Source organism: Crinia signifera, chromosome 9 (genome assembly GCF_055691185.1).
Source record: "Crinia signifera chromosome 9, ASM5569118v1, whole genome shotgun sequence".
Taxonomy (NCBI): domain Eukaryota; kingdom Metazoa; phylum Chordata; class Amphibia; order Anura; family Myobatrachidae; genus Crinia; species Crinia signifera.
In genome coordinates this window covers 29,505,466-29,649,644 of record NC_139225.1, presented here as the reverse complement: position 1 = coordinate 29,649,644, position 144,179 = coordinate 29,505,466, and the positions used below count along the sequence as shown (strand labels likewise).

General features: G+C 46.5%; 2 protein-coding genes across 5 annotated transcripts; one reads left to right on the top strand and one right to left on the bottom strand.

The window, feature by feature from the left end:
* The first annotated feature begins 19,412 nt into the window (after positions 1-19,412).
* On the top strand, positions 19,413-26,894 carry LOC146036828 (histo-blood group ABO system transferase-like). Its single transcript, XM_083160697.1, has 5 exons — positions 19,413-19,532; positions 22,876-22,961; positions 23,306-23,341; positions 24,690-24,824; positions 26,071-26,894. The coding sequence occupies exons 1-5, from the start codon at positions 19,413-19,415 to the stop codon at positions 26,783-26,785; spliced, it is 1,092 nt and encodes a 363-aa protein (XP_083016823.1). The 3' UTR covers positions 26,786-26,894.
* A 45,154-nt stretch (positions 26,895-72,048) lies between these two features.
* LOC146035306 (histo-blood group ABO system transferase-like) lies at positions 72,049-137,154 on the bottom strand. Of its 4 annotated transcripts, XM_083158664.1 has the most exons (8): positions 137,044-137,154; positions 99,368-99,446; positions 94,506-94,562; positions 82,245-82,304; positions 78,389-78,448; positions 77,081-77,116; positions 75,005-75,139; positions 72,049-73,002 (listed from the first exon to the last, which is right to left on the bottom strand). In XM_083158664.1, the coding sequence occupies exons 1-8, from the start codon at positions 137,057-137,059 to the stop codon at positions 72,306-72,308; spliced, it is 1,140 nt and encodes a 379-aa protein (XP_083014790.1). In that variant the 5' UTR covers positions 137,060-137,154; the 3' UTR covers positions 72,049-72,305. The 4 variants fall into 4 exon arrangements, with proteins under 4 accessions (XP_083014790.1, XP_083014793.1, XP_083014792.1 ...); XM_083158667.1 differs by lacking the exons at positions 94,506-94,562; positions 99,368-99,446; positions 137,044-137,154 and adding an exon at positions 93,031-93,076; XM_083158666.1 differs by lacking the exons at positions 94,506-94,562; positions 99,368-99,446; positions 137,044-137,154 and adding an exon at positions 90,967-91,281.
* Positions 137,155-144,179: the final 7,025 nt, after the last annotated feature.

The following is a 144,179-nucleotide window of genomic DNA, read 5'->3' as shown; positions in this document are numbered from 1 at the left end:
GTGTCTGACTAGAGATATTAAAGATTAATTCATTAATTTGCCCCTTGCTCCTCTTTTTCTTCCACCCGCCACCCCTCCTCGTGGGGTACTTTGTGGGCGATTCGAAGGGTCTGGGAATTTGCGTGTTACCCAACCTAAAAAAAGATGAAGATGATGCAGAGGAAGTAAGATCCCGTGGGGGTCTACCCTCTCCCTCTGAGTTTGATTGGGAAGAACTGTTATACCCAGAATTTGGTCTGGAGTGATATGGGCGAAACTCCCTTCTACCTTGAGGCCTTAGTGCAGCATAAGTACATTTTTCTTCTTTATTAATTTTTCACATTTTTCATATTTTTTATTGTTTATGATATTCTATTGTCGTCTTGTGGGATGAGACTGATGATATGCACAATGTTGTGTATATACTTATGGTCTTCCCCACACAGTGATACTGCATGGTTAAACTGCCTGGTGCCTCCAGTCCTTTGGATACTTCTGTCTTGACAAAGGTCCCTGTCGAGGACCGAAACGTCGACAACAGCTATGTCTGATTAAAATCTATTTCAACTTCTAAAGCTGCCTATGGTGAGTGCCTGCTTCTCCAAAATATTGTTATATATGGGACTTTGTTGCCTTTAAAAGTGTCCGTGCCCCTAGCTGCTAGGCGACAGATTCCCGCATTTGCTGTTTCAAAGGTTGGGAGGTGTGAACCAGCTCCTGCCTGTCATTTTTCAAACCCAGTCTGTGACATGGCAGTTAGGTGCTGATTGGCTGCTGGTTTATCACTCTTGATTTTATCACTTTTCAAGCTTAGTACATCCGGCCCAGAATAGCTATAAACCAGAACCAGTTCATCCTATGTAAAGTATATAACCATGAGAAATAACATATGCTAATAAAATCCTACTTAGAATATATATTACTGACAGTTTATCATATAATTAAACACCAATTTTCCTACTAATGAAAGGGACAGACAATATTTATTTACTGACAACCTATCATTTACCTATTAAATGGTTGAAGGATGGAGACATTTTTAATTACTACTAAGCGAATCATAGCTAATTAAGCGAATCAAAGTACAGACAATGAGCCTGATTCAGACTTGGGAATAGAGCAAGAAAAAGCAAGAACACACATTGTGCACTTGGGTAACAGCATGCAGCGCTGCAGGGGGGCAGAAGTGACATGTGCAGAGAGACTGAACTGGATGTTAGAGGGGTGTGGAAAAACTCAAACCTAAATTGCAGTGTACAGCTAAAGCTGAGATACTTGTGGGATACATGCAAAATTAGCTAATATTTACCCTGCATGCAAAAATAACATACAGTATATATTTGTACAGAAACAAAGGAGGTTATTCTGGTTGATTTGCAACGCTGCAAATTCTGAGCCTTCCAAATCCACCAAACCCCACCCGGCGAATGTCCGGCCACCCCCCTCGCAGTGCGGGTTCGCCCGCACTGGCTGCGAATGGATGTTTAGCATAAACATCCATTCGTATGCTGCGGGTAACCTGCCACATCTTTCGATGGTTGCCGACCATCGAAAGATGTGGAAGGTACACGCATATAAAAGTGACTCAAGTCCCTTCCATATGCGTGCGCGCTGGGACAGATATGGGAAAGCAGCTCACATCCGGTGATGTCAGCTGCCAGCCCCCCCGCACCCGTGCCACCGCCTTATTACCATGAGAACTCCCAGCGCATCACACTCCCACACTGGGCGATTTTCCATATATATTGTTATCAATATTGTCCATATCATTAATGATATATCACCCACTGTGTACACAACTTAACTGTCATGTTACAGACTGTGGGCCAGATTCTTTAAGCTTCAAAAGTGATAAAATGGAGAGTGATAAACAGCCAGCCAATCAGCTGAAAAAATTATAGTTGGGAGCCAATTGGTACTTTATCTCTTTCCACTTTAGCACTCTCAAAGGCTTTACATTTTAATTAATATTTCTCATTTTGCTGTTTCTGAGCGATATACTGTAGTTTATAATATCGCTTAGTGTGTTTGCTCAGTATCGTTCCACAAATCGACTATATTGCTTGGTACACACGTTCACAGATGCATATGTACCAGCTGGCAGGTCTGATGGCATGTGAGAATGGTTTGATAGGTTGATGGACATGTGAGGAGTACTGGTGTTAAGAGTGGAGGTCTGCTGGCATGTGAGGAGCACCGGTGTTAAGAGTGGAGGTCTGCAGGCATGTGGGGAGGTCTGATGTGATGTGGGAAGGTCTGATGACATGTAGGCAAGTATGATGGCATGTGAGAATGATCTGATGCCATGATGGGAGGTCTAGTGGCATTTTAGGAGGTCTTGTTGTCAGAGTGGAGATCTGATTTCATGTGAGGAGGTCAGCTGGGATGTGGGAAGGTCTGATGGCATGTTGGGATGTCTGATGGCATGTGGCAAGATCTGGTGGCATGCAGGGAGGTCTGATGGCATGATGAGATGTCTGGGGCATGTGGACTCCTATTTGTCATAAAGTTTGTTAAACTATTGCACATTATATTTCAATAACAATATATATATATATATATATATATTTAAAAACCCATAAAATACAGTAAAAGGTATAAAAATATATACATGGAGATGACAATGAAGACTCTCGTGCATTCTCTTCATGGGCAGTATCAAACCTTCTTGAGAGGACAAATGGGGACGTTGCCCAAGACAACCAACCAGACCTCTAGTACATTCTGAATTACTTGCTATAATCTTGCCCTATTTAGAAGGTTTGATAACTTCCCCTACTGTATGTGTTTTCATTTGCATGATTTTTCCATCTTCATTTCTTAGATTGTTTTTGAGATATAAGTACTGCGGGATGCCAAGTGGGTATATTTGGTGTTTTGTGTTGTGTGCGTGCTTCCTTTGATATTTTATTACTGCACAAAGGTCTTGATTCAACAGTGGTGGCATGTTCAGGGCCTCTATATGAATGCCTTCGACGACTATAAAAGTCACCAAGGCGTCTGCACGGGTAGGGGAAGAAGGGGGCAGGCAATCATCTAATAATTTCTCTCCCCTTTGGCCACATGCGAGGCGATGTGTTCGCATACATCCCCTCGCATTGTACCAAGGGGATGTACCAGCCGGCGGGCAAGCGTGGTTGAATCACCCCCAAAGTGCGATTCTATTGGTAATGCATAAAATAAAGAAACAAGGGCACACATTAAAATCTTCAGACAGATTTTGCTATTTTAATTGGGAATTTTCATATGTACGTATATTTATTTAATTTCACCTTATTCCTGTAAAATTATATATGACGATGCAGTGGAGAAAAAATGCATTCTTTTTTTTATGTTTTTACAGTGCAAACAATCCCAGGAAAAAAATACTGTCCGGTTTCTCTTTATTTATTCATCGTGTTTTCAATGGCATTCACCTGGTGAGTTATTCCAAACTCTGTTATCAAGCAAACTAGGCCCTGATTCTGGTTCACTCGCAAAAGCAAATTCTCTTTCTAATGGAAAAAAAACATGTGCACTGTAGGTGGGGCAGATGTAACATCGTACACACTGTTTCATAGCTCGTCCATCTAGACACTGTCAACGTAATCACACACACACACACACCCCTCCAAAGCATAATTTTTGCACTGTGCAGAACTATGGTGGTAACCGGTGGGTAGACATAATGTGGCCGGCTGGAGAAGAGAGAGTGGGCTTCCTGTCTTAATTGGGATCAAGACAAAATGAAGGTGATCAGAGGGCACTCAGTGAGATTTATAATAGGAAAACCCGTATCAATGGAAAATATTTAATGTCCATGCGGTCTCTTTAAGAGCAAGGAAATAAATGTATTTATTTAAAAATCGGGTAAAGTTCATGCACATATAAAAAAAGGGGGATTCCAATGCTACAGAAACTGAACTTTGTAGGAAGGACATGCAAGGTACGTAGTTTTTATTGGAAGTCGGGCTGGGTAATAGATAGTGAAAAAATTACCTCTAGTCCCGTGTCCTGACACAAACAATGATTCAGCTGTGTGTAGTTTCTGCCGTAGTGTATGGAGAGGAAAGCTGCTTTTCCCGAACTGCAGCCGTGGTCCCGGCTTCCAGACGGGTTGTTTGTGGCTCTCTTGTGCGTCTCAGGCAGTAGTCAGTTTTCAGTTTCTTAGGGTGTTCGATGGGTGGGAAATAAAGATAAAAAGGAGTTTAAAAGACAGTATTGGTGACCACATCCACCATCCAGGAGTTACTGTTGGTGAAGGAGAAGAAGCTGGAGCTTGGTAAATCTATCTCAGTCCCCATAGAAACCTATGGCTATGGGGCTCCGTATGATGTCAGAAATATAGAAACCATGGGTGAAATTTAATAGGATGAGAGATTCAGAAAGTGAGAGATTTGGTAAGAAATCTCCAGTTTTTTTAAAGCAGCAATCATTTACACTGCAAAATCACAGTGGTTTTGCAGTGTAAATGATTGCCGCTTTAAAAAAAAAAAAAAAGGAGAATTCTTACCAAATCTCTCACTTTCGGAATCTCTCATCCTATTAAATCTCACCCAATATCGGAGACACAGGAGTTTATTCACTAAGACGGGAGTTCTATTGAAGACGGGATGTTGCTATAGACAACCAATCTGAATTTACTTATTTATCTAGCACCTTCTAGAACAGGCATGTCCAACGTTGGCCCTCCAGATGTTGTGAAACTACACATCCCAGCATGCTTTGCCACAGTTTCAGCATTCTCTAATAGCAAAACTGTGGCAAAGCATGCTGGGATGTGTAGTTTCACAACATCTGGAGGGCCAACGTTGGACATGCCTGTTCTAGAAGATAACAGCGGTCAAATAAAAAAAGGGTCTTTATTTTAACTAAATTTATTTGATTCTCTATATTTTTGAAAACCTTTGCTTTTGTCACTTTTACAATGGTCATTAAATATGAAAGTTTTTGAATGTCCATATAAGGAGAAGCGTGTTTTCGTAAGTAAGTAAGGGAGGGGATAAGTGGGAGGAGAGCAAGGTGAACATTTTCATCAAGATGTGATGGACTTTAACCCATTGAGTGCCAACATCTCGGTAAGAGATGTGCAAAATATCCACTAAAAAAATCGTCGCTCACATTTGCTAAATAAATGTAAAAAAAACCATGTTTTAAAAAAAGATTATATTTCCTATATAATGTAAATATTACAGGTCATTACGAAGAATAATAATGTTTGCTTGGCAATTTTATCACCTATTTTGACAGATTCACTTGGCACTCAAAGGGTTAAAGGTTGTTGTCAGGGGCAATACAATGAGAGCATGATGGGAGATTATTAAACACTAGGTGATTCATCGCGCCCTACGGGCGCTCTTCACACCGGCGTAAGGGGCTGCGCCCCCTTAATTTGTGAACATTTGTATATGAGAAAGATGGTTAGAATTGTATGAAAGATGCCTGTATTGCAACTTGAGTTATAGGTGAAATGTGTTAAATAGAGAGCATATGATGTGGAAGGGGGTGTGTATTGTTTTGTTTAATTAAAAAGCGGTTACAGAGTAAGATGTACATTGATAGTGTGGGTGGTACAGTGACATTTGTGGGTGGGGGGTGGGGGCTGTGTGTGCATGTTGTTTAGGTGTGTGTGTGTGTGTGCAATAGTATAGTAGGATGAGTCAGCGGAGGTCACGACACAGGAAAACAGGAGGCTGGGTAGTGATAGGGGTGTGTGGGCATAAGGGGGACTAAAGAGGAGGGTCGGAGATACTGTGCAGCTTCTGCCAGTGGGTGAGGGTCCAGCGTGGCAGTACAGGAGTACAGGATGGTGGCCCTGAGTCAGTGTCTCCTCCTACTGGGTGGGAGTTAGGGTGCATGAGAGCAGGAGGCTGGGCTATGAGGCATGATAGGGGCATGTGGGCAAAACAAGAGGGGCTTAGGGGTGCCGTTAATTGCGGGAGAGGCGCAGGGGTGCCGTGAATCAAGGGAGGGAGGGGGCGCAGGTGTCCGCGAATCACGGGAGAGGGCGGGGGTCCGCAAAGCGTGGAAGGGTGCGTGAATCGCGCAAGGGAGGGTTGCGAATTGCGGGAGGAGGGGTGCGCGGGGGTGACGTGAATCGTGGGAGGGGGGTGTGAATCGCGGGAGGGGGGTGAATGGGGGGTCCGCGAATTGCAGGAGGGGGGGGGGGCACGGGGCGCGATGAATCACCTAGTTGGTTATATATTCTTGTAGAAGGATGGTAGGATGTTGCTGTCATTCAGAATGCATTTACATAAACAGTAATAGTAGCAGTAAAAGATCTGACTTAAAACACCTACAGTAAAACAGAACGGGATGCAGTTTAAATCCCGGCGGTCGGGATCCCGGCGTTCGGAAACCCGATGCCGGAATCCCGACCGCCGAAATCCCGACAGTTTCTCCCTCCGTGGGTGTCCACGACAACCCTGGAGGGAGAATAAATTAGCGTGCCGAGCGTAGCGAGGCACCGGGCCCGCTGCGTGGCGAGCGCAGCGAGCCCTCAAGGGGGGGGGGGGTGATCCACGCCCCCCTTGTCGGTGTCTGCGAATTGCGGGGGGGGGTCACGGGGGGGTGCCACGTATTGCGGGAGGGGGGGTTGTGGGGGGTGGGTGATTACGAATCGCGCGGGGGGTACCGCGAATTGCCGGAGGGGGTCGCTGGGGTGCCGCAAATCGCCACAAGAAAAAAATCAACACAGAAAGGTCAACACATGTAAATGTTGACATAAGTGTGGCACTTCATTGGTGACCATGTCGACACATGAGAATGAATATGAAAACAATCTTAAAATGAAAAACAAATCTTCAAAAACTCATGTCAACCTTCTTCATCGTCGACCATAGCCGTGTCAGTGTTTTGCATGTGCCATTTGATCCTGGGGTTGCTGTGAATCACGGCGGCTGGGGCTGGGGGGCGGGGGGGTTGTCCGCGGGAAGGGGGGTCGCGATGGGGGTGTGCCATGAATTGCGGGAGGGGGGGGTTGCAGGGGTGGGTGCTGCGAATTGCGGGAGGGGGGGGTGCCGGGGTTGCAGCGAATCGCGGGAGGGGGGGTCGCGGGGCCGGGGGGTTTGCCACGAATCACGGGGGGGGGGGGGGGGTGCCGGGAATCGCGGGAGGGTGCAGGGGGGATGGGCGCGGGGGGCTGCAGCGAATCGCTGGAGGAGGGGGGTCGCGGGGGGGTGGGGTGCCCCGAATCGCCGGAGGGGGGGTCGTGGGGGTGGGGTTGCCGCAAATCGTGGGGGGGGTGCCGCGAATTGCGGTAGGGGTTAGCGCGCGAATCGTGGGAGGGGACCAGCGAATCGCAAGAGGGGTGGTCGCGGGGGGGGGGCTGGGGGCCGCGAATCGTGGGAGCGGGGGGCGTAGGTTTTTGCCGTGAATCGCGGGAGGGGGGGGGTCGTGGGGGGGTGCCACGAATCGTGGGAGGGGGGGTCGCGTGGGGGTGCCGTGAATCACGGGGGCGGCGGGGGGGTGCCGCGAATCGCGGGAGGGTGGGGTCGTGGGGAATGCCACGAATCGTGGGTGGGGGGGGTGCCGCGAATCGCGGGAGGGGGGCGGCGGTGGGGGGCGCTCACCTGGTGTGTCTGGTGAGTAGCTGTGTCTTTGCTGGGTAACGGGTGCCGGACGGCTCCCCGACAGTCGGGATTCCGACAGTCAATACTCCGACGTCGGAATCCCGACTGCTCCCTCGTGGGGGTCCACGACCACCATAGAGGGAGAATAAAATAGGTAGCGAGCGCAGCTCGCCACCGTGCCCGCAGCGTGGCGAGCGCAGCGTGGCGAGCGCAGCGAGCCCGCAAGGGGCTTCATTGCGCTCCCCACGCTGTGCAGTCGGGATTCCGACGTCTGAGTAATGACTGTCGGAATCCCGACTGTCGGGTAATTATACCACACCCCTGGGTAACATAGGGAGGCAGAGGGTGTCTCACTGGGCTGGTTCTCTGTCATGTGAGTCAGAGGCTCCACCCAGCGTTAGAGAGTCAGACACAGTTTGAGTGACAGATGTAGCCAAATATATAAGATATCCTAGCATCTGATGTGTGACCTCTAGCATGTACTATATATACATTCACATTTTGTATACTAAACCTGAAATAAAGACTCAGAGACTTAGGTTTGGCAGAAATTGTTAGCTGATTTATTTAAAGCACTTTAAGCTAGATTAATTGATTAATAATTAATTAATTAATGGTGGCCCAAAAAGAATGGCTAATTAACTAAGCTCCACCCCAGAATCTGCATACGTAATCAAGCCTACCCTAACAAGCGGTATCTGCAAGACATGCTGCATTGACTACCCACCCATCCGGGTGGGGTCGCTGTCCCGGAGCGAGTAATCCAGCGAAGGCCTAAGCCAATGAGAGGCGAGCGCACCGAAATGCAAACATATACGTTGCATCATCACTTGAAGAACTAATTCCATTGACCTGCCGTTCTTTCCTGCCTATCAGCCAATGCAATTAACACCCACCCAACCATAAGCCCACAAGGAAGGGAGGGCAGGAAAACCATCATGAAAGAGAGGAAGACTCCTCCCTTTCCTGCACTGATATCCCAGCTAACACTGCCATTCCTTGAATCCTTATTGGACAACCGAGTCACATGCTTCCCAAGGTCACACAGCCTTGGATGTTTAACCCACTCCACGCCTATTGCAGGCTTTACATTAATCATTTGGGGGCTAATAAGTTCATACAATCACAGAAGAAAACTGAAAAATTGGAAATAAAATAATTCAAATTCGTAACACAATTTTGTTTTATTATTACATACAACAAAGGTATGAAAATATGGACATTTTCTTAAAATCCTTAATTTCATTCTGATAGCTACAAAAGCAAACTTTTTCGGGTAAAACTATTTTTTTAAAATTAATCTTAGTAAATAAACCTCACAGTATCTATTGCAGGACTCTGCTACTACATTAGCAATGTCTAAATGTTGATTATGCCTTTACCAATATGAATGTGCACTGTGTTATGTGTTTGACCCAGGAATTATTGGAAGGACAGCGACTGGCACATTCCTGTGATGCCACCATGTAACAATAACAGGTGAGCAACCCTTTGTTTGCTTGTGGATTAATGGAATACAATACTAGAGTTATGTCTCGTTGATGGCACGCCTCTATTATTTACTGTAGAAGAAACACAGTAGAGTTATGGCCCATACACATACCCTCCAACATGACCCATTCCATTAGGTACAAAATGCTCTGTTCCTGGACTTAATTACCAGTGGCAGTTGCAGAGGTGGGGCTGCACCACTGTTCAATATTCAAAAAGGGGGGCCACACCTACTGCCACCCCAAACATCACTGTCCTGGACTCACTGGCAGTTGATGTGACCCCCCTCTTTGAGTTTTGTACTGTGCTGGAGTCCAACCTCTGTAACTGCCACTGGCAGGGAAGTCCAGGAACAGAGCATTTTGTACCTAATGGAATGGGTCATGTTGGAGGGTATGCATACACACTAGAAGACAGGGGTGTAACTATAACCGTGTGGGCCACATAGCAAGATTCTGAAAGGCCCCACCACCACCACTGTCATGTGTGTGAGAGAGAAAGGGTGTAGGGGAGTGAAAGGGGAATAGACAGGAAGGAAAATAAATGAAGAGAGACAGATTGAGAAAGAAGGTGTCAGGTATAGAGAGAGATGGGGAAGAAAATGAGAGCGTGAGAGAGAGAGAGAGAGAGAGAGAGAGGGGCAGATGCACTAAGCTTCAAAAGTGATTTTCCATATATATTGATATTGTCCATATCATTAATGATATATCGCCCACTGTGTACACAACTTAACAGTCATGTTACAGACTGTGGGCCAGATAAGCTTCAAAAGTGATGCAATGGAGAGGGATAAACAGCCAGCCAATCAGCTCCTACCTGCCATGTCACAGACTGTGTTTGAAAAATGTCAGACAGGAGCTGATTGGATGGTTGTTTTTCACTCTCCATTTTTATTTTTTATTTTTATTATTATTTTATTGCTCTCACAAATACAAACATTAAAAACATTTACTTTAACATACATTACAAACATTACATATATTACACTCAGTATTTAACAATATACATGTTCCTATATCGTTATTCTATTAAATCGCACTTTTCTTTCTAAATATATTATTTTCTATATCTATTTCCTTGGTGCCTCGCTTAGGCTGGTATAAAATTCTCGGGTTTCTGTTTTCCTATACCTTCTCAGAACGGGTCTTTTCCCCTTAGAGTCAACTCTTCTTTATACCACTTTGTTGCTACTATTGCCTTCCTCAACAAATGTTTTGTTGGTGAGGGTAGCCATATCTCAAAATTTTTTTTTACCTTTTTCTCTTTATTATTATTCATTTCTATCCAGTCCATTTGGAATAGATATTAAATTCTAGGGATTACTAGTGATAGTGTTAATGTATCTCTCAGTATCCACTGAGAGAGAATCGTTTTTCTTGTTGCTGCAGCAATTTTGGCTATGAATATCCGTTGTCCGTGGGGTAGTTTAGTTTGTCTGTAGTCTAAATCTATATCCCATATTGCTCATTCCGGCCTAAGGGGTATTTTAATATGGTATATCCTTTGTACATATTGAGTTACTGTATCCCAGAGCTTGTTTACCTCCCCACAACCCCACATGCAGTGTAACAGGTTTGCATCTGGCACTGAGCATTTGAAACATTTAGCATCTATGCTTAAACCCATTTGATATCTCCTTTTAGGAGTATAATATACCCTGTGCAGCAATAAATGTCATAAGCACAGACTGGTTAGTCAAATCCGGCATATCTTCTTCCCATTTTGCCAACCCCGATTTTATATTGGCTGCTTGGATTTGTCTTTTAATCTGTGCGTATAGCACAGACGTGGTACATTTTTTTTCCTTCGCTTTTTGTGTTAGTACTTCCAAACCTTCTGTTATTTCTTTCTTTAATGGGTTTACTCTCTCATCATTCAAGTAGCTTCTAATCTGCTGATATTGAAAGCTATTAATATTTAAGTCCTCATACCCCACTATCAACGCGAACCCGAAGCGTGGCGAGCGCAACGATCCCGCCAGGGGCGGCGGTACGTGTCCTACGACCTTTACATACCCCCACTATCCACGTCAGCGTGGAGTTGAGAGTAGAAAGTGTGGCGAGCGCAGCGAGCCCCGCGAGGGGACACGGATACCTTCACAGGTATACGCGTCCCCTCGCGGGCTTCACAGGTGTCCGCGTCCGCTCGCCACGCTTCGGGCTCGGTGGCTCCCTGTGCTCGCCTCACTTTCTATTCTCAACTCCACGCCGACGTGGATAGTGGGGGTATGAAAAGGTCGTAGGACACGCCACGCTTCAGGTTTGCGTTGATAGTGGGGGTGGTACAGCCTGAAAAATGACATTTGGGGGCCATTGAACATGTTTGATACTAATTTCAATGCATTTGGATGCATTTCTGTTAAAAATCGCATGCGATCGCATGCGATCGCATTGCATGAAAACGCATGCGATCGCATTGCATGCAATTATATTCAATGGAAGCTTTGCAGGTTTCATATGAAAGGGGACTGTTTAATAGTATATCTGGACAAAACGCTTGTTCTCTCGGAACATTAGCATAGTTGTCAGTGTTATTTATCCAGTCAATTGCATATCTATAGTTTGCTGCAAGAGTATAACTATGTATGCATGGTAAATTTATACCTCCTAAGCGGCCTTTTGACTAAGTTTAGTCATTGATATACAGGGTTTTTTCCCCGCCCATATAAAAGTACTAATCGCCTTGTTTAATATTTTTAAATCTGCTTTCTTAAGAAGAAGCAGCTAAGTTTGGATATAATACAAAAGACGTGGGAATGCTACCATTTTAATCAGATTGCATCTTCCAATAAATGATATTGGGAGACATCTTCGTGATTTAAAATCTCTCAAGATTCGTTCTATAATAGGTTGGAAGTTGTTATGATAAATGTCTTGTGTTTTTTTTTTGATAAACTAATTCCCAGATACAGATATGGCCGAGTGGCAGCCACTGTTTTGTAGAAGAGATTTTTACGCATGCGCTGTACTGTTTGGGAAAAGTGACATCTGGTGGTCAATGAGTGTAACTGCAGGTTACATTTACAAGATTACGTTACGTTATAACGCGATCTATAACGGGGCTATAGCGCAAGGAGCAGGCGCGATCCATGCACGATTTGCATAGCGCACTTTATGCGCAACGCAGCCACGATGTACTTGGCCATATCTGTAGGTCAGTGATGAAGGTTCCCATGTGAAGGGGAATTCTTCTCCCCATCCCTGTTTTGCTTTGTTATGGAGTGCTAGGGCCTTGGTCTTTGTTTTGTTTATTTTAAACCCAGACACCTGTTCAAACTCCTGTAACACCTGCACAATACCTGGAATTTCTACATGTGGATTTGAACAGTATAGCAATAGGTCGTCAGCGTAAGCTGATACCTTTAATGTTGCTTGTCCAATCTGGATTCCTTTCCAAGTGTTGTCCAGGTGAAAACATCTTATCAGGGAGTCTATCCCTAAGTCAAACAACAAGGGGGATAATGGACATCCTTGCCTAGTGCCACGGTAAAGAGTAAATTCTGGGGTATTCACTCCATTAACTGTTATAGTTGCCGTGGGTGATGCATAGATTTTTCGAAAGAAAGTAATAAAGCCTACCCCTAAGTTTTGGGAGTGAAATATTCTAAGAAGGTGGGCCCATGACACCCGGTCAAATGCTTTGTCCGCGTCACAACTAATTATTATAGATCTCCCCTCTGGACTAGATTCCGCCTGGATTATTGCTGCGATTGCTTGGCGGATATTATGGACTGACGATTTGCCACGAATGAACCCAAGTTGGGAAGGGTGTAACAGTTTAGGGAGTACCCTCTGCAATCATTCTGCCACAATAGCCGTCAAGATTTTGAAATCTTGGTTCAGTAGGGATATTGGTCGGTATGAAGATATGTGGGTGGGGTCTTTCCCTGTTTTAGGCAGTACTATTATTCTTGCTTTATTAAATTCTCTATGTGGGGTCTTGCCCTCTAATATAGAATTGAATAAAGTCTGCAGATGTGGTATCAAATGTGGTGTCAGCATTTTATAATACTCCGCACTCAGCCCATCTAGGCCGGGGGCTTTGCCCCTGGGGAGTTTACCAATACGTTCCCTGATTTCTGTTTCTGATATGGGTCTTGATAATTCCATGTTCTCTGAATCTGACAACTTAGGAGCATTAGCTTTTTTAATGAATTTCATCCCTAAAGATGGGTTGTCTTCTGGCGCTTCATATAAATGTGAATAGTATTTTAAAAAGGAGCTACTGTAGCAATTTCGTTTGTTGAGTTCACTTGATGTGATCCCACCACTAATTTAGGAATATGTGTTGTTGGTTGTTTGCTCCTTATCAGGGAAGCCAACAACCTTCCTGCTTTGTTCCCTCCCCTGAAATATCGATTTTTCTGACAATCTATACTAAATTGCGCCTTCTCTGTACACAACGCATCATATAGTGCTTTTGTGTCCGAATATTCTTTACGATCTTCAGATGTATTAGTAACCAGCATAGAGGAATAGGCTTTTGCAACCTCTCTGCTGAGTTCCTCCAACCTTCGACCCAGCTGCTTACGTTTAGATGCCACATATGCAATAATATGCCCTCAAAGAACTGGCTTCGATGTAGCCCAGAATAAATTTATATCCTCTATATGTACCTTGTTGTCTTCTGTATAGTTTAAGAACTGCCGTTCCAAATATGCCTTGAAATCCACTGATTCCATAAGGTATGTAGGGAATCTCCAGTTCCTTGCATATGATCTAGGGGTTGATAATGCGAGGTTAAACCATATGGGGGCATGATCCGTGACCACAATATTTTCAATTTTAGAACATTTCACTCTACTCAATAGGCTGTTTGGGATTAACCAGAAATCAATCCTGGATGAGGAGCCGTGTGGGTGAGAGTAAAATGTAAATTCCCTATCCACGGGATGCTGAAATCTCCATGGATCTGTAAGGTGTAGAGAGTCCATTAATAAGGCTACCGCCGGTGGAGGGGCTTTACTTCTAATATTACCAGATTTATCCAGACTTTGTTTAATAGTGGTATTAAAATCTCCTCCCATTATTATGTATCCTTCCGCCCATTCCTGTAATTGTACATATATGTCGGTGAAAAAGGCCGTGTTAGGGCCAGTAGGGGCATATACTGTAGCTATTGTATATAACTCTCCTTCTATTTCTATTTTTAGGAATAAGAATCTCCCCTCTGGATCTCTTAATTTGTCTATTATTTTGTAATGTAGTGACTTATTAACAATAACTAGGACCCCTCTCCGCTTGGCGGTGTATGATGCTGGTATAATGTCTACAAACCAGGTGTCTTTAAATGTGTTCAGGTCCCCCTCCCTCCAATGAGTCTCTTGTAATACGACTATGTCAGGCTTATGCCTTCTCAACTGGTGAAGTATTTTCTTCTTTTTAAAGGGGGTATTAAGGCCTTCTACATTCCATGACAAGAATTTAATGCTCTCTCGTACACCTGCTGATCTATCTCCTATCACCATGGCTTTCTATATATGGAGGTCTAACACCAAAGATACATTCTTTTCGTCTCCAGAATACGCTCTTATAACTTGACATCTCCCCCTCTTCTCCTCTTTGTATCGCTCCCCAATGCCCCCCTACCCCCTTTTTTTTCATAGCGCTTTGTCCACCAATACTTTAACATCCGGGGCACTGATACCTCGTTGTATCCCAGGTATCTTCTACTTAGCAAGTTTTTACCATGATAGCATTGCCTCTTACTCCTAACTTTTATTTGTTCACCACTAATCAAATCCCCACCAAGTAAAACCAAATTAACGTTCTTTCTGCTATTTTTAATTATTTGTGCATTAGGGGTCCTCGCCCCCTCATAGGCCATAAAATTATTATCCTCTATATCCCCACAATAAGGCCTTGACCTCTTACAAACTCTTGTGTTTACATAACCCAAATATGTGATTCTTATAGTTTTATACATGTTAATCATTATGCTATCGAAATTTCAAATATTGGGGGGCCTTTCCCCCTCCTGGCTTCGTCATCTTTTAGTCCCCTATATAGTGAATTATTTAAAAATTTAAGTACATTTTTGTGTCGGCCTTTTACAAAATAGTGCATTTTCCTAATATCTAAACATTGAGAGTTCCATCTTCTTACATCGGTAAGTAATTGGAATACGTGCAAGAAAAACCTGTTATCCCTATCAAACCAATAAATCATAAAAATACATTTCATCATTTTTTTTTTTTTTAAGGCAGTGCTATACTTGCATGTCCCTCTTATGGTCATTTCCCTTGTCCCGAATTCTCTTTCTGACCATTCGTTATTGTCACCACAAAGGCATGGGCCGGGGTGTGGTGTCAAAGACATGATGTTTTCCCTCATAATAAATCCTCAGCTTTGCTGGATACATCAATGCGAAGCGTATCCCCGCGTTGTATAACGTAATACATATAGGGGTGAATTCCTTCCTCCTCATTGCTACTTGATGTGAAAAGTTTCGAAAGAGCAGCAGTTTTTGTCCTTTAAACTCTAACACTCGGTTTTTCCTGAATGCGTCCAGAAGTTTGACTTTATCCGTATAATTTAGCAGTTTAAAAATCACCGGTCGCGGTCTGCGTCGATCTAATTGCTGTTCTGGACCAATGCGATGCACTCTTTCAACTTGCATGGGGCCATTTATTGATGTGCACTGTAATTCTTTAGGTAGCCATTCTGACACGATCTCCATCAGTTCTTTACTTTTCACAGTTTCTGGCAGTCCAATTAGGCGAATGTTATTTCTGCGGCTTCTGTTTTCTATGTCTTCTAATTTTTCTTGTACTGCTGTTAAAGATAAAGCTTGGGTTGCTATAGTTGTCTTTGCTTTATATAGTTCTTCTTCCATAGCTACTATTCTACTTTTTGCTTCCTCAAACCGAGTATTATACTCTCTGAGTTGGGTTGACACTCTTTCAATGGCTTCTTTTAACCCTGCCAGTTTATTATCAAATAAATGAGTTAGATGGCTGATATTTCTTGTGCCTTAATGCTTGGGGATAGACTTTGTCTTGAGGATTCATTGGATCTCTCATCAAGCTCTCCTCCAGCAAGGATGCAGAGGGACTAATGGCAGGCTGCCCTTTGTTCTTACTATCTTTTGGCCGTGTCGCCGCGCTCCCTTTTCCTTCTTTTTGTGATTTCCCCACATATTTGTCCATAGTGAGTTTAGAATTTAAGATTTAAGATTTTTAAGCTGAGTCTTGTATGGGGGGATGTTGATATCCCCCAATTTGTCTCCGCTATTATTCTCTCCAGGGGCTTTCTTTTCCACTTCATAATCAAACTCCCAAGTGCACAGTGACTGCCACTCACTGGCACTTCTAGGAGAGGGGTCAGGAGAGGAGAGGGGCAGTTGTTTTCCCTCACACCACCCACCAATTAAACTGCAGGGTCAATAAAGTCTCTCTTTTTTTTTATAGTTTTTTTTGTTTTCCTCTTCGTGATTTCAAAGAAGGTTTTCTTAGTAATTTCGGTTATACCACTCCAAGCCAGGAATAAAGAACAGTAGGAGATTTAATGAATGGTAGCTTTTGTAAGCAATGATAACCCAGAGTTCCTAAGGGCAAGTTGTCAGCTTGTGTTTAAGCTAAGTGTCACTTTAGATGAATATTCCTGAAGAAGAATGGGGGGGGGGGAGTTGATTGTCAGAAGAGACCAGTGGGCTAAGAGAGAACAATGGGAGACCCTTAAGTACTGTCCACAGGGCCACATAGAATAATTTTCCCATCAGATTGGGTTTAATGTTAAGGCAGTATATTACCAGGCCCCAGTCCAGGAATCCTGAGACACTACTTAAAAAGTATAGCCAACAAAGTATTTAGACAGGGCTCTTCCCTGCTTACCCTTCCAGGATCAGTTGTGTGTGGCCTCTGCATTTTTCCAGGGCAATCAGCGGCTCCAGGCTGTACAGGGGGGGCTGGGACCACTCGACTCTTGTTTCTTATCCAAACAGGTACTGCTATTCAGGCGACAGGCCCAGTTTCGTTCCAGTCTGTCCTCAGCCGCTCTAGTACTGCAGTTCTGCCACCGGGGTGTCTAATGATGACACGCGGCTCGCTCCCTCACTGCTCGCTGGCGGTTCCCGCTGGCTCAACACGAGGATGCCAGCCGCCCTCTCACTGCGGAACTCCTATCAGCGTCTCTGTCTGTGACGCCAGCACCGTCAGAGACACAGCACTTTCTCGTCTCCTCTCTCTGGCGTCCAGGACCCGCTGCCTCACACCCGAACAGGTTACCAGGCGTGGGAGATGATATTGCGGGTGGGCAATAGTGCAACCCTCCGGTGGTATGGGCGGATTTGATTCCGGGGTGTTCAGGCTCCAAGGTCCCCGTCTGTAAGGGGATTGACTCCTGGCTTGAGGCTAGGGAACAGTTCGCTAGCCAGGCCGGCTCAACACCGGAGCAGGGAGCTTGCTGAGAACGCGGCCGTTCGTTAGGTCCGCCCACCGGAAGTCACTCTTTCACTCTCCATTTTATCACTCTTGAAGCTTAGTGCATCTGGCCGAGAAAGAGAGAGAGAGAGAGAGAGAGAGAGTGTGGGGAAAGAGGATGGGAGAAGAGACATATACTTAGATGGAGGGGGAGTAATAGAGTGTTGAGAGAAAGAGAGGGGGCAGGGAGAAGAGAGAGTAGTGAAAAGAGGAGCTAGAGAGAGCAGGGGGAGAGAAATAGCAGAGAGACAGAGGGAGGCGGGGGGAGTGAGAGCATACATTACAACTTTGCACTCCACAGAGTTGGGACCCGTTGCGCTGCTCCTGTTTGGTGGCGCAGGCTGTGGCGTGTCTCCTGTGGCCTGCCATCCTCAGCTATTTCAGCGCAGGGTCTTCTGTATCCTGCAGTCAGCAGAACTGCATCTCCTGCGGTCCTAAGTCTTTGGCGCCGGGTCTCCTGTGCCCCTCAGCCATCAGTGTTGAGTCTACTGTTCTAGCCATCAGCGCACAGTGTTCGGCAGAAATCAGCCCCAGGTGTTCTGTCCCCTGTAGTCAGCAGCACCAGGTCTCTTGTGTGCTGCAGTAGGCAGCGTCGGTCTCCTGCTTCTACCGCTGCTGAAGAGGGGCATGGGACAGCTGCACAGCCACTGCCCGCACAGCATTATGTAAAAAAAAAATGAAATTGAATTGAAAATGGACAAAAGCAGTAATCTGCATAAAGACCCATACACACCAGAAGATATTGGCATCAATCTCGTTCAGAAAGGAGCTTCTGAAAGATATTGATTGCAATATCTTCTAGTGTGTATGCCTAATATATTTAGCAATGTGCCCCTCCGCTCATTGGTAATAATATTGACATCTTCCGGACATGCAGATAAATCATGCCATCTGCACCCATCAGTGTGGATGCACAATATCCTCCATGATCAGCTGAAGGGGAATTGGTCACCAATATCTTTCATATCTTTTAGTGTGTATGACCAATTTGTAGGTAGGACCAATTTGTGTCTGTCTTCTATGTTTAGAAGCAAATAGTGAATTGTCATTTGCTCCCAAAAATTTCCAGATTTTCATTCCAACCAGATTGGAAAGATAATTTTCTAGTGTGTATGGGCCTTAAGAAGGCACAGCTTGAGCACACCGGGGCTTGGTCAAATCACTTATGGGGCCTACACACGGGGTGATTTCAAGGCATTTTCTGCCCCTTCATCGATCCGTATCCATACCGATAGCGATATGTGGCTTTGAGCGTTGCTATTGCCCGGCGATTAATATCCAGCATGCTGGACAGATCTAGTTAGATCACCAGTCGGGGCCAGTGACATCCCTGTGCATCACTGTGTGCTGAGCAACCTTGCTGAGCGATCTACATTGCTCAGATCTCTCAGCAGTGTTGCCCCATATATAGGACCCTTAAGATTTAGAGTGCAGATGCAACCCATACCTGCTCACTCACCCGAATGGCCGGGAGGCTCCCAAAAATCAAGTAGTACCTCCCTGCCACCCAGAAAGCTCCTCCGCTGGTAAAGTATCATTGGCCGCGGCTCCCTGGGAGGGGGCAGAGTTAAAAGGATGCAAAATGTATCAATTTTATCCCCACCCTCTTTGTAGACCTGCAAATCACTGCACTTGTTTGTTATGGGGCATGGCTTGATGACATCATATGTTGTGCCCCTCCCCCCACCTGGAGAGGAGAAAAAAAGTATTATGGTACGTGCTGGTACGGCATACCGCTAATAGATTGGCAGCTGGTATGCCCGTCCCACAGCTGCATTGAAAAGGTGGTGAAGCAGCAATGTTCCCAGCGGTGACTGTCCTCTGTGCCTGGCCCCAGTGTGCTCTCTCTCTCTCCACCGCTGCACCTCCACATAGATATGGCAAGCGGGCAGTGCTAATTACTGTGCACTTTCCGGCTACCATAGCCCCAGCTCCCCCAGTTCCCCTCTGAGCATTGATAGTACAGTGGCATCATGGCCGTGTGTGGGCCTTTGCTGCTACCGGTGAAGAGGAGTCACCCAGCGCCCAGAGAGGTCTGGACCCAGGAGAGAAATCATGACAGTCTGAGGGACCCCAGCATCAGCTCAATGATGGTAAGAGACCCAAAACATATGTCATCAGGGGCGGATTGGCCTGCCGGGAAACCAGGCCATTTCCAGGTGGGCTGGCTCATAATAGACATAAAGCGGCTGCTTGCCCCCTGGCTGGTCCGCGGACAGCATGGCCGCCATCTTTGCAGCTAGCGAGCAGTTTTCCCCAAACAAAAATGGCTGGTGCGCATGTGTGTCCGCACGCAGCTGCTCCTACGGTTCTGTCTGGCACTGTGCACTGTTACCTGTGTGCAGGGAGGCGCCAGCCATGAGATGCGCTCTCCCTGCTGTACATCCCCACTGCTGTCCTCAGGCTCTGTGGCTGCCAGCTGCCAGGACACTGTCACACTAACTGTATTAGAGGCAGCAGCGCCGGCAGTACAGACAGAGCTGAGCTCCCTCCTGGCTCCCAACCCCCTTTGATGTCATCAGTCATGACAGCGGATCCTGGAAAGGGGGCAGAGCTACACGTAGTGGAGGGACGGAGCTACATGAGTGGAAGGGGGCGGAGCTACATGAGTGGAAGGGGCGGAACTACACGGGAGCACAGTTAATTAATGAATTTGAAAGAAGTAGATCCACAGCCAGCCAGCTTTTAAGGTAAACAAAGTGGTGGTGCTGGCGTTACACAGCACTACTACTGATGCGGGCATTATGCAGCACTACTACAGTCGGCAACTGGTGTCAGTGTGTTTTTCTCCTGTTGGGGCCACTAATGGGTATTGTTTTCTGTTTGGGCCAATGTTTGTTTTTTTCTTTGGGGGGCCAGTGTGTTTTTTTGTGTGGGGGCATATGTTTTTATTTTCCTTGGGGGTTTTTCACCCCCATTGGGGGTCAGTATGTTTGTTACCTGTTGTGTGTCAGGTTTTTTTACTGTGGGGTCAATGATTTTTGTTTATGTATTTGGTGGCCAATGTTATGGTGCACAGTTTCTTATGTGCAAGCACCAACAAGTCTATTATAAATGTGTTCTGCTTTCCTTCGGGTTACAGGGGGTCAGCTATTCACAGTATGGGCATGTTATCGGAGTGATATGGGCGAGTTGCTGATAGTGGTTGCATACAGAGAAGCTGATTTGCTCGCATTGGAGGCTATACAGAGATGGGTCACTTGCACCTAGGATAGGGCTGGTGAAAGTTTCAATAATGCAGCCAATGGTGGCAGCAGAGCAGCATTAGCATAAAGTCCCATATACAACTGCATCAATAAATACAAGGAAAGCCGCAACTGCATGCAAATCTGAATCAGATTCTATTAGTAGGCATCCGCCCCCTCTTGACAGACTCCACCCCCGCAGACCCTGCCCCAAAATACATTTTGGGGCTGGTTTTACATCCCAATCTGCCCCTGTATGTCATCTACATGTTTAGTAAGGTGATAAATGTATCCACTCCAAAGACACAGACTGTGACAGCACTTTGGAATTTCATACATGGAAATGCTGAATTAGTAAAGGATGGCCTCATGTTTGCAGAAAGTAATGTCTACACTCTGCTCCCTGTGTCCCACTCTCCCCACTGTGGTCTCACTCGACTCCCTGTGCACCCACTCTCCCCACTGTGGTCTCACTCTCCTCCCTGTGCACCCACTCTCCCCACTGTGTACCCTACTCTCCCCTCTGTGTCTGATACACCCCTATTTCCCATGGCCACGCCCCTTATTCCATGTGGCCACGTCCACTTTCAGTGCCCGTCTTTGGCGCGCACACAGTACCACTAAGAATTTTTTCCTACTTGCACCACTTCCTATAGGATTCTATTTAGTGGCGCCTAGGGATATTTAATAACTAGAGGCCCATAGCAACTAGAGGCCCATAGCAACCAATCAGATTCTGTCTATCATGTTTAGGATGCAATAGAAAACTTTTAGGCAGCATCTGATTGGTTGCTATGGGCAACATCACCAGTTTTCATCTTTAGAAGCTTTAGTAAATGTACTTCCTGGAGTATTTACCATTCTCTTTATAACCAATATACATCACTAAGTGACTTAAAGAATTATTTTTTTCTGCAGCTTCAAAAATAATATAACATCACGTTTGGATCAACTGAAAGACTATGGAATTAAAAGGTAAAAATTTAGGAAATAACATTTCTTGGAAGAGTCTTAGAGAATAGTTTAGAGATGGATGAAAAATCGTATTCTTTGCATTTGAGTGATTATTATCAGTCTGTGCGTGCATCACACTGCACATGTGCCGCATTGGTCTTGTGATGGAGGCCGTAGAAAGGATCAATTGGCAGAGTGAATGACCTAACCCCTATATCATACCTCCAGCCAGCCCCCACCGTGTCTCACCAGACCTAGCTCCCACAATGTACCTCCAGCAAGCCCCACAGTGTGTCACCAGCCAACACCCATGGTGTCTCTCCAGACCTAGCTCCAACAACATACCCCCGGCAGCCCCCACCGTGTCTCTCCAGACCTAGCTCCCACAACATACCCCCGGCAGCCCCCACCGTGTCTCTCCAGACCTAGCTCCCACAATGTACCTCCAGCAAGCCCCACAGTGTGTCACCAGCCAACAACCATGGTGTCTCTCCAGACCTAGCTCCCACAACATACCCCGGCAGCCCACACCATGTCTCTCCAGACCTAGTTCCCACAATGTACCTCCAGCCAGCCCCACAGTGTGTCACCAGTCAACAACCATGGTGTCTCTCCAGACCTAGCTCCCACAACATACCCCCGGCAGCCCTCACCGTGTCTCTCTAGACCTAACTCCCACAATGTACCCCCAGCCAGCCCCACAGTGTATCACCAACAACCACGTGTCTCTCCGGACCTAGCTCCCACAGCTTAACCCCCCAGCCCTCACCGTGTCTCTCAAAACCAAGCTCACACAATGTACCGCCAGCCCCTGGGTTTGTCACCACCCAACACCCACAGTGTCTCTCCACAACTAGCCCTCACAGCATAACCCCAGCCATCCCTCAACAGGTCACTCCAGACCTAGCCCTCACAGCGTCCCTCCAGCCAACCACACAGTGTATCTCCAGGTGTCTCTCCAGCAATCCCCTATGGTATCTCCAGCTGCCTTCTGTCTCTCCAGACCTAGTCCCACATCATCCCTACAGCCATCCCCACAGTGTATTTCCAAGTAGTTCACAAAGTGTCTCCAATTTCCTTATATCTCTCCAGACCTAGCCCCCAAAGTGTCTCTCCAGCTGTCTTCTGTCTCTCCAGATCTTGCCCACACAGCATCCCTCCAGCCAGCCCCACAGCATAACTCTAGCCAGCCCTAGGCTCCAGCCATAACTACCACAAGCCATAGTGCACGCAGCGCAAATTCAGCCATAACACCCACAGTGTAATTCCAGCTGTACCCCCCACACTTTAACTCCAGCCAACCAAACAGTGTCCCTCCAGCACCAACACCTTTTTCCAGCCACCCGCTGTGGCTCCTCTGCTGTCAGTCAGCAGTACAGTGCGGTACCTCTTATTGTCATGGTGCCCACAATAAGCAAATTCAAACAATTTTGCCATTAGACCCCTTCCCCCCTTCACAGCGCCTGGGTGCACCATTGATAAATTATATAAAGCCTCTTACTTCAATTAAATTAGTTAAATTATTATCAGTACAAAACTGCTAGTAGTCTCCCTAATCACTAAAAATAGAGCCACCTACAAGTGTAGATCACGTATTCCTTAAATGGAAGTAGTCAACTCTCTTTAAACCTTGGGGTTTAAATTGTCTCAGGCTTACAAGTCAGCCTTACCCACAGATGGAACATTACAAAATATGCTCACTAACCTTGTTTATAATGTATTTCCAGGTTAGTGTATGACTCACCTCAAGCACTGAAACCAAAGTAAGTTGTTATTATATTTTAACCCCTTGTTTACACACAATTTCTGTCTCCAAAAATGATTCACCCTAGTGTATATACTGTACATGTGGTAGAGAATATAGGGGCTAATTCAGTAAGCCCCACAGTTTCCTGAAAATTTCAAACTGCAGATAAAGTAGCAATGGGGGCGGTGACAATGCAACGGGGGGTGGTGACAGATGGGATGGACTGTTGCAAGTGCCATGACCTGGTCAATTCAGGGTTGGGTTCTGACAATGCAGGTGTGTCTGGACTGTTCGCGGGAAGTGCTGTGGCGGAGGCGCGACATCCCATGCAGCCACTGAATCCTTCTGAGTAATATCATCTACAAAAACGTGAAGCTGTAATGCACCATATCGTTATCTATGAGTGCTCCCGCTCTCCACTGGGGCAGGGACTACTGTGAATGTCAAATATTCTCCAAAGCTCTACGGAATATGTATAATTAATTTGTATTAAATAACTAACAAATATTCTAGGTTATAAGTTCCATTTATCTTCAGATCTGGAATAAAAATACAGAAACGGAACAATAAGTGTATAAAATTACGCCACCTGTCAGCAACTATGGGGTACATTTACTAAAGCTTACAAAACAGACACCTGTCACCTGTAAAATATAAAACCATCCTTCAAATCTGGGAGGGGTTTCAGATGATTGTGGGGCAGGGCCGGATGTGTTTCAGGAGTAGATGTATCAAACACCAATCAGGGGTATATGCACTAGCCCCGTACGTTATGAGATAGCACTTCCCCTGATGTCTTACTCCCAGATGCGATGCGGTACCCGTGGCAACGGCGATACGGGGCATGTGTCACATGGGCGCAGGTATTATTTAATTAGTACCTCTAATATATGAGCCGCTGATGTGCATGCCTGTATCGCCATCTTGATGTGGTCTTCGGGGTCTTCAAATTAAAACAGCACAGCACCTTCCATTTCCCAAAAATCCCATGCAAACTTTACATGTTCTGTTTTAATTCGAAGACCCCAAAGACCAGCAAGCGACGTGGAGCATTAGATGGCTGGAGACACAGCTGACATCCGCTATGGGAGGATGCGTATCCCTGTCAGGGGAGGATTACCCACTCTCATAACGGATGCTCCTGTAATGATACATGCAGTCTAGACCCGCTTTGCCACGAAAACATGGTGAAGCGGGCCCGGGCATTTAAGGAACACAAACCATGTTAATACATCTACCCCTCAGTCTCTTTAAGACATCTGAAGCAAAAATTCAGATTAACTGTGAGCAATGTTTTATAACTTCATGGTTCATGTCTGAGGATGTCAGTGCTGACACTGAGCGGGTCTTTATTCCTTTATCAGGAGAACTGACGTGCTCTTGGTGACTCCTTGGCTGGCCCCAATTGTCTGGAATGGCTCGTATAATAGTGAAATACTGAACGCACAGTTCCATCAGCGAGAAGTCCGTGTGGGCATAACTGTGTTTGCTGTTAAAAAGTAAGTAGCGTTCCGGAGTCTAGCAGAAGTGATTCTTTTGAAATAAATAGGACTTTCGTTAGGTAGCATTTTAAGATACATTTATACCATGTTATGACCTTATTTACAATTGGACAATTAGGTGTGGGGACAGAGAGTCTCAGGGCCGGATGTATCAAGCTTCAAAAAGTTATAAAGTGGAGAGTGATAAACAACCAACCAATCAGCTCCTGCCTGACATTTTTCAAACCCAGCCTGTAACATGACAGGTAGGAGCTGATTGGCTGGCTGTTTATCACTCTCCATTTTATCACTTTTTGAAGCTTGATACATCTGGCCCTCAAGATGGCCACCACTATACTGCAGCTGCCGGCTGCTGGAAGTGTACTCTGTCACCGCATCTTCCCAGTGGGGAGTATGCCATCCTTGGACGAGGTAGGCCGGGAGAGCTCTGCTCCATTATTGCTGTGGCATCCGGTTCCAGATGAAAATTGAGGCCAGTAATAGAGTAGCTTGCAGCACCGGGGGGCCCCTAAAACACCGCTCCACCACCACAGGAGCGTCGGCAACGGAGCGCTGGGTCCCGGAGAGCATTGGAAAGTAGGATGGCTCCACTGGAGTTGTGTAAGTGAGTAAGGATAGGGTTTTTGGTCAAGGGAATGCAGTACCCCTGGGTACTTCCTGCTGCCTCAGCTGCCACGCCACAAGATTCTATTTCTTATTTATTTTGCACCTTCTAGAACATGGGTCTTCAAACTGTGGCCCTCCAGATGTTGTGAAACTACAAATCCCAGCATGCCTAGACACAGTTTTAACACTCCCTTATAGCAAAACTGTGGCAAGGCAAGCTGGGATTTGTAGTTTCACAACATCTGGAGGGCCACAGTTTGAAGACCCATGTTCTAGAACAGGGCTGGGCAACACCGGCCCTCCAGAGAGTAATGAACTACACATCCCGGGATGCTTTTCATTAGTTTTGCTATGTGGCCATGCTGAAACTGATGCAAGGCATGCTGGGATGTGTAGTTCATCAACATCTGGAGGGCCGGTGTTGCCCAGCCCTGTTCTAGAAGATAATAGACTATACGCAGTAGAACTCCCATCTTGGTAAATAAATATACCCCTTTCTCTCTGTGCCTGGGCTTGGCATTCGGCGTGAACTTAGTTAAAAGGGCTTACTATTTGGCTTTTCCTTACATGAAACTACAGTATGCCACAAATGGCTCATTGATTTACTCAATTTTAACATTTTATGTTTCTATTTCAGATATGTAGTCTTTATCAAAACATTCATTGAAACCGCAGAGAAGTTTTTCATGTTTGGCCACAAGGTCAATTATTACGTTATTACTGATCTACCCAATAATATTACCAATGTCCCCCTTGGCGAGGGCAGAAAGCTGATTATTCTTCAAGTTCCTGCTTACAAAAGGTGGCAAGAGGTGTCAATGAGGCGCATGGAGATGATCCGAGACTTCTCTACTAAAAAGTTCATACACGAAGTGGATTACTTGGTGTGCGTAGATGTAGACATGAGGTTCAGCGACGATGTCGGAGTGGAAATCTTAAGTGAGGTGTTTGGAACATTGCATCCTGGGTTCTATGGGGCATCTCGTAGTCGGTGTACTTACGAACGTAATCCAAGGTCAGAAGCCTACATTCCTGTTGACGAAGGGGATTTTTATTATGCGGGGGGATTCTTTGGAGGCACAGTAGAAGAGGTCTTCAAACTGACTAATTTCTGCCATAATGCCATGATGACGGACAAAGGAAACCATCTTGAGGCCGTTTGGCACGACGAGAGTTACTTGAACAAATACTTTCTCTACCACAAACCAACTAAGATCCTCTCTTGTGAATATTTGTGGGACAACGGATTTGGTGATCGAGATTTCCTCAAAAGAAAGAGATTTGTAGCCGTTCCTAAAAATCACAATCAAATTAGGAACAAGAGAGAAGACACATTCCAGCATTATAATTAATATATTTCCTAACAGTTTATTTGATTACAACCAGCAGTTTACAACCTAAAGAAACAAAACACTTGAGTGAACGAAGGGTATTATGTACATGACTGCACGTGATCCTGAAACGATGAGATGATTAGCAATGTAGGGGTTCTACACTACAGGGCAGAGGCAGAACTCTGGGAGGCAATGGAGTCATCTGTCGCCGGGCTCCTGCTCTCAAGGGGGCACCTCTTCACCTCTACCATTTTAAATCCATTAATTGAAAGCCATCAAAATCGCTTCTGTGGCTGAGTTCTGAAATATATATGTGTCTCTCTCTCTCTCTCTCGTATATAATGTATATTTCATAACAGACTATATATATTTTGATTAATGTTTGTGTGTGTGTGGGGGTGGGGGGCACCAATATTCATCTTGCCTCCGGGCAACTGGGACGAACTTACGCCACTGCTACAGGGCATGCTCTGAGGGGATTGTTTTAACACATATTAAAAGCCAATTACCGGATGGTTTTGATAAAAATCAATTTGCCTATAAGCCAAAAAGGTCAACGGAATATGGTCAATGGGTCACCAGCATGTTGGTCGACAGTCATTAGGTCGACATGCATTTAGGTCAACATGAGTCTAGGTTGACATGCAGGAAGGTTGACATGAGTCTAGGTCGACATGGGTTAGGTTGACAGGGTCATTAGGTAGGCAGGGTCATTAGGTTGACATGGGTTAGGTCGACAGTCAAGGTCAACATGGGGTTTAAAAAAAAAAATTGAGCCGACATGTGCCAACAGGCGGTATTTCATGGCGAATGCTTCAAGCCATACGAGGGGACGTGGTGCTACGTTTCAGTGTCCATGCCGACTGTGTTGACATTCGAGACAAAAAATTGCAAAAAAACCCCATGTCGACCTTTTGAATGTCGACCTAACCCATGTCGACCTAGACTGATGTTGACCTTCCTGCATGTCGACCTAAATGCATTTCGACCAAATGGTGTCAACCTAATGACTGTTGACCAACATGCTGGTGACCTAATGATCCACCCCCCAAGTTAACTGGGGATGCTCTGCTGTCCGTGATTTATTCTTCCCTTACTCCAAGGGCGTAACTACCATAGGTGCAACGGGTGCAGCTGCTACGGGGTCCAGAGCTGAAGGGGGCCCATCTTTGCTGTCTAACTAATATGTTTTACATACATTTATCACCATCAGTTGCTAAATAGGGGGCCCTTACAAACTTTTGCTATGGGGCCTACGAATATGTAGGTACGCCTCTGCCTTACTCATTTAGATAAGCCTAAAGGTGCATACACACTGTACAATTTTTTTGACCAACTTTTTTGTTCATTTCTGCCATTCTAAATGAATATAAAAAGACTAGGTGATTCATCGCGCCCTACGGGCGCTCTTCACACCGTCGTAAGGGGCTGCGCCCCCTTAATTTGTGAACGTTTGTATATGAGAAATATGGTTAGAATTGTATGAAAGATGCCTGTATTGCAACTTAGGTGTCCGCGAATCGCGGGAGGGGGGGTCGCGGAGGGTGCCGCGAATTGCAGGAGGGGGGATCGCGGGGGGTGCCGCGAATTGCAGGAGGGAGGGTTGTGGGGGGGTGGATGCTGCGAATCGCGGGAGGGGAGGGATTGCAGAGAATCGCGGGAGGGGGGTCGCGGGGTGGGTTGCCGCAAATCGCGGGAGGGGGGTTACGGGGGCGGGGGTTGCGGCGAATCATGGTAGGGGGGGTCGCGGGGGGTGTGCCGTGAATCACGGGAGGGGGGGTCACGGGGTGGGGTGCCGAGAATCGCGGGGGGTGTGTGTGTGTGCCGTGAATCGCGGGAGTGGGGGTTGCGGGGGGGGGGGTGGGGGGGGGGTGTGACGCGAATCGCCACAAGAAAAAATCAACACAGAAAGGTCAACACATGTAAATGTTGACATAAGTGTGGCACTTCATTGGTGTCCCTGTCGACACATGAGAATGAATATGAAAACATTCAAAAAATGAAACAAAAAAAACTTCAAAAACTCATGTCAACCTTTTTCATTGTCGACCATAGCCATGTCAGTGTTTTCCATGTGCAATTTAATTCTGGAGCTGCCGCGAATCGCGGGGGGGTGCCGCGAATCGCGGGAGGGGGGGTTACGGGGCGGGGGTTGCGGCGAATCATGGGAGGGGGGGTCGCGGGGGTGTGCCGTGAATCACGGGAGGGGGGGTCACGGGGTGGGGTGCCGAGAATCGCGGGGGAGGTGTGTGTGTGTGTGCCGTGAATCGCGGGAGTGGGGGTTGTGGGGGGGGGGGTGTGACGCAAATCGCCACAAGAAAAAATCAACACAGAAAGGTCAACACATGTAAATGTTGACATAAGTGTGGCACTTCATTGGTGTCCATGTCGACACATGAGAATGAATATGAAAATATTCAAAAAATGAAAAAAAAAACCTTCAAAAACTCATGTCAACCTTTTTCATTGTCGACCATAGCCATGTCAGTGTTTTCCATGTGCAATTTAATGCTGGAGCTGCCGCGAATCACGGGGGGTGCCGCGAATTGCGGGAGGGGGGGGTCGCGGGGTTGGGTGCCGCGAATCGCGGGAGGGCGGGGTTCACAGGGGTTCCGGTGGGGGGTTGCCGCGAATTGCGGGAGGTGGGGGGTCACGGGGGGTGCTGCGCATCGCGGGAGGGGGGGTTGCGGGGGGGTGTGACGCGAATCGCCACAAGAAAAAATCAACACAGAAAGGTCAACACATGTAAATGTTTACATAAGTGTGCCACTTCATTGGTGTCCATGTTGACACATGACAATGAATATGAAAACATTAAAAAAATGAAATAAATCTTCAAAAACTCATGTCAACCTTTTTCATTGTCGACCATAGCCGTGCCAGTGTTTTGCATGTGCCATTTAATCCTGAGGCTGCCGCGAATCGCGGGGGTGCCGCGATTTGCGGGAGGGGGGGGGTTGCGGGGGGTGGGTGCCGCGAATCACGGGAGAGCGGGGTTCATGGGGGTTCCGGTGGGGGGTTGCCGCGAATTGCGGGAGGGGGGGGGTTGCGGGGGGTGGGTGCCGCGAATCACGGGAGAGCGGGGTTCATGGGGGTTCCGGTGGGGGGTTGCCGCGAATTGCGGGAGGTGGGGGGTCACGGGGGGTGCCGCGAATCGCGGGAGTTGCGGGGGGGTGTGACGCGAATCGCCACAAGAAAAAATCAACACAGAAAGGTCAATACATGTAAATGTTGACATAAGTGTGCCACTTCATTGGTGTCCATGTCGACACATGACAATGAATATGAAAAAATTAAAAAAATTAAAAATATATCTTCAAAAACTCATGTCAACCTTTTTCATTGTCAACCATAGCCATGTCAGTGTTTTGCATGTGCCATTTAATCCTGGGGCTGCTGCAAATTGCGGGGGGGGGGGGGTGCCGCAAATCGCGGGAGGGGGGTCGCAGGGGGGGTGCCGCCAATCGTGCAAGGGGGGGTCGCGGGGGGTTCTTTTTGCCGCGAATTGCGGGAGGGAGGTCGCGGGGGGGTGTTTTTTCCGCGAATCGAGGGGGGGGGTCATGGGGGAGGGTTTGCCGCGATTCGCGGGAGGGGGGTCGCGGGGTGGTGGTTATGCCGCGAATTGCGGGAGGGGTCGTGGGGGGGTTCTTTTTGCAGCGAATCGCGGGAGGGGGGGTCGCGGGGGTGTTTTTGCTGCGAATCGCGGGAGGGGGGGGCGCGGGGGGGGGAGGTTTTGCCGCAAATCGCGGGAGGGGGGCGCTCACCTGGTGGCTGTGGAGTAGCAGTGCTGGGCAACATGGGAAGGCAGTGGGTGTCTGGCACTGTCTGTGGGCTCACTGGGCTGGTTCTCTGTCACATACCTCCCAACATGACCCTCTCCAGGAGGGACACAATGCTCTGTTTCTAGACTTCCCCTTAATGTATGATTGCCATCACCTGTTTTAAACAGGTTAATTTCTCAGAAAGGTGTTCAGCACAGATGAAGGCAATCACACATTAAGAGGAAAGTCCAGGAACAGAGCGTTATAGACACAGACACCCACTTTGAGTGACAGATGTAGCCAAATATATAGGAGATATCAAAATACCTTTCAGTGTGTTTGCGACGAACAACGAATGATGATGCGCATACCCGCCAGTTGTTCATCAAGGTTGTTCGTCAACTGTGCATGCAGCTCAATTTGGATATCTTTCAAAAAGAGCCTATAAACTGTAGCTAGATCTTTCGTCTGTCGTCAACATCTTTCGTCCAGGACACCGGGTTCAAGGGAAATGTCTTTCAACAAAATTAGTCAAAAAAATTGTACAGTGTGTATGCACCTTACATGTTAGATTGCTTTTTATTGACTATAGCTCTCCCGAATACATTATTAATTAAACTGTGTAATTCAATCTTGTATTTTTTTTTACCTCAACAGATTAAATTAGGGGGTCTGATGTCTTCTGTAACCAGGATTAGTACTCATTGATCTGGCCACTGCTAAATCTAAAGGTCACAGGGATGTGCTTTAAGCCCCCTTTTATTCTCTTTATTTACTTATGATTGTTATTCACAGATGGATACATACAGTATCAGATCATTAAATTTGTGGATGATACTACAGTGGTGGGTTCTATCTCGGATGCTGAGGAAAGGGCGTGTCGAGAGGAGGTGGATAAGCTAGTTAAATGGAGTGATGCTGGACAACCTAGTTTTAAATTTGGCCAAAACCAAGGAGATCATTATTGATTTCAGACGGCGAAGTAGCGCAGAGCTGCTGCTTATAAATATTAATAGGTTGGTAGTAGAAAGAGTTATAGATTTTAAATGACTAGGAATAAGTATTTTCGATGATCTTATGTGGCCTTCTAATATTACAGCTATGGCACAGCAGCGGTTATTTTTCTTAGGAAACTCCAAGCTGCAAATTTTATCATATATTGTATGTAATATTACATTATCATATATTGTATTGTTGTCTGGTATGGATATCGTACTTAGGGAGGCCGCAAGCAATTGGAGCGGGTGGTACATGCCACCGCAGATATTATCGGGAGTGAACTGAAGCTCATTGTGGAAATTTATATTAGGAACTGTCGTCGGTAAGAAACATTAATGTCCAAGATTGGAATCACCCTTATCATATCATCTTTTCCTTCCTTCCGTTCAAATAGACGGTTTAAGTGTATCAAGGCAAGGACACCTCAATTGAAAAACAGGTTTTTTTCCATCTGAAATTGTTGATTTGAATCAAAATTGTAAACCTATAATGACTTTGTGACCTGGATTATACTGTAATTTCATTGTTTTTTTTACAATGACAATAAAGTGTATTTTATCTTATCTGGTTTTAAAGTAGTAAATGATCTGGCCACTGCTAAATCTAAAGGTCATTTCTCATTTCTTATTCTTCTAGATCTCTTGGCTGCCTTTGATACTCTCTTCCCATACAAACACTGTAATCCCTAGGTCTTCAGAACACAGCCTTTCTTGGTTCGGGTGTGGTATATTTGCCCGACAGTCGGGATTCCGGCAGTCATTACTCCCGACTGCACAGCGGGGGGAGCACAATGAAGCCCCTTGCGGCTCACTGCGCTCGCCACGCTGCGGGCATGGTGGCAAGCTGCGCTCACCACCTATTTTATTCTCCCTCTATGGGGGTCGTGGACCCCCACGAGGGAGCAGTCGGGATTCCGACGTCGGAGTAATGATTGTCGGAACCCCGACTGTCGGGGAGCCGTCCGGCACTCCTTGGTATCTAATCGCTCTTTCAGTGTTTGCTTTTCTGACTCTACCTCCTCCTCACTACCTCTGTCAGTTGGAGTACCACAAGTCTCAGTCTTAGGTTCTCTGATTTTCTCAATCTATACCCCCTCTCTTGGCAAACTAATCAGCTCTTTGGGTTTTCAGTATCATCTGTATGCTGATGATACTCAAATCTATCTATACTCCTTGGAATTGTCACAATTAGTATTGCTACACATCTCTGAATGCCTTTCTGCCATTTCATCTTGGATGTCATCTGGCCACCTGAAACTCAACATTTCCAAAATACAGTAGCGCACGCAGGGGGGGTTTCTGAGTACCCAGAAACCCCCCAGAAGTCTAATGGCCCTCAGCTGAAAGCTGAGGGTCCCCTATTTCCAGGGATACAAGAATTGTAAAAATCGGCCCTTGGGAACCGGAGATATCTGACTTCAAAGCAGTGGTCCCTATCCAAACCTGTTAATTGTTATTCCCAGTCAGATACTTCAGGTACTGTCTGACTTAGAGTTTTTCTGAGGGTATATTCCAAAAGCTGGGACTCTCCCCCTTTGATGGACACTAGTAGCTTGTCTCTACTGTTCCCAGAACCAGAGATATCAGCCTTCCAGCAGCTGGTTACTGCTCCAGCTCCACACACCTGGTATGTAGTTTTATATACTCGTTGGCGGATTGCTCTGCCTCCAGAACTCTGATCCCCTAGTCCCCAATACCATTTGGTAGGTGGGATTCTCTAATTTTTTATTCCATTAAACTCTAAGAAATCTATTTCTGGGAACTGGAGATAACTGCAGTCAAGCAAGCTGTCCTCCCACCAGAAAATTATGAATAATGAGCCCACTCAACTATACACCCCTCCTCTGCGTATTAAACATCCTCTACCACCCTGGAAGTTATGTATCAGGGCCCCTTCATTCAGCCCAATGCCCCCTTCTCCCACCCCATCTCCCACCATCTGTGCAGTAAAGGGGTAATTAGTGGAAATTACTGATCCAGGCCCTACATACTGAGCGGTTGATATAATACCCCCTACCACCTGCGGGACATCAAAGCTTCCCCCACCCCTACCGCTGGAGGATCGGTAGGGGCCCCAATACATTGCTATGCCCCGGGGTCTTGCACTGCTGTTGACACCCCTGTATGTATGTGTGTGTGTGTGTGTGTGTGTATATATATATATATATATATATTTTTTTTTTTTATTATTATTTATATACATTTGGTCTATCTATAATACTTTAACTGACCCGGCTTTGCTCCGCCCCTCTGGAAACCCCCTTCTGAAAATCCTGCGTTTGCCACTGAAAATAGAATTAATTATATTTCCACCAGCCAAGAGTAGTTACCAACCTGATATCTCTATCACTGTTGAGAACACAACAATTAATCCAATTAAACCACAAGCCCGCTGCCTAGGGGTCATCCCTGACTCTGAACTGTCCTCTTTTCCTCACATTCAACCTGTCTCTAAATCATGTTATATGCATCTAAAAAACATATCCAAAATTCATCCGTACCTTACACAAGACACTGCAAAAACTCTAATGCATGCTCTCATTATCTACCGCATTGTTTATTGCAATAATCTCCTTACTGGTCCTCCCCAATACAGACTCTCACCACTACAATACATTTGGGTGCCGGACGGGGTCCCGACAGTCGGGATCCCAACAGGCATTTACCTGACGTAGGGATCCCGACTGTCAAAACACCGACAGCCGGGTTCCCGACGGCCACCTGCTATTTTCCCTCGTGGGGGTCCACGACCCCATAGAGGGAGAATAGAATAGGGTGGCGAGTACAGCGAGCCCGCAAGGGGCTTTGTTGCGCTCACCATGCCGTCTGAGTCCAGCCAGTCGGGATCCTGACGTCGGGCTAATGACTGTCGGGATCCCGACTGTCGGACCCCTATACCACACCCATCCATTTGAATGCAGCTGCAAAGTTGAACTTCCTGACGTTGATCTGCTCTGTCAGTCCTCCATTGGTTGCCTATATATTACCATATTCAATATAAAATACTTAATCTGACTATATATATGACTGACTACTTATATATCTTAGCTTATCACAAAATATATCCCCACCCAACCTTTCAGCTCTGCACAAGATCTGCATCTCTCATCCACACTCATTACTAGATCCAACTTACACTTGCAGGACTTTTGTCGGACACCCCCTACCCTATGGAATGCCCTTCTACTCACATTAAGGGCAGGCCCGGATTTGTGCCGAGGCACGGGCCTCAGGGCGGCACCAATCAAGGGTGGCACGGCAGGCTAACATTTAAATAGCAGCATGGCAGAGTGGGTGGGCAGCGGCAAATGACAAACGGCACCACCGCCGACATGATTCATCATATGTCGGCGGCAGCGCCGCTCGTAACCCGCCGCTGCCCACTCGGTCTGCCATGCACAGTACATCACCGGCTATCTCCGACGGTCCCCCTGCGCGTCCGGCTCAGCCGCTGGGTGAGCTGAGCTGAATTGCTCTGGCTTACTGCCGGCGGGGAAAGCAGCTGAGCTGAGAAGCGCGAACCTCGCTGCACTTAATGATTATATTAAAAGATTTTCAGCATGTGCAGCAAATCCTGTTTAGGATTCACTGCACATTCGCCGCGTTCCATTCGCTGCCACCCTATTCAACGCCGCAGGGACTTGCTGCCCCTGGCGGCGAATTTTAACCCCTGCGGCGAATGCCGCAGGGAGCCAGGGGTCGGCGGCAGGCTGGGAGATGGAAGTCTCCCTGCCTGCACCGGAATGTGTGGGGGGGAAGGAGGGCTCCCCGAGACACAGGCAGCACAAGCTGCCCCACGGGAGAGCTTGCAGGGGACATGGGTAGGGAGCCGCTGCACTGCTCCCGCATCTGCATATGTAATGAGCGGGAGCAGTGAATATATAAATATGTAATGAGCGGCTCTCGGCCCCCTGCTGGCTGTTATGTGTACAATTTTTTTTTTTATTAAATATATATTCATGTGCAGCACTGTCCCCTATTTTGCAACTGATGGTGATAAATGTATGTAAAACATATTACTTGGACAGTAAAGATGGGCCCCCTTCAGCTCTGGGCCCCATAGCTGCTGCACCCCTTGCACCTATCGTAGTTACAGTACACCCTTGTTTATCACTGTTGTTTCCAGTTGTAGAGCACAATGGAATATGCGTACTAAGCCTTGGGTGGAGATAAATTGAAGCTTCTAACTGTCAATAAACAGCTTTTAACATGGCATTTAGGAGCTGATTGGTTTGTACTTTACCCCCAGCCACTTTATCTCCATGCAATTAGTAAATTGGTTTCTTAATTCTCATCAAGCTTTGATTGCCAAGAGAGCCTAGTAGCTTAGAACTTGCTCAACATGCTGATGTTCCATGGAAAACAATATCTAAGGGGTGATGGAATGAAATTCTAAGGAAAGGAGGTCATCGACTTTGGCAACTTAGGGGGAAATTTACTAAAGGAAATTTGTAAAATAAATAGGTGTATTCGTATTTAGAAATACACTTATTTTTGACATTTACTATCCCGAAAATACGGCAATTCGTATTCGTATTGATGTGCTATCAATACGAATACGAATTGCTGTATTTTCGGGATTGTAAATGTCAAAAATAAGTGTACAGTATATCTAAATACGAATACACCTATTTTTTTACAAATTTCCTTTAGTAAATTTCCCCCTTAGACTCTGAGGGCAAAATTTACTAAGAATACAACTACATCTCAGTCGTAATCATATTTTGAATACAACTGGCATCTGTAGTGTACAGTATTTGTATTTGGTAGCAGAATTCTTTTTCCAAATTTACTATTTGAATATTGAAAATGTGAAGTACACCTGGAAATCATTGAGTATTTTTCAGTGGTATGTTTTTATGGTTTGTACTTGTTTACACCTAATATACTTATGAATTTATAAATATGAATTGTTAGTAAATTTCAGCCGTAAAAAGGAAAAATACTAATGTACTTCTACATGACCCATTCGTTTATGCCAACTTCTTCTCTAGATTTACTTAGCGCTGCAAAGGCCACATGGAGAAGGAGGCCGCTGCTGATTGGCCCTCCCTCCCAACGGACGATGAAAGTCTGCTAGGACACTCTAGGAAAATGTCAGCTTTACGCCCCCAAATGCCTGGTGCCTGTCAATCACCTTACGAGCAGCCAGCGTAGGCTAGCCTTTGCATGGGCTGTCCGCAAGGGGACCTAGCACATGTGCACTGTGTATCATGTGCATGCTCAGTCTTTCAATAATCGTCAGGTCTGCTAATTTGCAGTCCTGCGTATGTGTCTGAATCGAGCCCACAGGGTGCAGTATATGGTAGCTGTATAATCAGCCTTATGGTTTATGCAGAATAAAATGTTTTCTCCTCCCTCTACACAGGATGCTACCATGCAAAATGCAATAATGTCAACCGCAAGGAGGTTGCTTAAAATCAGATGGGTATTATATCATTATATATCAACGTGATTTTAAATTCAGTCAGTAAATTCTGACCTTGTAACATTTGCTGTATGTCTTTTTCAGTGCATGATAGAACCCTGTGACAGGAAGGACTTGAACAGATCAGAGAATATGTGCTGCTCATTCCTCTGCACTTAATAAGATTAAACAGGTATTATGCTGTACCTGATCCAGATACTCAGTCATTCCCAGGCCCGGCCCTCTGTCCTGGAGGTATATTTACAGTAATCATAACATGTACTGTGTATGTACCTCAGTGTGCATAATACAGTATGTAACACTTCCTGTACAGCCAATTTCACAATGACATGTTTAAACTACAACTCACACTAATTATACTGTGCATGTTATGACTATTAAAGCTGATATTTATATAACCAAAGAACAATAAGTGAAATGTGCAGTTTACGTACTTATTGCGTAACTTGCGTACCCTTTATTCCTAGCTACGTGCGAACAAAACGTGGCGCAGCGTAGCGTACCTTTTCCGTGTATTGTACACGCTGAATCAATAACAGTAATGGGAAATCCCTTCACAGTACTTAGTCTCTAATCTGCGAATACCTTTGTAGGAGAATGTCCGTAATATACTTTGTCGCTTGATGCGAATAATAGACGAGACCACAATATAACAAGTGAGGAGATAGATTCTCCAAAATAGTGTATTTAGTCCCTAGCGGACAAAAGGGGGTTACAGAAAGGAGAAATACAGGATAACACGTGATACAATTCCCTTAACAATACTAATACAGGTCAAATACTACTAGGGGAAGAAAACAATTACAGAATACAATCAGCCAATAAACAATATAAGAAAGCACAAAGAATGCAACCGTTTACCGTCTCATCAGATATGCGCATCGCAGTCCGGTCGGAGCTCGCTATGTTCAAATAGAACTTTAGCCCGGTCAATGATGGGGGATAGATGCAGTGCCGAAGTGACCAAGCCAGCCCAGGGTTCGCTATCTTTATAGGGTCAAAAGGGGGAGGTCAAAGGCCATTCCTATTGGTCCAGTGTTAGAATGTCCAGTCCTCAGTGATTGGGGTAAAGTATTACACCTGGTTTGGATTGGTGCAGGGGGAGTGTACTTTGGTGTCCTTTGTGTGTTGGCATCGTCGTCGGGTGTCGTAAACAGCAACAAGAACCGGTTATATCTAGATTCCTTTGTCTCACACAGTTTTAGCAGAAATAGTCCTTGAAATATGGATTTTGTCCGTAATTATCGGACCATATGAGTTGCAAAGTTTTCGCAACGACCGGACTGCTGCGCATAAGAAACGGAACATAACGATACTAAACATTATACAGACATAGTGTGTATTGCTGATTAAACTATGTGTAGTGCTCTAAACCTTTAATTAACTATATTTTATTTGGTGTAGGTATGGTATTATGAATTTATGTGTATAAGTATGGCTGCGCTTATGATCCACTTTGTTACACAGACTCGGGTATTTATACTTTATTTGCGCAACTCTGTGAACCAAAATGGCGGCCATACTATCCTAAAATGGCATGTGTGCAACTCGACTTTAACAGTCCACCCTTTGACAGTAACTACAAAACTGTCACAGTACAAAATATTTCCTAAAACACAACAGAAATTCATAATCCTAACAAAAATGTTGGGATCCTTGAATTTTACATAAAAGGGGAGTAAACCATCTGCGCTAGGCCAATCCAGGATTATGGATAAACGAGAGGCCACATTTATCGAACAATCTACTCAGGGTGACGAAGGATAATATACAATTTTTGGGATAAAAATAAAAACAGGGGAGGTTACAATATAAACACTTTTTCAGATATGATATCTTTTAGTGGGTGATGGTTTCAATTCTAGGGTCATATACCAAACCCTGGTCTTCCTCTGCATCCCTCGTTCTTACACTCATGATTTCAGTACGTTTGGTCTTTCCCCAGGTCACCATTTTAACAAAGAAGTACTTTTCCGATATTAGCTATGATTCCTTGTGCCCATTCTCCTAACCCGGAGAACCAATGCATTGGGTTCAACCAGGAGGTCCATTCGCTGACCTTATCACCTATTTCTGCCAGGCTGACATTGTGTTCCCTTCTAAATTCCCATTTAAGCTGAAGAATCTCATCCAACCAATGATCGATGATTTCTTCTGGGTCTTCAGTATTGTTGGTAATGTAAGTACAACACTTTACCCCAAACTGTGTAGAGAGGGTGACACAATATCCTCCTGTCATGGCTGTCAGATAGTTCAACACCATCCGATGTTGAACTAGCTCTCTTTTATAAGCTTGTAACTCCCTCCCAGTGTATCTAAAGGTGTCATCATAAATCTCAGTAATATTGTCTACCAAGCTTGCTAATGCTTGAATATACTTAAAATTAAGGACTCCCCTGGCGGTATGGGTAATGTCTAACGCAATGAGGAGTTGGATACCGAATGATTCGTGTATCAATTCAGAGGCTAGGGGTTCCATCTTGATTGTTAAATCCCTTTTGTGGATTTGGTCATAATGGGTATGAGTGTAAGGAGGAGGTATACCTTTGTGTATGCTTACCATTTCATCATGTGTAAGGGTCATTACTTCGGGTAACACTCTACCTAAATAACAAATTCCAACGTAGTTCATGGAGAGCCATTTGTACGCCCTCCTACCACAAATATAATAAACATCGTCAGGGAGAAAATAAGGGACAGAAAATTTCATGATTTTATCACACACTATCCATAAGAACATTCCCGTCCCCTGTTCCCTGACCTGTTCTTCACAGGTTTCTGGTTGTAAGGTCATATAACAATAACCGGCAGATACTCTGCCAGCCATCATTTTATTTTTCTTTACGGTGTAAACATATTTATAGGGTGACATTCTATGCTCTGCGATTTCCGTTTTTTTGCGTTATTTAGACCACAAAATGGCGATATCGCATTTTTCATTGAAATCGCCAATTTAATGTGATGCGTTAAGGGGCAGAAATCGCATATTATGTGCGATAAGGTATGCGGACCAAAAGCGCGAGATTAATTCGCACTTTTATCGCACCCAGATGTTTTCCAATACAAAAGTATACAAATCGCTTATTTAATGCTATGCGCATTCGCAATTCGCACTTTTTAGGTGTCTAATTATCGCACTTATTTCAGACCTGGTTCTGTTTGGCGATTTTGCACAGAACTCATTTTGGTCAAGTGCACACATGGTTAATTTCAACACAGGTGCCCTCATTATCACTCACAAACACCCCTACATAAACCCCAACATCAAATGTGTCCCATTTAGAGGAGCTACGCAGGAGGGAGGAAGCTGCCCAACAGATCCTGGTAGCCCCCCCACTACTGGTTACCCCACGTATGTATGTTGGTCGCCTGTACCTCGACTACCTGTCGGATCAACAGGTTGTGGGGATGGTTACGCTGAACCCCATTACCCTGTTGGAGTTATATGAGCAGGTGAGAGATGATTTTTACCATTTTGTGGGAGACAACTATGCAGTGTCTGCCCAGCACAAATTAATGTGTGCCCTCTACTATTTGTCCACAGCCTCCACTCAGTCTGTGACCTCATGGTCCTTGGTGGTATCACAGGCCACTTTGTCTAAGCATTTTACTCAACTGTTACTTGCTATAAAGAAGTTGTTGCGGACATACATCAGCAGCCGTTACTTTTCTGCTAAGCACATGTGCCCTGTACTCCAAAATGTACCAGTGTTGTAAGTGTACTCATAAACAAATTATTGACCAATACCATCTGTAACCACCCACATTTAACCTAACACACAGTCCCGAACGGATGCACATGGTGGTACTGACCTATCCCTTGCTGCTATGTAGCTTCTAAGTACTCTTGATACATGTATGAATGAAGTTTGCAGTCAAACATGGCTCACTGGTGTTGTGGAACTACATGTGCCAGCATGCCCAGACACACTACAACCATTACAGTCCAAACCATGAGTGTCAGAGCCTGCTGGAATATGTAGATCCGCAACCTTTGCCAGGCAAGGAGTTATACCACACTACTTAAGTGCAATCCCATAGTCATATACCATTACAATATGTTATAATTCACACATTAATTTATATTGAGAAAAAGACACAAACACAATGGTATGCGGTTAGCAATTTTTACTTCTGTTTTTTTTTTTTTTAAGCATTTTGCATTTTGACATGTGGTAAATAACAACTGTGGGGCCATGTAAAAAGATGTTTGGCATTTCACTAACTAAACAAACAGATATAGCAGCTACCTTCTCCCAGCATCAGGCAGCCCTACACCACTTCTAGACCCTGCACTAAGCCCACCACGGGTCCTCACACTCCGACGGGGTGGGGAAGTGGGGTAGCCACTTATTGGGGTGCTGGATACACTGCTGAGAGTTGATGCAGTGCCACCTCCCACATTGGCTTCCTGCTGCTGTATTTGGGCCTGCATAGCTAGTAAGGCATTGGTCTGCGCTGTGCATGTTTGGGTTAGTGCTGTGAGACTTTGCGCCAGACTTCCAATATGCCTATTCTGCTCCCTTATTGCAGCAGTTAGTTCTGCAAAACGGGTGTCACTGCTGTTGGCAATGCGCACATGAGTGCCTACACCTACCCGTACACTACGTGCAATTTTGCGTAACTGAAGGAAGGTGTCACGCATGTACCCGTGTATATTACCTATTTGGAGGCTTTGGGAGGCCATGAATTCTAACTGTTTGTCCTTGAAATTAACCAAGGAGTTAGCTACTTAGGAAGCAGTAGCTGCTGTATGGGGTGGGTGGGTGGTTGGGGGTGGGTTGGGAGACACCCCACTTGGGGGAAGATCACTCTGTAATGAGGTCTGCATTTCTTCCTCTGCCGCAAAGGTGTCGACCGGATCAAGAATGATGTCCATTTCGTCTAGCACCAGTATTGAAGAATCTGTTGTGTTGCTCCCTAGTTGTATAGCACCTGTGGATACAGATGAAGAGGTAAGTATTGATGCATATAAAGGCCACACTGTCGTCAACACTGTTTTACATAGGGCTATAGATGGCTGACGCACATACCTGGGGGTGGTATGAACTTACACATGTACCCCGATACAGCATGCAACATTGACATTAATAATATGTCACATGCCTAGCTCAGATTACATTCATTTCTGTTGCAATGTAGCAGCAGGAGCTGAATGTAGTGTGAGATATTGTTGATGTGACATGGGTGTGTGTACTGTATGTGTAATGGCGTGTTGTTTGTTCATTTACCTGCTTCCGCAGATTCAGCAGCAACGGGCCTTCTTCTCTTGGATGCCGCAGCACTTCGGGACGGACAATCTGTACAAGGAAAGATGGACAGGCATTATGGACCTTGCTATGGCTAAGCATTTTCAGAAAACATGCATTGAATCAACAATAATGGACAATACCCAATGGATAAGGACTGCATTATTTCTTGACCACCTTTTTTTGTTTTTTACGCAAATATTTTATTTAAAGCTTAGTAGTAAACTAGTGTACACATGACAACTATAGGATATTCGGTGGTATGTAGGCATGGCAGCTAAACCACCAGTTCACCTCAGGGTTTTTGTACACATACAAGTTAGTCTGCTAGAAAGAATGGTACACTGTTAATCAATATGAGTAGTTGTGGAACTACAGGGCCCAGCATTATCAGCAATTTCAAAGTAGGAGCAGCCATTTTCTTGTGCATGACCTTGCTGGGCTATGTAGTTCCACAGCAGCACTTTACAAAGCATAACAATACAAGTGCACATTACAGGTATAATACATTGGCATGTATGTTAAAGATTGCATGGGGTCACACTTACCAGCTCTCGGTGGCGTTTGTGGCCTATCGGAATCCGCCACATGCATGCCAGGCAGGACCTCAGGGGGGATGATGCACTTCAGCTTCACCTCCTACGCATTGTAGCTGACAGTGGTGGGGCTTCCTCCACCAGTCCTGGTGGCCTCCTCCATCTCCAGGGCCATTTTATGTTTCAACTGGCGTTTGATGTCGTTAAACCGCTTTTTTACATTGCGGACCAGGCGCTTGTGCTGACTCACAGCGTTCACCGCCTGGGTGATGTCCTTCCATATAGCCCTTTTGCGCTGTGCAGTGGTCTTGTAGTTGGTTTTTCCTAGCAAACGCTCAAACACTGGCATGATAGCCCGGACAAGTGCTACATTTTCTTCATACGAAAATCTCACCATCCGTCCACTTTTGGTGCGACCAGCTACCACCTCCTCCTCCTCCTCCTCATTTTCACCACCAGCCATGTCGCCCTCCTCCATGCCAGTGTCTTCCTCCTCCTCACCAGCATCTTCCTCCACCTCTGACATGTGGCCCTCCTGCAGCTGGTGTGGGGTAAGGTCTAGGGCTTGGCTGTATGATGGGGATGCCAGCGGATCCTCAACCTCCTCCTGCTGGGGCTGGACGGCCAGGGTCTGGGCTGAGGCTGGCCTTGCTGTGGCCATGCTGCCTGCCACACTGCTGCCTCTCACACTTGACTGGCTGCTGCCACTGCTCCCTCTGCCACTGCTCCCTCTGCCACTGCTCCCTCTGCCACTGCTCCCTCTGCCACTCCTCACTCTGCCACTCCTCACTCTGCCACCAACACCTCTTCCTGAACTCACACTTCCACTGCTCCTCTCCATGCTCCTTACTTCCTATCAAAGAGTGAAATGGCGCCAATGCCCCTTTATATAGGGGGTGTGATGCATAATGGAGGGGACACAGGTGGGCCAATAGGTTGTGGGGTTCTTAGTGATGCGGAGACAGTTTTGTAAATCACACTCCGGTTGGTCCAAAACTCGCACATGACCGGCGGAAGAAATCGCACTTTTTTGTTACTAAAAATCGCACTTTTTTGTTACTAAAAATCGCACCACTTCGCCGCAAATCGCCCCTCTTCGCACTTTTCAGCCTCCAATGCGCATCACATTAAATAATCGAATTTTGGCTGAAAAGTGCGATTTTGAAAAAGGCGATTTGCGGCGATGTGGTGCGCGAAAAAAACATGCGCATTTAGCGCAAAGCATAGAATGTCACCCATAGTGTCTTCCACTAATGCGGATCTTTAATACCAATTCCTTATCAATAGGCTCTCCATCTGGATGCTGGGAGTAAGCTATCGTCTGGTTGTACCATGTCACTTCCCAAGTACCAATCTGTCTGGAACTAGAGAAGTTCATACACACCAGGGACTTGTCCACTTGGTAAGGATGTAATCTAAGACAGGTATCTCTTATCCAGTGGCCTCCCCTTATTTAAGACGCTTATCTCAGATATATTTAAAGGATATGGGACTAGGCCTACACTGCTTCTTTTATGTAATACTTGTGAACACACCCAGCATTCTGTTTGGTTTAAGAACTTACCCACTAATGAGTGGTAATAACTCAAGGGATATCGGCTCGTAGTGGCCTTACCCATCGACTGACATCACTGGATGCATTCTTCTTCCATCTTTGGTTGACAATATCTACAAACACAGTATTCACTAGACAATAACTCATCACATTGCCCTTGAACTGCGTTCCCCTCATACCTTTTACCATCTCCTGTTATGGGTAAAGTATCAGGCTTACTTAGGGATTCTACTTCACCCTGATCTGGGTCGATAAGTACACTGTCAGAACTCCGCTCCGATCGCTCTAGGGTGTGGCAGTCACCGAGTATCTTTGGATGAAGAAGGGGAAACAAAAGGAAAACAAGGGAATAGAAATAGAACCATGAACCTGTTGCTTGTAGTCCTTCCATCCTCTTTACCAGGGGTCTTTTATTGCTCTGTCCTTTAACTTTGCTTGTACAGGTTGCTCGACCTTGGCTGCCCTTCAATCTTCCCGGAACAATGCCTCTAGCGATATTTCCTCTCTTTCGCTCTCTTCACAAGGGGATTCCGGGTTACTGGCTTTCTTGCAGTGGGACGAATGTATCCAAGTCTCTCTCTCTGCAACTTTAATTGATGTAGTGCTGGTCAACAAAACTTAGTACGGCCCTTCCCAACGGTCTATCAAACAACCTGAGCGTAAAAAATTTCGGATCATAACAAAGTCTCCTGGTTTAAGATTATGACAGTTCTCAACAGGCATGTAAGGTGTCAACAAGTCCAGTTCTTTTTGCTGTTTCCTCAGCTGTTTGTTTAGCTTTAGGATATATTGCACAGTCAGTTCATTATTACATTTTAGATCATCCTGTGGGTCTATCATGACGTGTGGCTGCCGGCCAAACTATATTTCGTAGGGGGACAAGTTAAGCGGAGCTCTGGGAGTGGTCCTAATGCTATACAGCACAATGGGCAGTGCCTCTGGCCATAACAACCCTGTTTCAGCCATAACTTTACCCAATTTGTTCTTAATAGTACCATTCATTCTCTCAACTTTGGCGCTCGCTTGGGGTCGATATGGAGTATGAAGTTTACTATTAATTCCCAGGAGTTTACACATGATTTGGAAGACTTCTCCTGTGAAATGAGTGCCTCTGTCACTCTCGATAACCTTTGGGATACCATATCTACAGACAAACTCTTGACATATTTTCTTAGCTGTAAAGGTAGCAGTGTTGGAGGCAGCGGGGAAAGCCTCCACCCAGCTGGAAAACATGTCAACACATACTAACACATACTTCAAATTTCTACAGGGTGGTAACTGTATGAAGTCGATTTGTATTACCTGGAAAGGGCCTTCTGTAGGAGGGATGTGGGATGGCTCTGTTGGGATGGCTTTTCCAGTGTTCTTCCTCAAACAGGTGAGGCATGACATTGCCACTCTACCTGCTTGAGAAGCGAACCCTGGTGCACACCAGTAGGCCTTTACCAGCTTGCACATACCTTCCTTCCCAAGATGTGTCAGCCCATGGGCCGCCTCGGCTAGACTAGGAAGGTATGCCCTGGGGGCCACTGGTTTCCCATGTCCATCTCTCCAAAGTCCGGTGGACTCTTGGCCACATCCCTTCGACTTCCATACTGCTCTTTCCTGTGGGGAACACAAATTCTGCATGTTTATCAGTTTTGATGTGGATACCATGTTTAGTGTACAAAGGTTTGTAAGGGGAGTAGAACTATTTACAGGGCATGCGGCCCTTTTCGCTGTCTCATCAGCGCGGCTGTTACCAAGTGACACCGGGTCCTTCTCTGATGTGTGTGCTTTGCACTTGATAACAGCCACTCTGTCTGGAAGCTGGATAGCTCCCAGAAGTCTTCTGATATATGTCGCATGCGCCACTGGTGTGCCAGCCGCCGTCATGAAATTTCTGAGGCGCCATAGGGCCCCAAAATCATGCACTACTCCAAAAGCATATCTGGAGTCGGTATATATGTTGACTGATTTCCCTTTGGCCAGTTCACATGCTCTGGTCAATGCCACCAGTTCCGCTACCTGTGCCGAGTGAGGTGGTCCTAGGGGTTCAGCTTCCACAATACCTTCTCCATCTACTACCGCGTAGCCTGTGCACAGCTCTCCCATCTCCGTTTGTCTATGACAGCTACCATCAGTGAATAAGGTTATGTCTACCTCACTTAATGGGCTGTCGCTTATGTCAGGACGTGCTGTAAAGGTCTGATTCAGGTAGGTCATGCAATCATGTTTGTCCTCACTTTCACTAAACTCTGTCTTACCATTTTCAGCAACATTCCCATCAACCCCCACCCTTTGTGCCTTGGAGGGCACATGAGGTAGGAATGTGGCTGGGTTCAATGGGTTGCATCTTTTTATGGTAATATTTACTGGGGCCATCAGCGCCAGTTCCCACTTGGTGAACCGGGCTGAGGACACATGTCGCGTTTGGGCAGAGTTTAGGAGGGCAGAGACAGCATGGGGAGCATGAACAGTTAAATCGTGTCCTAACACCACATCCTCACTCTTGCTTTCTATCACGGACCGGATGGGCACTTCCACTCGGGAATTGGCTAGACCTATCACAGGGGCGCGGAGTCTAACCGGGGTTTTCTGCCAGTGACCCCTCCAATTGGTATTTGGGCTTCTGCGGCACCCGACACGTCGGTCGCGGCCCCCTGGATAGGTTTCCCTTGGTGAGTATAGTGCTTGGTGAATATGGACGTGGTCGTCTAGCCGGGTCGGAACCAGATGGGCAATGCGGTACAGTGGAGTGTAGCGAAGAATGGTCTGGAACAAGCCGGGTCGGTTACTTTAGTACACACGGTCACGGGGGTTAGGCAAACAGAAGGTCAGAGTCAAGCCGGGTCGATACACAGGGATTCACGTACTAAGTACACAGGGATAGAGTGGAAGAGTCGTCAGGGAATTGCACAGGTCAGAGTTCAGTGGACAATGGTAACAAACGCTAGAGCAGGCTAATGTGAACCTATACTCAGGCAGTGGTTCACCTGTCAGGGACTTCCTTTTATCCCTGCAGGTGATCCCTGAATTTTCTGCCTGTGCCTTTAAATCTGGGAGCGAGCGGCGTGCGCGCCCCTAGTGAGCGCGATCCCGCCGAGCCGGAAGCCGCCGGGATGGGGATCCCGTCGGCACCGCTGCCTGCAACCTGCTGCCGGGGAAGCGCGGTCTGACACGGCCGCTTTACCCGCAGCTCCCCGGATCCCCCGCCGGTTGTTGGTCCCCTGCTGCCGCCTGTACCACACACGCCCCCGGACCTGGTAAGTCGCGTCCCCGGTCCCGGAGGCTGTGACACTTACTAGTTGTGCTATTGCAGCTATGCTTCGTAAGCAAGTTGGGAGTGAGCGTGCTACTGTGTCCAATTGGCCACTGTAGTACGCTACTGGTCGGTTGGCATCACCATGTTTTTGGACAAGTACTCCTGCCGCACACCCAGCTGATTCTGTTCCGTACAGTTCAAAGGGTTTCCCGTAATCTGGCATTCCCAGTGCTGGGGCCTTTGTTAGGCTCACCTTTAGTTCCTCGAAAGCCAGCTCAGATTCCTCAGTATGAGAGACCCGGTCTGGCTAGTTGAGAAAACCATTTCTTGTAGTGGTAATGCCAGAATAGAGAATCCTGGGATCCAATTGCGACAGTATCCACACATGCCTAGGAACGTACAGATCTGGTGTTGGGTCAGCGGCAGTACCATGTTTTGAATCGCTTGGATTCGGTCATCGGTGAGATGTCTCAACCCTTGGGTAAGACAGTGGCCCAGATACTTAACCCTGGTCTGGCATAATTGTAATTTATCCTTTGATACTTTATGTCCTGTCTCTGAGAGATGCATCAGCAGCTGTCGAGTGTCATCCACTGATGACTCCAGTGATTCAGAACACAACAATAGGTCATCAACATATTGTATTAGTATCGGTTCGACTCAGGTGGTTCACTCAAGGGTTGAAAAGATTGTAAACAATCATGTAAGGCCTGGGAGAAGATGCTAGGGCTGTCTATGAATCCCTGAAGGAGTCGAGTCCAGGTGTACTGTACTCCTCTGTAAGTAAAAGCAAAAAGGTATTGGCTGTCAGGGTGCAAAGGGACAGAGAAGAAAGCAGAACACAAGTCAATGACTGTAAAATGAGTACAGTGAGGTGGGATTTGCATCAGGATGACAGCTGGGTTTGGCACTACGGGGAATTGGCTCTCAACTACTTTGTTTACCCCTCTTAGATCCTGCACTAGTCTGTAGCCCCTCCCCCCACTCTTTTTCACAGGAAAGATGGGACTATTGGCCGTGCTAGAGGTTTGAACTAGGATATCTTGTTGGAGCAATCGTTGGATCACAGGGTACACACCTAGTTCGACTTCAGGTTTTAAAGGGTATTGTGGTATTTTTGGGGCTATCCTGCCTTCTTTTAAACAAATCTCTACTGGAGCTACGTTTGCCATTAACCCAGCATCCTATCCATCTTTAGTCCAAATGGAACTCGGTATTTGTGCTGTAATTTCAGCTACCCTAGATGGATTCGAATCTACAACAGTAGAATGCAACATTAGCCTCTGCGGACTGTCCAGCAAATCTTGCATTTCCTGTGCAAGATTTCTAGGAGTATCCAGAAATACCCCATCGGGGGTGCAATAGATGACACATCCCATCTTACATAGTAAGTCTCTACCCAGGAGGTTTGTCGGAGCCGCTGCAGCCAACAGGAAAGAATGTTTGGTATGCAGAGGCCCGATTGTAACTTCTGCTGGTTTCGTCAGTGGGTAATGTTGCACTTTTCCTGTTACCCCAATTGCTGCTACTGATTGATCAGTGAAACCCAAGTTAAGAGGAGTATTGAGAACAGAGCTGGCCACCCCTGTATCAACCAAAAAGGTTTGCCTTACCCCAGCTATATCAACCTTTACCTGAGGTTCTTCTCTAAGGTGTTGTGTCAATCTAACTGGCTGTAGGATACAGGTATGACCTGTTTCCTATTGTCGCACCTGTGTTGCCCTTAGCACTGAGTCAGCCATCAGATGGGGAGGAGGCATGTTGCGTGACCTGTCTGTCTCCTCCCATTGTCTAGGGGTTGGGTATCTCCGCGTCTCACCCTGGTGAGGCTCCCAGTCTCGTCTATGTGCATTGTATCTCTTGGGGTTTCCTGGCTTGCAGTTTTTGGAGTAGTGTCCTTCCTTATTGCAGTTGTAGCATACTATTGGCCTTCTTCCTGCGTCTCTGGTGCTCTGGTGGTATATGGCTTTGTTAGGGGTGTTACTGAGAGCTTGGATGCTAACCAACATCAATTTATCGGTTTGCAGCTCTCTGTGGGCCTTATTTTGGTTCATTCTTTCTGACAAAATCCTTCTTAGATGGACAAAACCATGTGCACTGCAGGGGGGGGCAGATGTAACATGTGCAGAGAGAATTAGATTTGGGTGAGTAATTTTGTTTCTGTGCAGGGAAAATACTGACTGCTTTATTTTTACACTGCAATATAGATCTCACTTTGAAGTAAAACCCCACCCAAATCTAATTCTCTCTGCACAAGTAACACCTGCCCCACCTGCAGTGCACATGGTTTTGCCCATCTAAGAAGGATTTTGTCAGAAAGAATGAACCAAAATAAGGCCCTGTGTTTCTTTATGTTACGGTCGTGTTCGACAGCAGATTCCCGTAGGGCATCTACTGTCATTCCACGCCAATTCAGGAAGGATGTCTGAACTCTAACTCCCAGGTTTTCTCTAAGCCCTTCCACTAGCACAGAGACAATCATCTCCCTCAGGTGGGGGTTGTCCTTAGGTTCGGAGACATCAGTGTGTTTTGATACCGTTTGCAAGGCCCTGGTGAAATAATCGCCAGCGGGTTCACCATCCTTTTGTTTGATGGTGAATATCTTGCTATATCCCACTGCCGCAGGAAAATATACTCCCAATTATAAGTTGATTAGGCGTATATTTTCATGGTTGATCTCATCATTAATTTCCCTGTCCCCTCTCAACCCACTATCCTGAATGAATTTCGGGATTCCTATGTGGGTAGGGAGACAGTCCCTCAACATGATTCTCCAATCCTTGTTGGTGGGTTCATCAGAGTTTCCCAGATCCCTTACAAATTTCTTGCTCAATGCCAGATCTTTCCTAGGATCAGGGAAATCTGAAATGATGGACCGCAGTTCTAACCGTGTCCAAGGATTTAACATGGTCATCTTCCTGGTAGGTATCACACCCTCTCTGTCTGCCTTACCATAAGGAACCTCCAGCGTGCGTACAGGGTACGCTTGCACCACGTCCGCATTACTGGGTCCTGGTGTGGAGTCGACTGTGTCTGTGCTATGTGGTGCTTTCTTACCTGTGTCTATAACTGCCTGGTTGGCATCAACTGTCTCCTCTTCCTGTGCTGGAGCCCCAGCAGCAGGTTTTGTTGGTTCTGCCGGTACTTATGTATTATCTGGACTCCCATGTTAAATGCACCCCATTTTTTCATACCCCTACTATCCAACTACGTATGGAGTTGATTTTATATAGTGTGGCGAGCGCAGCGAGCCACCGTGCCCGAAGCGTGGTGAGCGCAGCGAGCCCCGCGAGGGGACGCGGTCTCATAAGAAAAACGGGAGTCCAGATATTACATAAGTACCGTTCTGCCTTCCCTTCATGCATGTTAATTGCATGGGAGACGGCCGATACCAATAGCAGATCGTTTTCCTCTGTGATGTCCTTGTAAGGGGATAAAACAGGGTACAAGTTAGTAACAGTTACATTTTTGCTCATATGCTGTTTAGTGGTGGTTAACCCCTCCGGCACATATGGGGGGGGGGAGGAGCAGTTGCGGTTGCATTCCTACTGCTGATTGTATCTGCAATAGCTGGGCATCCCTTTCCCCTTTGTTCCTGACCTTCCTTCTGCCACAAGTTAAGAATTTCAATGTGCTTCACTCTTTTCTTACGTGAGGAGAGTAAACATATTTCATCTTTGACCGCTGATAAGATTTCTGGATCGAAACTACCAACACTGGGAAATTCTAGCTTGCTGCCCTGTGTCATCTTCTTCCATTTATCTTGGTAAACAACTGCTCGTTCACCGTGCTTCCTGCACATTATGAATGCCGCCGATCCTTGTGGTCGGCGTAATTTTTACCTATGTAGCATGGCCCCCTGGTGTGAGTTACGGTTCCCCATTATGGGTATGATTCTAAAAGAGGCCGTGGGTAATTTATCAGTGAGCAGTACCCAAAACACTCCTTCCCAATAGCCTGAAACGTTTCCGCACTTAAGCGTGACACTCAGTCTATGAGGTATCCTGTACTCAATCACCACAGTCTTTCGGCTAGCGACAAATCACTAGCACGCCTTGCAGTGGTGCGGCCAAATTTTGCAGAACACAAAAAACTGGTTTTTCCTGTATCCTCAAAACTGGTTTTTCTAAAGGGGCCAATCAGATCACTAGGTTCTGATTTAGCCTCTTGTACCCTTCCGGAGGATCCAAATAGGCGGGTCCACAAAAGGGGCAGTTCCTATGGGCACGTCGTCACGTGCACCTATATGTCTTATTTTAACACACAAATAATATCCTGATCTGGATATCGTCACACGCCCGTTCACCCAATGATTTTCACACTGGATGCTATTTACACCTTGGCCTTACGCTTAAACTTGAAATATTTCTGTACAGAAAATCTTCCCTAGTTGGTAGTTTCTCACTAGATACTTATGCAGGTATAAATCCCTTAAATGGCTATAGGAATCTATTAAAATAGTGCTTGAGTTGCTTATTTACTTATTTACTTTTATTAATTACCGCTTTATTCACAGTATGTTAATATACCGTTTAAATAAAGCTTGTGATTAATACTAGCCACCTCTGGGCTCCTATGTGTGCTGCATGTGCAGTGCCAGTGAACAGCCACGTGTGCACGTGTGTTTGTTAAACCTGTTCACAGGCCGCCGATGAATCGGCCACCCACGTGTTCTACAGTGTATTTGTAAGGTCGCGATCGGGTTTCGCTAAACGCAGTAATTGCGCAAAAATAAAGATGCGAAATAAATCCCGCACTAAATCCATAAATTACGTACAAAGATGCGAAAATTTCCTAATGTAAGCACGTGCGCGCGCACCATACGTAATACACAATAGACGCTTCACGTTACTGTAAAAGGCCCAGAACTTATCGCCACATGGCGGAGTCCCTGGCCCTGCAGTAACTAACAATAAGAAATTATAGTTTTGCACAGAAGGAATCTTCTATGTACTATAATAAACACAGGCTTTTGCGTCCACGTGTGCGAAACTTTATCGCACGTGGCACATGTATTGTAATAAACAAGCAACTCAAGACACCATACCCCGTTAAACTACTTGTGGCAGGCAGAAGTACAGCTTACTAAACACTTAATATACTTTAAAACACGTGGCTTAATTTCTCCTTGGATTTCACTTATTGTACTTCGGGTTCAGACGCTAGCACCTCTCAAACCCTGCACCACCGCGGACTTGGCCTATCCAGCAATGGTTAAATAATCACTTCCACCCTTTTGCTGGTATAGATTCAAGTTGTGCGCTTGGTACAGTGTTCTAGAGTATGAAACGCTCGGATGAAAGCCCCCAATTATTAAAGCTGATATTTATATAACCAAAGAACAATAAGTGAAATGTGCAGTTTACGTACTTATTGCGTAACTTGCGTACCCTTTATTCCTAGCTACGTGCGAACAAAATGTAGCGCAGCGTAGCGTACCTTTTCCGTGTATTATACACGCTGAATCAATAATAGTAATGGGAAATCCCTTCGCAGTACTTAGTCTCTAATCTGCGAATACCTTTGTAGGACAATGTCCGTAATATACGTTGTCGCTAGATGTGAATAATAGACGAGACCACAATATAACAAGTGAGGAGATAGATTCTCCAAAATAGTGTATTTAGTCCCTAGCGGACAAAAGGGGGTTACAGAAAGGAGAAATACAGGATAACACGTGATACAATGTATTATGGTATTATGAATTTATGTGTATTAGTATGGCTGCGCTTATGATCCACTTTGTTACAGAGACTCGGGTATTTATACTTTATTTGCGCAACTCTGCAAACCAAAATGGTGGCCATACTATCCTAAAATGGCGTGTGTGCAACAATGACCATCTTACCGCCTGCTAAGTCTGCCAGTGCCTGGATCAGCACTTAACCAATCAGGGAGCTCCACCAAATTCACACAGGACTCGAGGGCCGGCAACAGAAATGTTGGGGCCCTGTTCACTGATATTTCTGGGGCCCCCAGTGTAACAGAGTGATAAAAATAAACATGCAATACCAAAAAAAAAAAAATCAAAGACATTGTAATGTTAAGCTCCATACACACGGAGTACTAGATCTCTGAGCAATATATTGTTCAGTTTCCCGATTTCATCAGCCACCAGAGATGGTTGCTGATAAAAATGGGACTCTCTGCTGGTGGAACCCGCTGGTCGCAGGAGCATGCTCGTAGGACCAGCGACCACCACCAGGGATGGTCGTGGGAGCGCACTCCTAGCGACAGTTGCCTCTGGCGATTATGGCTGAAATCGCCCAGTGTGTATGGGGCTTTACAGCTATTTTTTTATTTGTTGCAGTAGCCGGGTTTTGTATAGTTGTTGTACATAGAGTGCACTCTAACTTTCCCTTACTATTATGGTGCCTCCGGATCCCCAGTTACTGCTGGGCGATCAACAACAGAACTTTTGAAAATACAGTATCCCAAAAAGTATCTGCTTCTCGGGATTCCCAGAAGTTCCTATAAAAGTATTCTTGTTGATCGCCCAGCAATAGAAGCTGCACTGCCGATAACAGCGGATCCGGAGATGCCATAATAGTAAGGGAAAGTTATGGTGTGTACACACAGTGAGATTCTCTTGCTATTTGACTTAAGATTCGAGTGCTATTCAATCTTTGCTATCTCTACTTTTTCCATACAACCCAACAATCTGCATTAGATTTGCACTATATAGTCAGGTACTTGTGTATTATCACGGCGCCCATCGCATACCACTAATTAAGGTATGCAATGCGATGGGACCCGATTTTCGGGTCGTAAGACCCGCACTGTACAATAAAATATCGCATCGCATGCCATTACAATGGCATGCGTTGCGATGCGATCCGACCCAAATTTTTATTGTACAGGCACCCTGATGGGTGATTACTATGTTAAATGCACCCCCATTGTTAACGCCACCCCAACGCCAACCCGAAGCATGGCGAGCGCAGCGTGCCCACGAGGGGCGGTGGTACGCATCCTCCGATCTTTTCATACCCCCACTATCCACGTCGGCATGGAGTTGATTTTAGATAGTGTGGCGAGCACAGCGAGCCACCGAGCCTGAAGCGTGGCGAGCGGATGCAGAATACATGTGAAGTAATCCGCGTCCCCTCGCCACACTTCGGGCTCAGTGGCTTGCTGCGTTCACCACACTATCTAAAATCAACTCCACACCGACGTGGATTGTGGGGTTATGAAAAGGTCGGAGGACGCGTACCGCTGCGCTCGCCACGCTTCGGGTTGGCGTTGATAGTGGGGGGGGGGGGTTAACAATGGAGGTGCATTTAACATATTAATCACCCATCAGGGTGCATGTAGAATTAAAAATCTGGGTAAAATGTAAAGGGTTAGTAATAGGATTAATCCTGGTAGATAGGGGGGGGGGAGTGGTTTACATAGAAAGGGGGAGGGCGTCACTTAATTTAAACTTTATGGTCAATGGACACTATTTCCCATACTTGATGGAGAGGTATCAGTAATGGGGACACACAAGACACCCTCTATATAGAGAGCACATGTGGCTCAAATGGGAATTTTTCTTTTTTTTTTTTGTCCTCTCTCTCTCTCTCTCCTTCTCTCCCCCCCGCTCCTTTATGCCTCCTGCCTTACAAAATGGGCGTATATTTCCAGAGAGGTGGGATCACCAAAAAAAAGGGGGGGTTAAGGAGGTAAATGCATGTGATAGATTCGCCGAGGCAACCTACGGATGGCAAGGAAAGAAGGAGAGGGAGGTGAAGGGAGAAGGAGGGAAAGTGAACGAGGAAAAAAGGAGCTAGAGAAGTGAGGAATAAGGGCAACAACTCTTCAGTATATTCTAAGTCAATAGAGTGTTGGGCAAGCAAGAGACAGTATGTTCGGTTAGGGAAAAAGAAGGGGATTGGGCCAGGAAAAAAACAGTGGAACAGAGTGGGAGAAAGGGGGATATTTCGGGGGCTAGAGGAGGGCCAGGGAACAGCAAGCCGTTCAACAAGCCGGTTAATGTAATCATGTTTGGATATAAAAGACTATGTTAAAATAAATAGGTTGAGGACTGTAAATATATGTACATACATTTGCTTTGTTGCTGTGATTTTTTGTGTTTTTTGTGACCTTTTTTTTTTATTGGTGTATTGTCATGTATGTTTTTGGTACTGAAAAAGTAAAATAAAAACGAAATTAAAAAAAAAAGAATTAAAAATCTGGTCGGAACGCATCGCATCACATGCGATCGGATCGCATGCGATGCGATCCGATCAATACGATGACTTACGATGGAAATCTGTGGGTGCCGTGATAATACACAAGTACATATAGTTATTACTGCCCTGTCTATCTGGGTTTTGATTTGGCCTGTCACGGGAGCGCGCATTGGGAGCGCAAGGTAAAAAATCTGTGCAATCTGCATACGATCTGCTTGCGATCTGCATGCGATTTTGACTATACAGTCAAAATCTAATGTCAAATCTCACCATGTGTACACAGCATTAGTAAAGAGAATGACAACTTACTGTCTGACAGACATTGCAACTGCTCATTGTAAAACCTACATGGTAGAAGGAACACTTCTTCTGTCAATCATCCTCTAAATTGTAGCTAAAATGTTACAAACCTTCCTCTGAAAGCAAATATGTTACACAGTATCTTGGAGTGTTGAAATGTACCTGATGCTATTTAGCCAAAATTAAAGGATCAACACTAGAATACTGTCAACACCTTTATTGAATTATTAACCTCTAAGACGCTGGCCCAAAACTCGCTGGCCCCTGATATTTTTCAAACACAGCCTGTGACATGGCAGGTAGGAGCTGATTGGCTGGCTGTTTATCACTCTCCATTTTATCACTTTTGAAGCTTAGAGAATCTGGCCCCATATGTTTAAAAAAGGGTCAGACTAGATGGGCCATATGCAGTGGCGTAAGTTTGATGAAGAAGCCCGGAGGCAAGACTAAAGTTGGTGCCCCCCCCCCACACACACACAGAGAGCTAGAGAGAGGGGGAAAAAAAGAGAGAGAGAGAGAGAAAAAGAAAAAGAAAGAATGAATTATGGAGAAAGAGACAAAGAAAGGATGTCAGGGTGACATAGACTCACCCCTCCTGCGCTGCAGCGTCTCCCACCCAGCTGCCGGCTCTTTCTTGACAGTCACCTCACATGCACACTGGCTGTGTGAGGTGGGCTGTCTCCGCGGCGCGACCTCCCGGCTCTTTGTCACTGACAGTGACACTGTTGGCTCAGTCCTCCTCAGGTGACTTCTGTCGCGCTGCCAGGCGGCAGGGAGGAGCGGCGATGCAGCCGCTACACACAAGGGAACGGGGAGGGGGAGCTGCGGGGGGGCTGCCCACCCGCAAACGGGGAGGGGGGCTGCCCTCCTGCAACACTACACGCACGGGTACGGGGGAGGGGGGGGGTCGCCCGCCCGAATGCACGCCGCACAGGGCTACGGGGGAGGGGGGCTGCCCACCCGGAACACTGCACGCACGGGGATGGGGGGGTCTCCCGCCCGAACACTGCGCACACGGGGGATGCACGCCGCACAAGGCTAGGGGGGGGGGCACACACAGCGCCTGCACTGTGCTGTATACCATAGGCAGCGGCACTAATGAACATCGGAGGCAATGGAGCCAGTGCCCCCTTTAAGCCTGGCGCCCGGCGGCAGATGACTCCATTGCCTCCGGGAGTTCTGCCACTGGCCATATGGTTCTTATCTGCCGTCAAATTCTCTGTTTCTATGTTTCTATCTGTGCTGAAGTCTGGACATCACTAAAACCTGCCCTGTTGGTGTGCCTTGAAGACCGTGGTTGGGAATGCCAGCACTAGAAGATATATTTATTTATTTATTTACCGTTTCTTATATAGCGCAGCAGATTCCATTGCGCTTTACAATAGTAAACAGTGATAAAACAAACTGGGTAACAACAGACAGACTTGGAGGTAGGTGGGCCCTTCTGCAAGCTTACAATCTATAGGGATATAGGGGGTAAACACAAGGACAGGCATCAGTTTACAATCTATAGGGTAATAGCACCAGTAATAGCATAGCAGTTTCACCAAGTTACAAGTCCAGAAGGGAAGCTATATAATACATAAGTGCCTTGGAGGGTTATGCGTGTAGAACTTAAATATGATAGGCTTGCCTGAAGAGGTGAGTTTTCAGGGAACGCTTGAAAGTTTGGAGACTGGTGGAGAGTCTTATTGTGCATGGAAGGGCATTCCATAGAATGGGAGCAGCCCGATGAAAGTCCTGAAATAGTCAATGGGAGCTAGTGATCTGTGCAAAAGAGAGACGCAGATCTTGTGTAGAGCGTAGGGGTAGAGATGGGAGATATTTTGTGATAAGTACAGAGATATATGCTGGTGCAGTATGGTTAATAGCTTTATATGCGAGTAGAAGTGTTTTATATTGAATACGGTAATATACAGGCAACCAATGGAGGGACTGGCAGAGCGGATCAGCAGACGATGAGCATCTTGCAAGGAAGATCAGCCTAGCAGCAGCATTTAAAATTGATTGCAGTGGAGAGAGTCTGTTCTTGGGAAGACCAGTTAAGAGACTATTGCAATAATCAATGCGGGATATAATGAGTGCATGGATAAGAGATTTAGTAGTATCTTGTGTGAGATAGGGTCGTATTTTGGATATGTTTTTTAGATGCATGTAACATGATTTGGAGACAGATTGAATGTGGGGAAGAAAGGACAGTTCAGAGTTGAGGATGACCCCTAAGCAACGAGCTTGTGGGGTAGGGCAGATTGTTGAGTTGTCAACAGCGATGGAGATATCAGGATGGTAACTGTTCTTAGTTGGCGGGAATATAAGTAATTCCGTTTTGGAAATATTGAGTTTGAGTTGGCGAGAAGACATCCAAGATGAGATGGCAGATAGACATTCAGAGACTCGACCCAAAACCACTGGTGACAACTCTGGGGTTGATAGATAGATAGATTTGAGTATCATCAGCATACAAGTGATACTGAAATCCGAAAGAGCTGATTAGTTTGCCAAGAGAAGAGGTATAGATTGAGAAAAGCAGAGGACCTAAGACTGAACCTTGCGGAACTCCGACTGACAGAGGTTATAAACAGGAAGTAGAGTCAGAGAAGCGAACACTGAAAGAGCGATCAGATAGGTAAGATGTGAACCAGGAAAGGGCTGTATTATTAAGACCTAGGGAGTGTAGTGTTTGTAAGAGAAGAGAGTGATCGACGGTGTCAAATCAAGCAGAAAGATCAAGAAGAATAAGTAGTGAGTAATGGCCTTTAGACTTAGCCGTTACCAGATCATTCACCACTTTAGTCAGTGCTGTCTCAGTGGAGTTTTGAGAGCGAAAGCGGATCTAATAGGGTTTTAGAGTTAAGAAAGTTTGTGAGGCGAGAGTAGACAAGTCTTTCCAGTATCTTGGAGAGGCATGGGAGCTGAGTTAGAGAGAGAGTTAGGGTCAGAATTCTGTTTTTTTAAGAATAGGAGTAATCACTGCATGTTTGAGCAGAGAAGGAAAAGTACCAGTAGTAAGAGAGAGATTGCAGATTTTAGTTAAGGTTGGAATAAGCACAGGAGATATATTTTTAATGACATGTGCAGGTATAGGATCAAGAGGAGAGGTAGTAGAAGAGTGCGGATACTTCCTTTTCATTTGTGGGCTCAAATGAAGAGAAAGTGCCAGAGGGTTCAGGTGGGGAAGAAAGAGTGTTAGAGGTTGTGGAAGCGCATACCATTTCATCTCGGATGTTATCAATCTTGTCCTTAAAGTAGGAGGCAAGTTCTTGTGCACTGATGGTAGCTGGTGGGGGAGGAGGGGGAGGGTACAGAAGAGACTTAAATGTGTTAAAAAGTCGCTTAGGGTTGGTGGCATGAGAAGAGATGAGAGATTGGTAGTATGTTTGTTTGGCAGCGTCCAAAGCATTGCAGTAGGAGTGGTAGCTAGTTTTATATGCGAGGAAATCAGTCATACTACGAGATTTACGCCATTGGCGTTCCACTTTACGTTACTGATTTCATAGTTGTCTTGTTCTTTTGGTGTGCCACGGTTGGTATCTAAGCCCACGTGGGATGTAATGGGTAGCTGGAGCCACGTCATCAAGGGCTTTTTCAAGAGTCTGGTAGAGGTGGGAAACAGCAGAGTCAGGAGAGGTAAATGTAGAAATTAGTGAGAGCTGTTGTTGCAGGGAGGTGGTAAGTTGTGGAAAATTAATAGCATTAATATTTCTGCGGGTTAGAGTAGTCTTGCATGATTTCAGTGTCAGTGAGCTTGGGGTAATGGAGGAGAGCGAGAGGGTAATGAGATTGTGATCAGAGAGAGGGAAGGGAGTGTTAGTAAAATCAGAGACTGAGCATAGCCTGGTGAAAACCAGGTCAAGGCAGTGGCCTTCCTCATTAATAGAGGCGTCAGACCACTGGGAGAGGCCGAGAGAGGAGGTTAGAGAGATGAGTTTGGAAGCATGCAAAGATGGTGGACTGTCAATAGCAATATTGAAGTCACCCAGGATGACAGTGGAGATGTCAGAGGATAAGAAATGGGGGAGCCAGGCAGAGAAATCTTCTAGAAATTGAGTTTTGGGAAGCCCAGGTGGGCGATAGATAGCAGCAACACGCAGAGAGAAAGGGGAAAAAACCCTAATACAGTGAACTTCAAATGATGTAAATGTGAGTGAAGGAACTGGTGGTAGAACTGAGTATGTGAAGGCTTGTGACAGTAATATACCAAGTCCACCTCCTTTACAGTTACCAGGCCTGGAGGTGTGAGTGAAGTGGAAACCACCATGTGACAGTGCTGCAGGCAAGGCTGTGTCTGATTGTGTGAGCTAGGTTTCTGTAATGGCCAGCAGGTTGAAGTTGTGAGAGATAAAGAGGTCATGGATGGATGTTAATGTATTGCAAACAGAGCGTGCATTCAATAGGGCACATTTAATATATCTGCAGATCGATTGTTCTGCAGTTATATTTCTGGATGGATCAGGCAGTTCTCCCTACACTTTGCCCGATCCATTGTGACTGCTGTCACAAGGTTCTGGTATAGATTATAGACAGTGGGCGGTATTCAATGAGAATACCTGCGAGGTGCAGCGAATCCTTTTTAGGATTCGCTGCACATTCGCCACGTTCCGGAGCCGGCGGGCTCCGGTATTCAACGTGTCAGGGGCTCGCTGCCCCTGACTGGCGAATATGAGCTCCTGCGGTGATTGCCGCAGGGAGCCTGAGGACGGTGGCAGGCAAAGAGATGGAAGTCTCTCTGCCTGCCCCAGAACTTTGTGGGGGGTAGGTGGGCTCCCCGGGTGCCAGGCAGCACAGGCTGCCCCCCGGGGGTGCCAGCAGGGGACGTATATTCACTATACCCGATCGTGACGATCGGGTGCAGTGAATATATGAATATGTAATGAGCGGCTCGGCTCCGGCGCCCCCTGCTGGCTGCTGTGTAAAAAACAACAACAAAAAAAAAAACATTTTTTTTAAATTAAATATATATTCATGTGCTTACAGCACATGAATAAAAATAGCATGCCCCTCCTCAGAATAAAATTCCTGATTTTTTGACATCAAATGTAAAAAACAAAACACTTTATTTTAAAAGTTCACATTCCACTTCACCATAAAAAGATAGCGATTGCTAGTCGGTGAATCATGGTGAAAAAAACCTTGAAATGTATTCGCCATGTGGTCATTGAATAGGATGAATTACCGTTTTAGTCAGAAATTCGCCAAACAGCACAAATTCGCCATAAAAACCTGGAGAATCAGGCTCATTGAATACCGCCCAGTGTCTAGGACAGGTCGACAGTTACTAGAATTACTAGATCAACACCTAAGAAAGGAAAACATACCCTAGGTTGACAGTGACAGAAGGTCGACACAAGCTAAAGGTTGTACATGATCGACACTCATAAGGCCGACACAAGTTTTTTCACTTTTTTTAGTGTCAACATACAGTATGTCAACATTGACACCATATAAGTGTACTGGATCCCCTTGCATGGCTCACTGCGTTTACCATTCTTTGGGCACATTATTATAAACTAACTCTATGCCCATTCAGTAAAGTATGAACCAAGTTGGTTTAAAAAACCATTATGTATAACATGACTTGTAGCACATGGAGAATAGATTTATGTGGACACATTTGTATACCACATTAAAGACCTTGGTATGTAGATTGTCAGAAAAATATTGGCGTTATGATTGGTCGCATCATGACATCACCTGGACTTGCCTGTAACAGCAGAGTCGCGTAGACTGCACTGTACATGTAGGGTTACCACCAATGTTCCCTCTAATTTTACAAAGGATGTGTGCGGCAAAAGATTTTGGCTGTGCAAATTTGGAATGAAATTTCAATTTTGCGTTAACTTTACTTCAAAATGATATTAAACATTTAAATATTCAAATCACAGCACAGAATGTAGTTAATGGGTGAAACACACATTAATTGAGTCCACAACTGCAAAAAGGGACCACTGCTGCTTTGTGCGCTCTGTTGTAATGTCTGTGCGCACGCTCGTCGAGTTGTAGAGGGAACACTGGTTACCACCCCATCCCTTTAATTCTGGATACGTATTAATTACCAGAAAATAATTGCTCCTTTTGGGAGCTAGAAGTGTTCCTGCACATTAAGAATCTTTTCTTAATCGTAAGAAAGACTAGAATCCCCCAAAGTTTTTTTTTATATATGATCAGTTGTGGGGGTGCAGTTCCCAACAGTCAAGGGTTAATTTGTCAACTTGAAAATGTCAACTTGAAAATGTCTTCAGCATAGATTAGTGTAGATATGGGATTATAGTTTAATCACCATATTATGCGCATGAACAAGTGCTCTCCGCAAACTGAAACTTGCTTATGGACACCGCATATTTCATGCGTGTTGGTTCGCTTGCAGTCGGTGTCCTGTCCGAATGCACGCCTACCACAGTTCGTGCACTCCCACGTGTATGCCCAGATTTACGCCCAGTTTTGCCCACTTTGAAACCGCTCCCTTGTGTACGCTCACATGACGCCCATATTACGCCCATATTTCCCGAGCCGATTCGGTGCACATTTCAGGACGGTCTTGGCGAGAACGAGTGCGGAGACACAGCCTTTCCTGTCATATTAGCATATATGCCGGTGTTTTGAATTGATAGAGTATGTCAAAAATACAAATAATATATATATATATATATAAAAAAAATTATTATTATTTTAATCATTTTTGTAGTCAAAACTGTAGAATAAAAAGTCTATGGCAGGTGAGGCAGTGCCTCACCTGGCTACCTTCTCTACACATCTCTTATCAAAACTTAGCGAATCTCCAGTAGTGTATACTGCTGCACATGTGTATAATGCTGGCATGTACCCCCTGGCATATATTGTGTGCATATCTGACTCTGTTACTTGCCAGGGACTCTTGAGCCATTTTGTTCACTGCCCATCCCTGACTGCAGGAGCTTCAATTTTGATGTATCAGGATCTGTGGAATTGCCAATAGGGTAACTAGTCCCACAATCAATTTAGTTTTAAAGCAAATTATTCATATGTTGATGTACTGTATATTGGGACTGTAATCATTCATTCACCTTTTGTCACATTGGGCCTTATTCTGATCTGAGCTCAGTACAAATTTGTTCTTAGAATGAGCAAAACCATGTGCACTGCAGGTGGAGCAGATGTAACCTGTGCAAAGAGAATTAAATTTGGGTGGGGTGTGCTGAAACTGAAATCTAAATTGCAATGTAAAAATAATGCAGCCAGTATTTACCCTGCACATAAACAAAATAACTTACACAAACCTAACTCTCTCTATACATGTTACAACTGCCCCACCTGTAGTGCACATGGTTTTGCCCATTTTAAGAACAAATTTGTACTGAGCTCAGATCAGAATAAGGCCCAATATTGTTCAATCATCAATGTTGACAAGACGTTATGCGCCAAATGAATATTAAAGTGTGAACTATGCTGAAGTGGGCTATCAAGCTAATCACACAACATATATTTTGAAATGATTTCTATGCTCCTGCTACCTATTTTAGAAGTCTAAATAAAACGTTACATTTTAAAATAACTCATTATACATTTATGAACATATCAAGAGTGCACCCAAAAAGCATTTGTGTCTTTAGTTGGCCTCTTTGCAAACAAACTCATGTATATTCAGTCACTTCTACTTCACAGAAAGGGTAGTGGATAAGTGGAATAGCCTCCCATCAGAGGTGGTAGAGGCAAATACAGTAGAGCAATTTAAACATGCTTGGGATAGGCATATTGATATCCTTACAAAGAAATAAGGATCAAATGTGGTTTGAGGTAACATGTTTTAAAAAGTGGCAGACTAGATGGACCAAGTGGTTCTTATCTGCTGTCAAATTCTATGTTTCTAATGCTGGGCACACCACCAATCTATAACTACAAGAATTGGTCAGATGGAGCACCTCTCTTCTTTGGCTGGGGATCGCCAGCATGCCTGAGCTAGCGATCGCCGGCGCAGAGGCGGTCCATCTAACTGGGACACGCACGCGCCTCCTGGTTTCCGGACGGCACCACTGTGGGTCCCTGCCCGTCTCCACTTCAGAGAGACAGGCAGGGATAGGGGCGGCGAGGGTCACTGGGGTAGGTGGCGGGAGTGGCTGGGAAAGCTTCATAGCCACAGGGCGCATGTGAGTGTCTTGTGCGCGCATACCTCTGGCGAGACCCTGCCGCTGATGGGGGCTGGCGATAGAATCGCCAGCCCCTGCAAGAAAGAGAACAGACTGGTTGAAAGAGGCCAGCTCCATCTGTAGATTGCTACATGCTAGCCATGGCTATTCTATTGTTCTCAGCTGCAATACAATACGTAACAATAGAATAGCCATGGCTAGCCATGGCCAAAGGAGCAAAGATGAAACTTGCTCCTACTGTATATTGGTTTCTTACAAAATTGATATCACATTGACACTGTCTGTGCGGATTCTCCCACACATTGCAAATAAATGTCAGTCTTGGATGACCTAGCCGAAGACGGGGAGGGCGCTGATGTCATGCGTATGATCGAGCAGGGAACACCATGCCTGCATTCCCCCTGATGCCGCCCCCTGAAAGCACCCCTCCCTTCCTTGCCTGTGCGAACACCTCGGCATGCGCAGACCCCTTACTATAGGAATGGGGCCAAATTTGGCCCCTTCCGAATGAACAAGAATCAGGCCTTTAGTGTGTACACACCACAAGGGGTAAATGTAACAGACTGAGCGATCCCAGCAAGTCTGTCTACAGTATGTACTACACATTGAGCAATATCTGTATCCACTTGGCCTCTTCTCCACATGTTAGAAGGTTTGATGCTTCAACCCGTTAATCTCAGAAGATGTTTCCCCTCTGTATCAAAGGATCATATTCAGCAGCTGGAATGCTAGCTTCATTATAGAAGACATCATTGCTTTACCTGAGTCTCATTGCAACTTTGCAGACTTGAGTATACGCTTGTTGCCTTTGAGGACACTTCTCCACCAGCAATGCCGTCTGTTCATATTGGATTGCCTCTAGCTTTATGGTATTTGCATGTTGGATAAAAAGTCCTGGAATTAATTTGCTGTGACTGACAAAAACAGGAAATGTGTCTGTATACTTCTGGGTTCTTATATAATATGTAGATGTAAATGTTGCCCAAGAACTACAGTATGTTAGGTCCAAGTAGACAAAATTTCAATGCTCTATGTTCCTGAAGTTCTGCACTAAGGCCCTTATTCTGATTGGTGCGGATATATCCGCGTGCGTTCGGGCCGCCGATGTTTTGTGTCTGCGCATGTGCAGAGGCGTCTCTGCGCATGTGCGAGCGGGGCGTACGGCCAAATCCCGCATGATATGTGAACACTCCGAACAGGGGGTGGAGAGGGGCGTGAAGGGCTATTTGGGCTCATTACCATATGCATACGCCCCGCGTTTCATGGGAGTTCCCATGCAAACGCTGGGCGTACGTATGGTAATGCGGCCGTGACGCACGTGTAGGGGGCGGACATATGACATCGCCGGATGTAAGCTGCCCGCCCAGATCTCTGCTTTTGCACGGAAAAATGTCCGTGTGGTCTGAGGTTGCGGGTGCTGGTGGAGCACTCGGTCCTGCATTCGATGGTCTGCGACCATCGAATGATGGGGGAGGTTCCCTTAGATGGAGGAGGCGTATTCCGTGAAAAATACACGTGCGGTCCGTTCGGACAGCTTCTTACCGCATACGGACGGAGTTGGCGATCCGTATGGAAGGCGGGGTTTCGCACGCACGGTCCTGGCCGCATAATCGGCTCCGGCCGCACCGATCAGAATAAGGGCCTAAGTGCATTAGAGTACTATCCCTCTAGTGCTCAGACTCTACCGCATTGCCATCAGAGAGGAGGCCTGGCCAGAGGCGGCTGCATACAGGTCCTTCTCTCTTAAAACGCCCCTGTACTGCTTTATATAAACTTCTTTCACATCAAAGATCCACTCTTGGACATCTGGATATGGATACCCCATCCACATGTTTGGTGGGTGTCAGTGGCGTAACTAGAGTCTTGGGAGCTGCTGGCAAACTATCAAGGTGGGCCTTATATTTGATGTCAATAAACCTTTAGGTATACATGAGCCGCAGCAGATGTATAGGAACCAGGGAAGCTCAACAAGAAACCTGCAGATGAGGAGGGAGTTGAACAGAATCAGAAGAAAGACACATCGACAGAGAGCGGCAGGAGTACCCACCACCATCCACAATTGGACACCAATGACATTAGAACCTCCACAGGTAACCAGCAGACTGTGTGTATGTGTGGGGGGGTCAATTGGGCCGTACAGGCAGCAGCGTTGATGAGGTTGTGCAGGCTATGAAACTGTGGCCATGGCATTGGGCATACGGAGGCTCCAGAGCTCGAGATTGGGCTTCCTTCACTTTGCAGTAGGTATTCAATAAATAAAATAAACCTTTGAATCTTTGGTGGGCAGGCCGCAACAGCAGCCCCCTGGTCCAGAAGAAGCTACATTGAGTGAGCTCCGGAGGGATTCCCCATGCAGGCTCTGGTATTAGAGTGATATCAGAAGATGCTGCCTAGAAGAGCTCCGCCTCAGTAGAATAGAACCTGAGGCCTATGGAAGGGGAGGGGGGGGGGGGGTGAACTGGTTGCCACAACTGAATCCTGGACATGGGTTTGGAAAGGAATACCCCAACGCTTTCAGACTTACCTGGGAGTGGCCAAAGGCAGGAAGATTCGGTTACAGGTGCCAGTGTAGCAGCCTAGTGGTGGCAGTGAGTAATGTGACCATGGTGCAGTGGAAGGAGACGGTAATAGGTGATTACTGTCATCAACAGGCATGCCCTATAACCTAACGAGTAATTGAAAAAGCCTGTGACTTTCAGGAACCAGTGGGTTCCTTTGGTAAATACACACCTAATTATGGCAAATAGGAAACATTGCATCATTTTGTAAGTAAAATAGAAATGCAAAGGAGGGAGAGTATCGTCAACCTGTCCCAAATGTGGAAACTTTCCTGGGTCATTCATACATTTAATCTGGGAGTGTAACCTGGTCTCTGAGTTCTGGGACAAAGTTAAATCAACCATAACATCGACAGGGATATCATTGGAAACCCTAACTCCAAGGTAAACTATATATTATCAATCTCACTTCTATTGCAAACGTTATCGTGGGTAGAATGTGGATGTCTAATGTCGCCCCTGATTTTGAAGCTCGGAAGGCACGTGTGAATTATATTACTGAGCAAGAGAAATATTTAGCACAAGGTCGTAACACACTGGGCGGTATTCAATGACTTTTATCGCCAGTCACGGCGATACTGTTTTTAGATTCGCCATCAATTCGCCGGATTTTTTTGCGGCGATTCGCCATGCATGGGGATTCGCCGGGACTCGCCGAGTCACCCTATTCAACGTGGCTGAGATTCGCCGCCCCTAATGGCGAATCTCAGCCAATCCGGCGTATCCCTAAACAGCTCCATTACTGTAGATTTGGTGGAGGTTACTGCGCTTATCCCTCTGTATGTGGGGCTGCTTAACTGAGTGGTCCGTACTCAAATAATAGGTTAAAACAAATAGTATTTGTTAAGCGCTCACCTTGGTTGTGTATTATGTGAGAATAAATAACAAAATGCTGGTGTTCTGAATAATATGTTTATTGTTCATAAGACATAATATACAGTATACATATAAATGGGGTAAAGTAAGTTTGTGGATGGTGGGGGTGCCTGAGATGAGTCCCGTGAGGGAGATGGGGGTGCCAACAGGCCCCTTTACCATAAGCCTGTGAGGATTATATCTCATACAGCGGTGGGTAAATATGCAGTGGCCTGTGGTGAGCCCCGGAGGGTATGAGGGGTCAGCAGAACCCTTTTTACCATAAGCCCTTGGGCTTATGTCTCACGAAGGCTTTGGTGTGGAGATGGGGAGGGTGGAGGGTATGGGATGCCCCGCAGGCGGGTGGGTAAACAGTGGGGGGCGGACAGTCCAGGTTACACTCCTTGCTGCAGAACAGGAAAAGTCTGTTGCTGGGTAGCGGCGCCCCGCTCCCAGAGTTCTTACCGACTTGATTAGTTTGCAGAGTGAGTGCAGCGGTGTTGATGCTGGGTGTCGCGTCCTCGCTGTTTGGGCAGTGGTGAGAAAAGTTCAACTCGCTGCCTGAAGTCTGTGAGCCCTTCCGTCTGTGTGGAAGCGGCTTCCACAGTTACCTGACCCGGACGCTAACTTCCGGGTTAGCGCGATGATGTCACCGGGGGGAAGCTGTGCGCTCAGTGGCTGAAACGCGTTGGACAGACACACGCAGCACCCACAACTACTACCATCACGGAATCACCTAAGTCTCCTCCGTGTGGAGTCGAGCGCACAGCTTCCCCCCGGTGACATCATCGCGCTAACCCGGAAGTTAGCGTCCGGGTCAGGTAACTGTGGAAGCCGCTTAAGCTTAAGAAATTAATGAAGAATATCGAGGGTGAATTTTATCCACATCCACTATGGGTATAAGCCCAAAATGTCCCTTTGCAAGTATTGAAGATCTTTGTATAAGTACCTACACAGTGTTTGTGAATGTCAATTTATGTATTTTTTAATGTGTTTGCTATAAAAGAAAATGAAATAAAGATTTAAGAAAAAAAAAATAGAAATGCAAAGAATATTAACTCCCTGAGTGCCTCTGCGGTCGCGTAGAATAGTCGGATGCTTTATGCGTACGAGATCGAAATCGCATGCTAAGATACACCTGTGTTTTTGCAGAAACTTCTGCTGCCTCCAACAAATGGCATCTGCCAGACAATATTGACATACACTAAGTGGTTTTGCGGTTATTTTTGCCCTAAACTTAGTCCTAACCATTCTAACACTAACTGCAGCCTAACCCTAACCACATCCTAACCTCAGCCTTATCCTTCCCATAACCATAACTGTAGTCTACCCTCGACCTTACCCTAACTGCTGCCTAAACCTAGACCTAATGCTAATTGCTACCTAATCCCAGTGCTAGTCCTAACTGCATCTTAAACCTAACCACAGCCTGTACCTAACCAGAACCGCAGCCTTATCCTACCCATAACCATAACTGTAGTCTACCCTCGACCTTACCCTAACTCAGGGGTGTCCAAACTTTTTGCGACGAGGGCCAGATTGGGTGAAGTGTAAATGTGTGGGGGCCGACCATTCAGCCTGACAGTCTTTGAATCATTAATCACATCAGAATGGTCCCCCACTCTGCCCCCATTCATTGTATGTCCCCCAGCCTGCCCCTCCTTCACTGTATGTTCCCCACTCTGCACCCATTCACTTTGTCCCCCAGCCTGCCCCCCTTCTCTTAATGTCCATCAGTGCCTCCATTCATTGTATGTCCCCAAGCCTGAACCTCCTTTACTGTATGACTCCCATTCACTGTATGACCCCCATTCACTATGTACCCCACTCTGCCCCCATTCACTGTATGTCTCCCAGCCTGCCCCTGCTCCCCCTTCTCTGAATGGCCATCACTGCCTCCATTCACTGTATGTCCCCCAGCCTGACCTTCCTTCACTGTATGTCCCCCACTCTGCCCCCTCCCTTCTCTGTATGTTTCCCAGCCCCTTGTGTGAGCCAGAGGAAGGAGAGGCAAAGCAGGAACTGCAAGGATAGGAGATGCTTGGGCTCCCGCTGCTGCCCTCCTCCGCAATGCATGTTACGGGAGCCCCCCTCCCCAAACACTGCTGTCACTGTGATTGTGGAGTAGGGTGATATACGATTGCAGCAGCAGGGGTAGGACGCCAAACACATCTGACGGCGGCCTGGACCTCCTCACTGCAGCAGACAGCAAGGTAAAAGCACGCTCGCCTGGGCCCCACCTTTAGTGTCCTGTGCTTCCCACATCTGATGCTCTGCCCACTTCCAGCTGGAGGCTGCGGGCCGCTTGAAATGACAGCACGGGCCGCAATTGGCCCCCGGGCCTGACTTTGGACATGCCTGCCCTAACTGCTGCCTAAACCTAGACCTAATGCTAATTGCTACCTAACCCCAGCCCCAGTCCTAACTGCAGCTTAAACCTAACCACAGCCTACAGTATAGTTTGCCCTAACCACATCCTAACCATAGCCCTAACCCTCACCACAGTCTAATCCTAGCCTTAACCACTAACCATGGCCTAACCTTAGCCCTAACCCTAACTGCAGATTTTCCCAAACCCTAAACTGAACTGCAGCCTAACCTGTCGATTTAATAACTAATACTGACTCTTCCTCATTTTATGTACTGGCTTCTCCTATTTTTGGTCTGAACCCTTCTTCCTTTTTTTGGTGGTCACATGCATTATTCAAATTTATATATATATTTATATTATCTTTATTTTGGTTCATATACAGTGCTAAATGCATCTATAAGACAGGATACAGAGAATTAATTAAAGAAGGACAGCGCTATGGGGGGTAATCTCCCCAGTGCGCCCCCAACCTAGATCTGCCACTGATACAAACCCGGTTTCCACCATCGTGCTTAAGCCGTCACACAGTGTGTACACAAACTATGCACCACAACACCCAGCATAGCCTGGAAGCAACTGGGATACCTCTACATACTGTACCTGCTGGTTAAATCATTTGTGTTGTTTCCAATTTCACACTGCATTGTTTGCCAATACCTTGCAGTGACATGAGGCAATGGTGCTGTCGGTGCCGTTCATTACAGACTGGAGGAATTGACATGAAGAGCTGCAGAGCATTACCTAATGTTATTTTACCCACTATATGACATTGCATGGTGGTTAGATGGGGAGTGGTAATTTGTGAGCAGGTTTTAAAGGATAAAGCGGTTGAATTAGATGCCCTCGGCCCCCATAATCCACACCTGAATGCTACCACTGTAGTAGTCCTTGTGACCGGCTGCATAGGACACATATAAGGTCACCTAATGGCTGCAAAGTTAAAGTCATACTTACCTACCCGCCCGTAATGGCTGGGAAAGTCCAGAAAATCAGCTCCCCCTTCTGGCCCCACAGAAGAGTAGGAAAGCCTCCCAAATTAAGCAGGGCCACCACATCTCGCCCCGCCCTCTGCCGGTCAAATACCAACATTCACAGCTCTTTGGTGAGGGGGTGGGGTTCCAATGATGCAAATCAAGTAATTTAGTACCACCAACTACCGAAAGAGCCGCGAATAACAGCATTTACAGGAATGGGGAGGGGCTTAATGATGGCAAGCCCCGCCACCAGGAAAAGCTGCAAAAAATCTATCCTCCGGGCTTCTCCAAGGGAGGAGACAATAATTGTAGGCAATTATTATGGTGAGTACTTGCTGTATCATAACTTTGATGTCGTTTTTAAACATTTATACTTTGAATTCTATTGTTTTCTTACATAGTATTCACTTTAAACAAATGTTAATGTAAAAGAGAAGTTTTCTGTCCTTCTATTATTATTGATCTCATATTCCAGAAGCACACGCACTTTTACCGTGTTATAATTGATAACTCATCATCTGCGGATCCGCTCTGCCAGTCCCTTCATTGGTTGCCTGTATCTTACCGTATTCAATATCAAACACTTCTATTCGCATATAAAGCTATTAACCATACTGCACCAGCATATATCTCTTTACTTATCAAAAAATATCTCCCATCTTGACCACTCCGCTCTACACAAGATCTGCGTCTCTCTTCTGTACGGATCACCAGCTCCCATTCACTATTAGAGGACTATCATCGGGCTGCTCCCACCCTATAGAATGCCCTTCCACGCACAATAAGACTCTCCACTAGCCTCCAAACGTTCAAACATTCCCTGAAAACTCACCTCTTCAGGCAAGCCTATCATATTTAAGTTCTACACGCATAACCCTCTGAGGCACTTATGTATTATATAGCTTCCCTTCTGGACTTGTAACTTGGTGGGAATGCTATGGTATTACTGGTGCCTGTCCTTCCCTCCTATGTCCCTATAGATTGTAAGCTTGCAGCAGGGCCCTCCTACCTCCAAGTCTGTCTGTTGTTACCCAGTTTGTTTTATCACTGTCTACTACTGTAAAGCGCAACGGAATCTGCTGCGCTATATAAGAAACTGTTAATAAATAAATAACTCATATGCCTTTAATAAGATACTTACAATTTGAATATGCTGCATATAAGGTAATCTTACTTAAAAGGTACAATTCTTATTTTGCAAGTTGTTTATGTCTCTACTATTGTCATTACATTCAGTAGTTCGTGAATTACAATTTTCATAAAACATTACTAAGGATTCTCAATGATCTTATATGGGAGGAGGTCCATGGGTGGAGGGGGGGGGGGGGCACCACGAGTTACCACACCAAGTGACACCAGCCCTAGTGATGTCACTATGCTAGACAGTTGTACAGTTGTCTCATTTTGTCCAGTTGTCACCGATTGCTACGGACCTTTCCATTATCTTTTTGAATAGTAATTACTCTCTTTATCTGTACAACAGCTGAGTCTCCATTTCCAAAATAGTGGTTCCATGCATATTCCGGAGAGAGGACTTTGGTTGGTTTGTGATAAAGGAAATATCTGTTTAAATAGCTCTCATCGTGCCAAATAGCTTCCATATTCTTTTCCTTGTCTGCCAGCATGGCGTGGTGGCAGTAGTTAGTCAACTTATAGATCTCCTCTACTGAACCTCCGAAATAGCAGCCCGTGTAGTAAAAATCCCCCTCATCCTCAGGAATATAGCCGGCAGACGTTGGCCGCCGCTCATTGCAGAATCTTTGACGTGATGACATAAAATAACCAGGATGAATAGTTCCAATCACTTCGCTTAAGATCTCAACTCCAACGTGATCGGTGAACTTCATGTCTACATCGATACAGATCAAATAGTCCACTTCATGGACGTAGCGTTCACGAGTATAGTTTCGAATAATCTCCATGCGCCTCATAGAGATGTCTTGCCATCTCTTGTATGCAGGGGCTTCCTGTATGATCAGTTGTCTCCGCTCCCCAAGTGTAATGTTGGGTATGTTATGGGGCTGATCGGTGAGTACATAGTAATTTACCGGGTGTCCCACCATGAAGAACTTCTCAGCTGATTCTAGAAAACCTTGAATAAATTGAACATATCTGAAAAACATACAAAGTGTAAAGCGTTAGAAACAGATGGTCAGATAGAATTATTTAGGTTTAATTTGGGAAAAAGGAACCCCCCATACATTATTTTATGTTGAATGTTACTGTATTGTGCTAAGAACAACGTAATGACTGCCATAGGAATGTAGTGAATTAAACATCCAAGGCTGTGTGTACCTAAGGAAGCATGTGACTCGGATCCAATAAGGAAGTAGGGGAGGGCAGAGTTAGCTGGGATAATAGGGACAGGGAAGGAGGAGTCTTCCTCTTTTCCCTGTGGAATTTCCCACCCTTCCCGCCCTATTACGGATTAGCAGGGGGGGGGGGTGGTGTCTGTAAACGCGTTGGCTGAAAGGCGGTAAAGAACGGCAGGCTGGTGGGCAGTCAATGAAGTAGGTGGAGCCATATCGCTTGTTGTTTAGGGAATACGTTATAACATACGTCAGTCATGGGGTGGAGCTTAGATCACTAGCCATTCTTTCGGGCCACCATTAATTAAGGAATTATAGTACAATCAATTAGCTTAAAGTGTTTTAAATACATTCAGCTAACAATTTCTGCCAAATCCAAGTCTCCGAGTCATTATTTCAGGTTTATATAAGTAAGTGGTGAAATGTGAAACTGTATACATGCATAATAAGGTCACACATCAGATGCTAGGATGTTTAGGTTTTATTTTTCACTAATACCAGTGTGCCTGATTATTATTGTAGTGATTTAACACACATAAAGTTGGGACTGTGCTGTTATTAGCCTAATACTGTATCAATGTTGTGGTATAGATTTTTCTTTCAGATGGTTATAATGGCTTATAACCATCTACCCAATGCAGTAGTATAGTAGCTTAATTCCAGTTATTCCTGCCCGTTACCATATGTTATACAACAATACAATGAGTCCTGAGTCCGTTGTTCTATTGTACAAGGATTAGATGCCAATAATGACAGCATTATTATTATTATTATTATTATTATTATTATTATGTTATTGTTAATATTATTATTATCCTAATCATCATGAATATTAATAATCAAAAAAAGAAGAACTATCATCTATTATCAGCTTGAGGTTAATACAATAATAATAACAATAAGATTTTCATTTTCATTTTGTAATTATTATTATTATTATTATTATTATTATTATTATTATTATTACCAATGGTGGTAGGAAGAAGAAGGATAAGAACAAGAAGAACAATGACTATCATTCATTATGATTTTATTATTAATAATAAATTAATAGTAATAATAACAATATTCATTTTATTACCTTCTTAATTTTGTTATTATTATTATTTTTATCAATCGTGGTAGGAAGAAGAAGAAGAAGGAGAAGAACAAGAAAAACAAGAACTGTCTATGATCATATTATTAATAAATTAAAAAAACAGTAATAATACTAATAATAATAGTAATTTTATTAGTATCTTCATTTTGTTATTATTATTATTATTATTATTATTATTATTATTATCATTATTATTATTATCATAAAAATATCATCAACATTAATAGTGGTAGGAAGCAGAAGAAGACAAATAAGTATCATCTATTATCATCTTACTATTAAAAAAAAATAATAATAATAATAATAATAATAATAATAATAATAATATAGTCATTATCTTTTTGTTGTTGTTGTTGTTATTATTATTATTATCATCATTTTATTTCAACTTAATAATAAACAATAATATCAAGATGATGGCGATGATGATAATGGTATACTACTACTAATAATATCTATAATAAAAATAATATTAGTAATACCAACAGCACCATTATTATTGTTGTAGTTATTATTATTATTATTATTATTATTATTATTAATAATAACAGTTTTTTATATAGCTCAGCATATTCCGTTGTGCTTTACAAAAGGATACAGCGATACAACAAACAATAAACATGCAATACAACATACAATAAATTATTATTATTATTATTTATTATTATTATTATTACTACTACTACTACTATTATTCATGACTTACTTTTTAATAGCAAACACAGTGAGGCCGATGCGGACACCTCTCCGATGGAATTGGGCATTCAGTATGTCTATGTTGAAGGTTCCATTCCATATAATTGGGGCCAGCCAAGGAGTCAGCACCAAGACATTGCTTCTCCTAGACAAGAGAGAGACTTCTGTCTTGTAAGTCATTAAACAAAAACTTGTCTTGCATTATCCAAATGGTTGAAACTTTTTACAAAAAGCCACAATTATGATACAAAAAAAGTTGGCAATCGTTATAAAAAAATGGCTGTACTGTATATGAAATCAGTATAGTGATCCGTGCTAAGGCCTTTGCTGCCTATTTGTCCCTTTTATTTCCACAAAATGTTCACCCTATCCTGTTACCTACTGACTTTATATCCATACTCATACTGTAGCTCTCCCTCCCCAAACCACACATTGATGCCCTTTCTGCCAGGCCGCCTTGTGAGGTCGATGTTCGTTTAGCACGTTTGATTAGTGCTGTCTGCTTGTGATCACACTGCATAATGTCTTCACTGAGTGCTGTGCTGCAGACTTACTTTAGGTTCTAATCTAATGCATAGTGTTTGGCACCAGGACACCCCCTGTAAGTTGGTGTGGATCATTAGTTTGACAGTAATTAGGAGGAGAGTTGGGGGGACCCAACAGAAGCGCCGGCAGCAGGAGGTACCGGCTGCACGGGGAGGGGGGGCAGCAGGAGCCGGGACCCGCAGACGGCAGCAGGTAACCATAGCCCCGCAGACCCCCATGCCCAGGGCCGGATTACAATGGAGGCACAAGGGGTCAGTGCACCTGGGCCCCCCCTCTAGCTAGGGGCCCCCTGTGGTTGGCATGTATTTTTTTTTTCCCATGACACTTTGCACCAGAGGACAGAGGCTGAGAGGTTTGTGCTGAGCTCTGATTGGTGGAGCTCATTACATGCTTCCCAGGTTCATGGAGAACAGCAGCAGCAGCAGCAGCTTAGTCATGGGAGGGTTTTTAATCAGAGGCAGCACTAGGACTGTGAGGACTCCTACAGAGTAAGGGGCAGAGGGACAAACACAGGCTTTTCATGTGGTATGTATGTGTGCGTGTGTGTATATATATATATATATATATATATATATATATATATATATAGTAGAGAGAGATGGCTGGCACTCCAGATAATGAACCCCAACTGGGGTTTAGGTGCCCCGGTGCCCGATGAGGTCAGACAGGCTGAAAATGCAGGAGTAGAGTGGATAACCCGGCACTCGTGGGACTTTCAATAATCAAACAATCACGCTGGATAAGTCAGATCGACGTTTCGGTTTTAATACCGTTTTCAAGATCGGTATCGAAACCGAAACGTCGATCTGACTTATCCAGCGTGATTGTTTGATTATTGAAAATCCCACGAGTGCCGGGTTATCCACTCTACTCCTATATATATATATATATATATATATATATATCATTTGATTTAAGACCCTGGAGTGCCATCCTTTCTTCCGCCTCTCTCTCTCTCTCTCTCTCTCTCTCTCTCTCTCTCTCTCTCTCTCTATATATATATATATATATATATATATATATCCCCTGCAGTTAACCATTGACCAAGTTTATTCTGCCTTTACTCTGTGTTTTGACAGTATAATATTCTCCCATGCAGTTTGCGGCCAGTAATGACAAGTGCAAGGGCCCCCCCTGTCTAAAGTACCCCGGGCCCCCCAAAGGCTTAACCTGGCACTGCCCATGCCCGCACCTTCTCAGCACCTAACTGCCACCGTGGGGGCTGCGGGGCTATAGTTACGCCACTGCTCACTTGGATTGTGAAGTATGACAAGTTGGGTTTTTGTTTTGTTTTTAATTTCTAAAAAACTTGTCAACCTTTTCCTGTGTCGACTATGCATGAGCAAAGTGAGCCATGTTAAGGGGACGCAGTACACTAATTGGTGGTCCAAGTGTTTAGGTGTATAAAAAACTTGTACGATGCTATCGCACCGTGTATGGGGGCCTTTACTACTTGTAGCATGAATGAATCATTTCCTTTACTCATCACACGATAGGACATACAGTACTGCATGCCTTACTTGGCTCCATAGAGACTCACGTGAGTTTCCGAACATCTGGCATCTCATACAACAGTCTAAAAAAGCAGATAATACTATGTTAGAACAGTTATGTTATTTGTCAGCATTCCATTATATCAGGAGGTAAATTTACAATAGGTGTACATTTACTAAGATTGCAGTTGTATTGAAGATGGGATGTTGCTATAGGCAACCAATCAGATTCTATTTATTATCTTCTAGAAGTTACTAGATAAATAAGAAGTGGAATCTGATGGGTTGCTTTGAGCAACATCCCATCTTCAATAGAATGTTGCTGGCCACTCTAATATTCTCTACTCCTCCCAAGAAGCTCAGGAGGCAGATACCCACAGCCCAATCTGCCCTTGCTTTAAAGGTCCCTAGAAATGAGGGGTCCCTGGGCAGCTGCCTATTATGCCCACTCATTAATGTGGCCCTGAATGTACCCCTAGCAGTTTGTAGTGACATACTTGTAATAAATATCCAAGTAAAGGTTACATTAATTACAGCACACACCTAATCTACATAAACACCAATGTCATATTAACACTAACCCTAAACCCTCCCCGCTAGTGCCTAACTATAACACCCATACCCCGCACCTAACCCCCCGCCCATAGCCTAACCCCCTCAGCCTAACCCTTAATTTATCTGGCTGCCACCAGAAATTGCGGGACTCAGTACTGTCAAAATACTGTCCCTCCCCTTTCCCTCCTGTGCTGTTTAAAGATGACCTATCCCCTTGTAGCCATCGTTGCAGTCAACACTCAGCTGCTCAACTCCCTGCTCTTCAGGACAGCAGTTGAGCAGCTCATCTTCAGGCTACTGTTCTGGCACAGCGTGACCCACAGACCACCGCTATTAAATCCAGGATGCTGGCTAGTGGTGTGCGGTGGGATACAACCATAGGCCAGGGGGCTGCAACAGAATGGCCTGGGCCATCTCTCTGTCAGAGTGGTGGGACCCAGGATAGTTGTACCTACAGCACCCCCCTGATGGTTGCCCTGCCCCTATTGCTTAAACTTAACCCCTTCTTCCCCAGACTGAGCCTAACCCGTCCCAACAGATTTAAATTCAGGATTCTGGCATCTTCATCCTCATCCATGTCAAAGTTCTAGCACCAGTGTTCTGACGGCAGTCAGTATGTTGGCATTCCGACAGCCAGCATCCCGACTGCCAGGATTATAACTGCATCCCCCAATGCCACCTTTCCCAATATATGACACAGAAGCTGAAGCTGCCACCAGCTCTTGATCCAACAGGCAACATCAGGACCTTACATGTTATATAGCGTGGTAGGAAGTGTAGATATCAGTCAGTGATATTACCTGTCTATCTTCACATCTTTTAATTTATCCAGGCACGATATGTTGCAGGCACTATGGGATCTGGGAAGATTGTAAAGGAAATATTTACTAAATAACATACAGTATTATCATCTACCATCGCCGAGCCTGCAGACTGTGATGCACAAAAGCACTGGTATAACATTTTTTATTTATTTCAAGATATAAAGACGTACAAAGAGAAAAAAAGAGACATTAAAATCACATACAGTGCGAAAGGGGGAAAAGCTATACAATATCACATCTTCCTTTATAGATGAACAAATTCCCATTTCCGCAAACAAACTACAAAACCGTACCCCGTCCAGTGTTGCCCAACTAACCTTACATCTCGAAGACCTATATCATTCCCATCTTAACCTGACTTGTCGGCTATCAATTTCATGGCAAATCCGCAGGGATGGCTCTGGCAATTCCCACGAGTCGGAATCTTACATACTGTAGTTCAGAGGAAACCCCTACTCGGTACAACTTCACATTTACCCTCCACAGTTCGACTCCTTATATTGTGTGCTGTGCAATGCACATATACATTTATTTTACACCATCTAATGTGTCTGAGGACATCTTGCCTTTAGCTTTTTCAGAATTCTTGTGACTAAAAGTGTACTAATCAACTATCGTGGCATAATGGTACTAATAATTTCATTTCAACCTACAAATATAATAAAGACGTGCACGTGAAAGAAAAGGGGAAGAGAAAAAAAAGAAAGAATAATTTAATATAGAAAACCCTCATAAGAGGCTCGTCTTTAGCCATTTCCCCCATATTTTCTGGAATTTCATCATAGTATTCCTACGAATGTATATGTATTTCTCATATACTACCGTGTATTCCACCAAAGCTTTCCACGCATGTATATCTGGCCCAGTTTTTGCCACCCATGACCTGGCAATCATAACCTTTGCCAGTGCACACATATTTATAATATAATTCCTATCTGTGCTTCCTATCCCTCTGTCATCAAATATATTTAATAGACAGCATTTAGGAGTTAAACTTCGCTCATCCACTCCCGTTCTCACCAATGTTGTTTGCACCTCTGCCCAAAACCGCTACACCTCCTGACACTACCAAATGAAGTGAAAGAAAGTGCCTATATTAACACTAACCCTAAACCCTCCCCGCTAGTGCCTAACTATAACACCCATACCCCGCACCTAACCCCCCGCCCATAGCCTAACCCCCTCAGCCTAACCCTTAATTTACCTGGCTGCCACCAGAAATTGCGGGACTCAGTACTGTCAAAATACTGTCCCTCCCCTTTCCCTCCTGTGCTGTTTAAAGATGACCTATCCCCTTGTAGCCATCGTTGCAGTCAACACTCAGCTGCTCAACTCCCTGCTCTTCAGGACAGCAGTTGAGCAGCTCATCTTCAGGCTACTGTTCTGGCACAGCGTGACCCACAGACCACCGCTACTAAATCCAGGATGCTGGCTAGTGGTGTGCGGTGGGATACAACCATAGGCCAGGGGGCTGCAACAGAATGGCCTGGGCCCTCCCCTCTCTGCCAGAGTGGTGGGACCCAGGATAGTTGTACCTACAGCACCCCCCTGATGGTGGCCCTGCCCCTATTGCTTAAACTTAACCCCTTCTTCCCCAGACTGAGCCTAACCCGCCCCAACAGACTTACATTCAGGATTCTGGCATCTTCATCCTCATCCATGTCAAAGTTCCAGCACCAGTGTTCTGACGGCAGTCAGTATGTTGGCGTTGGCATTCCGACAGCCAGCATCCCGACTGCCAGGATTATAACTGCATCCCCCAATGCCACCTTCCCAATATACAGTATGACACAGAAGCTGAAGCTGCCACCAGCTCTTGATCCAACAGGCAACATCAGGACCTTACATGTTATATAGCGTGGTAGGAAGTATAGATATCAGTCAGTGATATTACCTGTCTATCTTCACATCTTTTAATTTATCCAGGCACGATATGTTGCAGGCACTATGGGATCTGGGAAGATTGTAAAGGAAATATTTACTAAATAACATATAGTATTATCATCTACCATCGCCGAGCCTGCAGACAGTGATGCACAAAAGCACTGGTATAACATTTTTTATTTTTTTATTTATTTCAAGATATAAAGACGTACAAAGAGAAAAAAAAAAGATACATTAAAATCACATACAGTGCGAAAGGGGGAAAAGCTATACAATATCACATCTTCCTTTATAGATGAACAAATTCCCATTTCCGCAAACAAACTACAAAACCGTACCCCGTCCAGTGTTGCCCAACTAACCTTACATCTCGAAGACCTCTATCATTCCCATCTTAACCTGACTTGTCGGCTATCAATTTCACGGCAAATCCGCAGGGATGGCTCTGGCAATTCCCACGAGTCGGAATCTTACATACTGTAGTTCAGAGGAAACCCCTACTCGGTACAACTTCACATTTAGCCTCCACAGTTCGACTCCTTATATTGTGTGCTGTGCAATGCACATATACATTTATTTTACACCATCTAATGTGTCTGAGGACATCTTGCCTTTAGCTTTTTCAGAATTCTCGTGACTAAAAGTGTACTAATCAACTATCGTGGCATAATGGTACTAATAATTTCATTTCAACCTACAAATATAATAAAGACGTGCACGTGAAAGAAAAGGGGAAGAGAAAAAAAAGAAAGAATAATTTAATATAGAAATATAGAAAACCCTCATAAGAGGCTCGTCTTTAGCCATTTCCCCCATATTTTCTGGAATTTCATCATAGTATTCCTACGAATGTATATGTATTTCTCATATACTACCGTGTATTCCACCAAAGCTTTCCACGCATGTATATCTGGCCCAGTTTTTGCCATCCATGACCTGGCAATCATAATCTTTGCCAGTGCACACATATTTATAATATAATTCCTATCTGTGCTTCCTATCCCTCTGTCATCAAATATATTTAATAGACAGCATTTAGGAGTTAAACTTCGCTCATCCACTCCCGTTCTCACCAATGTTGTTTGCACCTCTGCCCAAAACCGCTGAACCTCCTGACACTACCAAATTAAGTGAAAGAAAGTGCCTATATTAACACTAACCCTAAACCCTCCCCGCTAGTGCCTAACTATAACACCCATACCCCGCACCTAACCCCCCGCCCATAGCCTAACCCCCCCAGCCTAACCCTTAATTTACCTGGCTGCCACCAGAAATTGCGGGACTCAGTACTGTCAAAATACTGTCCCTCCCCTTTCCCTCCTGTGCTGTTTAAAGATGACCTATCCCCTTGTAGCCATCGTTGCAGTCAACACTCAGCTGCTCAACTCCCTGCTCTTCAGGACAGCAGTTGAGCAGCTCATCTTCAGGCTACTGTTCTGGCACAGCGTGACCCACAGACCACCGCTATTAAATCCAGGATGCTGGCTAGTGGTGTACGGTGGGATACAACCATAGGCCAGGGGGCTGCAACAGAATGGCCTGGGCCCTCCCCTCTCTGCCAGAGTGGTGGGACCCAGGATAGTTGTACCTTCAGCACCCCCCTGATGGTGGCCCTGCCCCTATTGCTTAAACTTAACCCCTTCTTCCCCAGACTGAGCCTAACCCGCCCCAACAGACTTACATTCAGGATTCTGGCATCTTCATCCTCATCCATGTCAAAGTTCCAGCACCAGTGTTCTGACGGCAGTCAGTATGTTGGCGTTGGCATTCCGACAGCCAGCATCCTGACTGCCAGGATTATAACTGCATCCCCCAATGCCACCTTTCCCAATATACAGTATGACACAGAAGCTGAAGCTGCCACCAGCTCTTGATCCAACAGGCAACATCAGGACCTTACATGTTATATAGCGTGGTAGGAAGTATAGATATCAGTCAGTGATATTACCTGTCTATCTTCACATCTTTTAATTTATCCAGGCACGATATGTTGCAGGCACTATGGGATCTGGGAAGATTGTAAAGGAAATATTTACTAAATAACATACAGTATTATCATCTACCATCGCCGAGCCTGCAGACAGTGATGCACAAAAGCACTGGTATAACATTTTTTTATTTTTTTATTTATTTTAAGATATAAAGACGTACAAAGAGAAAAAAAAGAGACATTAAAATCACATACAGTGCGAAAGGGGGAAAAGCTATACAATATCACATCTTCCTTTATAGATGAACAAATTCCCATTTCCGCAAACAAACTACAAAACCGTACCCCGTCCAGTGTTGCCCAACTAACCTTACATCTCGAAGACCTCTATCATTCCCATCTTAACCTGACTTGTCGGCTATCAATTTCACGGCAAATCCACAGGGATGGCTCTGGCAATTCCCACGAGTCGGAATCTTACATACTGTAGTTCAGAGGAAACCCCTACTCGGTACAACTTCACATTTACCCTCCACAGTTCGATTTCTTATATTGTGTGCTGTGCAATGCACATATACATTTATTTTACACCATCTAATGCACGGGTGTCAAACTCAAGGCCCGCGGGCCGAATCCGGCCCGCCGGACCTCTTCAAGTGGCCCCCTGCCTCCGCCCACCCCCCCCCCCCCTCGCCGCTGCCCATCCGCCCCCGCTGCCCGCCCCCCTGCGCCTCTCCGTCCTTGCACACAGAATGTTCAGTGTCTGACAGGAAGCACAGCTCTGCGACTTCCTGGTGACGTGCAGAGCTGCTCTTCCTGTCAGACACTGAACATTCTGTGCGCAGGTAAAGGCAGCAGTAACTGTGGGGTGGGTGGGCAAGCACATATTAACCCCTGGCAACGGACATTAACACCCCCTGGCAACGAGCAAGAACCCATGAAAACGGACATTAACCCCTGGGCAACGAGCTGAAACCCCTGGCAAAGGACATTAACCCCTTGGCAACGAGCTGGAACCCCTGGTAATGGACATTAACCCCATGGCAATTAGCAAGAACCCCTGGCAACAGACATTAACCCCCCCCTTGGCAACGAGCAAGAACCCCTGAAAATGTACATTAACCCCTTGGCAACGAGCTGGAATCCCTGGCAACAGACATTAACCCCTGGCAGCCACCACCAGCAAAAAGAAAAATCGTGCAGGAGACAGTTTGAAGAGCAGCTCTCCCTCTCCCCATCCTGGTTGGACACAGGTAGGCAGCCTACTACTCACCATGATACTTGTAGTAGTACACATTCGGAAAGGGGACGTGGTAATGCCCTTTTTGCCCATGGCCACTCCCATTTGTTCATGGCCACGCCCCCTTTCTGAATGTGTACCGGCCCTTTGCGGGTGATCAATGTGCTGATGCGGCCCCTGATGAATTTGAGTTTGACACCCCTGATCTAATGTGTCTGAGGACATCTTGCCTTTAGCTTTTTCAGAATTCTCGTGACTAAAAGTGTACTAATCAACTATCGTGGCATAATGGTACTAATAATTTCATTTCAACCTACAAATATAATAAAGACGTGCACGTGAAAGAAAAGGGGAAGAGAAAAAAAAGAAAGAATAATTTAATATAGAAATATAGAAAACCCTCCTAAGAGGCTCGTCTTTAGCCATTTCCCCCATATTTTCTGGAATTTCATCATAGTATTCCTACGAATGTATATGTGTTTCTCATATACTACCGTGTATTCCACCAGAGCTTTCCACGCATGTATATCTGGCCCAGTTTTTGCCATCCATGACCTGGCAATCATAACCTTTGCCAGTGCACACATATTTATAATATAATTCCTATCTGTGCTTCCTATCCCTCTGTCATCAAATATATTTAATAGACAGCATTTGGAAGTTAAACTTCGCTCATCCACTCCCGTTCTCACCAATGTTGTTTGCACCTCTGCCCAAAACGTTAAACCTCCTGACACTACCAAATTAAGTGAAAGAAAGTGCCTGGACAGGCTTCGCATTTTGGAAAGATCTCTGAGGACTTCCCTCCGAACTTTACCAACCTAGTCATTGTCATATATGATCTGTGTAACATAAATAGCTGAATTTGTTGTACGTTGATCGAGTATGTTGCTTTAGAGACTGATGATACTGCCTCCCTTCACTTTTCCTCCTCAATTTGGCCTAAATCCTTCTCCCATTGCTCTAGGCCATCCTCATCTCTAAATCCACTACTTCCGAACCTAGCCCAGTTTTAAAGCCCAATATTCCTGGATGGTCTCGTAATATACATGCCAATGGTTCTATCACCAGGGAGAACAGACTGGGCGAAAGGGGACAGCCCTGCCTGGTCCCCCTGGAAAGTGCAAACCATTGAGAGATGCAGCCATTTATAGCTAGTCTGGCACTCGGGGAGGCGTAAAGTAGTTGGACCCATTTAATAAATCTGGGTCCAAACCCAAACTCATACAGCACCGCCCAGAGATAATGCCACTCGACGGTATCAAATGCTTTCACGGCGCCGAGCGACACTATCACCGGGCAGGGGTCACTATCTCTGGAAATTTGTATCTGTGTATATACCTTACGTATATTTATTGAGGTGGTTTTCCCTGGCATGAAGCCAGTTTGATTAGTATGCACCACCTCCCCAATGTGCCTATTCAATCTACCTGCCAAAATCTTAGCCAATATTTTGACTTCCGTAGCTACAGTATAAGAGAGATGGGGCGATACGAATCTAACAATATGGGGTTCTTTTCAGCCTTTAATAGAACCACTATCTTGGCCTCTAACATAGATATTGGGAGATTATTCTCCTGAAACCCACCATTAAATGTCTCTAATAGCATAGGGGACAGAACCTCTATATATTTTTTATAAACTTCCCCCGGTATGCCATCCAACCCTGGAGATTTCCCAGTTGGTAACAAATTAATGACATCCTTTATCTCTTGCAAAGATAGTGGTGCATCCATATTGTCCTTGCTTTCTATGGATATACGGGGAAGTCTTATATTACTTAAAAAGAGTTCTAACTCCTCTTGATTATACTCTATACTAGATTCATATATTTTGGAAAAGTAATTTTTAAAAGTCTCAACTATTTTAGAGTTAGTCTCTTTTATTTCCTCTGTTCCATTGGCTATTTTGGTGATAACCGTTGAGGGGTTGTCCGCTTGCGCGATGTATGCCAAGAAACTTGCATACCTAGAATAGGAGTTATTTTGCAAAAGCCTAGAATTTTCCTCCTCAATACCCTCCAACCACTTCCTTTGCGCCTCTAACCACTCTTTTTTACTTTCCTCTGTGTTGGTCTCTCTTTATGAAGTTTCCAAAGTTAAACACTTTTCTTCTAAATCTAGTATTTTACTTTTTCTTCTCTTTTTTATATCACTAACCCCTTTTTTCAATACACCTCCCATAAACAATTTGAAGGAGTTCCAAACCACACCTATGGGGGCTGACCCTCTATTCCACCTCCAAAATACTTCCCATTGGTCGCTTAATTTATCCCCATCCGCCAGTTTTTCTAAAAACCTAGCATCAAATTTCCAAAACGAGTTATGTTTAGATGTGATATCCTTCAATTCCACCATTACTGGGGAATGGTCTCATATTCCTCTTGCTTTGTACTCTATGCTGATTACGTCTGGTATCTTGGACATCAACATCAAGTCTATCCTTGAGAATGACTGGTATGAGATAGAGAAACATGAAAACTGTTTTTTACCCGGGTTTCTTTCCCTCCCTTACATCTATCCAGATGTAAATCCAGTATATTATTGAAGTCTCCAGTACATATTACTGGCAGGCCCGGAGAGGCGGAAACAAACTCGATCGCATCTATTAAAACAGCGTAAGAAAAAGGTGGAGGAATATACTCCGCTAACAATAATATATGCACCGACTGTATGGAGCATTCCAAAAAAACATAACGGCCCATATTGTCAATCTTGATCTTATTGTTGGTAAAAGAAAGAGATCTCTTGATCAGAACAGATACACCCCTTGCCGTCGTGGTAAAGGGAGCATGGTATGTTTGACCAGGGCTGGCAACAGAAATCTTGGGGCCCTGTACAATTATATTTCTGGGGCCCCCACCTAATCCCAAATCCACACAACCCTCTTCTGTACGAGCCTCATTTAACCTTTCGCTGCTCCAGATCCTGCTTTCAGGTGCAGACTTCTCTCGTTCTCACTCCTGTGGGCCTGGCTCCTGGCTGCTGGCTTCTGCTGGCCTGTCACTTCACAAAAGAACGCCGAGCACTACAAGCAGGCAAGGAACAGACGACCCGCGCATGTGCAGGAGCCAGAGACTGAGGCAACAGTGCCAGCGGCGGGTATGACTGTGCACCTGCGGCCACAGGCTATGTGCGCACACAGAGTAGATGGCTCTGAGCACCGAACGGCAGGGCGCACTCACAGTAGACAGCAGTGACACACAGTGTCAGTCAGACCCATCCACACACAGATGGTGCACAGTAGACGGCCTGGCCGCAAATGTCACTGACAGGCCAGCGGCCGTGATGGAGCATGGAAGCGCTGGGGCCCTTGAGATTTCTGGGGCCCGTCACACTTGTCCCCCTTGACCCCCCCTGTCGCCTGCCCTATGTTTGACCCACCCAAGGTCTGTTTAGAGATTTTAGTTCATTACCTATCAGGTGAGTTTCAACAAGAATTGAAATATCTGTGTCATATTGTCTTAGCTGCTTCATAATCAAAGATCTCTTAATTTTATCATTTATTCCCCTTATATTCCATGAAATTTTTTTTACCATCTAAGCCATGTCCTTCTCATGTCTAACTTCCTAGATCTGATGGGCAACACTGGACAAACACAAACAAACAACACAGACCTCCCTCCCACCAAGCCTCCCTCCCCCCACTCTGTATACCAACCCCCTTGTGGCATACCTATACCCATCCTAACCCACTTCTATAGGGCTATTTCTATAGGACACCAAAACACAGGGAGCTCCCTGGAAAAAAATAATAATCTTCTCCCGTTTGACGCAACCCTGGTGCCCATTTATCTATCCATCTTGCAGCGTCTTTCGGTAACTGAAAAAAAAACTGTTTCACCCCCAGCTATGACTCTCAATTTCGCTGGGTAAATCATGGAATATTTTATTCCTTTTTCGCGCAGTCTACGCTTCACTTCCTTATATTTAGTTCTTTCTTTTTGTATCTCTACAGCCCACTCTGAAGGGGTCCAATACTTATGCAAACCATTCACAGGCTGTAATATAACAAGTCATTTCTCAGACTGGTCTCTGTATAAATTTTAAACACACTAGTTTTCCTTCTTTATATACATCTATCGTTCATGTTTGTATGCCCATGATTTTACCTTAATTTTTCACTGTTATGTCAACTTTCCTTATTGAGATATAGGAAATATTAAATAAACCAATAAAGGTTATATTTGAATTAATTTTGCACATTCTTTAGTGCGTTCCCCATCAAACAGTCCCTTTCCTTCTTTTCTCTTACATTGTATCTCTACAGCGAAATCTGGAAAAATGGATATTTTCACCCCGTTGTGTTCCAGAGGGCCTTTATCACGGGCCAAACAGAGTAACTTGTCACGGTCCTGAAAATTAAGGCACTGTTAGGTATCGGGTGTGACCCTGCAGCCCGGACTGCTGTTCAGGACAGCCACGGCAAACCCTATTCTGACTCTGTTGTACCCCCCCAGGCTGGGTGACCGACTCCTGCAGGTGTTCTAGGCTTCGCCTGTAGCCGTCACGTTTGGAAGGGCGAGTTAAGCCCGCCCTAACTCCGGTAAAGCCAGGTGTTAGGTATAGGAGAGGAGCCGGGGACCCCCCAGGGTACGGTCAACAGGAAAAAACTGACTAAAGGACCTAACTGAAATTTAACCAAACGGCGGCTTGCCGGACCCTGGCTAATGCAACTATGCGCCATCTACCTACTTCGCTACGACCTGCGACACCCGTCGCACAAACCACAAAACCATACAATAAAAGCAACACACAATAAGGAGGAACCAAGGAAGGAAATTCCCAGTAATAACGGGAAGCGGAAAGGGAGTGCTAGCTGGGCACTAAACAACCCCAAAATAACGAGACTAGCCTGACCGGCTGTAAAGGAATAATAAGGTAGGAATAAAACAAACGAGGGGAAGGAATGGAACAAAATAAACCCCGACTGGGGCAACTCACGGAACCAGAGAACCGACGGGACAGAATTCCACTGGGATGAATCACAGGGAGCACAGACAGGACCGTGCTGGAGCAGGTAGATAGTGTCAAACAGAAGCTATCACCAGCAGGAAGCTCCCTGGCCGCCCGCCGGCGTCCCAAGTTGCTGGGAGACGCAGGGCTGGGGGACCGGGGCTGCGTCCGTCCGCCGCGTCTTCCGGCGTCCCAGGTTGCTCGGCAACCTGACGTCAGACCCGGAAGGGCGGGCGGCCGGACAGAGGCGGCGCTCCGTTCCACGCCCGCAGCGTGCAACAGGAACTTTATAATCAGTGTTCGTGGGGTAGAGGACTAAGAGGAACTCTGTGCGCTCTCTCAATGGAGAAATGATTTGATTTGAGAAGACCTCGCTACCAAATTTATCTCCAATCCATTTCTCCATAAATTTAACAGGCTCAGTCCCTTCTTCTCGTTCGGGAAAACCCACAAACCTCACATTATTCCTCCGTAATCTCCCCTCAATGTCTGACATTTTAACTTTAATTTCCTGCATCTGCTCAGTGAGGGTATCAACTTTTGTGGCTAGTGTCTTACTACCATCTTCAAAGTTTGAGGTTCGACTCTTAACCTCCTTTGCTTGCTCCTTCACCTTTATGATGTCATGTCTGAGAGCACCAACTTCTGCCAGTATTTCTGTAACTTTTTCTGTTTAGCGCTGTTCGCTGCCCTTAATAGCCTCCAGCACTTGTTGTAAAGTAATGTCAGGTGTACTTGTGCTGGGGGGTGCAGTACTTTTGATATTGGTGTAGTTGATGGCGTCTGTGTGTTATTATTATTGGCATTTGTCCTTGCATATTTTTCTAGCCACGCTGCAGCTGCGGCATTACCAGTTTTTCCCATTACACACTGTTAAACTGGCCTCTCTGTTTTCAGTATAGATACACTCCATATTCCCACTTAGGCCACACTAACTTGCTGGCTTTTGCTAATGTTGTTCCGTGAGTGTTCAGCCACGCGGTACATAAATATCCGAGGGCCCAACGTGATTTAATATTAGGGAATAACCACAAATCTTTTTTGAGCTCTCAGTATAATCAAGCCTGAGTATTGCTTTTGGCAGTGCAAACAGTCTTAAATTTCTAAGCTGCAGCTCTCACCTCCACATTAATTCTTAAGGGCAGCTTACCCTTGCAGAGCTGTTTCCACCGTCCACCAAGTTGTTATGGCTTGTAATAACAGAAGCCCAGGCAGGTCACCACCGCTCCTTCACGCCAATCACTGGCAAATAAGTTGATGTTTGTTTTTCAAGTGAGAATATCCAACACAATGAAAAAGGTCCAAAATGTTGATGACTATCGTCTGCACAATGTGACTTTTACATACCTGTCACAATCACCAGTTTTCACGGCAAAAGCAGTCCCCCATTGAAACCTATAGTGTGGCATTTGCCAAGCTTCGAACTTGGGAACATTGACCATGGCAGCTAACAGTGGTGTAACAATAGCCCCGCAGCCCCCGCGGTAGCAGGGAGGCATTGTGTAACTGCGGGCGCCGGGGGTCTGGGGGCTATTGTCACGCTGTCGCCACAGACCCGCAGATTTACTTATATTCGCTGCGGTCCCGGCTCTTCCTTGGCTTCTGACACTTTGGAAACAGATGGACCATCATAAAATGTCCGCCCCCATATAGCAGACAGTTCTCTGAAACTGTCTGCTGTATGGGGGCGGACATTTTGTAATAGTCCGTTTTTCATAGCAGAAGCCAGGAGGGGGACGGGACCGCACCACAGACAAGATCTGCGGGTCCCTGCTGCCTGGCGGAGGGGTAAGGAACAGGGGGGAAGGAGGCATGGGCGGCTGGGAAGGGGCGCTGCCAAATTATCGGTGGGGGGGGCGCATACATTATAGTTATGCCACTGGCAGCTAATGTCATATGTAGATAGAATTAGCCATTGTAGTCTGTGGGATGCATTATTGTGACGTTTCTTAAATAAACAATTATGAACCGAGAGATCACCCATAGAATGGTATCTGCATTTAGCAATGACTTTTCTACTTCCTAAATTCTGACTGTTCCGTTTTCAATTTCCCTTCAGGCAACATCCACTTTATTTCATTTTTTGGGAAGCGGAAAGATAGAATTAGCCAATAATATTACCCATTAATCCTCAGTTTCTGTAAAGAATCCAGGTAATATATGATGTTGTCCAGGGCTTAAAGTGGTCCTAGAGAGGTGGTGGAACTCCATTCCCCTAACACTAACACCCCCTCCTCATTAGGTAGAGACCAGTGCCAGGGAATTTGAGCCCTACCTCCCAAAAAGGGATAATAGTCCCACAAGGAAGGGGTGTAAACTAATCACACAATAGTAACTAATTACACAACATAGTAGCACAATCATATACACATTATACACCGCATGTAGTGCTCTTGATTCATATTAAATCACACAGTAGTGCCCCTTATACACATATTGTCCACAGTTGTGCTGCTTATACACATCTATTTCTGTCACTCCAGCAGCTCACTCTCCGTGTCCCTCAGCAGCTCTATGCCCTGTGTCCCTCCAGCAACTTCCCCACCTCTGTGTCCCTTCAGCCCCTCTCATCTTGTCTCCAGCATGCACAGAGCCTGCTCTTCTTAGTAGCTCTTCTTCACTTCAGTGGTGGTGATGGCATGACATCACATATGCTGCGCCAGAAAAACAAGGCGCTGGGACAGGCTTTTCTGTTGGAATTACTGTTCAGGGCTGTGGTAGAGGTGGAACTCAGTTGCCCCTGCCATTAGAGGTGGTGGAACTCAGTTCCACCCAGTTCCCCCTCACTTTAACCCCTGATCTTGTCTGTGTAGGATCTGCAAATACAGTAAACAATTTTCTGTTTATAATACATTTAACAGTAAGTCTGCAGCAGACAGTAATCCAAGTGATGACTTCTACACCAGAGTCAGCTAGTCTGCAGCAGACAGTGATCCAAGTAATGACTTCTATACCACAGTCAGAGAGTATGCAGCAGACAGTAATCCAAGTAATGACTTCTATATCACAGTCAGAGAGTATGCAGCAGACAGTAATCCAAGCAATGACTTCTACACCACTGTCAGTAAGTCTGCAGCAGACACTGAACCAAGTAAATAGTTCTACAGTTGGGTTGGTACACTGGATCTTGTGTGAGACAGAAGGAACATTTCATAAAGCCAGAGGTCAGTAATTTATTGCAAAGATCAGTAGCCAGGAATGAAGGCCCATTCACACTGGGTGTCGCTGGCGTAGTGTGTATGGGCTAGCAATGAGCGCTGATGCGCGCTCCCGCATCATCGCCAGCCACCGGGTCCAGTTCTGAACCAAGGGCCCAATGGGCAATGAGCTGAAATGTTTGGTAAAACGCATCCAGTGAAGCCACAATAAGCCATAAAAACAGATATTTAAAGGATCATTGCTCCTTTAAAGGTTCCTGCCCCATGCAGTCACGAGACCCACTTTTTTTTACGTAGATTAACATTCTCCTAATTTTTTACTTATTTTATTCATTACATTCATGATTTAAAAAAAAAAAAAGGTACTTGTTTCCTAGCACGAAAAGGGGGGACAGAAGATGGGCAGAGAGTGGGGGACAGATGCTGGGCAAACAGAGGAGGAGATATGATGGGCAGGGAGAGGGGGGACAGATACTGGGGAGAGGGGCGCAGATCTGCATATGCTGGGCAAAGAGGGGGACAGATGTGGGGAGAGAGGGGCAGATGCTGAGGAGAGATTGGTGGGGAACAGATGCTGGGTAGAGAGAGGTTGGTACAGATGTGGAGAGAGGGGGCAGATGGTGGGGAGAGATGCTGGGCAGAAACGGATGGGGAGACAGATGATGGTCAGGGAGAAGGGGAAAGATAATGGGCAGGGAGGGGGAGAGACGCTGGGCAGAGAGGGGGGACAGATGGTGGACAGTGAGAGGTGGATGGACAGATGGTGGACAAGTAAAGGGGGGGAGATAATGGGCAGAGAGAGGGTGTGAAATGATGGGCAAAGAGAAAGGGGAGAGATGCTGGGCAGAAAGAGGGGGAGAGATGGTGAGCAGGGAGAGGAGGGACAAATGGAGGGCAGAGGGAGGGGGGATGGATGGTGGGCAGAGGGAGGGGAGACGGATGGTGGGCAGGGACAGGAAGGCAGGTACTGGGCACGGAGGGACAGATGGTTAGCAGGTAGAGGGGGCAGATACTGGGCAGGGAGAGGGGATAGATGGTGGCCAGGAGAGGGGACAGGATACATGCTGAGCAGGGAGAGAAAGGCAGATACTGGTCAGGGAGGTGGTGGGAGAGATGATGGGCAGAAGGGGGGACAGGACAGGTGCTTGGCAGCAAGAGGAAGGCAGATACTGGGCAGGGAGGGGGTGGGAGAGATGATGGGCAGGGAGAGATATGGTGAACAGGAGGTGGGACAGGTGCTGGGCAAGGAGAGGGGACAGATACAGTGCAGGGTGAAGGGGAGAGGTGGTGGGCATGGAGAGGGGGAAGATACAGGTAGAGGGGGACAGATGATGGACAGGGAGAGGAAGGCAGATCCTGAGAATAGAGGGGATGGGACAGATCATGGTCAGAGAGAGAAAAAAAGAAAGAAAGAGCTAGAATCTGCAGGGAGAGGCAGAGTGTATACTCACAGAGGAAGCCATGGCATGCTGTGAGATCAATTCTCTTGGTGTTTCACGGATCAAAGGAGCATGTGATATGCTCCTCCAATCAGGGGCTTCTTTAATCAGCATGTGCCGAGCTCCTCCAATCAGAGCTCGGCACATGCTGTCCTGACCCCTGATGCTGATGAGGGGGAGGGTCTCTGCACCACAGTGAGGGAGGTGCAGGCCAGGGACTTATCCTGCTGCTCCTTTCTACATCAGCTGAGAATCCGATGTAAGTCCTTTCTCCTCTCCACTCTGCTGCCAGCGCTGCTGTCTGTCATACACTGACAACAGCAGCCGGCAGCTGCACACAGTGGTAGTCGCAGAGCAGGGAGAGCACAGCGCCTACATAGTCTGGCGCCTCCCTGCTTTGCAGGCTCTGCCAGCCATGGTCGGAGGACGCGTTCCGCCGCCGCTCGCTTCGGGTGGCGTGGATACTGGGGGTGATGCAATGGCATAGTAAGCACCCATCACATCACATCACATGGCATGGCATGGGTGCTTATACAATGAAATATCGAATCTCATTGCATTTGTTGCCATGCGATCCTGTAATCGCAACTACATGTAGATGATTATGGTGCTGCAATTACCAATTTGACTACTTATGATAACCTGATTCCAGTAAAATTGATCACAAGCATAAGGCCCCCGTACACTATGGGCCTTATTCTAGTTAATTCTTGCTGACAAAATCCTTCTTAGATGGACAAAACCATGTGCACTGCAGGGGGGCAGATGTAAAATGTGCAGCGAGAATTAGATTTGGCTGAGTTATTTTGTTTCTGTGCAGGGAAAATAATGACTGCTTTATTTTTACACTGCAATACAGATCTCACTTTGAAGAAAAACCCCACCCAAATCTAATTCTCTCTGCACAAGTAACATCTGCCCCACCTGCAGTGCACATGGTTTTGTCCATCTAAGAAGGATTTTGTCAGAAAGAATGGACTAGAATAACCCCCACAGAGTGAACTAGAATAAGGCCCTATGTGATTTGGGCCAATTTCACCTGATTACAGCAGTTCGGGCTGAGAAATTGGGTGAAATCAGACCAAATCGCAAGTATAGGACATCTGTTTGGATCCGCGCATCAGATCAGAGTTGGAGGTCAGACAGATCAGAACTGAAAATTCATATTCAAAAGACTGATCAGCCACTGATTGGCTGACAGAACTCTCTCAGCCTATCATCGGACGCCCAGTTTTTAATAGGGTTTTTTAATTCTGTCCTCCCCCCGCCTGCAGCTCCACATCATGTGTTGTTCAGGGGAAATCGGGGCCAGGTTGGCCTAATGTATGGGGTCTTTAGGGAGCCTGCATCAGTAGCTGTTCTTTGCAGAATAACAGAAAGTGATAGGTAAGTGAACTTGAGGATCATAAGACCTGGGAGAGGAAAATATAAATAGAATAACTGTACAGCAGTATATTGGAACATTAATACACAGTATAGGTACTCACTCACGCTTGCAGGGAAGGAAAGTAATAGTATTCCATTTTTCGTAGTCAATGCTGTACCTAAATAATGGTACAAAAAGTTTACAACAACTCTATAAAACTGTTTTATAAAGAAAATTATGTTTGTAAAGAAAGCAAAACAAATCAAGTAAATTTGTGCATGATTCAGACCTGTTGGCTAGGCTGCATATCATAGCTGCCTACCCTCCTGCATTCTGCAGGAGACTCCCTGAAATAGCAGCAATCTCCCTCTCTCCCTCATTAGTCCAGCAATCTCCCTCATTTCACCTAGCCCACATTACACTGTTACATTTTTGGGGAAAAAAGGAATGAGTGATAAATACATTTACATTGAATCATCAGCACCATTTCCCAGCACTTTACCAAGCATAGTAGCTCTTACTAACTGCTTTGGGGCTCATCTACATTAGGATATAAGTCATTTTACAAGATTCCTCTCAGATGTAGCAGTACACACCCACGCTGCTAGGTGCCACATTTTCAATCTATTTTCACAATCTCTCCATATATGGAACTAGACACACCCTTTGGGTGGAGCATGACACGCCCCCTTAATGGGACGCTGTGCTAAATTCTACGACCAACTATAATCTCCATTAAACTAGTTTTCAAAAGTAGGCAAGTATGCTGCATATACTTGCAGTCTAGCGAACAGGTAAGCTCCATCCTGTGCTGAAAGTGGTCCTGGCGAGGTGCTGGAACTCACTTCCTTCGCCCCCCCCACCCATGTCCATGTCACAGCCAGGGTTGGTGCTAGGGTGATCATGGCCCTCTGTAAGCTTTATCCTGTCCCATATACCCATGAAAACAATAATAGCACCCCTAATTCCAATTATGCCCCACAGTGCAGAACAACTCAACACCACACAAAAACGGGACAGTGTGCGCCTAAGGCGTGCAGAAAAGCTTTAGGGGGGGGGGGGGGGGGGGGCATTGTGGTACAGGGGATTATACAAACCGCAATGGCAATTACACATTATGCCACACACCGTAATGCCCATTACACAATATGCCAGACAACGTAGTGCCTATTACACATTATTCCACACACCGTAAGGCCCATTACATATTATGCAACATAAGTGCCGCTTGCCTACATGCTCAGTGCCAGAGGTTTCTTGCTTGATGCCAGGGGTAACATGCCCAGTGTCAGGGGTGACATGCCCAGTGCCAGGGGTTACATGCACAGTAATAGTATGTTGTGCAAGGCTCTGTTTATATGCCCCCCCCCCCACAGTGTCAGGGGGAGAAAGAAGAAGGCATAGTGATGGGGAGAAAGAGAGGGAGGAACAGCAATGGTGTCACGCTCGGGAGGTTTTGTGGATCCGGTACTGGCACGGGAGCTTCTGGGCGGTCTGGACCTCTGTATAACAAACGTGCTGGACGAAGGATCGGCTGTTGCATGAATGGGTTCCTTTATTGGTAGCACTGCGACAGTGGTAGATAGTTTACCCGTGGGGGTGTCAGCGTCGCCGATGCAATGGTAGGCACTCTGGCGAAGGGTAATACTGGAAGGCAGAGGCTCAGGGAACCACCAGGAAATACAGAATAAGGCAGGCTGGAATATACTGGCAGGCAGGATTGTAACCGAAGTTAGCAGGTGAGACGGTAGTCAGGCTGGAGTCTAATAGCTTTGCAGGATGACTGGAGCACAGAGAACTGTTAGCCACAGTACTAGACTGTGGATACGTTGCACTGGCAACTGCCTGCACCAGGCCTGCCTCCTAAATACCCCTTAGGGTGGTTCCCACTCAATTGGGATGTCCAGAATAGGAGTAAGGGCAAAACGGGCTGTTTGCCCACAACCAAGATGGCCGCTGAGGGAGTATGGCGCTCACAGCATTATACTTGCCTCCAGAGTCTGTCTGCACGCCGGGAGCATAGGTGCCAATTTATGTTTTTGCTGGTGGGTGCTCAAGCCAAAAATAGTGGCTTCACAGGGAAGGGGTGTGGCCACAAAATAATACCAATTTATATTACTTAGCACAGTTGTCTCCAATATTCAAATTACTGCCCCAACAGTGCAGGTACTCCGTGGACAGCATACACTCTTCCCGGCATACTGTTTCCCAGGTGGCGGGTCCGGCAATGTGGGTGCTGCAGCTGCAAATTAGCACGTTAATATGGCGGCCCAGCAGCGGGACTCGGGCCCGTGGGTGCTCAACAATTTCCGTGGGTGCTCGGGCCCTTGAGCACCCACAGAATCGGCACCTATGGCCGGGAGGACACCTGGCCACACAGGACCAGCGCCATCAGCCTGCCCCACCACCAGTGGAGCCCCTCCAGAGCACCCTCACAGGTATGCTCTGTTGGGCCAGCGTCCCCCTGCAGCGGGCCATGACAAACAGCAAGAGAGGGTGAGAGCGATGGGGAGAGATAAAGATAAAGGGGATGAAAACGGCAGGCAGATTTGAGTAAAAAAAAAGTGTTTGCTTTAATATCAATGCGGCAGCAGCATGGATGGGATTCCAGCACTCAGTGTTAGAGACCCCATCCACTGACTGCTGTCCTGTGGTGTGGTCAATGGACGGGGCCTCTAAAGCTGAGCGCTGAAGTCACGTCTGTGCTGCTGCTGCACTAACTTTTCAAATTACCGGCACTTCCAACTACTGCTCCAGGCTTCCTCTCCTCCTGCTCTCCTGCCCCACTCCTCTCACCCGCACATCTTCTGGCTGGGGGGGGGGGATGCAGCGCAGCCACTGGCTGTTATTTTCCTTGGCTACAGTGAGCGAGCAGCGGCGGGAGGGGGATGCGTCGCAGCGACACCGGACGCTCGATAATTCTTTACCGGAACAAGTGGCGGGGTGTTTCTAGAGGGGCAGCCACCGGACAGCTCATACTTCCTTATGGGAGGGGGTTGCGGCTGCAAGGGCTCCGGACATGACATTCAGTGTCCAGAGGAGCTCCGCCCAACTTATTTAACCCCTGGCACGTCTAAATTTAACACTACCCTGGACAGAGATGGCTGTAAAGGGGGCGAATGCTGACATCAGCCATCCTCCCCTGCGTTCCCAGGGAAATACCCAGTGCTTTTATGGGGTTTTTATGAACATCACATCTCCTTCTTCTCTGAGATCACATATACATGATACCACCAGCTACATTCAGTTGATAGAAGGATTGGAATGGAAGCCTGAACACTTGTTTGTGATGTGTGATGTTCAGGCACTTTAGAACAACATCCCCCATAAGAAGAGTGTGGAGGCAGTCTCTGATCACCTGGTGGGAGATGTATGGGTCTCAGAGGAAAAGCAGGAATTTTTATTGGCCTCAATTATGTTTTCCTCACTCACAAACACTTTTTATTTGATCACTGTCACGATGTGCAGGTCCTCGGTACCGCAATGGGGACCAGGTTCGTGCCTAGCTTCACACATTTATATATGGGGAACTTCGAGTAACATTACATCTTGGAAGGATGCTATGCGTCGTACCTGGTCCTCTATACTCACTATATTGATGACCTGTATTTTGTTTGGCACAGTGACAATTCTTCAGTAACAGATTTTGGTACTTATTTAAACACCAACATGTATGGGTTATCCTTCACCAGCACTCACCATCTGTCACAAACTCATTTTTTAGATATAACGGTGGAGGTGGTAGAGGATATAGTCACAGTGTCTCCAGTTAATGTCTGCAGCTTTTTCCCCTCTTCAAGTAACCCCCCAAAAAGCTGGCGTAGCAATGTACCGAAAAGCCAGCCACAGTATCTTGAAGAAACTGTATTTCAACAAATCAATTTAAAGAACAAGTGGTAACTCAGTATCGTGAAGAAAAACTATAAGTTGCTTGGCACTGATCTCGTCCTTAGGAACAATTTAGAAACTGAACCAACAATAATTTTTATGAAGGCTCACTACCTTAAAAACATTCTGGCACCCTGCTTCTTCAAGGGAGTTCCCTATAAAAATAAAGATTTAGAATGAAGAACACTAATAGGTCCCAAAGTAGTAGGGTTCTTTAGATTTCCGAACGGCAGGGAGGGAGCACCTCCCAATTGGACTGCCTTGGTGAATGGCAGATCAGACTTCCAATAGGAAGTCACTGCCAGTCATAGTGAAGCCAGAGCAGTCTCACAGGGGGTTGGGATCATTTGGTCTATAGCATGTTGGTCAACAAGCATTAGGTTGACAACATTAGGTCGACATGTGGAAATGTCTAAATGGTCCTAGGTCGACATGGGTCTAGGTCGACAGGTCATTAGGTTTACACAAGCATTAGGTCGACATGGTCTAGGTTGACAGTCAAAAGGTCGACATGGGGTTTTCACTGTTTTTTTACAGAATGTCGACACAGTCAACATGGACACAGTTTGAAGTGCACTGCATCCCTTTGCATGGCTCGCTGCGCTCGCGATGCATCAGGCACACTATTTTATTCTCACACCACGCCCTAGTGGATTGTAGGGCATGAAATACCGCCTGTTGGCACATGTCGGCTCAAAACACAGTGAAAAACCCCATGTCAACCTTTTGACTGTGGACCTAGACCATGTCGACATAATGATTGTGTCGACCTAATGACCTGTCGACCTAAAGCCATGTTGACCTTGACCCATATCGACCTAGAACCATGTTGACCTAATGGTGTCGACCCAATGCTTGTCGACCAACATGCTGTAGACCAAATGACCATATCTCCTGGCACGTTAGACCCCTGCCAAGGTACGGGCTAACATCCACTACCCACTCATGAGTCGCAGCAGCAGGTAAGCGCAGTTTATTGGTGTTAATCATTTTTACCGAGTATCTCGCCAGGAAGACGGCCAGGAATGTTTGGGAACCACTGGCATAATTTTCCTCATTATAAATGCAAGGCAGTAGCATGCTGCTGGTACTTACCAAGTCATCGAGAAGAGAAATATACCACTAATCCCAATTAGTGCAGAAATGAATGGTCTTCTTGTACAAATTGTTCTGCCTGTAACATGAAAAGTTAAAATTAAAATGAATATAGAATACGTCCTATACGGGAGATTAAGGGCGAGATTCTCTATTACAGAAATGCGGTAAAAACCCCGTTATCGGGGTTTTTACCGCATTTCTGTACTCTCTAACCTCCCTCCGCAGTGTCACCGCTGCGGAGGGAATCGCCAGCAAAAGCTGGCGGTTCCCTGCAGAAGCCTATGGGCTTCTTACCGCAGCGGTGTGTGAGGGATCCGTCGCGGATCCCTCCCAGCATGCCCTGCGGCCGGCGCGTCAGTCTGCGCATGCATTGACCCGGAAGTCCAGCAACGGCGCTGCATCGCAAGGGACAGCTCTTACCGCAAGAGCTGTCCCTTGCGTTAATGACCGCATATTTTAGAGAATATGCGGTCATTAGAAATGCGATGCCCGGCGAAGAGGGCTGCGGATTTTAGAGAATCCCGCCCTAAATCCTAATTTGACAACTGTCGAACTGCAAAATTCAGATATGATTTTATTAGAGAGGAGCAGGCTCTGTTCTCAGACACCTAATCCCACCTGAACTTCTGCAATATGAGTGGATCTGGACTGAGATTTGGACCGAAAGTACCGAAAGTGAGGCAAAATCTAATTTTCCTGCTGTCGGATCTAGGAACTCACAGTTTTGGGAATGGGGTCTAAAATTCCTTTGAAATCAATGCATACAGTACCTCCCAACTGCCTTGATTTTCACAGAGCAGTCACGATTTTGTTTTTGCTACACCCGAGGGCAGCAGTCCCCCTTGTCCGTCACTGCTCTGCTTGAACAGGGGGCATCGAACAACCGTTGAGGGTTCAGTAGCAAATCATTTTGTGGGAATGGTCCAGACAATTCAGAGTGTCTTGTCCACTCTGGGGGGGGGGGGGGGGGGGGCTGCGGTGGATGCATAAAGGTCACACGCAGCTGCTATGACCTGAAACAGTGCTTCGCTGTACAGGCATATCGATTGGCGGGACCCGATGTCCGGGGCAGCCTTGTGCTGGGCTGGGTGGCCTCCAGCATCCTGCCTCCTGGGATTGTAGTTTTGAAAATCCTCACAAAGCTACAACCCATGCAGAATTAGGCCCATTCTAAAATCCAAGGAGATTATAAATCGGAGCCAAGTGGGTGAAACCAATGTTTGCAGCTACCTTACTGACATAGGCGAATCTAGAAATGTGGTAATGGGTGGTCCCAGATTCAACTATTAACACAGAATGGACCTGCACATGGCAAAGCTGTGGGCACACCAAAAGGGAGGGTGGCCTTTTTGGAAGGGGCATTTTTTCACTACTGTGATGGCATGCCCAGCGCTTGGTGAGCTGCTGACCATGCCCATGGATTAATTTATTGTTATTGCTTTGAACAAATAATACGGCACTCCATCCACGGATACGGCACTCCATCCACGGATACGGCACTCCATCCACGGATACGGCACTCCATCCACTTAAAAACGTAGCTTGGTAATTGTTAGAATTGTTTATTAAACTCCGATTATAAATGGATGGAGTGTCGTATTCAAATACTGTACCCTATATATATGTAGAGATAAGATTGCACTCCATCCAGCAAAAAGCATCTCCTAGGGTGTCATCCAGAACCACAGTCCAAGTATATAGAAAAAAAGGACGCACTCTCCAGTGTTTTAAGTGCAATTAAAAATCAGCCGTGTATTCAAAATATACAAAGAGAGTAAATATCAAGGTACAGTACTCAACATTTCCGTCCACTTGGGACCTTCATCAGGAGGCAGGGGCGGATTGGCCATTAAAGTTACCGGGAATTTTCCCGGGAGGCCGGCCGATAGTGAGGCCGACAGCTACTGGTGACACTGTGACATGTGACTGAAGGGGCCGGCCACAGCGGAGTTATGGGTAATAGCACCAGTGGCCGTGCCCGGAAGTGGTCCCCATCTCCAGCTTTGTGCGTGTAGGGGGCTTCCTGCTTCTTCATTTTTACAGAGGAGGCCAGCCGCAGCGATCACCAGCAACTCAGGTGGTGCAGCTGCGGCTGGGAAGACAACGGGGGAGCCAGTCAGTGAGCGTACTGAGCAGAGAACACATCCTCTCTCCCTCTCTCCCCCGCGCTGCTGCTGCTGCTTTCAGTGGCTGCTGCCTGTCACACTACAGGCAGCAGCGCCAGCAGAATGAAGCCCTTCCCAGCTCCCATGTCCCAACCCCCCTCTAACTTCTGTACAGCAGTGACTGTCACCAGAGACTGGACAGGGGGCGGAGCTACAAGGATCGGATGGGCGGAGCCACACGGGGCAAGGGGGCGGAGCTACACTGGAGAACAGCAGGGCTGATGAAAGGAGAAGATGAGCTGCCACAGATTTTAAGGTAAAAAAAAAAAGTGTATGAGAGCGAGTAATACTGTCAGCAAACTGTGTCCAGATGGAGCCATCCTCATTGTACCTGTCCCTGGCGCAGCAATCAGCGAGAGTGCGCTGGGGATTCTGGTATCTGTGCGTCTCCAATGCTTGCCCCCCCCCATACTACCGGCAGCAGATGTGGGCGTTACATATAGGCAGCGATACTACTACCGGCAGCGGATGTGGGCGTTACATATAGGCAGCGATACTACTGTCGGCAGCTGGTCTGGGTGTTACATATAGGCAGCGATACTACTTTCGGCAGCTGGTGTGGTCGTTACATATAGGCAGCGCTACTACTGTCGGCAGCTGGCGTGGGTGTTACATATAGGCAGCGCTTCTACTGTCGGCAGCTGGTGTGTGCGTTAAATATAGGCAGCGATACTACTGTCAGCAGCTGGTGTGGGCGTTACATATAGGCAGCGATACTACTGTCGGAAACTGGTGTGGGCGTTACATGTAGGCAGTGCTACTGTCGGCAGCTGGTGTGGGCGTTACATATAGGCAGCGATACTACTTTCAGCAGCTGGTGTGAGCGTTACATATAGGCAGCGCTACTACTGACAGCAACTGCTGTGGGCATTACATATAGGCAGCGCTACTACTGTCGGCAGCTAGTGTAGGCATTACATATGGGCAGCGCGACTACTGTCGGCAGCTGGTGTGGGCATTACATATAGGCAGCGATACTACTGTCGGCAGCTGGTGTGGGCATTACATATAGGCACCGATACTACTGTCGGCAGCTGGTGTGGGCGTTACATATAGGCAGCGCTACTACTGTCAGCAACTGGTGTGGGCGTTACATATAGGCAGCAATACTACTGTCGGCAGCTGGTGTGGGCGTTACATATAGGCAGTGCTACTACTGTCGGCAGCTGGTGTGGGCGTTACATATAGGCAGCGATATTACTGTCGGCAGCTGGTGTAGGCGTTACATATAGGCAGCGATACTACTGTCGGCAGCTGTTGTGGGCGTTACATATAGGCAGCCATGCTACTGTCGGCAGCTGGTGTGGGCTTTACATATAGGCAGCGATACTACTGTCGGCAGCTGGTGTGGGTGTTACATATAGGCAGCAATACTACTGTCGGCAGCGGATGTGGGCGTTACATATAGGCAGCGATGCTACTGTCGGCAGCTGGTATGGGCTTTACATATAGGCAGCGATACTACTGTCGGCAGCTGGCGTGGGCGCTACATATAGGCAGCGATACTACTGTCGGCAGCTGGTGTAGGCATTACATATAGGCAGCAATACTACTGTCAGCAGCTGTTGTGTGCGCGTTACATATAGGCAACAGTACTACTGTCAGCAGCTGGTGTGGGCGTTACATACAGGCAGCGATACTACTGTCAGCAACTGGTGTGGGTGTTATGTATAGGCAGTGCTACTACTGTCTGCAACTGATGTGGGCATTACATATAGGCAGCGCTACTACTGTCAGCAACTGGTGTGGGCATTATGTATAGGCAGCACTACTACTGTCAGCAGCTGGTGTGGGCGTTTTACATATAGGCAGCAATACTACTGTCAGAAGCTGGTGTGGGCGTTACATATAGGCAGCGATACTACTGTCGGCAGCTGGTGTGGGTGTTACATATAGGCAGCGCTACTACTGTCAGCAACTGGTGTGGGCGTTACATAAAGGCAGTGCTACTGCTGTCGGCAACTGGTGTGGGCGTTACATATACTGTAGGCAGCTACTACTGTCGGCAACTGGTGTGGGCATTAGTTAAAATCAGCGCTATTACTGTTGGCAACTGGTGTAGGCATTAGGTATAAGCATCGCTACTACTGTCGGCAACTGGTGTGGGCATTAGTTAAAATCAGCGCTATTACTGTCGGCTACTGGTGTGGGCATTAGCTAAAAGCAGCGATATTACTGTCGGCAACGGGTGTGGGCATTAGGTAAAAGCATCGCTACTACTGTCGGCAACGGGTGTAGGCATTAGGTATAAGCAGGGCTACTATTATCAGCAACTGGTGTGGTTGTTATGTATAGGCAGCACTACTACTGTCGGCAACTGGTGTGGGCATTATGTATAGGCAGCACTACTACTGTCGGCAACTGGTGTGGGCATTATGTATAGGCAGCGATACTACTGTCGGCAACTGGTGTGGGCATTATGTATAGGCAGCACTACTACTGTCGGCAACTGGTGTGGGCGTTACATACAGGCAGCGATACTACTGTCGGCAACTGGTGTGGGCATTATGTATAGGCAGCACTACTATTGTCGGCAACTGGTGTGGGCGTTACATACAGGCAGCGATACTACTGTCGGCAGCTGGTGTGGGCGTCACATATAGGCAGCGATACTACTGTCGGCAGCTGGCGTGGGCACTACATATAGGCAGCGATACTACTGTCGGCAGCTGGTGTAGGCACTACATATAGGCAGCAATACTACTGTCAGCAGCTGTTGTGTGCGCGTTACATATAGGCAACAATACTACTGTCAGCAGCTGGTGTGGGCGTTACATACAGGCAGCGATACTGTCGGCAGCTGGTGTGGGCGTTACATATAGGCAGCGATACTACTGTCAGCAACTGGTGTGGGTGTTATGTATAGGCAGTGCTACTACTGTCTGCAACTGATGTGGGCATTACATATAGGCAGCGCTACTACTGTCAGCAACTGGTGTGGGCATTATGTATAGGCAGCACTACTACTGTCAGCAGCTGGTGTGGGCGTTTTACATATAGGCAGCAATACTACTGTCAGAAGCTGGTGTGGGCGTTACATATAGGCAGCGATACTACTGTCGGCAGCTGGTGTGGGTGTTACATATAGGCAGCGCTACTACTGTCAGCAACTGGTGTGGGCGTTACATATAGGCAGTGCTACTGCTGTCGGCAACTGGTGTGGGCGTTACATATACTGTAGGCAGCTACTACTGTCGGCAACTGGTGTGGGCATTAGTTAAAATCAGCGCTATTACTGTTGGCAACTGGTGTAGGCATTAGGTATAAGCATCGCTACTACTGTCGGCAACTGGTGTGGGCATTAGTTAAAATCAGCGCTATTACTGTCGGCTACTGGTGTGGGCATTAGCTAAAAGCAGCGATATTACTGTCGGCAACGGGTGTGGGCATTAGGTAAAAGCATCGCTACTACTGTCGGCAACGGGTGTAGGCATTAGGTATAAGCAGGGCTACTATTATCAGCAACTGGTGTGGTTGTTATGTATAGGCAGCACTACTACTGTCGGCAACTGGTGTGGGCATTATGTATAGGCAGCACTACTACTGTCGGCAACTGGTGTGGGCATTATGTATAGGCAGCGATACTACTGTCGGCAACTGGTGTGGGCATTATGTATAGGCAGCACTACTGTCGGCAACTGGTGTGGGCGTTACATACAGGCAGCGATACTACTGTCGGCAACTGGTGTGGGCATTATGTATAGGCAGCACTACTACTGTCGGCAACTGGTGTGGGCGTTACATACAGGCAGCGATACTACTGTCGGCAGCTGGTGTGGGCGTCACATATAGGCAGCGATACTACTGTCAGCAACTGGTGTGGTTGTTATGTATAGGCAGCACTACTACTGTCGGCAACTGGTGTGGGCATTACATATAGGCAGCGCTACTACTGTTGGCAGCTGGTGTGGGCATTACGCATCGCTACTACTGTCGGCAACTGGTGTGGGCATTAGTTATAAGCAACGTTACTACTGTCAGCAATTGGCGTGGGCATTAGGTATAAGAAGCGCTACTACTGTTGGCATCTGGTGTGGGCATTACGCATCACTACTACTGTCGGCAACTGGTGTTGGTGTTAGGCATCACTACTACTGTCAGCAACTGGTGTGCACATTAGTTTAAATCAGCGCTACTACTGTCGGGCACTGGTGTGGGCATTAGCTAAATGCAGCGCTATTACTGTTGGAAACTGGTGTGGGCATACAGTAAAAGCAGTGCTACTACTGTCTGCAACTGGTGTGGTTGTTATGTATAGGCAGCACTACTACTGTCGGCAGTTGGTGTGGGCATTATGTATAGGCAGCACTACTACTGTCGGCAACTGGTGTGTGTGTTACGTATAATCAGTGCCAAGACTTTTGGTAACTGGTGCGGACAATATGTATAGTCAGCGATACTACAGAGGGCACAGTGGGCGTTTATGTTATGCAAAGCTACTACTGTGGACATTTTGGGGGAAATTTACTAAGATGTGAGTTGTATTTCACATGGGATGTTGCTATGGGCAACCAATAAGAAACTACTTCTCATTATTTTAGCACCTTCTAGAAGATAAAAGATAGCATCTGATTGGTTGCCCATAGCAACATCCCATGTGAAATACAACTCACATCTTAGTAAATTTCCCCCTTTGTGTATGGGCACTACTATGAAGTGTAATGTGAATAAAAGGCACTAGTGTCATATGAGCATAAAAGTGTGCAGCATATTGTGTGAGGGGAATTACAGCGTGTGGCATAATGTGTAAGCGCATCACAATGTGTGGCATAGGCAGTACTGTGTGGCATTACCACGTGAGCCATAATGTGTAATGGCATTATGGTGTTATTGGTACTGTTATGTTGCCATGCCACTTCCCCATGAAGCCACACCCCTATTTTTTGGCGTGCCCCAGTTCATGGGGCAGTCACAAATTAACTTTCTGGCACAGGGCACCAAAATGTCTAGTTATGGCACTGGTGCTGTATAATGTGAATAAGATGGTTTACTGTGTGACGTAAGTTGAAATGAGTGGCCTTGCCCCATCCACATCGTTTTTTTGTGTGCGCGGTCCCTTTGTAAATTAGGAGAGGGCGCAAATGTAAAGTTTGCAGGAGGGCACCGAAGACCCTAGCACCGGCCCTGACCACAAATGGTTTTTCTAATGCATTTCATCACACAATCGTAGCCCCGTGCTGCCCCCCTCTCCACGCAGCATTTTACTGCGATTCGATGACCTGTGGGGTGATAGCAAAGCCGACATATTCAATTGTAATTTAATTTGGCTCCCCCTCCCCACAGGCCCGATAATCGCGGTAAAACGTCATGGAGGGGACGAATTATGTAAGAAGTCTAGTTACAACACTGAGCAACCACAAATTCTGCTGTTGCTGTGCTGCTTTTCAGGCTCTGAGTCCCAATATTTACAGTAAGTGCAAGTGTGTGTGAGGCAGCAATACAGCAGTTGTATTTACATATGGCGCCATTTTCATTCAGCCCAACAATGCGCCAAGATGGGGACACGCTAGCGTCTCAAACACTTGCGTGTCCCATTGCTGCGAATGTGGTGCACAAGTATCACGCACGCACGTCCCAATCTCAGCTAATGGTGCGTCGAGATGGGCAGACATGCCGCATTGTTGGGTTGAATGAAAACTGCTCCAACTGTAATTAAAATAAATAAGTATATATAGTGGGCCCCTACCTTTGTTTTAATACAGTATGTCACATATACTACAGCATTTTGAGGTGTATAACCGCTTTATTAAGGTGTTGTTTTCACTGAGGGCACCGGGGCAGTAGTGTTGTGTCAGTGAAGTGCTGGACTACTTTCTAACATATATGTGTCCACGCCACCATGTATTACCTTTAGTAAAGTTGTGGCAAGCGAAGGTGATCTAGTCAGATCGCTTAGAAAAGGGTCTGAAATTGCCCCATTAAGGCTTTAGGAGGGGAGCTCATGAACATGTTCCCCCTCCCTGAGAGGTGCTCTCCCTCCTCCCATTGTTCAGAATTATACATGGGCTGAAAACTTCATATACATATTTATTAAGTATATGTATTCAAAGTAATCAGCCCTGTTTCCTGCAGTGTCCTCAGCTGAATTGTTTAGGCGGCGCAACACCTGTAACTAGGTGGAAACACGTGCATCTTTCAGCTTCAAGTTCGGCAGCAATACTGATGTAGTAACCCTGCCTACTGTTATGATGGCCATGCCCATTTTGATTTGGTGCCGCCCACATGAGGCCACTTCCAGAAATTTTCCAGGGCCACTTTTGGTCCCCAATCCGCCCCTGTCAGGAGGTAAGCAACTGATAGAGCAATCCAAAAGAGGGCACAGCTCAGACCACACAGCAGGTTCCTACAGCTGTACCCAGAGCACCCCACTGTCGGTGGCCATGGTTGCCAGGATAGTTCTTTTACAGTGGATATCTAACCAATCACCATTGCTGAGCACTGTCACCCAAGAACTCCTCTCCATCCTCTATTTTAACGGACGCCTACAGTAGCTACAGTATATCGGACATAGAAAATGGAGTTAAAACATTTTACAAACGTTGGGGCCTTTATTTAGAATACATTCCAAAATCACAATCAGAAGATAAAATGCGAGACTTTGAAAATACAACCTGGTCCTTATTAAGAGCTATACTCTATACATGGGTCTTCAACCTGTGGCCCTCCAGATGTTGTGAAACTACATGTCCCAGCATGCATTGCCACATTTTTTCCTATAAGGGCATGCCAAAACTGTCAGGGCATGCTGGGACATGTAGTTCCACAACATCTGGAGGGCCACAGGTTGAAGACTTGTGCTATCTTAACCACAATTAATTAGTAGCCATACCGAAATTATAGTGTCCAAGAGACCCCTATGCTTTTTGGCCCCCCCCCCCCCCCATATTTTTGGAACCAGGCCCGGCTCAATGAGCCCGGGGCTGGTTATGCGCAGGAGGGGAGACCTCACACCATTTTTCTTGAGGGTTTTTAACACAAAATCACACATTTCTTCAAATTCACACACTGTCATGACTAAAAATTGCACATTTTCTCATTAAATATGAGCATTCCAGAAAAAATAAATGCATTTTTAAAAAGTGTGATAATGTGCGGTTTTGGAAAGTGACTAAAAATCACATCCCATTAAGGGGAAAATTTACTAAGGCATCATCCTTGGCAGGCACTCGCCAGATCCCTTGCACTGGCGAGCGCCGGCGATAGAGACTGGGACGCGCGTGCGTCTCACACGCACGTGCGTCCCAGTATCACGGCGGCTGGGCAGCGTCTTCCTGCCCGTCTCCGCTTCAGTGAGACGCTGCCCAGTTCGAGGGGGGGGGGGTCGGTGAAGCGAGGGGGACCAGCGGGGGAGGCAGCAGGGACCGGCGGCAGGCTCCGTTTGCAAAGGGGCATGCAAGCATCTCGTGCGCGCACGCCCCTGACGGGGGCAGGCGATTCTATCGCCGGCACCTGCAAAGATGGAGCTCGCTCCATCTGTACATAGTGTTGTGTTTTTTTGTCGTATTCGTAATCTTTAAATTTACTAAGTTAAAAAAAATGTAGATTCGTATAAGGCGTATTGTCATAGTGAGGTCGTATTCGTATTTTAAAATACGAATAGGAATGTCTACGAATTACTACACCATCGATAGAAAATGCATGATTTTAACATTGGCCAACCGTATTTTCAGCATTTACTAACAAGTCGTATTCGTAAAACGACAATATATGAATAGTAAATACCTATGAATCATGACCCATATGCGAAAAAAAATACACCTTCTATCAGTCTATCAGTGTGGGCTTTCAGACAGCTGATGTCCTGTCAGTGGCAACAAAGAAGATGCCGCCGTCATGAAACTGAGCATGATCAGCAGCTACAGCAGGTATCCCAGAGGCTGTGTAGGCCTCGTTTATTTAGAGAGCCTTTATGCTTAGACGCATTGCCGGATGATGTGGTTATACAGATGTTCCGGCTTAATCGTACCAACATTCTCCGTCTCTATGGCCTCATTAGACTGGAGCTAGATCCTGTGACAGGACGCTCATGCGCTGTCTCAGGCCTGCACAAAATGCTGGCTGTGTTGTACATTCTGGCGTCCGCATTGCACACATGCCAAATGTGTTTGGTGCAATTGACTGCACCCACATTCCGCTGAGACCACCTCGGGAGACTGCCCGTTCCTAGAAGATGCAAGTTTATAAATTAACATGTTTGCACAAAACAAAGCATATATGTCCAAATGTGTGTCTTTTAACAATCATGTATTGAGTTGTTTTATTTTATGTCCCTTTACTTATTTTCAGGTGATAAGGGTTTCCCCTGTTTATCCTGGCTCCTGACTCCACTGTCTGCCCCCATTTCTGATGCAGATCACAATTTTCAGCGTGCGCATAAGGCCACCAGATGTGTGATAGAAAGATGCTTTGGCATATTACAATCTTGCTTTCGGTGCCTAGATAAGTCTGGTGGCTTGTTGTTGTACAGCCCCCAAAAGGTGTGGAACATTGTGATGGCTCGCTGTTTTCTTCACAACCTCTGTCTGGATCAACATCTGAGGATGGAGAAGACAGTGAGGCTGCATTGGGGAATGAAACATCAGGCGATAGATGGAGTTCGGCGTCTGGGCGGCGGATTCGCAATGAGCTCATACAGGCACCCTTTAGTGGTGAGTAACTATGGCATATGGGCAACATTTACACCATGCTATAGGTACATGGCAGCGCTAAATGTAAATGTCCCTCCCACACTTACACAGTGCCTTCAGATGTCTACCATTATGAGATTTAGGAATAAGCTTGTTATAGATTAAGTGAAATATCAATTGAATCATTGTTCAAATGTATTTTTGATGCCTTTATGTAACTAACATATATTTTTTTCACTCACACCCACATACCAATACCTGTTATTGTGGTAAGTCCAGTGTCATTTCTATAAATCGCTTTCTGTAGGCTGATTGTGTGGGTATTCTACACACACATGTGGATGGGGCTTGTTTTCCTGGGTTGCCTGGTACCTGGATTTCACCTGATGTGCTGTATTTTGCCTGTAAGTATTGGTTACAAATAATGCTGTTATTTGGTCTGTGCAAATGCGGTTGTTATGTCTGGGTCACCCTCCCGGCCCCCCCCCGGAAAGGTGGCCAACCCTCCCGGATTTTGGGGTACCCCCGATCCCCCCTCTGATTTCGCCCCCCCCCCCCCCCCGATTGCCGGCGGAGAGGCACTCCATCTGACTGAGACGCTCGTGCAAGTTGGCGGGGACCCGCGGCGACCCTTGGCGACCATTGGCGAGGCGGCGGGGACCCAAGGGGAGCCCCGTTGTAAGGCGACGTGCGTGCATCTCGTGCGCGCGCGTCCCCTTACGGCGGCTGCCGGGGGATGGCGGATGGCGAAGCTTCCGCCATCCCCTGCAAAGATTAGACCCGCTCCGTCTGTATAATAGTGACAGATTAGCATTAGCATTATTTATTTGACTTTTTTTAGTACTACAGTAACAACCCATCATTTCCCTACGTCTATTACAGGGGTTCTCAAACTCGGTCCTCAGGACCCCACACAGTTTATATTTTCCAGGTCACCCGGCAGGTGCACAGGTGCACTCATGAACACATTTCAAAAGATCCACAGGTTGAGCTAATTATTTCACTTGCCATTCTGTGAGGAGACCTGCAAAACATGCACTGTGTGGGGTCCTGAGGACCGAGTTTGAGAACCTGTGGTCTATTAATATATGATGCATACTATATTCTTAACAACCCATATGTTACCTTTGCACCTCCAGCTGATGTAATACTACACATTGCAGCATGCCTTCCCATTATGACAACATTTAAAGTTTAAAAACAATGTAAACATATGTCCATTGTGGATGGCCACTGCAGTTATACTCTGGAAGCTCTGCCTAATTTTATCAATGAACACATGTTTTATATCAGTGGTCAGGGAACTCGGTCCTCATTACCCCACGCAGTGCATGTTTTGCAGGTCTCCTCACAGAATCACAAGTGAAATAATCAACTCCACCTGCGGACCTTATAAAATGTGTCTGTGAGTAATTAGTACACCTGTGAACATGCTGGGTTACCAGAAAAACATGCACCGTGTGGGGTAATGAGGACCGAGTTCCCTGACCACTGTTTCATATGATGGTTAATTAGTCATATTTCAGTTTAGTGCATACTTGCCTACCTGACCCTCTCCATGCTGGAGAAAATGCTCTGTTCCTGGACTTCCCTGGTAATGTATGATTGCCAGCACCTGTGGGGAGCTAGGTAAAGGTGTTTCACCACAGGTGCTGGCAATCATACATTACCTGGGAACAGAGGCGTAGCGACGGCGGAGCCAGTGGAGCACACGCTCCAGGCGCCGGAAGATAGCATGGCGCTGGAGCTGTGCCGGCACCGGTACCGCCAGCTCGTTTGCCCTTTCCCCCCTCCCCTGCCCGCTGTATCCGGGTCCGGGAGAGAGACTGATATGTAAAATTCACTTCTCACGCTGGACCGCTAGCCAATGGGCGCTTGCGGTCCAGCAGCCTATCAACTGGTGGCTGCTGGACCGCTAGCACCTGTGTCTCTCTCCCGGACACAGCGGGAAGCAGGGGACAGGACAGGACGCAGCACAGGAAGGGTGGAGGTGAGCGGCTGGCAATGTTGGTGTACTCCCTCCCTCCCTCCCTACTGCAACCGCAGCCACCCACCCTTCTGCAGTCACCCACCCACCCTCCTACCCACCCTCCTGCAGTCAAACCCACCCACCCTCCTGCAGTCAAACCCACCCTACTGCACCCACCCTACTGCAATACTGCACCCACCCTACTGCACCCACCCACCCTGCTGCACACTACTGCAGCCCACCCTGCTGCACACTACTGGACCCACCCTCCTGCACCCAACTTGCTGCACACTACTGCACCCACCCTGCTGCACCCACCCTCCCGCACCCTACTGCCATCACCCTCCCACCCTGCTGCACCCTACTGCCCCCACCCTGCTGCACCCTACTGCACCCACCCTGCTACACCCACCCACCCTGCTGCACACTACTGCAGCCCACCCTGCTGCACACTACTGGACCCACCCTCCTGCACCCAACTTGCTGCACACTACTGCACCCACCCTGCTGCACCCACCCTCCCGCACCCTACTGCCATCACCCTCCCACCCTGCTGCACCCTACTGCCCCCACCCTGCTGCACCCTACTGCACCCACCCTGCTACACCCACCCACCCTGCTGCACACTACCGCTCCCACCCTCCCTCCCTACTGCACACTACCGCTCCCACCCTCCCTCCCTACTGCACACTACCGCTCCCACCCTCACTCCCTGCTGCACACTACTGGCGGTGCATTGAATTGAAAATAGCGGCAGGGAGTGGGCCGCTGCACTTGGCAATGAGCAAATTCAGTCCCCCTTGGCATCGAGCATGAAGCCCCTTGGCATCGAGCATGAAGCCCCTTGGCATTGGGCATGTAGGTAAGTGGCACTTTTGTGTCAAATATGTAATGGGCATTATGGTGTGTTATATAGTATGTCATGGGCATTGTGGAGTGTTATATAGTATGTCATGGGCATTGCGGAGTGTTATATAGTATGTCGTGGGCATTGCGGAGTGTTATATAGTATGTCATGGGCATTGCGGAGTGTTATATAGTATGTCATGGGCATTGTGAAGTGTTATATAGTATGTCATGGGCATTGCGGAGTGTTATATAGTATGTCATGGGCATTACGGTGTGTTATATAGTATGTCATGGGCATTACGGTGTGTTATATAGTATGTTATGGGGATTACGGTGTTATATAGTATGTCATGGGCATTGCAGTGTTATATAGTATGTCATGGGCATCATGTGTGGGCTTATGTGTAATTGGAATTACAAAGTTCACTAAAATGAGCAATTGGCATTACGGTGTGTGGTATAATGTTGGTCCACTTTTCACTGTGCAGGAGCCTCACCTACTACAAATTGGGGGGGAGCGAAACATGCCCTTGCTCCGGGCGCCGTGGCACCTAGCTACACCACTGCCAGGGAAGCACAGGAACAGAGCATTTCCTCCCACATGGAGAGCGTCAAGTAGGCAAGTATGTTTAGTGCAGTGGTCAGGGAACTTGGTCCTCATTACCCCTCGCAGTCATACTTGCCTACCGGACCCTCTCCATGCGGGAGAAAATGCTCTGTTTATGGTCTTCCCTGGTAAAGTATGATTGGCATCACCTGTGGGGAGCTAGGTAAAGGTGTTTCACCACAGGTGCTGGCAATCATACATTACCAGGGAAGTCCAGGAACAGATCATTTTCTCCTGCATGGAGAGGGTCAGGTAGGCAAGTATGCTCGCAGTGCATGTTTTGCAGGTCTCCTCACAGAATCACAAGTGAAATAATTAACTCCACCTGCGCACCTTATAAAATGTGTCTGTGAGTAATTAGTACACCTGTGCACCTGCTGGGTTACCAGCAAAACATGCACTGTGTGGGGTAATGAGGACAGAGTTCCCTGACCACTGGTTTAGTGTGGTTGCCGATAGCAACATCTCCTGCAAAATGTTCAATTGTGCTTACCAGAAACACCCCACAGTCTTCCATTTGTTTACAAATAATAATGTTAATGGACACAAACTTATTGCTTGGTCAACCAGCACTTTGACACTCATGTTGAAACCATGCTGTGCTGCAGGGGCTATTGATGTGACATGGTTCATTTGCAATTTGATTTTGGGTAGAATTACAGTATGTGCACTTAAAACTGATGACTTAAATTATTGCAAAACTACAATAGTAATCTCATATTAGCACAAGGAGAACAGCACATGATGGACAAATGCAGGAGCATCTATCCCTCCTGCAATATACCATTCATGCCATGACCTAAAAAAGGGTCAAATAAACACACAGTTATATATAAATGTATGTGGTTTAAAATTTAACATTTCCGGGATTAACATTGTTATACACTATTATGGCAAATAAAAGTTTTTTACATGGAAACAATAACTACAGTCAATGGGAATAATGTTTAATGCAGTGCCAGGCAAATGGCTCAATCCTGGAGGATTAGCATGCTGTTTCGGGAGTATCCTATTAATGTTCCCTATTAATGTTATCCTATTAATGTTCACCAGCTACCTGTCTGACCACTCCATCCTTGATCCCCTTCAATCTGGCTTTCACCTACTTCATTCCACTGAGACTGCCCTAGTGAAAGTCACCAATGATCTGCTGTCAGCCAAATCCAAGGGTCACTTCTCCCTGCTTATCCTTTTGGACCTATGTGCTGCCTTTGACACTGTGGATCACCCTCTCCTCCTCCACACACTCCAAAACATTGGCCTCTCTGGCACGATCTTCAACTGGTTTTCCTCTTACCTCTTCAACCGTTCCTTCTCAGTCTCTGCCTCTGGCTCTACCTCACCACCTTCTATCCTTCCTGTCGGGGTCCCTCAGGGTTCCGTCCTTGGCTCCCTTCTGTTCTCCCTGTACACCTCCTCTCTGGGTGCACTCATTAACTCCTTTGGCTTCCAATATCACCTCTATGCGGATGACACCCAAATCTACCTCTCCTCTCCTGATCTGTCCCCCACTGTTTTCTCTCAAGTTTCCAACTGCCTCTCTGCCATCTCTACCTGGATGTCTGAGCGATTTCTGAAGCTGAATATGGACAATACCGAACTTATTATCTTTCCCCCACCCAGAGCTATGCCCCCTACTAATATCTCTATCACTGTTAACAACACCATCATCTCCCCCGTTCCCCAACTCCGCTGCCTGGGTGTCACTCTCGACTCCTCCTTCTCCTTTGCACCCCACATCCAAGCCCTGGCCCATTCTTGCCGGTTCCAGTTACGCAACATTGCTCGCATCTCTCACAGAGTGCAACTAAGCTGATCACCCACTCATTGGTCATCTCAGGGCTTGACTACTGTAATGCTCTCCTCACCGACCTCGCTCGATCCCAACTGGCTCCTCTCCAATCTGTCCTCAATGCTGCAGCCAGGCTTATCTTCCTCTCCCGCCGCTCTAATTCTGCCACTCCCCTTCAACAAAATCTGTAGTGGCTCCCATTCCCCTACAGAATCCTCTTCAAACACCTCACACTCACATACAGGGCCATCTCTAATTACATTGCTCCATATATCTGTAACCTCATCTCCATTCATACACCCTCCCGCCCTCTACGGTCGGCTGACGACTGTCGTCTCTCCTCCACCCTGATCGCTGCTTCCCATGCTAGAGTACAGGACTTTGCCCGTGCTGCACCCCTTCAGTGGAACGCACTCCTTCGCTTCATTAGACTCTCCCCGACCTTTCAAAGCTTCAAACGTGCACTGAAAACTCACCTATTTATCAAAGCATACCCTTCCACTGCATAAACTAGCTGGTTCTCCAACCCCTTGCCTGTTAACATCCTGTTATCTAACCACCACCCACTTGCTTGCACCTCTTGTAATCTGTCTGTCTTCCCCTCCTACTAGATTGTAAGCTCCTCCGAGCAGGGCCCTCTTCCCTCCTGTTGTCAAAGCCCACTTCTCTTCCCATTTCACTCACAGCTCTCCTATACTCCAACACTCAGTGACCATCTTTGTCTGCATACTCATCTCCATCATTGGCCTCAAGCTTCTAGTTGTATGTTGATTGAGTCCTCACTACTTATATCCAAGCTGTAATGTGTATTGATCTGTGGCGCTCTTTATTTGTACTGTATTCTTGTTATTCATTCAATGTTTTGCCAAGCTTTGTCTCCCTGTACTGTTCCTTTGTACGGCGCTGCGAAACACTTGTGGCGCCTTATAAATAAAATTATAATAATAATAATAATATAATAATGTTTGATTGCTGTCACCTAATTCACAGAGGTGGTTTCACAATAAGGGTGTATAGAACCTGATGATGACAAACATTAATTAGGAGGGAAGGTTAGTAGCAGATGAATGTGTATGTGCTGGAGAGTGAGATGTTGTGAGGTTATTATCTGGAACCTGGCCAGCATACAATAAACATAACGGTACTTGTTTAGTTTCACGGCGGCAGCCTCTCAGTCGCAGCAGCATCTGTGTACCCTTGCAGGGCTCGCTTCGCTTGCCAACGTGGATAGTGGGGGTATGAACTATTCACGTTGGCATGGAGTTGATTTTAGAAAGTTTGCCGAGCACCGAACCCGGAAGTAGCGGGCAGCCATGCTGCCGCCGTGAAACTAAACAAGAACCAACATAACTCCCAACATTGCCCACTCAAGGAGGAACAAAATGGTCTGATCCTGCACTTCCCTATTAATATATCATTACCATCACCTGTGCTGAAGAGTCAAGATCAGCAATTAAGCTGTTGTACACAGCTGATGGGAATCAGACATGAGATGGAAGTGATGGAGTGGAGCATTGTGTCCCTCCTGGAGCGGGCAATGTTGGGAGCTATGCAAAAAATAGCCCGCAGTTGCCTCCATTGAGGAGGCTCTGCCCCCACGCCTATCACCCGCTTATCACATAAGGGGCCTCATGCAGCCCTCGGCTGGGGCTGGGCATGTGTCCCCGGGGTCAGCCGTGCGACACCCCCTCCTACCCAGTAGGGATTACGCCGCGGTAAAGGCCCCTCCCGGGCCTGGGGTTGGGTACCACTACCCGTCCTTCCCACAAGGGGGACCGCTTGCATTGCTGGCGCCTACCCCTGCCTTGGGGGGGGGGGGAAGGTGCCTGCAACTGTTACTACCCCTACACATGGGGAACAGGGGTCCATGGGTTCCGCCGCACTACCCCAGGCCCCAGCAGGCTCTGGGTGGGATACCAGGGCCGTGGTCCCCACGTCGCTGACCCCCGGTGTGGTCCAGCTGGTTTCTACCCAGTCCACAGTGTCCGCCACTTTTGCCATACCCCTGCGGCCGTCCCTGGCCCCGGGATACGGCCAAGGGGACTGGTTCCACCCCAGCATGTCCGCCTGGCAGGCTTACGCCTCCCGGTGTCCATGACCCCGTCATTTACCCCGTCCCAGTTCCCCTGATTCCCCCCCCCCCCCTACTATGGTCCCCAGCCCACTTAGTCTTTCAACTCCCACCCCCTGCATTCCCGGGTTACCCCTTTTACGCCCCCCCCCCCCCCCCGGTCCTTGGCAGTAGAAAAATGTTTGGCAGCAGCCCCACACCTTCTGGCTTCCCCATGGGCCACACCCTTCAACACGCCCACTGTTGGCAGTGCCGCATCAGCGGCCTTACCTCCCCCACCCTCCTCGCTACAGCCCACTGTGGGTTCGCCGATGCGGTCCTCCGATTGCACGGTTACTGCATTGAGGGCAGCGAGTCCGTCTGCCCTGCTCCCGACGTCTGGTCCACCCACCGTCATTGCTTCCCCTGGGGCAAAGGCGTAACTACCGTAGGTGCTAGGGGTGCAGCTACTATGGGGCCCAGAGCTGAAGGGGGCCCATCTTTACTGTCTAAGTAATATGTTTTACATACATTTATCACCATCAGTTGCTAAATAGGGGGCCCTTACAAACTTTTGCTATGGGGCCTACAAATATCTAGTTATGCCCCTGCCCTGGGGTATCTGGAGCCGTTGAATCGTCCAAAGCTGGGACTTCCGCATTGCCGGCGGCTGAAGTGCTCCCATCTGGATCAGGCGAGATTAGCACTGCACACATATCTGCATCTGGGTCTTCTGCTACTGACAGCTCCACTAGCAGCGATGAGTCGGGCTTGGTGGGGCGCCCGCTTAAAATTAGAAAGCTGGTTGCGCGGGAGGTTGCGAAGAATTTGGGGAAGACCAGCACGACTAAGAAGGCGGTGGTTCTGAAGGAACCGCACTTGCATGCAGAGATGGTGCATTGCTCCAACACCGCAGTGACCAGGGGTCTGCGTAAGAGGGTAAGATCAAGGAGGGTAAATGTGTAGATGTATTCACTATTACTGAAGAGCTAAAGGAAGGATTTGATGAGACGAAGAAGCCTGGTGGGGTTGGCGAGCATGCGTATCACAGCTTCAACCTTTGGCTCAAGGGTTTCATGGTTTTCTCGTACTGTTACCTGGATGAGAGGCCAGAAGAACACCCCAATGTGGTCAGGTACATCTTCATGATAAATGAGATGTTTCTGAAGAACAAGGGGAACGCCTGGAGGGATTATTACACTAAGTTTTGTCACAACCAGGAGGGTAATACCACCTTACCCCTAGGTTTTAAGGACGTGGAGATCTGGTTGGAAGTCACCAGCCAGATCACCACGGCGGAATCTCTGGTCAAGAAGCCCTTTCCAGGGAAAAAGGGGGCCGCGCCCCCTTCCAACAAAGGAAAGTGTTTCGCGTACAGCGATTCCAAATTCGCACGCGGTGCCAGTTGTTGGTTCCGACACACCTGCCGAGTGTGTGATGGAGGCCACCCCTCTAAGGATTGTAAGTCCGCTGCCGCCACAGAGGCCCGCAGCGAGCACGCTGCAGTCGCTAAGTAAGGCCCACTCACCTATTCGGGTCCCCGCATTGGCTCTATGGTTGTCGCGGTACCCGAACAGGCCGGACGCAGAATACCTCCTGGAGGGATTCACTTCGGGGTTTCGTTTGCCCATAGGGGAGGGAGTAACGGTGATTTTGCACAGGAATTTGCGGTCGGCTACGGAGTTGCCCTGTGTGGTGAGGCAGAAGGTGGATGCGGAGATCGCATTGGGTCGCATGTGTGGCCCATTTGTCTCCCAGCCTTTAACCGACTTGTGCATTTCCCCTGTGGAGGTGGTGCCAAGGAAGGTGCCGGTCAAGTACCGGCTAATCCAGCACTTGAAACAGAAAAGAATTTAAAGACAGCGTTGACTCAGGTGATTAAATTTATAATTAATATTTTTAATATATTAAAAAGTTAACATCATTATACACAAATCACAATTAAAACTGTATGCAGAAAAATATAACACCATAGAAAACTTTTGATGAAATAAATATAGATAATAAATAATGGCGACATTTTTTTTTATGTGTATAATCATGTCTAGAATTTTATTGGTTGTCAGAATATCCTAATAGCATAGATATTGTCATTGCTGCTTTATAGAAGTGTATTAATATGTATATTTTCTAAAAAACAGAATATACATGGATTGATAGCAAGCATGAAGAAAATAGCCTCTCTCATACAGTATAAATGGTATTAAAGGCTGTATACTGTGTGTAGTGACAGAGGCAAATGTGATCTATACCAACAAATAAGAGTCGCTTAGAAATAAGAATGAGGCTTGGCGCCGGAATGCGGATGTGTGCGTTCCAAAATGAAAAAGAGGCTTGAATATCCCACACTGCGCATGCGCAAACCCGGAAGGGAGCGCCGGAACGCAGATGTGTGCGTTCCAAATGAAAAGGAGGCTTGAATATTACACACTGCACATGCGCAAACCCGAAAGGTAGCGCTATTTAAACCCGGATATAGTGACAATAAAAATATACATCTTTCTGAGGAAGCCGCCGACATACAGGCGTTGAAACGCGTTAAAAGATACACACAGGCACCGACCCCTTTGCCATCACGCTCACTACCCTGTGGAGAGAACCCCAAAAGAAAAGCCTATATTCTGCTTTTTCCTGCATAAACATCTGCAGTGTGCATGGTACTAACAGCTGCACTATTAACAAATAAGAACTGTGAGAGAGCTAATTAAGTTTTAATTGTGTAATTACCGGCCGGGGATTTGTGTATAATTAAGTTATATTTTTAATATAAAATATTAATTATAAATGTAATCACCTGAGTCAGCGCTGTCTTTAAATTATTTTCTGTATCTTTACCTATCAAGGGGTGGAGTACTCCCTTGGTATTTAGAAATAGATTTGCGCTCTGTCATTTGTCTTTTTTTTTTAATCCAGCACTTGTTTTATCAACACGGGCGGTCTGTTAATGACGCCATTCCTGCCGAATTTTGCCGGGTCCGTTACCAGCTTTTCGATGAGGCTCTGGACATAATCCGGGGTTTCGGCTCAGATGCCCTTTTGGACAAACTTGATGTGGAATCCGCTTTCCGACTCTTGCCCCTTCACCCCACTTTGTTTCATTTAATTTGCTTCCGGTTAGAGGGTCGTTTCTATATTGACCGTTGCCTGCCCATGGGTTGTTCCATCTCGTGTGCCTACTTTGAGAAATTGAGTATGTTTCTCCACTGGTGTATTCAGGAGGGCATCGGCCATACTGGCAGCACCCAATACTTGGACGATTTTCTCTTTGTGGGCACACGAGATGGTTTGGCTTGCCAGGAGTTGCTCGCCTTTGCGGGGTCGCTATTTCAGGAATTGGGGGTACACGTGGCAGATGACAAGACGGAGGGCCCCTCCACTTGTTTGTCCTACCTGGGGATTGAAGTGGATACGGCTGCTGGTTGTTGCCATCTCCCGGCCGACAAGGTGGCGTGTCTTCAGGGTCAGTTGACCGAATGTCTTCGGTCAGCTAGGATTAGGCTCCACCAGGTGCAGTCCCTGCTTGGGTCCCTGAATTTTGCTTGCCGGGTTATCCCCATGGGGCGGGTTTTTTGTAGGAAGCTTGAGAGGTTCACGCACCACACCATTCGCTTGTCTGGATAGATTAAGGGTGACCTCCAGGTGTGGTCCTCCTTTTTGGAGGACTTCACCTGGGAGTTGTTGTGGCCATCACGGCCTGTGTCCAGCTTGCGTTTGCAGCTGCACACAGACGCAGCTGGCTCAGCCGGCTTGGTGCATGTTTTCAAGGCGATGGTGTGTTGGGTCTTGGCCCCCTTCGTTGGTCTCACAGGGTTTTACCAGAAATCTGCTTCTACTGGAGCTGTTCCCCATTATTGTTGCTGTAGAGTTGTGGGCGATGCAGTTGTCCAGCCGGATGATTGTGTTTTGGTGCAACAACATGGGGGTGGTTCAGGCGATTAATAATCAATGCGCGTCATCGCCGCAGGCTTTGCGGCTGCTGCAATATTTAGTGCTTACCTGCTTGCGCTCCCAGATTGATTTTTCTGCATCGCACATTCCAGGCATGGATAACTACATTGCCAATGCCCATTCACACTTTGACTTTGCGCAGTTCCGGGAGTTAGCGCCAGCAGCGTCTTCGTTAGGTCTTACATGCCCGCATTCTGTCTGGCAGATTATAGAACAGGGATGACGGACTTAGCCCGGCAATTCTTGGCTCCTTCTACTCGTCGGGCCTACTCCGCTGCCTGGCAGGATTGGGAAGCACATCGCCTTAGGTTTGAGGTTCAGGGTATGTCGGAGGAAGACTGCTTGTTGGCGTTTGTTTGGGATCACTATTGCCGGGGTAGGTCCAGGGTGACCATGGGTGCCGCCTTAGCAGGTATTGCTTTCCACATGCGTTTGCAGGGGTTGCAAGATCCTACTAGGTCTTTTGTGCTTAGTAAGGCTCTGCGTGGTTGGGCTAAAGAGCGCCCTCCCACGTCCAAAGCGCACAGGCCCATCGATTTGCACTTATTGGGGGATTTGATAGGGATTTGCTGACTCCCCTTTCGAATCTAGACTTTTCGGTTTAGCCTTATCTGTAGCGTTCTTTAGAGCTTTCAGGATTAGCGAGCTGGTGGCAGCCAGTAAAGTTTCTGCAAGCACAGGCATGCTGTTTGTGGATGTAGTCTTGGCGGAGGGTGCCCTCATGTGCAAGATTCCCCGGTCCAAGACCGATCAGCTAGGCAGAGGGAAGTGGGTCACTATGTGGGCTCATGTGGAGCCAGCGTTGTGCCCCGTGGCTTTGGCCACCATTTACGTGGCTGCTAGGCCTCAGGGCGGACCCCCAATGGTTGTTGCATAGTGACGGGACCCCGCTTACTAAGTTTCAGTTTGGTGCGGTGTTTAAGCGTTGTTTGCGGCAACTGGGTCTGAAAGAAGGAGAGTACTGGACGCACTCCTTCCGCATTGGGGCGGCTACATGAGCCAGCGGGCTTCCTGACTCTTAAATTCAGGCAATGGGATGATGGAAATCCGCTGCATTTAGGTCTTATATAAGGTTAGATAAGATTTAGTTGTAGTGCGTCTGTTGCGCTGACCCAAAAATGCTGTTTACCCACTGGTTTTGGAACAGCTAGTGTTCCGGAATCAGGGGTGTGAAGGACTTTCTTGCATTTTTTACGTCCGTGGGTAATTATTAATTTAAATTCAGCCCAACTCCCCCTTCCGGGACACACAAGAGGTTTTTTCGACTTCACTTGGGTTCATTGTTACTAACTTACTTGCTGTACTAATCATTTCAATGTATAACTTGCTGATGTTAGTTTTTCTTTCAGCTTCCCCTTCAATAACCCCAGGAAAGATGTGGGTAGTGGGACATTCATTTGTTTTTTGGGCCGAACGGCACTCTGTAGCTAGGAAAGCTTTTGAATTGTCCGGTGGACGTTTCGTGAGATGGTTCGAGGTCAGGGGTCTTAAGTGCTCTGGTTTGTTGCCCCTATTATTGCATCAGGTAGGGCGTCACGGTCCAGCGGTCACTTGTGGCATGAGAGGGCGCTGGGAGGCACTGCCCCTTGGAAAGTCGACGGGGTGTCCTGCATTTGCGGGGGGCGCTGTGGGCACTTCATCAGCAGAGTGTCCACACCGGCCAGAGCGGGGGTGGTGAGACTTCCCAGCATTAGGTTGTGCCTTAGTCAGATGGGCCATCTCAGTCGTTCCCATCTTAATATCAGTCAGTTGGGGCGTTTAAATCGCCGCCATTTTGTGATGTGACTAGAGTTGGGCATCCATGGCACCTTATTGCCGGCCCTTTACAAAGAAGGGCTCATACCACATTAATAAATATACATATGACCTTTAAATCTAATTGTTTTGGTGCACATGCGGGTGCTAAATGGGAAATAAACATTGAAAGCATTCAACATAGAAAAATTACTTTTTTACATCAATTTACCTGTGTAATTTTTATATGTTTAATGCTTTTAATGTTTATTTCCCATTTAGCACCCGCATGTGCACCACTTTCTCCTGCACCACTTGGGCCCAAGTTCATCCGGCCACCTGTTCTGACCCCACCACGGCAAATTACACAGCAACCACAACACCACAAAGGTACAAATCTATATAATGATGCTATTTCTTGCATAGCTCCCAACATTGCCTGCTGCAGGAGAGACACAATGCTCCACTCATCACTCCCATCTCATGTCTGATTCCCATCAGCTGTGTACAACAGCTTAATTGCTGATCTTGACACTTCAGCACAGGTGATGGTAATGATATATTAATCAGGGTTGCCAACCCTCCCGGAATGGCCAGGAGTCTCCCGAAAATCGTGTCCCCCTCCCGGCCTTACAGAAAGGTGGGCAACCCTCCCGGATTCAGGGGGTCCCCCACCGCGCCCCCCCCCACCCCGATCGTGGCCATCTTATCCCTACCTTGGCATTTAAATGCCGCAATCCGCGGGTCTCAGAGGAGGGGGCGGAGCTAAAATGGCACAATCGCGTCATTTTAGCCCCGCCCCCTCCACGGGGATCCATGAATTCGGCTATTTTACATCATGGGGCGGGGCTTAATGACTTCACATCCAAGCCCCCCCCCCAAATGGCTGCTGAAAGTCGGCAACCCTGACATTAATAGGGAAGTGCAGGATCAGACCATTATATTCCTCCTGGAGTGGGCAATGTTGGGAGTTTTGTTTATTGTATGCAGGCCAGGTTCCAGATAATAACCTCACAACACCTCACTCTCCAGCACATACACATTCATCTGCTACGATGTAACAAGGGCCGCATAGGCCCGAGTGTAATTAAGAGCCTGTGAATTTGCAAGTATAAATAAAGCTGTAGACAGTATGATAAGGCCGAAAGGAAACAGTGAGTGGCAGTTAGGTCTGCCCTATCAGGTAGCCGGGGGGCGGCAGCTTAGAGAGGGGTACTTATAGGCAAGCAGACAGGAAGGACTTCCTCTTTGAGTCTGGATTCCCACCCTCCCTTCCCTTCTACGTGCTACCTGGCTTTCGAGCCTTCACCAAATTTGATTTTAGATTTTATTACAATCGGCGGTTGAGCGATCTCGACCAGCACTCAGGTGTGGTGTCAGGTGGTCTCCGTGGGGTATGGCCCGCCCCTCTGCCAAGAAAGTAGGCGAGTCCCGACTCAACGCGGTGGGGCGCTGGACACTTCCTGGAAGTGCCCGCGTCTGGCCCTAGGAGGGGCGTGGCATGCCGTTGCGGCGCAGGCTGTACACACAGTTTTGAGTGATGTTAGCGAGTGGGGCGACCTGGTCGCTGCCATGAGTGACATCCGCGTGAGGGTGCTGGTCTCAAGTGCTTCTTCTTGCCATCCCTAAACAATTAGGGTCATACCATCTTTACAATAAATATTTTAGATGACCTTTAAACTTACGCACTTGGTGTCAGTGTATTATTTATAGTTTAAGGTGTCAGTGTGAGTTATTTCTAGGCTTAAGTGTTAGATAAAGGTATAAGATAAAGCAGCATAATTCACTAGGCGCCTTATAACCTTTCCTCCTAATTAATGTTAGTCATCACCAGTTTCTATACACCCTTATTGTGAAACCACCTCTGTGAATTAGGTGACAGCAATCAAACATTAATAGGACACTCCCGAAACAGCAGGATTGCCTGGCACTGCATCAAACATTATTCTCATTGACTGTAGTTATTGTTTCCATGTAAACAACTTTTATTTGCCATAATAGTGTATAACAATGTTAATCCCGGAAATGTTAAATTTTAACCCACATAAATTTATATATAACTGTGTGAGTGTTTATTTGACCCTTTTTTAGGTCATGGCATGAATGGTATATTGCGGGAGGGATAGATGCTCCTGCATTTGTCCATCATGTGCTGTTCTCCTTGTGCTAATATGAGATTACTATTGTAGATTTGCAATCATTTAAGTCAGGGGTGTCCAAACTTTTTGCGATGAGCGCCAGATTTGGTGAGGTGAAAATGTGTGGGAGCCGACCATTCAGCCTGATATTCTTTGAATCATTAATCACATCAGAATGTCCCCCAGCCTGCCCCTTCACTGTATATTCCATAGACTGTACCATTCACTGTATGTCCCCCACTCTGCCCCTTCACATTATATTCCCCTGTCTGACCATCCTTCTCTGTATGTCCCCCAGCCTGCCCCTCCTTCCCTTTATGCCCCCCCCCATTCACTGTATGTTCCCCACGCTGCACCCATTAATTCTGTCCCCTAGCTTGCCCCCCTTCTCTGAATGTCCATCACTGCCTCCATTCACTGTATGTCCCCAAGCCTAATCCTCCTTCACTGTATAATTCCCATTCACTATGTCCCCCATTCGCTCTGTCCCCCAGCCTGCCGCCCCCCCCCCCCCCTTCTCTGAACGGTCATCACTGTCTCCATTCCCCATCCTGACACTCCTTCTCTCTATGTCCCGGCTGGAGGCTGCGGGCCACTTGAAATGACGGCACGGGCCGCAATTGGCCCCAGGGCCGCACTTTGGACATGCCTGATTTCAGTTATCAGTTTTAAGTGCACATACTGTAATTCTACCCAAAATTAAATTGCAAATGAACCATGTCACATCAACAGCCCCTGCAGCACAGCATCGTTTCCAACATGAGTGCTGGTTGGCCAAGCAATAAGTTTGTGTCCTTTAACATTATTATTTGTAAACAAATGGAAGACTGTGGGGTGTTTCTAGTAAGCACAATTGAACATTTTGCAGATGTTGCTATGGGCAACCACACTAAACTGATATATAACTAAATAACCATCATATAAAACATGTGTTCATTAATAAATTTAGGCAGAGCTTCCACAGTATACTGTAACTGCAGTGGCCATCCACAATGGACATATATTAACATTGTTTAAATGTTGTCATAATGGGAAGCATACTTGCCTACCCAACCCTATTCCTGTGCTTCCCTGATAATGTATGATTGCCATTACTTGTGGTGAAACACCTTTACCTAGCTCCCCACAGGTGCTGGCAATCATACATTTCCAGGGAAGTCCAGGAAAAGAGCATTTTCTCCCACATTGGGAGGGTCAGGTAGGCAAGTATGATGGGAAGGCATGCTGCAATGTGTAGTATTACATCAGCTGGAGGTGCAAAGGTAACATATGGGTTGTTAATATAGTATGCATCATATGGCTGCTTAACATAGTTATATTAATGATTAAAGATTCAAACTCAGTTTAATTAACAGACGTAGGGAAATGATGGGTTGTTACTGTAGTACTATAAAAAGTCAAATAAATAATGCTAATGCTATCTGTCACTATTATAGGTGTGGAAATTCCTGAGGCTGCTGACACTTCCACTTCTGCAGCGGAGCCTGCGTACAGACAACATTTGCGGGCAATGACATCATCACCTCCCCATCCCCAAATGTACCATAGTCCCAAGTTGTCCTTCAGCCCACAAGCAGTGGTGCTGCGGACTTTTTTTTACAAACTGGGCAGGACACCAATCACAATGCGAGGCAGCACTGAAACTGCAGGCAGAAAATATGCATGACATCTCCACAAAAACATACTGCATTGCCAAAACAGTGTCCCTGCTCAGGGCTGTAACTAGGGGAGGCTGGGGGTCACGCGCACTGGGCGATGGAAGGGGGCGCTAGTGTGAGGTCCTGGCAGTGGGTCCGGGGACGGGTAGCGGGGTCCCGGGGACGAGCAGCGGGGGTCCGGGGACTGGTGGGTAACTCCGGCTCCTAGCGCTGCCGGGCGGTGGACGGGAAGCAGATTTTGAAAAGACTTGCAGATAGAGTGAGTGAAGGCTGCCGCTACACCAGAATTCAGCCAATCAGCGTCCGGCAAGTTTTTCAAAATCTGCTTCCCGCACACTGAATAAGTGTATGGCCGATAGTCGTGTTGATCAGATCCAATTTCAGACTCCCATGGTGACACTGATGGAGTCCTTGTGCCAACAGCACACAACACAGACCCGCTTTCTGGAAGACTTTTCTGTCTTATTCAGGGAGAGGAATATAATGGCGGCCAGAGTCAGCACAGCATCTCAACGCAGCAGTGCTACACCCCAATCCACACCACTCAACCCGACGCAACTCCAAAGATAGCACCAATGTTAAGGGGTGCACGGCTACCAAACGTAGCAAAAAATAAAAATACCTGTGTGTGTAAACATTGTACTGTTATTTTTTAACTTTGTTACCAGCAATAAAAAAGTTTTGTGTCCACATTTCCATCTTGTTATTACCCATGAATTTTACACATCACATAAACAAACATTAGCACAATTAGTTTATTTCACTTACACACATTACACACAATTTGTTTACACTACACATGAAATTATTCAATGTATGTGTTCACCCACATACATACCTCCCAACATGACCCTCTCCAGGAGGGACACATTGCTCTGCTCCTGCACTTCCCTCTTGATGCATGATTGCCATCACCTGTGTTGCAGCACCTTTCTCCTCAATGAACCTGCTTAACACAGATGAGGGTAATCATGCATTAAGAGGAAAGTGCAGAGCAATGTGTCGCTCCTGGCATGGATCATGTTGGGAGGATTGCGCACACACCAAAAAACAAATATGCAGATTTTACAATAACATCATGTCCTGTCCTGAGAAAGCAGATGCAAAACTTGCGGTGTATTCAGACAATAGAACACATACAAAACAAACAAAGACATTAGTGCATACAATAACCACAAATATACACATATAAATAGAACAAACACTTACTTCTACAGCATGTAGAAGCATGGGACCACATATCGCAATACAGCAATGCAATCATTCTGTACAAAATTAAGCCATTGGAGCCACAATCCAGCAAAACCAGTACTTCATAAGCAATCTCCATAGCTGTGTCCCAATCACCCCATCAGGCTGCAGGGGAGAAAGAGTGGTACGTGTTCATCCCAAACAATACAATAGTAAGCAGTGGCGTAGCTACAGGGGTCGCAGCGGTCGCACCTGCGACCGGGCCCCTGAGCCAGGGGGGCCCAACCCCCGCCACTGTAACCCCCGCCACTGTAACCCCCGCCACTATAATAGGGCAGCCGAGGTTTAATGGCATAATTTCGCACATGCGCAGAGCCGTTCCAGCTTCAAGTATGGACGGATAGCATCGGGCGTCAGCGGAGCACGCTCCATACGTCTCGTAGAAGACCGCCCATTGGGCGTACAGCGTCACCAGCAGCAGCGGCTTGGGTGACGTAGTTGCCCCTGGTAACCTGGAGAGAGTCGCCGCGTAGAGGAGGGTGAGTGGGGCCGGTGCGCCAGTGATGCCGCGGGGAGGCCGGTAACGTTAGGCGGGCGGCGGTGCTGGGCGTGCTGGTAGGGAAAGGGCATTGAGTGGCTGTGCCGGGAGGATTGCGGCTATGGATGAGCGAGCTCCTCCGTTGCTGGGACGCCATGATGCTGAGGAGGGAAGGTGGGGGGCTCATCCTGGGTGACTCATAGGAAGGAGATGCCATGGGGATTACAGACAGCCGTGCTGGGGATATCCCTTCCCTGCCAGCTTGCTGTGCCGATGTGGGCATCGGCATGCTCTGCCGATAGAGGATGTGCTGGGATTTGTAGTGCCACATCTAGATATCATGGCCACTAGTATCATAATATAATCCTCTCCAGTTTTATCATCTTTGTTCTTTTAATATTTTATTTAAATAAACTACTATCCTATGTTTAAATGTTAGTTCTATTATTAACATAATATACTTGATGTATTAAAATATAAACAGACCGAGATTTTAATTTTGTTGTATGTAGGGGGGCCCCAAGCTGACCTTTCGCACCAGGGCCCATGAACCCTTAGCTACGCCCCTGATAGTAAGTATGCCTGTGAAGGTTCACACCAACATCAATTAGTATAGCAAGACACATTGCAATGGACAATCCTGTACCACAGTAGTTACCCCTTTCACATATAGTAAGGCCATAATTCACACACATGGTTTCAGACACACAGTAAAAATGAAGACAAGGAGGTGTGAGGCACACATCGCCCAAGGCAGCAGCAGCAGCACAGCATACATCTCCATAGCTGTGTTCCAAGCAACCCATTAGGCTGCAGGGGAGAAAGAGAGGTAGGTGTTCATTTCAATAACACCATATGATGTGTGTGCCTGTGGTAAACTTTGAACACTCAAGTTTCCACACCAAAACAACATATTACATCACACAAATGGAACACATAACAACAGCATTTACACAGACCAAATAACAGCATTGTTTGTAACCAAAATACAGCACATCAGGTGAAATCCAGGTACCAGGCAACCCAGGAAAACAACCCCATCCACATGTGTGTGTAGAATACCCACACAATCAGCCTACAGAAAGCGATTTATAGAAATGACACTGGACTTAACACAATAACAGGTATTGTTATGTGGGTGTGAGTGAAAAAAATATATGTTAGTTACATTAAAGGCATCAAAAAATACATTTGAACAATGACACAATTGATATTTCACTTAATCTATAACAAGCTTATTCCTAAAACTCATAATGGTAGACCTCTGAAGGCACTGTGTAAGTGTAAGAGGTATATACACATTTAGCGCTGCGATGTGCATATAGCATGGAGTAAATGTTGCCCATATGCCATAGTTACTAACCACTAAAGGGTGCCTGTATGAGCTCATTGCGAATCTGCCGACCAGACGCCGAACTCCATCTATCGCCTGATGTTTCATTCCCCAATGCAGCCTCACTGTCTTCTCCATCCTCAATGTCTGGTAGATGTTGATCCAGACAGAGGTTGTGAAGAAAACAGCGAGCCATCACAATTTTCGACACCTTTTTGGGGGCTGTACAACAACAAGCCACCAGACGTATCTAGGCACCGAAAGTGAGATTTTAATATGCCAAAGCATCTTTCTATCACACATCTGGAGGCCTTGGGCGAGATGCTGTAACATCCACACCCCCTGTTCTCCGCACATCGACGGGTACTGCAGACCTAATTATCGCATATGTTCTAACATATGCGATAATTATGGCAAAGGACAGCTCTTGCCGGCGATGTGCTGCGGGTCCCGGCAGCTGCTTCCTCCCTCCATTACCTGTGGCTGCTGCTGCATGCGTATATGGGCTCTTCTCCCTGCACCCGGAAGAGGATACAGTGCAGGAGGAGGTCACAGGTCCAGGCCGAACAGCGCTGTGTTGCCTGGACACAGGTGAGGGGGGGTGTCGGCGTGAGGTGGTGGGGGTCCGTTCGGGGCAGTGTGGGTCTGTTAGGAAGCCCATAGGCTTCTATGTGGTTTCGCCAGCTTTTGCTGGCGATACCCCCGCAGCAAAAACCCACCGTGCGGGTTTTGCTTCATATCAAAAGGCGGTAAAAACCCAGATAACAGGGTTTTTACCGCATTCCTGCTTTATAGAATCTCCCCCACAATGCGCACGTTGAAAATTGTGACTACATCAGAAACGGGGGCAGACAGTGGAGTCAGGAGCCAGGATAAACAGGGGAACCCCTTATCACCTGAAAACAATTAAAGGGCCATAAATGAAAACATTTAAATACATGATTGTTAAAGGACACACATTTGGACACATGTATTACATTTTTTTGTTTTTATGCAAACGTGTTAATTTATAAACTTGCATCTTCTTACCCATATACAAGTAATGTAAACATGCAGGATTGATCAAAACCAGAGAGAAATATATATACACCCATCCATCACATATATATATATATATGTATACATACACACACAAATAGAGAGAGAGAGAGAGAGAGAGAGAGAGAGAGAGAGAGAGAGAGAGAGAGAGATGTGTGTAATCATTTCCCTATGTATCACAGATTGCACTATACACACTATTAGACACTTACCCAGTAGCCAGCCCTCTGGCATTAATCCGGCTTCAAACTCATCAAAGAGGACTGACTGGCCGGGGATGTAGGAGTCATGACATGAGCCATGGTAGCCTGCAAACACACTCATGATCTTAAGATTGGCATCACAGACCACCTGCACGTTGGTACTTGTGCTTCCATGATGGTTATACTAGGAACGGGCAGTCTCCAGAGGTGGTCTCAGCGGAATGTGGGTGCAGTCAATTGCACCAAGCACATTTGGCATGTGTGCAATGCGGACGCCAGAATGTACAACACAGCCAGCATTTTGTGCAGGCCTGAGACAGCGCACGAGCGTCCTGTCACAGGATCTAGCTCCAGTCTAATGAGGCCATAGAGACGGAGAATGTTGGTACGATTAAGCCGGAACATCTGTATAACCACATCATCCGGCAATGCGTCTAAGCACAAATGCTCTCTAAACAAACGAGGCCTACGCAGCCTCTGGGATACCTGCTGTAGCTGCTGATCATGCTCAGTTTCATAACGGTGGTGTCTTCTTTGTTGCCACTGACAGGACATCAGCTGTCTGAAAGCCCACACTGATAGACTGTCATATTGGACAAAAGGCACACATTTGTGATTATAATTGTCTGTGATCTAATTTTTAACTTAAAACACATGTGTTCCATTGAAGCTGGTGAAATACACTTCCAAATATACCTAAAAAAAAAGTAAGTGTATTTTTATTTTCGTATTTGGGTCATAATTCGTAGGTATTTACGATTCGTGGTACTTGTTTCCTAGCACGGCCACCACAATTTCTATCGTGGTGGTCGTGTCGGAAAAAATCGCGTCGGTCGCGTCGGGTGCATACCAAAACGCACACGACACGACCGATGCGATGTACCCGATTTCTCCATAGGCTTCAATGTTAAAATAATTTAACATTGAAGCCTATGGAGAAATCGGGTCCATCGCGTCTCCATAGGCTTCAATGTTAAATTATTTTAACATTGAAACTGAGTACATTTAACATAGAAAAAAAAGGTAAATTACCCAATATGGGCCATTTCTCATTGGCTATGGCCCCGGCATGTGTGTAAAAAATAATGGCCCCCCATTGTGCCCGCCACCCCCACGATTGACGCGAACCCGAAGCGTGGCGAGCGCAGCGAGCCCGCGAGGGGCGGCGGTGCGCGTCCTACGACCTTTTCATTCCCCTACTATCCACGGCCGCGTGGAGTTGAGAATATATAGTGTGGCGAGCGTAGCGTGCCACCGAGCCCGGGACGCCCCTCGTGGGCTTGACAGGTTTCCCCGTCCCCTCGCGGGGCTCGCTGCGCTCGCCATATTTTCAAAATTGTGATTTAAATGTTTTGATGTGTACTTTATGCTTCTTTCTTTAAATTGTTAATGCTTAGCTCCCTCAAGGTGTATGTGTCATGTATAATGTTATTATTCAAAAGCGGGTATTCCATTTTAATTATTGTTTCTTATTCCTCAGAACTGTGTAAGCTTCTTACATATTTATTTTTTACAGTCCTTCAGAGAATTCTTGGAGATTTATTTGTTCTTTTTCTCCTCTCAGTTCCATATCTGTTACTGAAAGTGACTGTTTGTTGTTACATTATTATTTTTTACTAGATTCCATGGTACTTATGTATTATCTGGGCTCCCATGTTAAATGCACCCCATTTTTTCATACCCCTACTATCCAACTTCGTGCCTGAAGCGTGGCGAGCGGACGTGGTCTCATAAGAAAAACGGGAGCCCAGATATTACATAAGTACCGATTCCTTTAATTTCCACTCACCCTTCCTGGGCTCTTTGCCAGTTGTTTGTTACTAGTAAGCTCGCTCGAAGCCAAAGCTTTGAAAGCTAGTCTGCAGACACAGAAGAATGAGGACAAAGAGGTGTATCTTGTTAGACAGAAGGAGGCTAAGAAGGTAATCAGATGTGCAAAAGCACAGGCTGAAGAGAAAATGGCCCAGTCAGTGGGTAAAGGGGGAAAAACTTTTTTTAGGTATAAAAGTGAAAGGAGAAAAACAAAAAGTGGAATAATTAGACTGAAGACAGAGAGTGGAAGTTTTCTTGAGGGGGACAATGTAATAGCAGATAATATTAATAATTATTTCTGCTCAGTATTCACTGCTGAAAGAGAGGGGAAGGGGCCACAGTTAAGTTGCAAGTATAGTCAGAAAACTGAGGGAGAGGCAAGTACATTTACAGAGGAGAAAGTCCTCACAGAGCTCTCAAAACTGAAAGTGGATAAATCAATGGGGCCAGATGGGATACATCCAAGGATACTAAAAGAGCTTAAAGGGGAGCTGGTAAAACCAATAACAGAATTATTCAACCAGTCACTAGCTACTGGAGTAATTCCAGAGGACTGGAAAACAGCGAATGTAGTCCCACTGCACAAAAGTGGAAGCAAGGAAGAGTTAAGCAACTATCGACCAGTGAGCCTTACATCAGTAGTAGGGAAATTGATGGAAACACTCTTAAAACAAAGAGTTGTAGAATATCTCAAAACCAGCAATTTACAGGATCCAAAACAGCATGGGTTTACTGGGGGAAGATCATGTCAAACAAATCTTATTGACTTTTTTGACTGGGTGACTAAAGTAATAGATCAAGGTGGGGCTGTAGATGTAGCTTATCTAGACTTTAGTAAAGCTTTTGACACTGTCCCACATCGCAGACTGTTAAATAAACTTGAAAGCTTGGGACTGGATTCTAAGATAGTTGAATGGATAAGAGCGTGGTTGCAGGACAGAAAACAGAGAGTTGTAGTAAACGGAGTACAGTCAAAGGAGGGAAAGGTTACAAGTGGAGTACCCCAGGGATCTGTACTTGGACCAGTGCTTTTTAATATCTTTATTGGTGATATTGCAAATGGAATTGAGGGTAAAATGTGCCTTTTTGCAGATGACACAAAGGTATGCAACAGGGTAGACACACCAGGAGGGGTAAAACAAATGATTGAGGATCTAGGTAGATTAGAGAAATGGTCAAGAGAATGGCAACTACAGTTTAATGCCAAAAAATGCAAAATCATGTACTTGGGTCTCAGAAATCCAAAGACTCAATATAGTATAAATGGCACTATAATGGAAACTACTGAGGAAGAGAGGGATCTAGGTGTCACTATTTCAGGGGACTTAAAAGCAGGTAGGCAATGTAACAAAGCAATGAGGAAGGCAAGTCAGATGCTTGGTTGCATAGGGAGAGGTATCAGCAGTAGAAAGAAAGAAGTAATAATGCCACTGTATAGGTCATTGGTACGACCTCACCTAGAGTATTGTGTTCAGTTCTGGAGGCCATATCTCCAGAAGGATATAAATACATTAGAGACTGTACAAAGAAGAGCAACTAAAATGGTGCATGGCCTACATCACAAAACGTACCAGGAAAGACTAAAAGATCTTAATATGTATACTTTAGAGCAGAGAAGGGAAAGGGGGGACATGATAGAAACTTTCAAATATATCAAGGGTTTTAACAAGGTACAGGTGGGAGGCATTCTTCACAGGAAGAGGAGCAACAGAACACGAGGACATGCACTGAAACTAGAGGGAGGAAGATTCAGGGGAAATGTGAGGAATAATTTTTTCACAGAAAGAGTAGTAGATAAGTGGAATAGCCTCCCATCAGAGGTGGTAGACGCAAATACAGTAGTACAATTTAAACATGCTTGGGATAAGCATATTGATATCCTTACAAAAAAATAAGGATCAAATATGGTTTGAGGTAACATGTTTAAAAAAAAGGGGCAGACTAGATGGCCAAGTGGTTCTTATCTGCCGTCAAATTCTATGTTTCTATGTTTCTTACCATCTGTGATTGTGCATGTGAGAAAGAGATGTAGTTTCACTCTCTACCAGCAGATGGCAGTGTTTAGAAGAATCGTGGCATAATACTAGACATATATACAGATGATTGTGTTTAATTCAGCATTGTTTCTATTCTATTGTGGAAACTGTTGCCTTTCTCCAGTGGATCCCTGTAGGGCAGTGTGTTCATGTATTCATTATCTCTCCACAGCAGCTCAACTGTTATTCGCTAGTCTCATGTTTTCATGTGAGGGCCAATGTATTTTATGTTTGTTACCTGTGGGGACCAGTGTGATTGTTTTTTCATATGGGTGACACTTTTTTTTTCATGTGGGAGGCCAATGTGTTTTTCCCCGTAGTGGTCTAATTGTAATTGGCAATTTTAAAATCGTGTTAAAAACATAGTTGCCGACTTTTTGGCTGCCCTCTCCGGGAGAGGGCAGCCAGCTCAGTAAAGCAGGGGGGCGGGGCCATCTCCGGGAGGGGAAAGGGGGCGGTTCGGGGGTGGAGCCACAGGGCTGGCTGTCCTATTAGGGGCGTGTCCATAGTGATCTCATCATTTAGCCCCGCCCCCGCCGTGCTATGCTATTGCGCAAAAGGGTAGGCAACCCTGGTTAAAAAAGGTTGAAAATCACTGCTCTAGAGTGATAGGTATAATTATATATGTACTGTGTGTGGGCTTCCCTGGACCCTTGGACCCATGTGCTCCGGACACCTTGCACCCACTGTAGACATGTCTATATCTTCCACATCAAATTGATAAAAACTGCACTTTAGTCTCCCTCTTTGGGGTAAATGTACTAAAGAGTATTATATTGAAGATGGGTTGTTGCCCATAGCAACCATTCAGATTGTATGTCTTTATCACCTTTATTTAGCACCTTCTAGAAGATAATAGATAGAATCTGATCGGTTGCTATGGGCAACAGCCCATCTTCAGTGGAACTCCTATTTCAGTAAATGTACTCCTTTAGGGTTTATTTACTGAAATGGGATGGGATGTTGCTATAGGCAACCAATCAGATAATATCTATTATCTTCTAGAAGGTGCTAAACAAATAAGTAGATTCTTATTGGTTGCCTATAGCAACATCCTATCTTCAGCAGAATTCCCATCTTAGTAAACGTATCACTTTGTCTTTAAAAGTGCCATGTTTATTCATTCTAATAAATATATTTACATTTGTAAAAGTCACGATTGGTGGAAAAACCTTTGTGCACTTTCCTGTACAGTAACTGAGTCACACAATGATTAAACGCTTGACAAAAGGCACCCCCCCCCCCCCCCCCTCCCTTTCCGGCATACAAGGAAATCAACGAATTAACGATACACCAATTGCTAATAAAGAATTTAAATGAACCCTTTCTGTGAGAAATGTTCAAAATATCTATAAAAAATGTCAGCGCAGCTCATATTTGTTATATAAATTCAAATAAAACATGTTGTGTAAAAAAAATATAAGGTTACATTACAGGCCAATATGATGAATAAAAAGGTTTGCTTGCCAATTTGCACACCTATTTTGACAAATTCACTTGGCAATCAAAGGGTTGAATGGCATCTCATCTGTAACAAACAATAATCATACGGAAAAATATTCTTTAAAATGTCCGAGCTGTATTCTGCTTCCGCCTAGTCACTGTATTACTCTTATAGACTGATTCCGGCAATACACACGGAGCTGATTCTGGTTCACTTGCAAAAGCAAATTCTCTCTTTAATGTGCGCTGCAGGTGGGACAGATGTAACATGTGCAGAGATAATTATATTTGGGTGGGGTTTGTACTTCAAACTGATATCTATATTGCCGTGTAATAATAAAGCAGCCAGTGTTTACCCTGCTCAGAAACAATAAACACCCAAATCTAACTCTATCTGCACATGTTACATTTGCCCCACCTGCTGCAGTGCAGTATGGTTTTGTCCCTTAGAGAGAGAGAAAGAGAGAATTTGCTTTTGCAAGTGGACCAGAATAAGTCCCACAATATTGTGCCTGATTATACACTGAACTAGAGGAACTCACATTTCTCCAGGGTCATGGCGACAGTGTGATCGTGAGGAGATTCCGGGATGAGCTCTCAGGTGTTTCTGAGCAAAGCTCTAGGAAGATAAACATAGCAAGTTACAACCCAGCCCTAATACACAGGCACAGTGGAGGATGCAGGCACTGCAGTGACAATGATTGATGCAGTAACCACACCCAGGGTTTATTTAGAGAGTTAATGATTTCGACATACTCATAGGGGGGCACCACCTATTGTGCATGTCTAACAACACCCATTGGGTGCGTCTAACACCACCAATCAGGAGTGTCTACCATCATCTATTGGCACTCACTACAATATAAACGTCTCTCAGCCACAACATAATCTACTGCCTATTTCAGTCAGTTTTTAATCTTCTTATTACTCTCTGTAACAGTTCATGCAAATAAAGTCAAAAACATGTGGATGACACAGGTATATAGTGATATGACAATGGTCTAGTACAATTAACAATGCAAAACACACATTCTTTTAATAGAGTACAGTTCTAAAAAGCAAAAGTCTTTAGTAAAATGTATTGCTGGTTGCTAGCAGCAGGGAGGTGTTTACATGGGCGGATTGGCCCACCGGGAAACCGGGCCGTTTCCCGGTGGGCCGGCACATTTTAGATCAGAAGAGGCCGCCCACCCTACCTATCTGGGCCGCGGCCCACTGAGCTGCAATCTCCGTGCTGGGCCGCGGCCGCAGCACTATGCCCTAATTCAAGATGGCCGCGGCCAGCCTCAGCTGCTCCCAAAGTTAAAATGGCCGCGAGAGGACTGGTGCGCATGCACGAGCGCACACAGCTGCTCTCGCGGCCTGGAGCAAGTATGGCAGCGCTGCCTGCCCACGTGATGCTCCCCAGCAGCAGCAGCGCGCTGGAATGTTTTGTGCGCTGGGCTGGGGAGTGGGGACTTGGAGCCAGATCTGACGGGCAGCAGCAGGCAGCACCAGAAAAAGTCTGACTCAGGGGCAGCCACATAATAAGCGTGGTGAGTAGTGTCCGCCGCCCCCCGTCCCCCCCTCCACACAGTTGCTGCTTCTCTGTCAGCAATGACTTTTATTCCATAATAAATTGTATTTGCAGGGCTTGTCTCTGGGTGAGATGTCTGCCTATAAACTGCATGATAATGTGTAGAGCACAGATAATGATGCAATAGGATCTCAGCTTCCTGTTACCTAGCATTACATGATAAATGTGTCCTGATATCAGCAACCAGTAATGCAAGTAAATGGAAAACAGGATGCCATCTCTGTGAAACTATTTTTTAAATAATGTCCCTGTTTTTGTGTCTGATGTATAGAGTATAGACATGTATGGATAAGCCATATCTCCCAATTTTGTAAAGGCAAAATTTGGGGGCTGAATTCATGGTCAGGCGTGTGCTCTATAATCGTGTCACTCCTGCGAGGCTACGTCTCTGTTTTGATCATTGTATAGCACTCTGTGAGCTGCTGGCCATGCAACTTGCACCTCTGAGTCCATGAACAGACACTGTCTGCAATGTCATGGGTGGATTGGCCCACCGGGAAACCGGGCCGTTTCCCGGTGGGCCGGCACATTTTAGATCAGAAGAGGCCGCCCACCCTACCTATCTGGCCCGGTTTCCCAGCCTCAGCTGCTCCCAAAGTTAAAATGGCCGCGGGAGAGCTGGTGCGCATGCGTGAGCGCACACAGCTGCTCCCTGCGGCCTGGAGCAAGTATGGCAGCGCTGCCTGCCCATGTGATGCTCCCCAGCAGTGTGAAATAGGCCACACACCCATATTGATAGCCCCCCCCCCCCCCCCCCCAAAAAAACGGGCGCGCCTTAGGCGCGCAGGTGCACCAACCCGAAAATCGGGTCACCCTCCCGGCCCCCTGGAAAGGTGGCCAACCCTCCCGGATTCTGGGGGACCCCCGCTCCCCCCCCCCCTGATTGCAGCTCCCCCCCTCTTACCGTGGTGTTTAAATTACCTTATCGCTGCAGATCTCCGGGAGAGGGTGGGGCTAGAGTGTCATAATTGCGTCATTTAGCCCCGCCCCCTCCACGGAGATAGGCAAATTGAGTAACTTTCCTTCATGGGGGCAAGGCTTAATGGTGGCACGTTTAAGCCCCGCACCTGAACGCCTGCTGAAAGTCTCCTCTCCGGGCTTCTCCCGGAGAGAGGAGCTTTTAAAGGTCGGCAACCCTGCTATATAGCCAAAGTGCATACCATGGTAGAAATGTTACTTATACAGGTGTGTCTATCTATCAAGTTTTTAAGAAAATAACTAAGGGGCTCAAACAGATGCAGCACATCATAGAAAGTTACCCCTTTATAAACAGTTTAAGGAGAAGTCTGTTTAGTACTGTAACGCTTTATAGTATCCTGTAGCTGCAGATGAATAGGACACAAGCAGTAAAGCCTAGGAGGATTGGCATGGCAGCCAAGACCGAGCTGATACTTGGCTATATATGTGTTCTCTCTCTCTCTCTCTCTCTCAAGCTGCTCCACTGTGCCCAGAGGCTGCTGTAACTTTCCCACTGTGTGTGCAGGGCCGGAATACTGCTGCGGGGTGCTGGCCTCCTCCCAATGTGCAGGTTTTATATATATATATATATATATATATATAGATATAGATATAGATATATATATATATATATATATATATATATATATATATATATATATATATATATAGTCCATGGTACTGGCACTCACATCAATAAGGGTAGCTTGCTGGGGTGACAATCCAGAGTAGGGAGCTTGCTAGAAGGTCACTACTTTGTATAATGAAAATGGAGTCACTCACCAGTCTTCAGGTAAATCAAGGTGGGTTTAATCAGGCAGCATGGCAATAATAGTGGGCATCAACGTTTCGGTCCGCCTCTGGGACCTTTTTCAAGATCTTGAAAAAGGTCCCAGAGGCGGACCGAAACGTTGATGCCCACTATTATTGCCATGCTGCCTGATTAAACCCACCTTGATTTACCTGAAGACTGGTGAGTGACTCCATTCATTTTCATTATATATATATATTTATATATATGATAGAGGGGTTAGGTTTAAGCACTAGCGGGTGGGTTATGGTTAAGTTGTAGGGGGAGGGTGGGTTGACTTGTGGAGCCCCTGAGAATCTCTGTATTGGGATGCTGGGGACAGTCCTTTGACCACCGGCATTCTGATCACCGTGATATCATATGTATTATATATACCCCTCCCAGAGCAATTCATTATATCAACTCTGTTGATTTTCACCCCTAACCCCCACCTCATATATAATCCCCAAAGCCTTAAATATTTAATGATCCCCACTCTCTCTCCCTACAATATATATGTTATTATCTTTTCCCACTGCCACCTTTTAAAATAAATGTTATAATTCACCCTCAATAAGATGAACTCTCCTCTTGGGGAGCAAAGTCAGGCAGTGTCACACAGGCCTCCTGCACCTCAGCGTCGCAGATACCTACTAGTTATCACCGGCACCTGCAGCAGCTATACAGGAGCAAGCAGCACCGTGGCAGGCGAGTACAGCCAGAGGTGCACTCCATTGGGACAAGTCTTCTTCTCTCCTTCAGCAGCGCTGCTTGCTTCTGTACTGCTCATGCCGGTGATTACTAGAAGAAGACGCCACGCTGGCCCCTGAGCCCTCACCTCAATGGATTCCTCCCAATGGATGCTGCGCTGCAATGCTCTTCAGCCCTGGATGCAGGGGGTGCGGCGGGATCCTGGGAGCGGGTTGGCGGCACTCAGTGGTGTGCTGGGAGCGAGGACCTACTAGCAGGGTTGTCAGCAGGGGACAGGTCCTAGAAATGGTTGCTGGGGCTCAGCGGTTTCCTGAGAGTGGGGTTGCCGCCACACAATGGGGTCCTGGGATGCCGCCATGTCACACTCTATGTGGCTGCATCTCTACTGTAATTGTAAGTCGGACCTGAGTGGAGGTCCAGGCGGCACGCCAATTGTATCCGGGTGGCAGGGAAACTGTCCTCCCGGGCAAGAAGAAGGGGATTGGAGTGTGTAAGTAGCTGCAGAATGTTCCTCGTTGATGGCGCCCACTCCCGCTGTCTGTGTTTTCCCCATTATATGCTGGAAGCTGCAGGATTATCTGATGCCCAATCACATCTGTCTAGGGATGCCAATCCCGGGGCATTTTTTCAATCCCGGGAATCGGGATTGAAAAATGCTCAATCCCGGGATACCCGGGATTGGTCTCTCTAATAAAAAAATGACCCCCGCCCTGTTAACTGCCCGCCCCGCACATGTCATTGTAAATGCCTATAAACCCGCCCCCAACCCCAGACAATCCCCCCATCCCCCTGTAAGTGACAGTGCAGTCACTTCCGTTGGTTGTGACAGGCAGGAGTCTGTCTCCTGCGCACAGGCTGAACAGCCTGGACACCGCCATGTCTGTCAGCGCAGATCACTGTCCTCCCTAACAGCGGCGCAGCAGGGGAAGTGAGAAGAGTTAGCCGGGCAGCATCTGAGCCATATACAAGTGCTCAGCGCTGCCCGGCTTTGTGCATTTTACACGGGGTACTAATCCCGGAATCCCGCCGATCCCGGGATTGGCCTCTCTACATCTGTCCTAGTGACAGGGACGTGCTTTTATATGGGCAGAAAGCACGTCCCTGTCACTGAGGCAGTGCTGTAAGAGCCGCTTTTACAGCTTTTACAGCCCAGTGCTCAGCCCTGCCTCCTACCCGCCCCCTCTTTCTGAACATTTTACATTTGCAGCCAGAGGCGCCTCTGACCCCGCCCACACACACTCACAGAGTGATACAGAACCAGTCTGAGGCGTGTCTCCCCCCCCCCCCTTTCCCCACTTCCTCTAGCATCTCTCCCCCCTGTCCCGCAGCGTGTCTCCCCCCCTGTCACCGCTGCCTCCAGCGTGTCTCTCCCCCCTGTCCCCACTGCCTGCAGCGTGTCTCCCCCCTGTCACCGCTGCCTCCAGCGTGTCTCTCCCCCTGTCCCCACTGCCTGCAGCGTGTCTCTCCCCTGTCACTGTTGCCTCCAGCGTGTCTCTCCCCTCTGTCCCCACTGCCTGCAGCGTGTCTCCACCACTGCCTCCAGCGTATGTCTCCCCCCACCCCCGCTGCCTGCAGCGTGTCTCCCCCCTGTCCCCGCTGCCTCCAGCATATGTCTCCCCCACCCCCGCTGCCTGCAGCGTGTCTCCCCCCTGTCCCCGCTGCCTCCAGCGTATGTCTCCCCCCACCCCAGCTGCCTCCAGCGTGTGTTCCCCCCCTGTCCCAGCTGCCTCCAGCATGTCTCTGTCCCCCCCCCTGTACCCGCTGCCTCCAGCGTGTCTGTTATGATCCGCCTCCAGCGGATCGGTGTAATGTGCAATTCACATATTCTGTGTGTAGTTTGTCTGTTTTCCCTGGATTCTGCTACCTGGGTTTATTCCAGCCTGTGTTTGCTCACTGGTGGCCTCCAGTGGTAAGCCTGGGCCATTGCAGCTCACTCTATGGGCAGTATTCAATGAGCATTTTGGCGATGTGCAGCGAATCCTGTTTAGGATTCGCTGCACATTCGCCACTGCCCGCCGCGTTCCGGAGCCTCGCCGGCTCCAGTATTCAACGAGTCAGGGGCTCACTGCCCCTGACTGGCGAATTTTAACTCCTGATGCCGCAGGGAGCCCGAGGATGGCGGCAGGCAGGGAGATGGAAGTCTCCCTGTCTGCCCCAGAACGTTTGTGTGGGGGGGGCTCCCCGGGTGCCAGGCAGCACAGGCTGCCCCCTGGGGGTGCCAGCAGGGGACCGGGTATATTCACTACACCCGATCATGCATATGTAATGAACGGGTGCAGTGAATATATGAATATCTAATGAGCTGCTCGGCTCCGGCCCCCTGCTGGCTGGTCTGTGTAAAAAAAAAAATATATATATATTTTTTTTTTTAAATTAAATATATATTCATGTGCTTACAGCACATGAATAAAAATAGCATGCCCCTCCTCAGAATAAAATTCCTGATTTTTTGTCACCAAATGTAAAAAACAAAAACACTTTATTTTAAAAGTTCACATTCCACTTCACCATAAAAAGATAGCGATTGCTACTCGGTGAATCATGGCGAAAAAAACCTTGAAATGTATTCGCCATCTGGTCATTGAATAGGGTGATTCACCGTTTTAGTCAAAAATTCGCCTTACAGCACAAAATCGCCATAAAAACATGGCGAATCAGCCTCATTGAATACCGCCCTATGTGATGTGTCTAATTAGGCTTCAAGCCTGCAGTGCTCACCTGCAGGCAATGTGTTATCAGCACCACATTGTACTCACTATATAAACACTCTGGTTATTCAGTCCCATGCCGGTTACAGTTCTGTCCTGCGTGTCCAGAGTGTTCCCGGTTCCTTGGCATTACCCCACCTGTCCAGTCTGTTGGTTCCCATGTCTAGGAGGTTTCCTGGTTGTTACCGTGCCTGTCCAGCCTGTCGGTGTTCGTGCGCAAGTGCCATCTCCAGCGTTCCTATACTCCTGTCCTGGTGTCCCTTCCTAGTGCTGCTGCGGTGTTCCTGCTTGTCTGTTGCATATGATCTCACAGATAAGTTGGGGATCTCCCCACCTTTGGCACTTGCATTCCTTGGTTCATTATTACATCTCCTGTGTATTGTTACACCTGTTTGGCATTATAAATATCTACTGTGTATTGTTACACCCGTTTAGTTTTATTACATCACCTGTGTATTGTTACACCTAGCTGGGTCAAGTACCTTTCAGTGGTTGATTCCACCTGTACTGTTTATATACTGCTGTATATTGTCATTTGTACCTGTGTGTTTCACCTTTGTGCATAGTTATACCTGTATAGGTAATTACTAGGTTCCACCTCTAATACCTTTCTTGAGTATTGTTATGCTGGCCACACATCAGACCAACTTCTGACCAACTTTTTTAAAACCCTTCAAACCTCCAACCACCCAACTTGACAGTTCCCCACACATCTAACCAACTTTTCTTTTTTTAGTTCAGCCAACTTCTGTCCAACTTCTGATGTCACAGAAGTAGGTGGACAGGTTCGGCCTACTTCTGTGATCAATTTTTAAAATGCAGAACCACCCTATGCATAGTATCTTATCTATCTGTGTTATCTATCCATCTATTTATCTATCAATCATGAATATATCTATCAATCATGAATATATTAGCCCAGGAGTGAGGTCACAC

What these genes read in the sequence shown, in the direction of transcription:
- LOC146036828 (XM_083160697.1), top strand. Translation starts at nt 19,413, where the DNA reads ATGGCCGTGTGTGGGCCTTTGCTGCTACCGGTGAAGAGGAGTCACCCA. An exon ending in TCAGTCAGCAGTACAGTGCG is followed by an intron (nt 22,962 to 23,305) that starts GTACCTCTTATT and finishes ATGTATTTCCAG; the next exon opens with GTTAGTGTATGACTCACCTC. An exon ending in ACTGTGTTTGCTGTTAAAAA is followed by an intron (nt 24,825 to 26,070) that starts GTAAGTAGCGTT and finishes TTTCTATTTCAG; the next exon opens with ATATGTAGTCTTTATCAAAA.
- LOC146035306 (XM_083158664.1), bottom strand. An exon ending in AAAGATGTGAAGATAGACAG is followed by an intron (nt 77,117 to 78,388) that starts GTAATATCACTG and finishes CTGCTTTTTTAG; the next exon opens with ACTGTTGTATGAGATGCCAG. An exon ending in CCAGATGTTCGGAAACTCAC is followed by an intron (nt 75,140 to 77,080) that starts GTGAGTCTCTAT and finishes TCTCTTGTCTAG; the next exon opens with GAGAAGCAATGTCTTGGTGC.